Source organism: Drosophila mauritiana, chromosome 2L (assembly GCF_004382145.1).
Source record: "Drosophila mauritiana strain mau12 chromosome 2L, ASM438214v1, whole genome shotgun sequence".
Classification (NCBI taxonomy): domain Eukaryota; kingdom Metazoa; phylum Arthropoda; class Insecta; order Diptera; family Drosophilidae; genus Drosophila; species Drosophila mauritiana.
Window position 1 is genome coordinate 16,610,852 of NC_046667.1, and position 121,896 is coordinate 16,732,747.

Here is a 121,896-nt window from a genome sequence, read left to right on the forward strand (position 1 = left end):
TGTATGTTGTAATATGGAAAGAAGCGGAGGAAAAATATCTGCCGGAAACGAGGACGCAAAAGTGTTAAGCGCAGCCCAGAAGCATGAGGAATTCCTTTTGTGCCCCGGCGTTGATATTCAATCAGCGGCACTCCTATATTCATCATCACCATCAGCTATCCCCACAGTCCCGTCCCCAAACATATATACATACATCTCTGCTGGGACGATCCACCTAGGCCGTCATAATTGACAAACCAGCTCACGTAGTGAATCAGTGATGAATGTTTTTATGCTTATTGTTGAGTTCACTGAGCGAAATGAGTTGTTTGTCTGTCCGTCTGTCCGTCAGTGTGCTCACGTATGTGTAAATGGGTGGGCATTAGCTCGCTTCAGCAGGTGGGCGGAGTGGGTGATGGGCGTGGCTGGGGGTGAACTAACAGCACGTGCTGCCCTTACACTGCGGAAAGGGGAGCATTCTCGCACACATGCGATGAGGAGAAGTCAATCTGGGCTGTACGCCGAACAGGCTTACAAATAACTTAGTTTCCGATATTTCTAAATATGGCGGAATGATAATTAGCGGAAAAATGCTTCAATCAATAAGAAAGCCTTAACAAGCTGGCAACTTATTTAAAAATGTAATTTACCTAATTTTTATAATTTTCTGAACACTTAATTAATTCTGAGTACAAATTTTAATGCGAACGTCCTTCACGATTTATAAGTTTCGAGCACAATCACCCACTTAATTTCGATTCGATCGATGGCATAAAATTACCCTTTCAAATTATGGAACCGCGACCGAAATAAAATATGGCTAATTTAAAATATATATATTTTTTTTTTTGACTGACTCAAGGGCTTCAAAGCAACCGAGGAAATAAAAACCGCACAGTGAATGCCAGGGCTGCAGCCACAAAAACTCACAGGCCAATGAAATGCAATGCAATGGTGTGGTTGTTGAATTTCGCATTTCGCCAAACGGCAATGGAAATTATTAACATTCATAGATGAATGACAGTCATTGGCTGCGGTTCGAGTTTCACTGGGTTCCGAGGAGTCGTAATAAATTAGGTTGATTGCTGTGGGGATTCGCAAATGTACGGGCAAAGTGCAGTGGTTAAGCCCTCTGGATTCCTGGCGGGTGATTTTCCTCCTCTTTTTTTTTTTTGCACCGCGAAATTGTTTGTTTTGCGGTCACTTGAATTTCTCAAAAAGCGAATCAACTCTTTGGGTGTTTGAGTTCCAGTGTGAGTCGCCAGCCCATCATCAATTATTCGGCGAGAACGTCATCAGCGGCGTCGGGCCTTGAGGATATATACAGGAGGAGCAGGAGCAGGACAACGGGCAGGACACCGAAGGCGAGCAACAATTGCAATAATTAGCGAATGATTTAAAACCGTCAGTAATCATCATTACCGTTGTCGTCGCGGTTGTCGTCTCCTTTTCCCACTTTTCACACTTGAAAATACAAAATTATAGTTTATTTATAAACTATTATTATTATATTTATTATATTATTATATTATATTATATTTATATATTATTATAAAAATTTTTGGATAACGAAAAACCAGATTTTTAACAAACTTTTTAAAATTTAATTGCGAACAGAGTGTAGTTAGAATAAGATGATAGCAAAAATATATCAATTAAAATATGGAACTTTAAAACAATACTCAAATATAAAGCGAAAGATATCTGTGCTATTAGAATGGTTTTATTTTTGTTATTCCGGACCTGATTTTTAACTGATTTTTATTCAGTGTATTTTGATTAACAAAGAACGAGGACAGGCCATTCCGAACTGAACCGAGTCGAACAAACCGCTGACGACCGCGGGCATTTCATTTTAGCTCGTGAAATTTTCAAGTGAAAATTTCGTTTGCGGCTCGCACTAATGACGATAAATTGCGTCGCCATCGCACAGGGCACTATAAATAAGTTTTGCTCGGCAAGGCCCGACTTTTGACCCCGATTTAGGCCAAAAACGGGAAAGGTGCACCCCATCAACAAACGGCTTAAAAATGCTGCGCAATGCGTTCCTGCTTTGCAACTGGATGTAATTTCAATTTATCACATTTCAGCAGGGAGGGGATTTAACCATTGGTCAAAGGAGTATATCGTAGTATATATGTAGTATATATTATCTTGTAGAATGCAGTTAGATTTGGATGAACCCTTTTTGATATATTGTCGAGAGATGTATGGTTGTGAGCTAAAGGCTTTTCCGGTTATAGATAATATTTGCTATTCCAAATTGCTGTTTGAAAAATAGCAGTTAAGCTTTCGTATGCGTCAACTTTTACAATATATTTTGGTCTGTCAACCTGTTGCCAAAATTCTGAAATGTCAGCTCGCCCACGATATAAAATATGTGCACATGTGTGTGCGAGGTGAAAAGTAGAAAACTGAGAACAGTTGAGTGGAAATTGCACAGTTGAGAAAAGTTGGGAACATCGATAATATATTTCATATTGGAAAACCAAGAGCAACGCACCCGATAGGAAAAACTTGGTAAATACTAAAACTCGCTGCCTGGAACCCTTTACGCACATCCACACCAACTAGACCACAAGCACAGATATACAGATGAGGTCAACCGATTAGCAATGTCGAAATTAATATAATTTATACAAATGTTTCTAAATATTTATAAAAATTTCGTTGCATTTTAAAGAAAGTTTCGAGTAAAGCAGCTGGAACAAAAGTGTTTCTTTTTTTGTAAGCATTTTAAATAAATGTGTGCTTTATCACACTTGAATTCCTTAGAATGTTAACCCTGCCTTCGAGTTCTATTCTTTCGACTTCAGCTGTCCCTACGTGTATCCATGAAATTCAAACAAATGGCAAAGTTAAATTTGAAAATAATAGAAAAACTTTCCGCAGTCACTCTGGCAAGCGGCAACAACAATAGCAATAACAGCAGTAAAAGCAACAACGAACAAACAATAACAATAATGCAACTAAAATGAAACTATTTCGAGTGAAATAAATCTGTTAGAATGTGCAAAACTCCACTGCCAGCGCATTGCGGCTTGCATTTTTCGAAACGGACTCCAAACCGGAGATGTTTGAAGGGGGTGGCGCTGGGTGGTGGGGTGGAAGTCCTCATGGGAGCCAAAGGGGGCGTGGCAGCAGCAACTGGAAGTGGAATCATTTTTATTGCCAAACGTGTTTGTTGCTCAATTTAACTAAAAGTGCTGCCAACTAAAAGAGAGAGGTGGATAAAGGAGTAGAGTGGCAAAAGTGAAAAAGGACCGAGAGAAAAGTCCCTTTGAAAACAGACAGGAAAGTATCCTAGAAATTCTGTTGGGCAAATAACCCTTGAAAAACCATCGATTATCTCCAAATATTATGTTGTATACAAATTTTGATTAACTTGGCAGTTACTTTATTAATATTATTAATGTAATTTAAACCAGTTCGATCGATTTATGTTGATAAATTATTTTTTAAGGTATATTTTTACCAGTAATTACGGAATATTTATAAAATTCAAATGGCCCAAGATACCTACGAACTAAAAATCACACAGGATACTTAGCCAATACTAAAAACTGCAAGACAAGACAAACTTTTGTTGGTCATTGAACTGATTGCCATTTTAGCCGTTGCCATATCGTGGCATAAATATCACAAAATGAATTTATTTATAGGTGCATAAAGACAACCCGACTGTGTGCACTGCACACATGTGTGGATATTTATTGCAGGCATTGTTTGCCCATATTCCTGTGTTGTCTATTTATTTGCCGCCTTCCGTTTTGCCATTGTGTTTATTTGGGACTTTCTTTTTCTGGCCCAATCCGTTCTGTTTTGTTTTTTGGTGATTTGAAATCGATGCATAAATAATGGTTTATGCCAGCGGCTTTGGTTTCCCCTGATTTTAACATTTTATTAGAGTCCCATACCGTGCGTTTCGCAATTGGAAGGTTATTATATATATATATTTATAATGTTTATAATATATAATGAAAAATAAATTAAATAAATTAGTTAAATGTGTACATTACTATTTCTCAAATCGTCATATTATTCTTGCAAGGTACTTACACTTTCGAAACGTACTGTCCTACTGACGTTAAGGGCGGAAAATCACAGAAATGTGACAAACTTTTTCAATTGCACAATATACAAGCATAAATTTTATGCAATAAATAGCAACCCAAAACAAGCCAACAAAAAGGCTCGGAAAAAAGGACAAAGTTGCAGTCGAAAACAGGCTAAAACAAAAGATTGCCAAATCAACAATCAGGCGAAAGGGCGCGAAAGATCGTGAAAAGTTTTAGCCGCTTTCGTGACGTTTGCCAATTGCTGAATTCTCGATTCCAATGACAATCGCCCCAGGGCGAAACAACAACAACGGGGAGAGTAATAGTGGCAAAAACAAGGTGATGGCACGCCCACTTAGCCAGCTGCCAGTTCAACGCCCCCAAAAAGGGCAAAAGGAGCGAACGGGTTTCGTCGCTTACGTGACTTGTTTCATAAACAAACAGAAGGCGCAGAAAATTGGCACAAAATTGCCAGGCGAATCCTTGCCAAAGGACCAAAATTGGGGGGCCCAGGTGTATGGCCCGGCACCTCCTTTCGACTCCTTTTGCTCACATGTCCCGCTGACATTGAGCGGCGTGAAAGTTTCGCCCATGGAGAAGCTCCATTGGCAATTTGGCACTTTTGCATACGAGTTGGTAATTGTTTCCGCCAAGCATTTGTGCAGCTGCAGATGGGACTGCACTGCGTGTCCCTTTCGCCGCGCTTATCATTCAAAAGTCGTGGGCAGCTGCCTTATCCTTGGCTCAGGACATCAGACATCGCGCTGCGGACAGCTCTAAATGAGACATCGCAAGGACACGAAAGTTTTCTCATTACTAGACACACACTCCAGCACCCAAACGCCTTATGAGTTTCCCTTCCTTATCCAAAAATTGAGTAAAACTAAAATAATCAAGAAGCGAAAAAATGAAAAGTTGTCGCCACTTTGCGAACAGACAATGCAAAAGTGTGCGTGCAGTCTAAGAAAATGTTTGAGCTTTAATTGGACAAGTAAAAAAAAATGTTAGTTTAAATGAAAATTTTATTTGCATAGCCACAAGTATTTGGAAGTGAACACAACAAGGTGTTTTCCAAATTCCACATGTTATTTTATAGAGTTTTGAAAAGAGTTATTTAAACAGGCACTACTTTCAGTGGTATTTAAATCTGAAGGCAGTCCTGCTGCCATGCTACCCATAGACAGGTGAATCAAGCTTTCAGCTGCCATCCTGCGAGGAAAATTCTGCGTGCGGCAAAAGTTTTCATGCATATTCAACATCATTAGAAAGTCAGGACAAAGTAGCTGAAGGCAGAAAGGCAAGAGCCTTCGTGGAAAGTAAAACAAACCCGTTTAGGGCGCTAAAATGTAGGCTATAAATTATGTCATAGGTATAGTCGACCTTTCTCCACGTAGCTTCCTTTCTTCCAGTCTGCCGTAAGTGGGCTTGAAAGGAGTGCATTTAGGAAGTTCTGAAAAGCGTCTTAATTGCAACGCCGTTGGAAAATACCTGTAGAATTTAATTCTTCGCGCTGGAAGCGTATTAAATGCAGCAAAAATGTAGTTACTTACTAAAAGAGAAATTCGTTATAAGCATCTTACCTATAAGGTATAGGTAAGAAATACATAAATTGAGAGAGTAAGGAAACATTTTACTGAGTCGCAGCGTGTAGGTGTGAAAACAAATGGAAAATAAATACAAATTAGCCATTCCTTGGGACCTACATGACCAGACAGCACTTTTTGGCCGGTCTGGCGGAGTGGCGATTCTGAAAGCCATTCCTCTTTTCCTCATCTAAAGGTTCCTCCACATCACCCACAGTTTCGCGAACTTCCATTGCCTGACTAGCTGATGTGCTTCCCAGCTTGGGATCATAGGCCTCGGCTCCGATATTCATGGCCTGGACCTCGTCAAACTCCAGTTCGACGACCTCATCCTCGCCAGGATCCAGGCTGTAAACGTAGCCCGGATGGGGCAGAACCTGCTGCCGCTGGATGCTGGACTCACGCCAGATGGACTCGTAACGAGGTGCGTAGCATATGTCCTCCGAGGATGCCGTACTCCACCGGGTGTACGTAGATACTGCATGAGTATTAAATTTATAAATCCATCAGAAAATTAAAAAGAATTAAATGAATGTACAATACCAACGGCAAAATAAAGCTCAATATATGTATATAAAGGGCTTCAAAATACAATACATTTAATAAAGTGTTTATGGAAATTTCAGTACTTACACTCATCAAATAGCTTTTTGGCCACCTGGCTGGCCTTGAAGTCGGGCACAAACACAGGTGCGTTGGGGTTTAGGCGTCGGTCCAGCGATCGGCTGGCGACGGGGGGCGTGTCTGCCGTGGCGGGCGGAGGGCAGCTGCCGGGAGTCGACTGGGCGTCACCCACTTCCCCTGCGAGTTCGCCGGTCGATGCGGTGGCGGTGTCCTTGAACATGGTCAGCAGAGCACTTAACGCTTGAATAGTTTTTCAAATCTACATTCGAGTTCCGGCCGGACGATTTCAAGTAGTTTTTCTATTCTGCTTAAATGCTCAGTTGACAATTATGGCAGCGCACTTCTAAAACTACCTGATTATTTAATTTTCTTACCGGTATTCAGTGCCAAATATTTATGGATGACCAAAGACAGTCGCTTTCAAAATATTTTTGCAAAATTTTAGTTATGGCCGATTTTGGCAATGGGTTTGCGTATATCTCAACGTTTGGCTTCATAAAGTTTTGTGTTCCTACTACTTTTAATGCTTGGGCCTTGAAATTTAATTGGATAAGTAACGAAAAGTCTACTATGAACAAGCACAATTTATGCTTTTAGACAGTAAAACGCAATTAAATTGGAAACTATTTCAAAATAAATAAGTTAACTAAGCTCCTTTGTCCCGATTCATTGCAGTTTTTTTGATATGACTAAGCTTATTTACCTCCATTCAATTTCCTTTGTGTTGCAGTTAGATTGTTATTTGGACGATTTATGGGTTCATCCTTCTTATTGGGGCTTAAACCGTAAACTTCTTAATTTCCATGCATGCCATAATTCGATTTCACAAATTTGATTCCACTTTCAACTGTCACGTTTGATCCGCTTTTCTCGTTGCAAATAAAGTTTGACTTTTAATTAAATGGCCGAACTTACAATTATTTTAATAAGCCGTATAAATAAATTAGAACAAATTTCACACAAAGTGAGGTAAAATTGCCTAAACTCATCCTGACATTCCATCTTGCCGGTGCGTGTGTGTCAAATTTAATTTTGTGAATACCGCAAATTGACAAATATTTTCGTTTGGCCAACAAGAAGAAGGCCAAAAGCACCCAGCACTCTAATTCAATCTGGCTGGTGTATTTTAATTGATTTGCGCTAAAATTTATTGATTTCATTTTGTCAACAGTTGTTGCCAGATGAACCGCAAAGAACGCCTGAAAACCTCAGACCCATTCAGCCATTCAGCCCCATTTGCCCAACTTGAGCTCATTATGGCTGCCTCAGCCCCCTTGGAACCCAATATTTGCATTCATTTTGTGCGTGTGCTAATTTGCATGTGCGAGTGTGTTAAAACATAAATTAGTTGACTCTGCCGACACACCCACACAATCGAATAAAATAAAGAGAAAGGGGTTAGAGAAAGTTTCAACCGAGAACAGAGAATTTATTGCCAATTTATTGCATTCGCGCTGCTGCATCGAGCGATTTCGCTAACCGAACAAATAGCGGTTTTAACTGTTTTTAGTTAATTGCTCAAATTACTTGCGCTAATTTATTGACCATTTTGTGGAATAGACAAGGTTTTTCGGCTTATAGGGTTAGGCTGACTAATTTGTTAGTTTCTGAAGGGATATTTTTTATTGATTTATTATTCCATAAATTTTGTGTAAAAATACTATGCAATTACACTCTTAAGCCATTTGACAATTATCTTCTACAGTCATAAATCCCTTAAATTAAATAAAAGGCAAAAGTTTATTTAGCTACTCAATCAGGGACACAAACAACACTCAAATTGTTGGCCAGTTTCAGATTCAAATGGCAAGCGGCGGTCGAAGGGCAAAGTAAATAGATGAAACGAAGTCTTCGCACTTTTGTAAGTTTGCTGCTCAGTGTTGGCGGATTTCCCGTAAAGGAGTAACAGATCATACCCTTTATTCAGCTTTGAATGGAGAAGTCATGCCTCAGATATTAACTGTTTATACTTAAAACGAATAATATTAAATTGTATTATAATACATTTTATTATATGTGAAGGGAAAGTAGCCAAGATGACAGCTCTGGTCGCCCAGCAGTCAGTCAGTCACCCACTTGGTCAGTCACTTGGGCTGCACATTCAAGTGTCACTGATTTGAGGATAAGCACTTCACAGGCAACTTGATAGCCCCCCAATCCGGACCCCTCCAGATATATATGTATGTATGTATGGAGGAGTGGTATTGGAGCGGTTGTGCCGTGTTCCGACGGGTTGCTTGGTTGCCTGGCCAGTCAGCCGTGGTCGGGAAATATCACAGCAGTACGCTCTCTCATTCGAGGGCCACTCGTGCAAAGCGAACTAATTTGAATGTATAAAATCAGCAGTACTGCCGGGAAGCCCCACAGGAACAGACATACATATTCGCAATAATATATATAAGGACAGCAGATAGACCAACCGAATGACTGACTGACTCACTGACTGGTCGAATGACTGGCCATGGAGAGCGATGAAAACAAAGGCCATCATTAAGCCTTCCATCTTTGAGCGGCTTTAATTGATGTGCGTTAAATCGTTGACAAACTTGATTAGGAAGGCCAAAAGGGGTTTTTTTTTCATTCGTTAAATTGCATAAATAAATTTCATTTGGCTGTAAGTGTCTTGAGCTTAATTATCAACTGAATCAGTTGATTTAGAAATTCGTTTTTATACCAATTGTACTACACATACTATATGGCAACAATTTATAGAGCATAGAACGAGCTTCTCTGCTGTGTGAACAATTTCTTAGAAACTAACTATTAGAAATTTAATATTGAATATTATTTAGGTTTTTTGTCATGCATCCAAATATAGTCTAGACTCCCATATTTGCTTTTACCCACGTTTTCCCTAGATGTTCATTTGGTCCGTTAGACCCGCTCTTCCCGACTTTTCCTATTTTTTATCGCCCGCCTAAGCAAACACACATAGACAAGGTGTCCAAATTACTGCCGGTTGTTGGTGTAGTCTTGCAACATGTTTTTGCTGTTGCAGCAGGGTTGCTGGTGTCGTTGCTTGGTGTCAGTGTTGCCACCTTGTTGGCGAAAGCAACTGCAAAAACAAGAAAAGCTAGAAAAGTCTCCATAACCGAAGCAAAAACTACTCTTACCAAAAAAAAACTATTATTAAAAACGGCACAAAGTGGATATTAGCAAACTTGGAATTATAAACTTTGGAATATACATATTATAAAATCACTTTAAAGCCTAAAATAATTTAGATGACTTTAAAAGATTAAAACACCTGCTGTTAGGGTATAGGAAGAGAAAACAGCGACTCAAACAGTTGCAAATGTTGCATTTGCATGCATGGCCAGTCGGCAGCAAATTTCACCTGTCCCCTTGCACATCCTCGTTCCACTCCAACCCATCCCCCATGGCCCCATCCATCGGCTGGCCAGTTCGGGTGAGCGTTGTCTCTGCCATTTAGACAAGTGACATATGCGCCAGGCACAGGTGAAAGGGGGAAAGGGGAGAAAGCGAACGAGAGAGAGACAGCTCATGCAACATGCAAAATAGTGTGTCAGAAAGGAAAGCCGACTCGGCTCTGTTTGCCCCCCAGCAGGCCACACGCCCCTTCTCACCTCGCCACCCACCCAGATCTCCTGCATCCTGCGGAGAGGGAAAGGATGTCGCCGTCTCCATATGAGGATAGTGCCTGCAGTCCCGTATCGGAAATAGCTTCCGAATAAGTTTGCACCCATATGAAGTTGGACTTAATGATCCGCTATTGATCAAATTACAAAACAACTTCTTAACTAGTTTCAATTTCAGTTCTATGTGCATATTTTTGATTATTAAATAAAGTTGTCCTTCTAAGGAGATGACATGGATCTCTGCGCTACTTCGGTTCTCAGGTACAAGGATTAATATACATATATATATAACTTTAGAGATGTGGGCTTAACAGTTTAGTATATATTTAATATATTTTTTTGCGACGCCACTGAGGAAAGTTGACGCTTTGGCAGTGTGCAAATTGCAGGAAGTAACGTACGCCAAACAAACAGGGCGACAAACAAACAAACGAGCAAAACTAAACAACAAACTCGTGTGCGAATCTTTAGTTTCGCCTCGTTTCTGTGTGGAGAGTGTGTGCTTTTTTCGCAGCTGTTGGTCCTTGTTTTTGACACAGTTCAGGGGAGCAGTCAGCGTTATATTCGTGTCTTTCTTTTTGCCATTTTGCACTCTGCTCTGTTGTTGGCTTCCGCTTTTAGTTGCAATTAAACAAGCCAGTGCACCGCACAGACAGAAAGGCAGAAATGCAGAAGGACATCGCTCATCAGTGCAATGTCCAATTTGCATGCATCGCTCCCTGGTTCCTTCACTTCGCCATAGCCATTCGGGTTGTATCCCTGTGAATCTCTTGTTGTAACTCACAATCAGTTGCACGAGTTGAACGGGAAACGGGAGCTGGAGTGGCTTAAATTGAATAAAAATGATGGTGGGACATAGTCATATCACTTTAACGTTTACTTTAATATTTTTGGAATCTAGCAAAGGCACTTGGCACAAAGGCACAAATATGCTCTATTTCAATTGAATAATTGTGTTTAAAATATTTTATTATTATATTTATTATATTTATTTTTATAATGAATATGTTTCACTTTACAACCTAATTTTACAATCACCTGTATAGTTAAAATTATACTCATCATTCTATTTAATAGTATCGCTTTTACGTTTAGGGTTTCACATTCTTTCAGATACTTAACTTTCGAAATATTTTAAGCCAAGTTATTTTTTTTGACAAATTTTAACTGAACCAATGAATGGTACTTGCACTGCAGTGCTCTGATCATTGAATGATTATCAATTACGCCGTTCAGCCACCGATATTTAAACTCAATCAAAATTTGACATACGTCGATTAGCGCCCGGCTCAGCAGTTATAGCTTTTGTCGACGCTCCCCGAACTTTTTCGCAAAGAAAAAACCGTGAACAGTAAATATTTACCTATAAACATTTTTTAAGCGTTTTATGTTTGAACAGCAGTTGCCATGACAAAATGTATGCAAGCCTTTATGCATATATGATACATGTGGGTAAAAAGTCAAGGCGTAGCCTGGATACGTTTCTTCTTTTTCTCCCCGGTGCGACAAAAATTAAATTTAACATTTTTTATGCTTTCGATCCGCTGGGGTATCCTGCGGCGTTTCGGGGCAAATAAATTTCTGTATCGCATGACATATGCATCAAGGTGGAGGTTTGGGGCCGCTCCAATCACAAACCAATCTATCAGTTAATAAAAATGACAGCAGTGAGGTAAGGGATAGTGTGGAAAGGTTGATCCCTAGGAGCAGATTGAAAAATAATAAATCATAAGAAACGAATTCAGGACACCGGTGGCAAACCGAAACTTAAAGCCAGGACATAAAGAGCACCTGTGTGGGTGTCTGTGTCTTCTGTGAACAGCAGCTGGCAACAATTCGCTACGTGCCTCTCTTGCTCGTCCTGTAAACTATTATCCTCGCCCAAAAAATTTATAACAAAAGTGAAGCCAAGGGGAAAACGATGGGAAGAGTCAGTGGAGGACTTTGTTCTGTTCATGTGTGTGCCAAATGAGTTTAATCACCTTGCTGAAAGTTGAAGAAGCTACGAGAAAAAGGGAGTTACAGGGAAACACGGCTAAAGAAATTATAATTTGTTAGTCGAACGATATCGCTAGTTCCATATATTAAACACGTTTAGTTAGTACTTATTACTCAGTAAATAAAACTGTTCGACGTTTTTTCTAACAAATAAACATTTGTGAGTTTTCACTGTACTTGCATCTTCTTACGTGCATTTCAAAAGATAGTTGACATACTTTCTGAAGGCGTTGTAATTGAAGTGTTGCTTAAACAAAAGCTAAAACTTAAATTGCTGCGAAATTGTCTGTGCCAAGATGCTCCACCGCCCTCCCCCGTGGAAAAGGGCAAACGTTAGCCTTTTTTAGAAGTTTCTTTTTCGTTACTTGTTGGTTGCCACTCGAGTTGGTGGCCCAGCTCCAAAGGAGCAGCAGGATATGGAGCCGGAGTTGGAGGAGCAACATTTATGGCGTCGGATCGCTGCTTAACTGTTCCGAGTGCCACTTGACTGACGCAATGCTTTGACCAAGTAGCGGGTGACAAGCCAAGCGCCTTTGTGGCTGTCACCCCGTCCACCGTGCACCACCCCCTTTTTTTGGCGGAGCTGCCTTCAACTCCACACATAAGTGCACTTCCATGGGGCCACAGAGACTGCAACAAAGTTGCTTTTGCCACGAATGCGACAGTGGTTGCAAATTCGAGCTCAGTTGCTCGCTAGAGAACTTCAGCCGGTGACCTTGAGTGGCTGCTTAAGGTGCCAGCTGAAGAGCTTATTTCATAAGGAGGTTTTTTTTTCTCGAGTGCCCTATGTATAATATATAAATAGTTAAAAAGACTATGTGACTTAAGCCACACCATCTCTAATGGAAACTTTGTTTGTATAATGTTTAAGCTACAGACCCATTTTCTTAAGAAGTTTTACATAGTGACTTCTGAAGTCTCAGCATTCTAAGAAGTTCGTTAAGGCACAGGTACACTACTGAATCTTCAATTAAATATAAACATTTACCAAAGTCGATAAAATAAATAACTAATAGTTTGCAACCACTATGCAGCGGCTGAGTCTTCTCCCACGACATCGACGATGGGCACTTTGTCAAAATGTTTCCCCCTCCCTTTTGCTGTTTGCCAAATTAAATCTAAACCATCGGCCACAAAAGCGCAACATCTCAGCCAACTTGGACGATTGGAGCAGTGGGTTCGTGCTATTTGGACGGCTGGAACGACCCATTCGCACAAGTGTGTACAGTTGTGCTCGCAGACAACTATCGATTGGCCTGGCTTAAAGGCGCAGATGTAGCCAAGTCAAAGATGCCGGGGGTGGCAAAATAAGAAAAAATAAACTTTTGCTAATACAATAATAAAAAGTTACTACGTGCAGTGTTGCAGGAAGCTGGAAAGACAGAAAGGGAGTGAGTTGGGAAAACCAAGCGAAAATAATATAAAAAATTTAAGTAAAAACTTTTCTCCTCTTTCACACTCGCTGAGAAGTTGGCAGAAACTTTTACTTAACGTTAACCTTAAAGGTGGGCACAGCGGGTGACAGTGGGCGTGGCGGATTAGTGTTGCCACGACACTGATTAGATTTATCAGCCAGTCGAGTTGCACATAATAAACGGCAGTGGAAAAGGGGGTTGGCATCTGCAGCAACTTATGCAAAAATTCCGGGGCAACAATCAAAATTCAATCAGACAGCGACACCGCAACAGTTGCCACCACTTGCGGCAGCAACAGTTGTCAATTGCCAGTGGCACTTGGCGGCACCCGAGGCGTATGCGTAATGTGCGCACGGAGAAAATATATCACCAATTTACTTTAACTCAAATTATAAAAAACGAACATTTTTTTCATCGAAAATAATTTTCATTAAAAATAATTAAATATTAAAAGCCTAAAAAATAAAAGAATATTAGCTCTTATATATAAAGAAGTTAAACTTCTTTGAGCTTAATAAAAATATTGATTAAATTGAACATTCTTTTGAGCTTATTAATATGTACCTACGTAAATATTTTGTATTCAAAAATATTACAATTTGTTTAAGTGTTTATATGGTGGAGTTCTATGCAGTAGTTACATGACAGCGAAACATGGACAGTAATGAGTGGAAAACAGCAGTGAGTGGCAGCGGCTGATGTTTGTAATTGGATTAAGGCAGAAAACTGTCAAAAGAATTGCGTTTCTCTATCGAAATCGAAGGGGAATCCATAAATGGGGGTCCGAAAGTCATATGTATGGCCTTACTTTAACCGACATTCCATTACACACATCTGCAATCAAAATGCAAAGGCCTTACTGCCTTCCTTTTTACAATATCTTACAAATATCACGCGTCCAAATCATAAATGAGCCATAAATAACACATTGCCATCTAAAGTCGTAAACACATACAGAACAAACAGAGGAAGTGTTGGCAGAAAAGTCAGTCTGTGATGTTAAGAAACATTGCCTTTCAAATACCCTGCGATGTTTGAAGGATATATTTAACTAACAAAACATTTTTTCATCAATTTTGTTTCGAACATTTATTTTGATTAATAAATTTAATGATGATAAATTAAATCTATTAAAATTGCTTTTTTTTCTTTTAAGAAGATTTAAAACAGGTTTTTTTTCAGAATTGTTGATGGTGTTTTGTGCAGATGTACCCCAGAATTTTTCAAAAGAATGGATATGCATACAGCGTTACTTATGACCGGGACCAATACGTTTATAGATGACAAAGCTGGCTGAAACGTGCTTGAAACATCGTTGTATCTTTGGTTTCTGCATATGTTTTGCGATGATTTTCCTCTTCAGGCGATTTTTAAACTCCACACCCTTCAGACTTTCCCCGAGCATCCCCTTGAAAGCTTTGCTTTTGTTGTTTTCTGGCACAGGCAGTTGCTTGTTGATAAAATTTAATCATATTACACATATTTCGCTCTTTACGGTCTGTTACCCCAATATGGCCCCTGGTTTTTTTGGGGGCCAGTTGGCCCATGCATGCTGGAAGTATTTACTCTTGTTTACAGTTGTGCACGCCGACGAGAATGGCCAAAAATATCAAATTTTAAATTAATGCCTTAAGGATATTATTCATAAAATTCGTGTGAGTGATGCGAAACACGCAGAGTAAGAGGTACGTACGCTAAAAATAGCAAAACTGCAGCATGGCTTAACGAATAGTAACGAATCTTTTTCGCTTTCTCCACTAACAATTTCCCTTCATATTTGTATATGTATATTTTGCCCAAGCCCGCCTTTTCGCCACCACTGTTGTAATTGCCCTGCGGCATTTGGCGGTTGAAGTCTTGCCAGCAACCGCAAGAGTTTATTGTGTGCTATAAATTTAATGCAACAAACCATTTGACCGAGGCAAACCCAAGCTGACAATGAGAGAAAGGAAAAGGAAGGCGTCGGAGGTTGGCGTAATAAAATAAAATCAACAAAATTAGCTACAACGCTAATATAATTTTTTGTTTAGACAAATATTTGATATAAGTTACTAAAATATAGCTGTCAAAATTAAAATAGTAAATGTTTTGTTAAATAAATAGCATTTCTAAATCATCGAATATTGTTCTGTCCTATGTTACTCTTATTTTGTGTCCACAGGTAATAATTTATAGCGTCGACTATTACATACCTCTTCCTATGTTAATGTTGAGCATGATGCACATATCGCAAATGAAGAATAATGTAGAAATTAAATAAAATGAAATATTTCAACACAATAACAATACTAATATAATATGTTTAGATAAATATTTGACTTAGGTATTCAGTTTACAAGCTAGGCCTCGACTTTCATATACCCCGCAACCTTAGTTATGTACATGTTTCACATAAGGCATACCTATGTCCAAATTGTATCCTAACCCAAACCTATTTAAAAACTGCTCGCACACACACACATATTTTGCCCACCTGCACAAAATTTCTTTGGGGACCTGCGTTTGTGCCAGGCGATCGGTTTAATACCTTCACCTTCTTTTGTGTTAAGGTGCTAATTTATTTTGGTCGCGTGTGCGTCTCAAAACTCTTGGGAGGAAAGAACCAGGTAAATGGAAAAGGACCAAAGCACAGAAGGACTTAGAAGCTTTACTGCTAATTATGAAAATGGATGGGTCGGAACTTCTACTCCAGCTCGAAGAATATGTACAGTTTTCACAATGTAGAACACAAAGAAAATGAGTTGAATGATTGCATTGCAATCAGAGAATCGCAAAGGTCAGAGGACATCATCTGCTAACAACACAAATTTCAAATTAATTAAATTCTTTGCCCTCATTTTCCTCTATCATGGCGATTTATAATTTCATCGAATGTTTTGCGTACAGATTTTTAATTGCTAAATATTTGCAGCTTACGTACATAATTTGTTATATATTAACTGCGAACAAAGAAAAGTGGGGTATGTGTAAGGGTCGAGGAAATAATGAGCGAAATATTTGGAAAATGCAAATTAATTATGCTAGACATGTATTTGTTTAAGTTATCTAATTAGACTCGAACGCAATTCATTTTCAATTGTTTGTCGACATTTGCATTCGAATATTTATGGTAAAACTCATTTAATTTAATATACTACAAATTGCCAGCTTTTTCGGTCATTTTGTTGTGTACTCTCCTGTGTGATTAAGAGGATTATAACTTTTTTTGTTTGACAATTAAATACATTAAAAACGATTTTACAAAATTTCTATTGAAAAGTAGGCTTGTTGCTTGATCTAATAGTATTGCAAATCCTACTTTAATAACGAATTGGTTAAGCAAAACATTTTTGATATAAATTTTTCAATTATAAAAATATAAAAATTTCAATTTTAATATCCACCGAAAATATCATAAGCTTAAATTTTTTTGTGACATCTTGAGGATTTTATTTAATTGATGACCCTCTCTCAAGTGTAAGGATACACTTTTCATTGCCATACCCGATTTTCCCATCTAATTAGCATTTGTTTAAGTTTAAATTCAAATTTAGACTTTGCCGCTGCATAAAAATTGGCCAGACCATAAATTTAATTAGTTTGAGCCACGCTCACTGCGGTCTGGAGGTCAGAGGCAGCAGGCTTTTGGCCAAGCAGATGGCAGAGTCACGGCCACGGAGGAGGAGCCACATGCATACACGGTCGCTGTGCCGAAACTTTGCCAAATTAGTTCAAAGTTCAAACATTTTCCAGGACAAGGAGAAAGAGGGTGCCAGCAGAAAGCTGGCCAAACAAAAAAAATAAATAAAAAAAAAAGCAAACACCAAGTCAATTATTAAAAATAATTACTTTAGCCCAAGTTCCTATAGCGAAATTTTCATATTTGTAAACTTCATTATTATATTTTGTTACTTCCTTCACTGAAAATCTGGAGAGCGTTAAAGTTGTCTTAAACAGGAAGCGCCCTAATTCTACCCGGAATGTCATTATTTAATGAATTAATCTACACTGTAAAAACATAATTTTTACCGGTTACACCCCTAACATATCTATATTTCATAGTTCATTTTCTAAATTCTAGGGTAAATTCTAGTTGGTACTTTTTAAGGAGTATCGCTGCTCTGTTGTCTTCAGAAGTTTTTGTAATTTTTTCCGAAACTAAGCTTTTGCGGCTTGGGTTCATTTTAGCTAAAAAAGTGGCCAAAAAGAGTGGCATTCAAAATACGAAATACCTAAAAACACGGTCAGCCCGTCGGCCACACCCACTCCATCCCCTTTCCACCCACTTGCGCCACGCCCACTCCGGCAAAAAGGCAGACAACTTACGCCATTTGTTATTTATAAAAGATTAAACCGCAAAAAAGCCAAAGGGGAAGCCATGGAGGGGAGATGGAAGTGGTAGCAAAAATATAGAGACCCTGTTGGATGGCGATTACTCTGAAGAAAAACTAAGAAAAAGCGGGAACTAAATTCAGCTGTAGACTGTAAATCATCTGCTGAAAAGTATCTTTGTCTTATTTAAATATAATTTAAATTTCGGATTTTTTTATAAACTGATTTTTAATTTTTTACCTGCATTTTTTCCAGCAGTGTGTAGAATCGTTTTATCTGTTTCATGTGCTTGCCAACCGCAAAAGGCGATGACCAAAAGGAAAAAGAAAGCGAAATTATAATAATATTTAACTAAATATGCCTACTGTTGGTGGGATGGTCGGGTGGGCCACTTGATTGTGCTCTTCTGTGTGTGTGTGTGTGTTTGGCTTTATTTATGGCCGCGTCCCTAATTGAATTGCAGTTTATTTGAGCCCCAGAGCAGCGAGCTACTTGAACAAAAGCGCTGGCCCGCCGCCCTGGCCACAATTTTTTAATTAACTTTCTGCGCGACCGAAAGGTAATTTCTGCTCCTGTTTGAATGTATATGTAGTGTACCAAAATGATTTATACGAAACAATTATCAGTTTAAATGGCGTATTGAAATTTCTGCACAAAAGTTCCACCACCTGAAAAGTGCCCAGGCATCGGGCTTTAATTTTATTATGCCGTCCAAGCTAACGAGATTAAAAAGTTTTGCCAACGCCTGTCACAGCTGCTGGGGAAATGGGCCTGGCTGGGGAAAATCAGTTGGAAAAGTGTGTGTGCGAAAGCGGGAAAATTCAGAGGGCTAACTCAAAGTGTTTGCGATAGTTGCAGCTGAGAGCTGAGAGCTAAGAGCTGCAAGCTGCGTTGCATTAGCCGTGAAACTGCGAGAGGGGTGGTTAAAAACTTGTTGCTGAAATGAAATGGCAACGGCCATTAGCAGAAGTTGCCAAAGGAGGAGGGCACTTTCCGCGCCTGCAGCCACAATAAATCAAAGTTGAAATATGCAAACATCCCATGCAAATCAAATGAAAGCCAAAGCCACGCAAATAAAAGACAAGCGCCAGCCGAACTAATAGAAAACCCAGGACACAATTCGATTGCAGCTGCCAACCAAAAAAAAACCCAAGTGGATTTAGTGTGGCACAAAAACCGAAGGAAAACGTATGTATATATCCATGTATATATCGGGAAAGTAAAAACAAGAAGCGGTCCATAAAAACGCCCACGCTGCGGCGGTGGGCGTGGTCGGCAGCAATCGGCGTAAAAGGCGGGAATGCGCGGCATGAAGAAATCAATTTGGTTTGATATCATACTCAAATTAAAGCAAATTGCGATTGGGACTTTGATTTGGATCTGTGCTCTCTGAATGTTGTAGTTCATGTTTTAATATCCCAATGTGCCGAACGAAAGAAGTATATGTTTATGCTTTTGTTGGAATGCTCACAGTGGAAAGTAAATGTAAATACATTTAAAGTGTTTATACATTTGGGAAACCGAAAACAAATCGCTTCCTCTGACTCCCCTTCTCATTTTTCAATTATGATCATCATTTATTGATAGTTTTTCCCATCAATTGCAACTAATAGTTATCCTCAAAGCAACATCAATTTCAATCCGAATTGAATGGCGGAAAACTGCTGCCAAAATTTGTGAAAAAATGTAGGACAAATAAATGCTCACTGCGGTCAACTAAAACATGCAAATGGAATGGGAATATGTAAGGGGAAAACTAAAGCTGCATCCCATATCCGAGTCGTGTTTATTTTATGATACAATATTAAAGCAAAGTTTGTGAACATTATGTGTGTATGTGCATTCGCAAAATTAAATGCCATAAAATGCACCAGACGAGAGAAGCTGCAGCGGCACAGACATTTGCAGATTGGGGGGCCACCAACATATTTTAGCGACAAAACAATTAAAACTGCATGCTGAGCGAACTGCGAGAGGCATCTGCCTTTGGCCCCCCACCCCGCATCCGGGGGCGAAATGAGCAGTTTCCGCTTGGCAGGGGGCGTGGCCGAAGAGGAAGCGGAGCTGACACAAAAAAAGTAATCGAAAGCTTAGAATTTAATATAAATATTTCAAAGGAGCTGAAACAAATATTTAAGTTATTATTAAATAATAATAAATAATTTTATAAAGTTTAAGCATAAATTTTTGAAAATAACTAACTTGTAATGAAATTCAAATATTTATATGATATATCTTATAAATTCAAGTTTCCACTGTACGGTTACTTCTGCTCAGACTAAAGTGACTCGTAAAATATGCAATTTACAGAGTCTCTCCACTTTTTCTCTCAGTGCAGGACAGCGGGTAGGGCAGATGCAGCTTTGGCACGGAGTGTCACGTTTGCGAGCCATAAATTTCGCATTATTGCGCGCGTATCCGTGCATAGATTTTCATGCACATTTGCTTAATAAAACCCAGACTCCCGCCATTTCCAACCACCCCCAAATCCGCACGAAAGCTAAACAAAAAACACCAAAATCCAACTGAAAAAAGTGTAAATCAAACGACTGCCAGCGCGCCAGCGAGCGAGGCCAGCGACGACAAAAACAAAATTTTGATGGCCCACATGGCGTATGCTTAACCACATCCGACTACACACTTCCGCGCATTTGGCGCTGGCCCTGAAAACCGCCACCGCTCTGGATTGTTAACAAATGACTCAACGGGGCTGCGCCCTGGGATGAAAGGGGTGTCTTTTTTGGGTCTGCGGGGGCGGATGCCGTCCTGATTGCATATACATACGTACATACCATATTTGTAATGACTCATTTCGCATGCCCATTTATATTCCCTCCGAGAGGTTGTTCCAATTTCGAGTTGTGGCAAGTGCGGGTTAAAGAAAAGCGATCAAAAAGGCACTCAAGTTTCATTTAATTTCTTTAGTGTTTTTTTATTACTTCATATTGAATTTTCAAACAAAAAGATAATAATAAAGTGCCATAACAAGCATTTAACTATTAATATTCAAGCTATGAAAACCAGAGCTCATATAGGTTTAGTGTAAAAAAGATTTGTTTTAAATACGTATATTTTTAAAATTTGTTTAAAAATTGTTTTGTTGTTTAAAGGGCCTCTAGGTGTTCGGCTTTAGATTCTCAACTTTTTGTTTGCATGATGAGAAGTGGTTGCTTTTGTGCAGCGCATGACGCCGCCACATTAAATCACCACATCAGCACTTGGATTTCCCGAGTGCAGCTGGTCAACATTTTCAAGTTGAAAACAAATTAAGTGGGCTTAGAGCAGGAAGCTGCCGGCGGAGTGAGCAATGGGCCATGTTCTGTGTCAGCTGCGGTCAAAGAGCGCCCATTAGTAGACCGCCAAAAATGAAATCTATACGTGCGACGCCTTTGATTAGACGCGACTCAAACGCAGAACGCAGGACGGCAGAGGACACGGAGTTTTATGCCTCTCCATTTAAACCCTACACTCAGAACAGAGTCCTGGCTCCCGCTGCCTTGGCTCAAACACATGAGAGCTCAGCACTTCAAAGGGTTGGTAATCACATGACCCTCGGGCATCGGCTTTTGTCTCCACAACCGTCCGCGAGATACACTCAAAAACAAAGTTGAGTTAATTATTTATCTAAATATAAAACATTTATAATTGTCAACATACTTTAAATAACAATCTTCAAATTTTAACTATTTTATTTATCTTTTTACCAGAATTTGTGTGAACTTGCTTCATGAAAGCCCTATTTGCTAACAAGTTTTTTAACAGTGCATCCCGTTGAACGTGTAATTGGTGCAAGTAGGCTGCCATCGGGCATTCGGGGCATGCACCTAAGGGCGACGTAAGCTCTGCAACACAGATACTCACGCACGAGGTCGCATCCAGCCGGTGGCCATTGTGAGCTTCGTTGTCGGCGACATGTTTTCTTTATGCATCGGAGTTCCTATCCACGGGAATGGAGCTGGGATGCCGTCCATCCATTAAGCCAAATGCTCACTTCATTGGCACGCAGACGAGGCGAATGGGAAACAATCAATGCTGCGATTGAACTAGAAGTGCATTGGAAGTTGGGCAATTGCTCACTGTTTGCCCCATTTTTGGCAGTCTGAAACCAGTGAAGTTATCTAAGAAAATAATATTATTCAAATTAATTCTTACTAAAATAATTTCTTTGGACAAGAAACCCATTCTTACGCATGTGAAAATGTTAATATATTTGGGAAATGGCTAAGTAATTGCGGATCATATAAGGTAAATCAAGACTCTTGTTCTGAAACAATTTATTGTGAAAACAATTTAGATATGTACGCCTTTTTTTTTTGATTCAAACTGTCTGCCAACTTTTGGCAATCATGACAAAAGTTAAAAATTCTCAAAGTAAACCAAACATTTTCTCAATTGTTGATAAAGTTCCGAAAAATAGTTTGGAAAGCCGGCCGTAAAAATGGCCAATGGAAATTTGTCCAGCAGCGAGAAAGATGGAAATATGGGCGAACAATTTTTAATATTGGCGAGGCCCGCAGCTAATAGTTCCCTAATGGCGGCAACTTTGTGCCACCCCCAAGGTCAACTACATGCGCCAGATAACCCTCGAAAAATCTGAGCAAAAAGCGCAGCATTTTTTTTCTATTAGTTTTTGGCCGGAATATGCTGACACTTGCAGTCGCGTCCAGCGATGGCTGCCAGCAACAATTTTTAGTTTATCACACGTGCCAAATTGTGTGGCCACCTCCTGCGGCGACAGGAGCGGCAGAAGGATAAGCAGAGGAAGAGCGGCCCCAGGACGACAAACGTGCAGCGGTATACGTGAGCAAGAGCTACGAAGGGGGTCGACCCCAAAAACTGTTGGCCAGCTCTCAGCGGTACTGAGAAAAAACCTGTTTAAAATAAGAAGCTCTCGATTGAGTTATTAACAAGATATAGTAGAATACTTATTGAAATGCATGTGTACTTCTATTCGATATATAAATAATAATTTTTTTTTTTAATTTATTTCATTTAATATGTTATTTTTCTCGAAAAGGGGCTCAATTTTTCCAGGTGCACCACCCGATCAGAACGCATTTCCACTTTTGATTTATGCAGCGGAGTTCAATGCAAAAAGTCAACTTTTGCTTGGCCTGGTGTGGCCATAAAGAACATAATTTATGTCGCTCACTGATGGCTTTCCATGCGCTTAGGAGTTGAGTGCTTCTATGGGGTGTTGGCTCTCACACTCGACACTCCCCCCTGCCATAACCATCCCCATACCAAACCCCATCCCCATCCCCATCCATATCCCATCCCCTAGTGCCACCATCCTTGTCTTCCATTCTGGCAATTGAATCGCTGGACCCCAAAGCAGGCACAAAGCGAATTGACCGGAAACGCGCCTAATTGACTCGACTTTTTCTGTTCTTTTCAACTGTTCTTTTATTTGGGAAATTGAAGTGCATTAGCCTATGTCCTTAGAGTTATTATTACAATGGACGATGACTTCACTTTGATTTGACCCATATTTTAGTCATACTCTAAACGTATCAGAGTTGTTGAACCTTAAAAGGAGACTGAAAGTCAAAAAGCTATGTTTTACGAACTAAATAAATAAAATAAATCGTCAGGTATTAAAGCAGTTAAAACACAAAACATTCAGGTCTTAAATTTTATTTTTTTTATTTTTTTCTTTTAGGTGATTTTATTAGCCAATACTCGACAGAGCAGGTAATTTTATGAGCCAATAGTCGACAGAGCATTGCCGATTTCACTGTTGAAATTCGTTTCACATTTTGCGCTATTCTTGTGGTGGGTAAGTTATTCTTTGAGACGAGCTTCTGTTTTTGTTGTTGCCTTTTTATTTAGCCATTTTCATTGTTATGCGATTTTGTGGGCCATATTATTGTTAAGGTTGCAGCTTGACGGGTTGCCCTAGCATCCTGCCATCGTCGTCGCCCATCTTCGTTTATGTAATTTAATTCAATGTACCGTTTCAAATTGAATCTGTGAAAAGCTGCGCAAAGAAAAATAAGCTTCACAACGGACTAACGGAAATTTCCATTAGCCGAGGAAAAGCAAAGTATCACAAAAGCCAAAAGCCCGAGATGGAAGTCAGGTGCAGGTCGTGTCTCCCCCTTGTGGCATCCGATTTAATTGAGCAGCCGACGGGAAATATATTTCATTTTTTCCGATTCCAGGTAATGGGAATGTGGAGATGGATCCTTTAAGGATGTTTAAATCTTTTATTTGTCTTCAATATCCATCGATGTTTTGTGCCAGTCTTTGAGTGCATATAGACGTTAATGTAACATAATATATATAAATTCTAATAGTCTAAGCCTCAGAAACGATACAAAATATGGATTATAAAAATGTAAATGACTCCTTAAATAAAAATACCATTAGAACCACACACAATTTTCTCACCAATTGAGAGGAACCAGGCACACACATGCTCAGGAAGCACTTAAAACTAAAACTGAACTGAGGGAAATTAATTGCAATAAACGTGGCGAAGAAGTTTTCGGCGAACGAGGAGGAGTAGATGAGGATGCCGGAGCATGAGAAGCCGTTTTGCCGGCAGGACGACTTGGTCGAAACTAATGAAGTGTCGCAATGGGATAATTAAGCTTTTAATCGCCGTGTCTGCAGCGGTGTTAGTGGGTGGCTAATTCCATCTGAGCCACCAGCCAAGAGCCATGAGCCATAAGCTTTGAGCCATGAAATCCGGGAGAGCGTGCTAACGCTCTTAGTTCGGGCAGTGTAATTAGTGTTTTATGATCGATTTGTGTTCACACATGAAACCATAATTCAATTTGGCCCCACTTTAAAATGCTTAATGGCTGTGCGTCAAGTGGGCTTAGAGGTGGTAATTCTTGTTCTTTTTTGTGAGCGAAACTTGTGTGCTAGCGATTGTAAGTTTTTGCGGCCCAGGCGCCTGAGAGCCAAGTTAAACAGTTGGCCAAACAAACAGGCGGCCAAAATACACAAACACTGACACAGCCCAACACACTGGAAGATTTTCAGAACAGGAAAAACAACTTCTTTTACAAGTTCAAGACTCCAGGAGCCAGGAACCATGTACCAGGAACCAACGCCATCGCCCTCAATTCGTGTACATTGCCAAGATAAACAGCAGAGGGGAAGACTGGATTGCATCGGGGATTTGGAATTGGGGATCGAGAAAGTGGCAGAAGCTTCCTCCACAGGAAGCTGCCGACTAGTGGTAATAGTAAAAACCGCAGCTATGAACTGTCAATCCTTTGATCACAAAGGAAATAAATCAAAAAGTGCAATAAATAACAAAACGCCAGAAGAGTTTTTTACTCTGAAATTAAGAGTGCCAGGGAGAAAATTTCCAATTCTTTTGGCAAATCATTTGAAATTTCCACCACAAAAAAAAGCTCACTGTCCCTAATTTTAAAGAATCTGCATTCTTAACCTTAACCTATATTCTATGTAGTTCCCGGTATCTTCATGTTTGTATGAACGGTAAGTCGAACGTGTACAGATCGCCTGAGATAGTGATCCTAAATAAGGATAAATAAGGATAACTCTCTGTTAAATACTCTTAAAGGAATTACTTTAGCTCCGTATGGGACACAGGACTCCCCATCCGCATGTTAAGAAACGGTTCAATGAATTCCCTGACAAATCTAACCCATAATAAATCTTTTAATAAATCTGTTACCTTCTTGGGCATCACAAAAGCAGTTCTCTGCAAGAGTTCGCACACTACAATAAATAGAGAAGCATACCAAGCCACAGAAATAAACATGGGTTCAGGCTTGAACGACATAAAGCTGATTGTTTTGCTTGGCTTAAAACTGAAATGTTGATATAAATTAATTAATCTCAAAAAGGGCAGACAACACATGGTCACAGCACACAGAGAATTTAGTGTCTTGGACCAAATGTGCTGGATATCGAAATGAAAATTAATAGAGCAAAAGTTTTTAACAATTTGTACGAATTTGCAACTGAATTTTTGGCATGCTCTTCAGAGACATTAAAATGGCACTAAATATTTCAATTCCTTATTAAACGATATCAATTAATTTCTTAAGCAAAAAATGGATTTTTATCAGCTTTGCTTAAATTGTTGGCATTTAATTTATCACACATTTTTAAAAATTTTCTGGAATAAAAATAGGAAAATTATCACAAACGGTCGGTTAGGACAAATTGCCGTGATTGATATGCTACTAATTTAGAGTAACTTAAGCAATATCTTGTTTTTTGGAGAAGAACATTGTAACAGCAAGTCAAGTTTAAAACTCAATTTATCTATTATACTTTATTGGATTAATTGTATTTCTATACTTCGCCTTATATAGTTTACTAAGAACCTATCACGAACCTGATATCCCGTCAACTAATTGGTGAAATTGCCTTTAAAACTTGTGAATAATTTAATTGTTGGTGAAACGCGACGTAGATGCGACAATGGGTTATCGAGGAACAATAGCAGCACACGATGTCATCGCTATCTCTTTCACTCCCATCAGTCGTCTCTTTCTAAGCGACTGTGTACTCAATAAACAAAATACACCATGGCAAATGGACCCTAATATATGCAATTAAAACAGAACATTTTGGGCTTATTATGCGCACAGCACTCCCTCGTGTCTATATTACTCACCTCATCTCAATATTCATTGGCCAGCCACCAACAATGGGTATTATTTAACGTGACCCATGTTGTTACTGCTGCCTGTTTGCCAACTGTGGCCAAATCAATTAAAAATTACGTATACGCACTGCAAATATTTGAAAGGGTCTGCCGCTTATTTGCACAGGCACACACAATTTCCAGATTTGCACAGAATTTGGCGACGAATAAATCCAACCGTAGGGCGGCATTTAAATAATCAGGAGAGGGACTAGGTGAAATATTTTTATTTATTGTTAAAACGGAATAGGGCACCATGGAATTTGATTAAATCCCTTTTAATCAACATTAAAATATCTGTAAAATGAATTGCCAAGTTCTGGCAAGACTACTCTGCGACGGCAATATATTTTATGTTAATTAAAAAGCAGCATGTTTGGCAGATTTCGGTTGCTTTCCCATGATTTTTTATATGGTGCATTAAATACTTGTAAATATTTTCACTAGCCATCAACTGAAATAAACTCTTCTTAGCTAGAAGCAAGTGCATAAATGTCAGAAAAAACTGCTGAAAAAATTCAGAACTTTGCCAACGGCAACAATCGCGTAAGGTGTGTGGGAGTTTGTTTGTTTCCGTGAATGTCACAACTTTCTGATGTCTGAGTATAACTGCGATTGCAACTGTGACTGTGTGTGTCTATCTCACAAGGTTTTTCCTACTCATCTGCATCTCCTGCGACTTTCCCGCCCGTCTCACTTTCCTTGCTGACACAAAAGTTTAAAGCAAATATGCAATGCGCTTGCCAAGCCAAGCCGTGCTTCGTGGTATGCAGCAAACATCAACAACATTTTCCCGCTTTCCATGCGAAGCGGGAACAGAGCAAAAATACCGCCCCCTGCTGAAAAAACAAGCAAATGAAAATGGAAATTAGGGAGCAGAGAATGCAGATGCACTACGCAGCAGTTTAACTTAATTTGTTGACGCTGTTCATTCTTTTGTTCGCGAAATCGGTAAAGAATTAATCAAGTCAAGTTTCGCACACTCAAGTAAGGTATTAAGTTGTATATTCTTTGGGAAACACCTAGAAAATACAAGAAGCAGACATTTGGGTAGTAATCAAATAAATAAGGTTATAGAATTTTTTAGTTGCCTATCTTTATCTTTATATAATGTTATGATAGGCTAATTAAAAAATGGTATTCTTATGACATTATTTGTATGAGTCAAAATATACGATTTTCCAAAAGTTTGATTTTTTCAACAGGCATAAATTAGTCATTATAATTTTCTTCCCGAATGGACACAATTTTGTAAGCCCCTCTTAAAAATAAACTACTACATTTGCAGGGTATTTGACTAAAACTGAGAATGAACTTGTGCATTTATCTTGACGCCAGACGCCAGAGCAGCCAAGTTTGGCTGGCTGATTGCAGCCACAGAGCAGCGCGCAGTGGGAAAATGCCGGATACGGGGAGTGTGGGCGCTAAGATATATGTGCGTGCGTATGTGTGTGGGATGGAAAGCGTGGGAAATGGCAGCGAACGAATGGCAAAGTCTTGCAATATTTTCTGTGACATTTATATCTCACCCGCCAGGACTCGCTGGCATTTAAAAATTTATGCAATAAAGTTTGTCCGGCATGTGTGTGTGGATGTGAATACTTTTTAGACTTTGGGCTAAGAGATTTTCCACACTTTGCCATGGTCAACTTTGCTGAAGGTCAAGTTAAGCGAGAGAGGAGCCAAGGAAAAGTCTTCAAATTCCTTAATTATTTCGAACGAAAAGATGGTGGGCGGGGCGCGGTGGGCAGGTACTGGCCATTTGGCTGGCCTGCCAAATAAATCAGCCAAGCACTTGACAGACGCACTGAAGTTACTAATTTAATTTACATTTTTAATTTATTTTTGCGCTGAGCTTTTCTTTTGCCTCGCTGGCTCTCTGGCTCTAGCTGTTCCCCTGATTCTTTTCCCGTCAAGTGAATAAGTAATGAATTTACAACTTCTTGAGAATTCTCAAATTAAAAACAATAACACAAATGGGAGTACACCGATTGCGTATACAAATGGCACCGACTGTGGAAGCGAGGGGAAAGTAGGAACAGGTGCTGGTTTTGCATATAGATTTCGGGCGAATGACTAATTAAAAACGGTTGGGGGCGTGGCACAGTTAGTCAGCACAAACACAAAACAGGCTGGATTGGAATTAAGAAGGATGCACTTGCGGAAAAATTTCCCAGAATATAAGTATGTTTTACGAATTGGTGAATAAACTACTAATAGACTACAAAGCAAAAAATATTTTTGTAATATATTACAAAATATAATAATATATATAAAGTATAATATATATAAAGTAATTTAAGCTTAAAACATCTTTCTAGATCTTAAGCTTACATAGTCAAGGACATTGCCACTTGTTCTTATTCTTCGGCCTGCGCTTCTCCTCTTGTTGTTTTTGGACAATCATTGCGGATGTCCTTCCCCCTCCCACTAACCTTTCCGCCCTCGGTCACTGTCATTTGCACCTCTTACACTTTACACTTGCAAAAATGTCGGCCACAGAGCTTCATGCATATGCAAATTGCATTTGCTCGGCACACGGTCGCTGACTCTTTCACACACACACACTAGTCGTCCTTCTCTGTCTCTCCCCACATCTCAGCGCAGTTTGCTCCTGTCCAAAGTGCAGCTGAGATTGAGGCAAGGTCCACCTGACTTGATCAGTGCAAGAGCAAGGCTCGTGTTTTCCACACCCCATCTTTTCTGCTTTTTCTTCTATCTTCCTGCGACCCAGAAATTCGCACTAAAATGGTCCAGCTCCCTTCAATCGGAAGTCAATTTTAGTTAGTCGCAAACATTGGCGGTGAGACTTGCCAAGGATTTCAAATGAAGAAATAAACAGTAAAATAATCACCTCAATTATTGGAGTAATATCAGCAAGTGCTCTTCCAGATGTCCTGCATAATTAACAAATTAATATCACGCATACGTCATGTTGTACAGATTGCAATCAATTAGAACAACATAACTCCCTTGACCCACACGTTTTAATTCTCTTTCCGCCTCGTTAATCAAATGGGTCACTTGACCTTGCTTTTGACATTTCGAATTCCTGGAAAAAAACAACAGAATTTTCCTAAAAAAACAAAACCCCTGATCCTTGTTAAACAGTTTTTGCTGTTTGATTGCAGCCAACTCCATGAAAGTAAAGAATCCAAAGTTAGAAGAAGGCAAAACACTGCGTAAAATCAGAGAGCATAAAAATTAACTTTGTTAAGAAAGTGCGGGAATTTTTTGCTCAAATATCCATTGGGCAGCGTCGTCCAGCGAAAAGGTTTATGAAAAACACTTCAGTTAAGGGTATGGGATAACAAAAAGGTGGGCCACAAGGAAAAAATACACAAAATGAAAATTAAACGATCTTTAAAATTACTTTCTCGTCAAACTCTTTACGCACCCGTGGGTTCGGAGTGGAAAGTAGGTGGTCTGGCCATGATTCTGTTTTACCTTCATTATGCACCTCAGACACATTTTTTCCACCTTCTATAGGTCGGCATAAGTAAACATTTTTTAACTTTTTCGAACAGTTTAAAGTGGGATAAAAATGATACAATGGGTATGAATATTGACGATGAGATTATCGCTCAAGTATAGTTTGGGAAATCTGGTATTATTACAGATTAGTTTGAGTTCGTTTTTTATAGGTATCTGTATCACTTCCATTTACATATCATAGGTAGCCGCCGATCCCGCGTTTAAATCAAATTATGTTACTTGACTGTTTGTCTTTCTCTCCATTTCCTTTGTGGGTCTTTATTTGCTTTTGTTAAATTAAATTTTTTAATTAAGCTGCGTTTCTGGGGTTGCGCTGGGCTTCTGTGCTTTCTTTTTTTTTTTGTGTCTTTCGGTGTTATTTTATTGGGACCGTCGACATTAAAATGTTAATGAAGCCGCATTAACATACGACGGTCATAAAAAGGTATTAGCTTGGACAAACACACGGTGACGCACACACACACACACAGCCATATGAGCTCATGCAGCTAGTGCAGAAATGCGAGGGGAGGGGAGGAACACACCTGAATTTAACAGCAACTACCCGCTGACCGCTTGATCCTGCCCCAGTCCTTTCCCGCTGACTTTCCCAGTCCTGTCATTCTCTGTCCCTTCGCCTGCTGCTTTCGTCCTTCGCTCCGCCTTATGCTGCATAATCCCCTTAAATGGACACGACAAAAAATCAGCTGCAACGTTTTAAGCGAAATACATCATTCATAAAGATAAAGGTAAAGAAAATCGTAAATATATTTAAAGCCCGCCTAAATGTACATAACCTTTCTGCGAAACCACAAAACAATGTGAATCAATATTGGATGTGTGGAAATTTTCTTCCAGTGCACAAGCACACAGGGTGCTGGATAAGAGGGGGTGGAGCCCAGGGTGCCATTGAGTTTAGGACCCGCACACATGCTGACAGACCCCACTTACAGTCCGATGGTGGCCAAATGGCATAAAGTTGAAATAAAAGTTGACTGGCTGCGGCTGCTCCAGCATTTGAACCTGGTCCTGAAGCTGGAGCCTGGCGGTGTTCCTGCTGGATATCCCACCTTGGCATTAGCATAACCATTGCCGTTTCGGGTGATGGGAAATCGCAGTGTTTTTGGGCTCTGGCAAATGTCACCGCAATAGTTGCCGGTCTCGCTTTGCTGTTGGGTCCTTTTCGGGGATCAGCGTTGTCAGGACAACGATCAGGGTCGAGATGCTCTTAAGTGACCGAGACCCAGCCGTGAACATGAAAGCGGTCTCAGCTTGAGGAATTACAAAGGATTAAAGGGGGACGATAAAAAGTTATGGTTTTAGAAGTTGTCAAATAAAATTCAATTCCAGTTCCATCGAAATATAATCCTGAGATTGCTATTCTTAGCTTTCAAATTCCAAATAAGATAATTAACTCTGATTTATGTGATGATGATCTTTTTATATTTTATTCATTTCTTTTGCAAACTTCCTCTGAAATATAAGGTATTTTTTAAGTGCCTAAGATATTGTTAAAATCCCACATGCTCTATTATTCTCTGTTGTAGTTTGGCAAGTTAATTTGAGGTTTTTTGCTAAGCCCGAAAATTCTTCGCATATTTGTGGAAGAAGTTGCACCAAAAGAAAAGCGGCAGTAAAAATTTCGTTTATTTTTCCCTCACTCGCATTTATATTTATACGCACATAAATTTCACTCCTCCTGGCAGAGCTTACATTTTTATGCATGGTAAATGCCGGGCCAAAACGTCGCTAATAAGTTGGCCCAGATCGGGACAAAGCCGCCGTATATATTCCATCCAAAACTATTCCGCCCATATACCAACTCGGCGAAATACCCATCGCACACATTTCACGCATTTTGATATGCAAACAAAATGCACTGAATAAAGCAGCCGCACATGGCACAAAAGGTTGGCCAACAAAAACTCCACTGGTGAAATGCAAAAAACAGGTGGGGTAGGTAACAAAATAAAAAACGTATAGAACGAATGGTAAAAACCGTCGAAATTTGCACGTGAACACAAAGAAGCAATTTAACAAAAAGCAAATGGCAAATAGTACAGCAGCAACTGCAAAAATGCACTCAGAGAAAAATGTGAATGAAACATTACAAGATTTCTAATTAGCAATACAAAATAAAAATGCATACATTATTTATCTTCTTTCATAATTTTTGATTAAGGTAAAGATATACAATTTACCTATTAAATTTATTTAATTAAGTAAGTATTTTTCATAAATTTTTCCGACTGTCAGCAGGTGCAACAGGATGGCTTCCATAATGCATAAAGTGCACATGAGTTGGGGAGTCTACGCCCCTCACTTCTGTCTCTGAGTTGTTTATTAAAAGTATAAACAAAAGGCTCTCGCAGGGAGCAACAAAAGGCTGAGCTTGGCTTGTGTTGTTACTTTTTAGTGAAAACTGCATAATTTATAAATGTGTTCCACGGCTGATGGATGGATAAAAGTAAGGCGTCGCATCAGTATGTTGTGATATTTGCACGAAGGCATTGCACAGGAATATGCAAATATTGGGAAACTTGTTAGCAGACTGTTTCAAAGAACATGACCACCGAAGCGTATATCGTGTAGTCTTTTATGTAGAGTATTTTCGAAGACCCTCTTATTATTTTATTTTAAAATAATTCTGCTTTGCTTTTAATTTATTTTAGGGCGCTTTAATGTACACTGTAAAGCACACTGCACCGATCAACACCCACAAAAGCAATTAATTTCCTCCTTTTCTCGTATACCGCAAAGTGAAACTTGTTCAGTTTGTCAACAGAAAGCAGAACGCAATCCCAGTAACTGGGGAAGATGACGTCGCAGGGAAAGGAATAACAAACAATATTTTGCAATAAACAAGTAAAATCAATTTTCCTTACTAGAGCAGGCAATCAAGCTACGAGATCACGCGACACGAACACGCCCATTAACCCACAGTGCCCTTTATTTTTCATTTACCACCAATTTCGAAACGTTGGTGAATGTGATATTATATGCACGCTTTATAGGTGGAAAAAAGTGAAAAATCATTTTCACCTGATAACGCAGCTCTGAGAAAATGCCAATTCGATCGGTAAAGGAACTTGTTGCCAGTTCTCTATCTGTACACAGCTATTCAGTGACTTTTCCGCTTTTCCTTACACTCATTAGCCAAAAGAATTCATTAAATGAAAAAACACTGACAACTGCCAGATTCAAATAATCATATAAAAGAGGGAAGATAAAAAGGCAAAAGCCAAGTGACACAGAAGCGACGGCAACAAATTAAAAGCCATAAAAGGCATCAAATTATGTGACGCACTTCTGGGTGTTGCCACAAGCGGAAAAGCTGGTAGTGGGCAGAATGGGTGGTGGAGTGCTGGTCGTGAGGAGGGGCAGGGGAAGGCCAAGCCAAGGCAGCCTATTTGTTAACCCCAGCGTGCCGGCAAACAAAGTTTTTCAATTTCAGACGCATAATAAGGCGACACAAAGAGGCACAACGGAGGATGGGATCAAAAAAAAGTAGAGGAAGCGCTTACAAAGAATGAGTAACATATCTTAGTAGAAGTATAACTACCCTTCCCTTAATCATTTGTTCAAACACATATAGAAAACTTAACTGTAAGACTAAACTCTATAAATTTATAATTTATAATTATATAAACTATATTATTTTGCTACACAGGTAAGGAAAAACTAATTTTCGATTAACTTTTTATATGAAAATCTTTCTGAAGCCCAGGGACCTTCTCTAAGGGTAGAACGACCAAAAGGACAAGGTAGACTGGTACAAGGGCATAGCGAGTGCCGTCGTCGTCTCAGAGGAAAATGAAATTATGAATGTGCGTTTGGCAACAACCGCACCCCAGACACCCACGCAGACCGACCTCACCTGGCGACCCGCCACCCACTTCCACCCATTTCCACCCACCTGGTACCTGGCGTCCTACGCCCATCCAACCTTCCCAGCCCCACCGGTGTGGGGTGTGCTCATTTTTCTGTCAAGGTGTCATAAATGACGCGACGTTGGCGGTACCGCCATTGCCATCGCATGCGTGTAAGTAAAATAAATGAGGCTCGGCACAATGGCAACGGCAGCGGGGGAAGACTGAGGAGGGGAGATGGCAACAGCCGAGTGGAACAAAAGCTAAATGAATGACACAAACCACAGAGCAACAGTGCCAAAAAAGAACGGCTAACGTGGTAATTAAATAGGCACAGAAATACCCTCTAAAATCAAGTCCAAATTATACAAAAAATTATAAAAAGACTACGTTTTCAAATAACATTTTAAATCAATGATAAATATTTTATAATTCCCTAATTTATAAATCATTATTGGTAAACTATTTATGAACGGTAAAAAAATATTTTTAATTGGTTGTATTTAGTAGTCTTATTAATTGGCTAATTAAACGCTTGTTCAAAAATAAATCTTTCCTATTCCCATAGCACAGTTCATTGCACTAATTTCACTGGGTACGAATATCAGGTATAATGCCAGAAAGGTCATGGCGTACAGCCATTTTATTTATGACATTATTTGCATACGCTCAAATGTACGCCAAACATTTTTCAAGTCCAAAATAAAAGAAGTAAATTTAATTAAAAAGATTTTGTGTTCGTTTTGCGCTGTTGCAATTTAAACATGACATGGATTTGGCAGGCCAAAAATAACAAAAAGTCAAGGATGATCCTGATTTGGGTGTATATTTTTGGCATGCGATGATTGACTCTGCAGATTTTATGAATGAAATTAAGCCCCATTACGCACATTGAGAGTATATAAAACTTTTATGAATTAAGCTACAAAATGACCCACCTACCAAGCAAGCACAGTAAACAAGTCTGAAGAATCTTAACTGAGTATTTGTTATTCAAAATTATCGTCCATATGCCCCGCACTCATCTTCTTCGGAAAACCCTTCAAAAAGCAGACAGCGAACGATGCTCGAAAAGAAATCCAATTTAATGACTGTGAAGCAGCCCCTGCGGAATCTTCAGGAACCCCACTCAATCGATGGACACCCGTTGCACGATGACTTGTGCTGGTAGGAGATGCACTGAAAAAAATCATCACTTACAAGTATTTGCGCGCTTACTTACGCAGTACAGTGGACATGGATCAATTAAACTTTCCAAAATCCTACTATAAAATTATAGAAAATTAGTAAGTTTCCTTTTTTTTTGAGTGGAAAACATTTTTTCAGTTCACCCCGCCCTTTCCATTTGGAATTCAAAGTCCGCGTCTTTGTTTTCATTGTGGCTGTCACTTTGGACGCGGAGCCACGTTAATGGCAAGTGTAAAATGCTTTAAGCCAAGACCAAGACCTCCATCAGCAAAGGAAAACGGAAGGACACAGTGGAAAGTGGCAAAGCAGACCGACGTGAAGCGTCGTTGGTAGCAAAAAAGAGTTTAATTAACACGAAAATGGTTTCAATTACATAAAATTACGTTTCCTTGCAGTGATGTTGCCATTGTAGTGGTCCCTTTTCATGCCTTTCTCCTCCTTTCTCCACCCGGCGTAAATGAGCTAAGGGCAATGCAGTGGGTGTGGATCTTTGTGGCGGGGGCGAAGTGGGGGGCGTGGCCGAGTTGATTTGGGCACGGAGATTTATTGGGCGTCAGTTGAGCAAATTAGTTGAAATTGTCAGTTAAGGCAGTTGAAAAAGTTGCGACTGGTGTTTCAGCGGAGTTTTACGATGGTGGACGTGAAGTTCTTATCGAAGGGGAATATCTTGGACAGGGAAGGACTCGGACTCGGATTCTTCAGGCAAATACAAGTCTTGGTAATCCCAATTAACATTTTCAATTCAATATAATATTTTTAAATATTTTTCTTTCAATATACGTCCGCATTCAAATCTCTAAAAAGTTTACTTTTTCTAACCAACTTTAATGTTTGCACGCTTTAATCTGGCAAAGCACTTCGTCCGACTTTCAATTCGACTGGAATTTTTTCCTGCTCGTTATCTGAAAAATTCCGGGTCGCGGTCTGTTTGCCATTATTGACACATTAATCAAACAATGGACAAGTACTTTCAATTTATTTTCCGCCATCATTTTAAAGCGCTTCCACTTGCCGGAGGGGCAAACAAAGCACAGACATTCCCGGCGAGAGTTCAGAGCTCTTCGGTGACCTCGGCCTATGACAGGATGGAGGGCAGGATCCGAGGGGCTGGAGCCGGGGCTGGGGCTGGGTCTAGAGCTGCCCTTTCTGCAGATTAGCTATCATTATAAATATTGACCGACTGACTGGAGGGACACGACGAACTGCAGACACGACACTGGGATCGACGCATTGCATACGACAAATTAGGTTGATTGCCTGGAGTCCAAGTACCTGCCCCTGTCAGCATTTCAATTAAGCCGAGCTCTCTGCACTCTACTTTTTTCTTTACTTAATTTGATTCATCTATTTTGATAGCCGGCCTGAAGTGGGTGGAATGAAGGTATCGCGAGTGCGGAGCCCGGCATTTGTGTGCGATTTGGGTTTGCATATTTTAGCGCTATTTCTGTCGCATAACTTTACCGAGGCGGTGTGTGCAAAAATAGCAACAAATGCCACATACTTTTGGCTTAATAGTCATAAATTTCCTCTGTGCCATTTCTTGTGCCTAGGAGCCGTAAACTCCGGATCTCCTTTGCCTTGCCCTGACCCCAAAAAAACAGAAGCGGGAATATTTCCACAGCTGATTTTATACAGCAAGTAAATGGGGTAGTGTAATTCTAATAGGAAATTTTAAAGGTATTCCTTGATATTTTTATACGTCCGCTATAAGCTAGGTAATTGGCAGCTTTATAGTTTGGTTTGTTATATAATTATATGTATTATACATTATTTATATAAATACAATTTGACTAATCCCTTAATTTATAGAAACGATTTCTAAGCATATAGTAAAGTGCCTTTTTAAGTGTATTTTTCCTTACTCCCCTGGTCATTTACATTTAGTTGACTTTTGTTTGCGCTCGACAAAAATTTAACGCCACATATTTTATATGTGAACATTCATCACATTGCATTGCAATTGAATTTGCATTTTTCCAGGACCAAAACACGCCATTCCATTTCCACCCCCAATAAAACACACTCATGAACACATTTATTAGAGGGCAGTGCAGAAATGTAGGCAATGCTTTTTGCATTTACATTCTAATCAGCTATTAAACTACAATTATTTAGTAAAACAAAAAGAAAAGCATAGAAAAGCACACACATAGCTTCCCGTGCAAGCCATAAATTAAATCACTGCGTTCTGACCTCGGGGGCGTGTGTAATTGATTTTGAATGGACACGCCCCCTGGTCGAAGTTACGGTTCCCGCCCACTCCGGTTCACAGCTAGTTCAACAAGTTTTCAATTGAAATTGCTGTTAAATATTGATCTCTATTTACTTGTTTTGAGTACTGCAACCGTTTGTTTAGCTAATGGATCGTTTACCTCTTAAAGGTCGACGGAAATCATCATTTAATTGAAATAACTTTACTGGTAAATAAATGTAAGCTCAAAAAGTTATTCCCTCTCATTTAGTTTCAATTAAGTATAGAGTTTTATATAAACAAAATTGAAGTGTGATAGGCCTTTCAGATAACATACCTTTTAGTTGCTTTTACACAAATGATTTATGCCTTCCATCAAAGCAAAAATAATTAATATAATTTCATTCAGGAACTGCAGTACTTAAACTAGTTTATATAAAATAGGATGTTCAAATGGCCCCTGGCTTTATGTAATATATGTTTTATGTTTTGTTATAATATTTTAATTGGGTCACTGCACATTTTTTTCTTCATAATTTTTGTCAAGTATCTGAGCTAAAAAACTCACTTAATTATGAAAATTAACAATTAATTGTGTGCATATTAAATTGTTTTTGCTCTAAGCTCCCAGAAATAATTGGCCTAGCTTCAATGCGTGCCATGGAGATCAAGTGACCCGGACAAACACACGCCGGAGGATTTTCACGGAGCCGGGGAAAAATTCCTTAGCGCTTTGTCTCCCATCGGACATTCTCGTGGGCATTTAAATTTTGTGAAGCAGCCATAAATTATGCGCTTTATCAGCGATAAAAGTAAATACAGTTGTTGCTACAAACACGCCTATTGGGAGGCGGCGGGCTTACCTGACTTGCCTGGCCCTCCCCCCTACAAATCCCCACCCGGGAGCACCCCACCTGCCCTTAGCTTTCCCTATTGGGTCAACTGTCCCCTATATTGCGTATATAAAGCAGGGGGAAACGATATTCTTCGGGCTTCCACTCTGAAATACCCAGCATTTAAGTATACGAACTTTTGATGTTAATGAAATCGGAATGGTTTATTTCTAAAACATGTTCAACACAGTTGTTAATTTTTCCTAAAAGAATGCCTTACTAAAAAGGCAATGAAAATGTAGTTCTTTTTTATAAACACAACTTCCTAAAATCTTTTGAATATGTAGGTTATGTTAGTTTGTCGCTCTTTAGAAATTTCCAGGGTATGAAAAGCGAGAGTGCCAGTTAAACCGTCGACATATAAATGAATAATTCAAAGTGTCCTGCAACGGTGTCCTGTGTCGAGCGTAATGCGTAAAGCACGCAAAAGATTACACATACCAGGGCGCCGCATAGTGTGCGTGCGTATCGGTGTGAGTGCGTATGCGAGCGTGTGAGTGTGTGAGTGTGTGAGTGTAGTTAAGGCTTTATCTGAGGGGTGCCAAACCAGAGACACCCTACAAAAGCAACAACAGCATGCGACAAATATTTAACATTGGCATATTTTTCACACACACACAAACGCACAAGGAGCGGTATCCGAACAAAAGGCCTTCAGCCCACCCCACGCCCACCGTCGCTCGCCTCCTCCCCGCCCCACCTGGCTTATGCATGTTTTATCTTACCCACGTGGAATTTGCGTGCGTTTAAACGTTTTCGATAAGGTTTCGCTTTTAACCCGCAGACGTTGCCCCAGCCTCGAATTCACCCCCCGAACACACACACACACACATCGAAAGCTTGACTTGTTTATGTCCTTCTGGTTGTGTGTGTGTGTGACTGCAGCCCGTAGGTGTGAGTGTGTGTCTGGCATATTTGTATATGCGTGTTAAGACCTCGGCTGATAAAAATGCCTTTGGTTAAGCATTTTCACCCTTTGACCCCTTGGGGTAGGCATGCATAACATACGATCCCGAGCCCAATAGCAAAATATTTTCCTCGGTGGGGCATTGGAGCGTTAAAGATTTTCAAAAGATTTCCCGCATTTTATGGGGTTAAGCGGTGGCAATCGACATGGAACGTTCAACTTAAAGCATTTGTAAACATTTCATTAATCTACTATTACTACTAAGCAAGTAGTGAAACAAATGAACTGTTTAATAAACATTACAGATTATTCAGACTATTCTGCTATAAAAAATGTTAACTATTACCATCTTAATTTAGTACTTGCCTTTTTCCTGCAGTGTGAAACTATTTTTCTTGACTTGACTTACCCAGAGGCTTTTAACATTTATCAATGCCGCTTTAACAATACTTTTAAAATACCATAAAACAAAGCCCGTGTACACCCAATTTTATTTTAAACTTTAAATAAATCCCCACGAAAATATGGCCCCCAAAATGTACACAGCCTGGAGGAGCACCATAAAGCGGGTTAAGCAATTGCTATCGACATGGAGCGTCTGCAGTGGAGTTTCCGCGATTGCACCCCCTTTTTCGGAAAGTCGTATCGCACATCGGGATCAGGGGCTGGGCAGCGCTGGCTTCGTGTTATTAAACGCGGATTAAGTGGCGGACCCGGGACCCGGGACCTGAACCGCACCGAAACCACAACCAGAAAACCGACCAGACGACCCCGGCCAGACTCCGTGGCTTGCATGTGCATAAATTATAATGCGACGCTTCCTGCCAAATACGCCCCTCTTTTCTGAATGGGACTGCGCACTCCATCTCCATCGCCATCGCCATTGGAATCGCCAACGCCATCGCCATCGCCATCGCGTCCTCCGTCTCCAACTCCATCCGCAGGCTCTGCTTACTTTTACATAGTCCAATTTATCGTTACTTTGTTTGGCACACAATTTTATGCTTAATATGTGATGGCGGCACTCGCATATGGGGTTCTGCACTGAAAATAATGGCTAAACTTACATATATAATGATGCAAATTTTCATAATATGCTTCATTAGCAACTACTGCTTAAATTTGAAGATATATTGGAAGATACAAACAGAAGAGACATTATAAATGCATTTCTATCCTAATTTTTTTCCAGTGCATTGCAGTCTACATCAAAGCTGCTGCCATGGCTCATTCCTGCTCCTCGCTCTGGTCACGGCTTCTCCTATCGAAGCACATGCAATATTTAAATTGCAGTCATGGCCGTAGCTACTCCATATCCATAACCGTATCTGGAGCTGGGTATCTGGTATCTGGTGTGTGCCACCCATCCGAACCAAGCTCGTATCGCTCCCCGTCCGTTGACATGGCCAACGGCCCTGGCATTGATCGGAACCCAGAAAAGGGCCCCGAACCATGCAGAGTCACAACTGCATAAATTTACCACCGACTTTGCATTTATCATAAGGAAAATGTGCAGGAAAACGTCATCTGCATGCCATTCTCCCAAATAAGTAGCTGACTATACATACAGAAACTGTTTCTAAAAAATGTCTAAGCTTATGGACATCAGATGGAGAAAATAAAATATATATATATATATTATTTATAAGAAATTGGCCTAAACAATTGAAAAGATTTTACCAAGGCTTAAGTCTGGACATTTTTCTTTTCAATTTTTCCACTTTAAGCAATAGATTGTCTTCACATTTAATATAAACATTGGTTCAATGAGAATCGGCAATTGCCAAAAACACTTTGCTGCAACTTCTGCCGCCTGCATTTGAAAACTAATTTAACGTAATGAAAAGCCAATCGGATGATCAACAAGCAAATATAAATACGTTGTAGACTGGATGGTTTTTCACTTTGCCGACTCAGTTTGCACTGAGTTTGCACGAAAATGGCACTTCAGCCGAAGGACGAAGGATGACCAAGCTCTTCAGTGGTCAAACAATGGATTCATGCTATTGAAGTTGCATAAATTTGGGACTGAAGCTTCGCTTCGCATCCATTCGGTTCGATTCAATTTCCCCCTGGCAGTTGCATGTCACAAACGCTAAAACAACATGCACTTAAAAAAGCCAGGATATCTTCCTCAGTCCCCTGACAACCCCTTCTAATGGACGTCGGTCTGTGTGTGTGTTTGTTTTGTTGAGAAAATAAACAAAATGCTTGTTGATATTTTGTGGCAGCCAATGAAGCAAACAACTTTCTGTCCATCCGTTTGTCTTGTGTGTGTCCATAGCATCCGTTGGCCTGCAGCGGAATCGGTAAAATCAACAAGACCCCGGATCCACAGCAAAATGGGATGGAGCATGGATAGGTTGGTTGCTCCATTCTAAAAGCTGCTTCCATTTGCCGCATAATTGCAAACAAAAGCGGAAAATATGTGTGCCAATCGGTCGAGATCGGGCTCGAGTTCACAGCTCAATCTCAACTAGAATTCGAGCTGAGTAGGGATACCTTATTTCACTCGCCACCTTTAAAAACCTCATGCCGCAATCACTCCGCTTTGAAGTAACCGATGAAGTACTCAAAAATTACAATGTCTCAGGTGGCAATTCACTAGACGAACAGTGGGATCGAGGCACAGAATAAGCAAATAATATTTAATAAACATTTAATTACCTTCGCATTCTTTAAAAGTATATAAGAAGATAGTTCTAATGATACAGCAACCAAATTACTGATAGGACTTCTCTCAACCCTTGGAGATTTTGGATATCCCAGGAAACCCAGATACATTGAACCCACATCAAAGATGTTGAGTCCCCGCCAGATTGAAACCCTTACCAAGTATTCCACATCCAATTGCCACCATTGTTGGCGACAGATTTTAGCCGCTTGTTAGTGGCTAACAGTGCCGTACACAAATACACACACCGAGAGCTGGGTTAGCATCGAATCCTTGTCACATGCTGGGCTACACCTTGAACCCGGAGACCCGCGTGCGATGTATATTTTTCTGCGGCATTTTTCGATTTTCCCGCTTTTCCAACAAAGCATCGTTTACGGGAGCAACCGCAGCGCCGGCACAAGGTAGCCTGCACACACATCCCGACCGTATAAACCATATAAATAAACAAAGCTCTGGCCGTCGTTCATCGTCCGGCGTCCCTACGCACTTTGTCGTGGAGCGAGAAACGAGAGGCAACTGTCGAAACTCTCAGGATGTCAAATAAGCGACAGTGGGTGGCAGACAGCAGGAAGTGCGGTGGCTCCGAGTCCAAACCAAACGCAGAGCAGAGGAGAGCAGTACAGGACCAGAACCAGAACCAGAGGCGGTATCAGGATCAGCAGAAGGACCACGACCACCCTAGGCATATTTATTGGAAATCTGAAACAGCTCGGGTGTCGACACTGCGAGAAATAAGTTACTCTTTTTTGCTATAAAACAGATTTTGTGTGCTTTGCTTATGTGGGATTGATTTTTCCCACAGCCTTTACTGATTGACTTAAACTATATAAAGACAGGAATAATTAGTAACTTATACTTGTACACATTTGCTAAATGTTATTCTCATTAATAATGTCGTAAATTAAGTTTCTTCATTAAATGGTTAGTAAAATATCCTTAAAATACTTCTCCAAGTGCTCCTCTTACACCCACTCCAGTGGCGAACACTCCTGACCATGTATCCATGTCCGGCATCGAGCACGAAGAATTTGTTACATGAAATTGTTAACGGGCTGAAGCCGATGCCTCGACTGCGTTTGATGCCTTTTGCTGATATATGGCCAACCTTTGACATCCTTTAAACGAGCAACATGATGCTCTAGATTATGGCCAGGAGATTGGCTCGACTTTTCCCCGTTGGCTCCTCGGTTTGCCCGGATTGTCTCACTTGGGCGATACGTCAATGTGACAGTTTGATAATTTATTTTGTTCAAATTTTGTTTTTCCTTCGCTGGGGAAAAGAGCGCTTAAATAAGTTATCAACGTGGACCAACGGCCATGTAAATGGCAGCACGTAAATGAATGAAATTATTTTGCAACAAATTAAGGCAAATTTATGCGTCAAGGCGACAGGACAGGGGATTCGAGATGGGTTCGGGAGATGGGATCCTGGAAGCCTTGTAACAGGAAACACAATCCACTGGCGAACAAACAAAAGCGAAAACGGAACAGCACGAAGCGAAACGAAACGAAACCATCAAACAAACAAACAATGAAACGAAAAACGACAGCCTCGAAGAGTGAAAAGCGACGAGTTTTCCTTCACCGAAATCTGAGCAAGGCTTTGTGCAACAAAGTGAAGAACCCGACTGCCCCTTTTCCGCATTTACCCCCCAAAACGGGGCTAACTGCGTCCGCTCTGCACTTGTACCCATCCTGACATACACATATATATATTTTTTATTTCCCAGCCAAGTAAGGCTGGAATCAAATGTCAATAGAGAGTACATTTCATTCGGTCGGGTGATGCTTTTCTGCCCAGCGCCACCCACTTTTCAGTTCCCGCATTGTAGCTGTCACAGTGTTTGTTTGCGGATTTGAAGCTTTTCCTCTTTGCAACGCGCTTTTTTGCCACGCCTGCCGTTGTCCTTTATCGAAGGAGCTGCTTAAGTATTACGAGCTGAATGAAACACCTCGATATCCTCACCTTATACCTTCTCATCGGCATTACCAAAATGAATCCACTTATCTGCTTTCATAATTTTTTAAATATTAATACAGTTTGTTGTAGTTAAGAAATCGATTTTTAAAAATGTGTCAGTCCAAGTATTGTTTTTCTTAAAGCAATTTTTCCAATTTAATTTATATTTTTTTTGGAAATCGTCACCTAGAGCATTTCGAGTTCGTGCAGCCTTCCTCAAGGATCTCTAATCTGCTTTCTGGTTCGGATTCTGGTTTTATTTCCGGGCATCCTCCGATGCTGTCCGCCCCTTTGCCCGCCCACCGACTAGATGCTTTGGACTTGCTTTTTATTTGCACGGAAATGTATAATTTTTCCGAGTCAAATGTAAATACTTTTAGCGTATTTTTGTGGGCTTCATCGCCTTGAATTTTTCGTGACTGTGGGTCTGGGGCGTGGCACATGCAAATGACACGCCTGATGCTGCGTAAATAATTTTAGCGCTCTCTCTTTTGGCATAAAATGCTAAATAAACATTTTATTCTTGGCAGAATTCCTTCTTCGAATGTGGGTCAAATGGAGTGTCCATAAAAGGCGCTTTTATCCCAAAACCAGATGCCGAAAATACAGTTTAATTGTATGCATATTGGCTGCGGTTCCGTTTGAGTTGGTGGAAACGTCACGTTTCAACAGCTCAATTTTCGGTTTTGCGATACGCGAAGAAACTTTTGCAATCCAATTAAATTCATCGCAAGTCGAAATCTCGTTTTGACAATTTATGCATCCTTGTGAGACGCCACTGGCATATTTATTCCCATCGATGGCTAGACAATGACGCCTGCGGTCCAATAAATAACCTTCCTTTTGACACAATCGAAATTGGCTCGCAAACAAATTTCTTTTGTCGAGATATCGCCCTTTTTTGTGCCCACTCGCACCAGAGGTTAAACACTTAACCCGCGTTGTGGAAAAAATGTGACATCAAATTATGGAACGTAGGCGAATCTCGGCCGTTATCAAAAAATTTAGTAGCCATGGACCCAGACTGACGTTCAAGATATGGTTTGATTCGGCGAACTCGGGTAAATTTACAAGATGAAAACGAAAAGAAAATGAGAACATTGGAAGTATAATATTATTTTTCTAATAATCATTATAAAAATGGAGGTCTGAAATTTTTCCGATATAACGCTAATCTAGTTAACATAGATTAAAACATCAATGCTAACGCATCCAGTTCAGTCTGGGCAGAAATATTACTTAAACGTATAAACATTTTATATATCCCAAAAATAAGAAGTAGAAGCTAAAAAAAAAAAAAACAAACACACTAACCATGGCGACTAAAAGAACAAGGTTCGATAAAATGAACCTGGGAATGCCCGTTCACTCGGACCCCTATGAATTGGAAAATGAATCGACCACGTCGTTGGAAAGAGAAACCAGCGAGAAGGTCATGTCTCACAAGGATCTGGTGGAAAAACTGCATAAGGAGGCAAAGCTCACGACGCCGGACTTCTTCGCATATGATCCATCCTGCAGCTCGGACGACTCTGAAGATTTCGAATTCCTGGAGACTATCAAAGAGCGAGCCAGACGCATATCCTTTGTACGACGCCGAAAGCTGCACTACACTGAGTTCTCAACGGTCGAGTTGGCCAGGCGTCTGATCCGCGAGGAGTTCACAGAGTCCTCGGAGAGTCTACTAAGCGTGGATGATGAACATATCTCCGAGATCGGCGAAGAGGAGTGTCCTCCATGCGACTCCGACACCGACGACTTACTTCCGTATTTCCAATACGATCGGCCTACAGACCAATCGATGATTTCCGACGATAGTCTGCCAAAGGAGGATCCCGAGCCCGGATTCCATCCCGCCCATCATTGCTTTAATAAGCTAATGAGCCAGACTCCTGATCCGCCGATGGTGTACGTTTCCGCGGAACCAGAACCGCAACCGGAACCGCCAATGGAACCGCGACAGGAACCGGAACCAGAACCAGAACCGGAAACAGTACCACCACCACCGGCTCCGGAAGTCATTGAAAAAACATCTGCAGAAGAAGAAAAACACACTCGGGTCCTTGACCATGGTGAAAATATTGACCTAAAGAATTTGAACGCCATACAGAAAAACATAAGTTCGAATGTGAAAAAACATTCTGGTCAAAAAACGCGTAATTTATAAGCTAAAATTGATTGATACAACAGGATATGGGATCCCGTTTCGATAGATTTCTATTTGACTGCAAACACCAACCTCCTTGTGCATTCGATTAGTGTTGCCTAAATTAAGAAAATGTCTTCATATGTTTCGTCGGCTCGAAATCAAAATCCAATCCGTGTAGCCCAAATGCTGCAAATGTTTTTACTTCATATTCCTGAAGTTATAGAAGGCTTTATTTTAATCGTACTGTCAAATAAACCCATATTCGCAAATGCATCCAAGCTAATTTAGACACCAAATAACCGTAATCGCCTCTGATCTCAAATGACTCCATCAACGCCCTCTTTGCCCAGCTCGGCTTTAAAAATATAGTTTTCTCGACCCAAAGACCGCACAATTATTTGGGCCATAAAGGACAAAACCCGCACTAACGCACACATGAAAGGACGGAGGACATTCAAAGGGATAACTAAGTGTGCACGATAATGACGCCTAACGGGTTCCACTATTTTCCTTGCTTTTCTTTGCGTGGGTGGATACTAGGAAGATGAGACAAAAAGGAGCTATAAGGACAATGTGCTGAAATTATTTCAAAAGTCTTTGTGTGCAATGAAATTCCGTAAAATGCGGCAATTTTGTATTGGACTTTTCAATTAATAAAGTTATTACCTCTAGGGAAAATATGGATTGGTCTTGAGTTTACTTTCTGTAATATTTAGTTAGTTCACTTCGTAAACAAGAATCATGTTATTTTCATTCATCACAATAATTGTTGAGCAAGTACCGATTTCAATTCTTTTGTTTGTTTTCAGATCTGTATAAGCTCAACTTACATTACAATATTTCATTTATTATCCATCCCCATTTTTTCAGTTATGCAAGCCAACATGGTTTGCGGTCTGTGCGTGTAAATATTTTTGGTTCTTTTAAAATATTTTAATTACAAAAGTCTACACATACTATCGTACTTTCGTTTTCCTTTTTATGTCGGCCATATTTTCCCTTTCGATACCGTTCATTGTTTCGTTTAATTTTTGTATACACGTTAAATATAGTCGGAAGAATTGTGCAAGTTTTGTTTGAAAATTATAGGCAAAAGAAATGTATACATTTTTGAGTCGATATGGCCGTCGAGACCTTTCTTACCCCCACGAGCTAAAAAACAATTTACAGCCCACACTTTTGAAAACCGATTCAGTTATTCTCTAATTATATTCGATAACTGATAGGCGAAGAGCCACAGTATAGTGTTCTCACTTGTTTTATAGTTGGAAAGTAGATATTCCATTTTTACATGTTAGATTTAACTTAAACTTGATTGCAAGAGATGCAATATGAATATAAGTTTAACATGAAATTTAAGGCCGATATAGAACTTCAAATCTAGTATCTTGTGTGGCAAACCACATTGGTGGTTGGCAATTAAATTCGTTGGACTTAATAGCGTATTCATTTAAGTAATCTTCAACAACTTCAACCCAGACGTTCTCGATTTTTGGCCAATTTGGCGTTCCTTTCGGCCATGAAATGGAAATAAATATCACGTCATACGATCTGCACCAAAATCGTCGTTCGCCTAATGAAGACTTTGTTGTCCATGAAGGCTAAAGCTGGAAATGTCTAGACATTCTCGGTTGCTTGAACCCCACGGCTGTGGATGCAGTCCCAGCTGCTGCCCGTCTCGAGTTAAAAAACAAGTCGAAGAGATTGTAATCCCTACTTTAGTATACTACGGCACTTTTATGATATTTAATTGCCGTTTGCTTTTAGTCCACACACACGCTTCTCGTCTCCAAAGTTTGTTCTTAAAAGGGATACAAGAATAAATTGGTATTAAGAAGCGAGTGCTGCTGACCTTCCTGACTTACTTGTTTCAGTGAATCCGATGTTTATCCAATTTTTACAACTTTATCTTGTTTATCTCTATCATTTTCATTCATTTATCATTTTTTAGTTTATATTTAAATTTTTGAATTGAAGCAAGCAATTCTCTCTTAAGTGAAGTAAAAAGAATCGTCACTTGCCAACCCTTAAACAAACCTAATTAAAATGAAATGTATTTTAGGGCATCGCAAAGTGCTGAAATTAATCTTTAGCATGGCAATTTGGTTAATTTTTTATGGGGGCCCACAAAGTGACACGTCATGCCGGCAAATCAAGCGAAGTGGTCTGCAAGTGCCTGGTCCTAATCATCATCCAAACATTGTGGCCAGTCATCGTGACTTATGTCAACCCGATCAAGTGTGTCCTTGCTCGAGTCCTTGTATGTACATGCCTCGTGTAGCAAGGATACAAAGCAATTGTTCACCGCAATCGGCGGCATTTGGAGAGCATTAGACTTAATGTCCGTCTAGGGGAGCAAACTGCAATCGGCATTCGGCGATGGCAATCGAAGTTTCCAGCGATAGGTGAGCGGTAATCAAGCGTGGAATGAGTTGCCATGACTGTTTTGCATTTGAAGTGGCTTAACTTTGCTTTGTTGCTCTGGATAAAACTGCTTAGTAATTCTATTAAATGCCTAAACAATAATAATTATTTCTGCGGCTTTAGAACACATTTATTTGAATTCATGACTTCCATTCTTTTTAGTTATAAATTAAATTTGTAAGTAATGATATCGTAAGCGGTAGACCGAATCCCCCAGTGCCACCTTGATTGATAGAGTGATTGATTGACCTTATTTGTAAGCACTTATGGGACAGTTTACCCTTTTGACCAACTGCCATCGAGCGTGAAGCTGTCAAAACGCGGCTATCGGCTGGGATCGGGGGAGAAACGGAGCGGACGGTATCCATAAAATATGGCTTAAAGCCGGGCATCACGTGCCATGAGTGTTGACCCCAAAAGAAAACCGAAAATCATAACTCAATGTCGGGCTAACCAAGTGCAAAGCGCGAAATTAGTTTACACTTGAACTCGTACAGTCCGCCCACCTGGTTTTCCTTTTGCACTTTTCCGACTCCACACCCACGGCCTTCCACCCGCTCTGGTCGGCCTTCTTTTTGCTGCAGTGGCAGTTGCAGTGGCAGTGGCAGTCGCAGTCGCATTCGTGTTCATGCATAAACAAAATGGCTGCTGCAACAACCGGAAACTGACAGCAAACGACATTTGCGATATGCATCATATGTCTCCCAGCTTTTCCGCCCGACCCACCCCCTGTTTTTCCGCTGTCATTTTCGTTGATGCGGGGGCTGGGGGGTCGGCTACTTGGCATATTTCTGTCGTGTCATTGTTCCTTGTGCGTCTTTTTGTGCAGCTGCTCCGGCTCATGCCCCTTGTTTTTCCCAATGAACACCCCCCTTTACCCAGCCCAACTCCTCACTGTCTGCGACTGTTAGCCTTGCAGGTGCAATTATGACGGCGGGCATCGCATCGGTGTCTCTGTCTTTCGTGGAAAACAGCCAACAGTGGGCGATGGGGCGGAAAAACAGTGGGCTGTATGTTGTTGGCGAGGGGGGGTGTGTGGCAGTGTCAGCGACACATAAACATTATATCATCAGGCAACTTTTTGTAACTGTCATAAAATGCCAGCAACAGCAAACAGGGATGGCCTCTCATGGTTCATCAGTCAACTGCCTGAATACCCTTACAGCTTTAGTAAAATTCGGCTGAATATAGAATCTTTGATGCGATAATAGCAAGTTGCGTTCAAAGTGTGACTCAATTCATATGGAAAAAGGATTCATTGAAATGTAAACGGAATGCATTCCTTAGATTTCCATGAATTTTGTAAGGTAATAAGTTATTTATAATCATTTTTATTTTAAGCTTGGGTTTAAAGGTTTCGTTGGTGTTATTAGTAAAGGGCTTGAAATTTTCAAAACCATTCACATGGTCAGTATATCCAAATGGGAAGAGAAATTTTGAACAAGTTTGAAACAAATGAATGTTGAGTGAAACAGAAACAACGGCAAGAAAAGCAGAGCAGATATCCTGATTCAGCTAAGAATACAGGGATTACTTGACACAGAAGCTAAAACAATTTGTATTTTAAAAGTGGTTACTCATTTGAAAATTAAATTAACATAACGCAAGACTTGTATTTGAACTAACAGCTTATACTTATATATAAAAATTGAAAAATTTAAAAACCTTTAAGAGAGTGGCTACTGTACGTTGGAAACTTGTGCCCCTGTTGTTCCAATTTCTGTAGCTTCTTTTGACGTTCCACTGCTTCTGTTTCTGCATTTCCGGCTGCTGTTGCTGCTGCTCCTGCTAAGCCGGCGTAGTAAATCCTTAAACACCCTACCGCCCAACACGCCCTCCGCCCCCCTACATGTCATGGCTCTAATGAGCTGTATGTGTGTGCGAGAATGTTGCATTGTTGTTGACGTTTCAGCTGGCATATGATGCTTGTTAGTGAGTTTTTCTCATTGCTGTTGTGCTTCTTGCGCTGGATGCCCCTTTCCGTGGGCCAGTGTGTGATGCTCCGGTCTGGGTTGAAATATTTTCATGAGTTTTGACAGTAATGTGTCGCAATGGCTGTCGCACTGTCTTTTTGCAGCGCCATCTACCGACGGAATGTCCTGAAAGAGTACGTAACAAAAAAGTCACATGGAGGATGTTTCCATTTGCAATTTGTTTACTCAGTTACAAATAAATTATTGAAGCATATTAACAAACACAAATGATGTAGTGTGTTAGAAATTTTGAAAAATTTCGCAGTTTGAAAACCCGTTCCAACTCATTATGCTTCAACTATTTCGTTAACGGCGAATGCTGGAACACCATTAAGGGGGCTAGCAAAGGCAGAGCAAAATGGAGGTGATTGTGACATTAGAGGGGGCAAAAAGACTGGGCCATGTTGGAATACCGCTGCCGTCGCGAGTGTTTAAGCGTTGATTACACTTTCGTGTTTGGGCGTTGCTTGTCACTTGTCTCTTGCTCCTGTACAAGTTACTCAGCTCCATTGTTTTTCCGGCTGTTGTTGCTCTAGTTGGTAGTTGTTCATTTGCCACATCTGTCTGCATTTGCATGTTGGTTGTGCTCAACGAGATTGTTGACTCCTTCGTCCTCCAGCTGCGTTTTTCATCCATATGCAGACGGAAGTGTTTACATGTGTACGCCTGCATGTTTTATGACTTTTATGTTAAATAAAGTATAAGTGCACGTATTGATCTTTTATGAATATATTCGTTAGGATTGTTCACGATTGTAGAGAACTTATAGGAAGTAGACATCTAAATTTAATCAGCCTTTAATTAATTCAAAGATTTTTTATGTTCAGCTATGCACAAATGTTGTATATTTGATATGTAAATAATAATTACAAACTAAACTGGCTTCCGATTCAATAGTTGAAGCAAATTAACTAGTTTTAGTTTTTTGCTTTGTGGTGTTATTTAATTATACGAATTACGTCACTAGCAAAAGCACAAAAACCAATCCAAGCTTAAGAGAATAAAATGTTTAAAGTTTAATTAAAAGTCTGAAACCAACATAGATCAAATTGAAATTTAGTTTTATTATTAAGAATGCTTATAAAATGATTAAAAAAAATTTAATTGTCTATAATCACTCGACTTTGTAAAATATATATATTAGTGTTTTTTTTAATTCCCAGAAGGCAGGATAAAATAATTAAATCATGTATGCTTAAAAGGATGCAATAAATACATCAACGATTCATGAATATTTGATATAAATAATTGCATTTTTTTTTGTGCCAAATTAAAATGAAATGCCATCATCATTTCTGATGGCATGTCAAATGTTGGGCATTAAGTTTTCAACCGAACCAAACCGAACTCCCTCGACGAGGACGACTGGCTGACTGACTGGTGGGCCACAAATCTTGCGTCAGCGTCTGGTGTTGATTGCCACAATGGGTATTCTGCAGCCTAGGACTCGGACTCGGATTCGCATTCGGATCCACACCCACCACATGCCCACTGTGCAGGAGAGAGAAACAGTCGGAACAGGCGATATTTCATGTACATGCCATATATCAATGTCACTTTACTTTGGCAAACAGTTTCAGTTAATACACAATCAATGTACCAATGTGTTATCAATAATAAATTGCTGGCGATTTATCAGTCAATGCAGCAACGAAAACAACAACATCAGGCAGGAGTTACTCTACCAAAAGCGAATAGTTCAATTCTAGCCAAAGTCTTAACTTAACAGGGAAAATAAGGGCCAACGTCACACGGAGATTCCATTTAATGTCATCGAACGGGCGATACCCATGTATTTGGACCCGAAGGGTAAGTAAAATAATAAATACTACAAATAATTTATAGTACTCCATCCAAAATCCTGCATAATTTGCTAACATACTATTTCGCTAATAATCCTTTAGGTTGTATCAATATACAGATGGTTGGATTAATATATTCATGTATTTATTTCCTAAGAATTTTTCTGTTATTGGGTGAATCAAGCGATTCAGCCGAGATATACGATATTCCTCTGAGAATGTGGGGAAAAATATGTTGAGTCCAAGGGGAACTTTGCCATCCCATCCTCGTCTCTCAACCGCTGGCCACACACGAAAGTCAAACATAAATCGCTCTACCATTCCCATTCCTTCGCTTACTCCATCTCAACTCCGCCTGCTCTTCTTTACTCCTTGTAAAAATTATGGCCTTGCGTGTGTGTGCAGAGAACAACATAAAGGTTTAAAAACATATGGTTTTTTATAGTGCTTTATTACTATAATTCATAATTGAATATTTCAATTTAATTGCGTTTTTATTGTAAAAATTTGTTTTATTTTTCAAACAATAAATGTGAGGAAATTAAACGTATTTATTCATTGTTAAAAGTACCTTTAAAAGTTCACCTGCTCATACCATTTATGCCCACCCGATTTCAAGACGTTCTGTGCATATCTTCAGTTCTCATTTTTTTTGCCAGTGTTTTTGTGTGTGCAAGTTATGCGCAGCATGCAAAACTGTGCACGTGCTCGGATGAAGTGTATAAATGTGCTGGTGGCGAATGGTCCCTTGCCAGTCGGTGGAAAATGCTCCCAGCCACGCCCCTCTTTTCCACACCGCCATCGCCATCGCCCTTTTCCGCCTCCGTTGGCTGACTGCTTCACCGTTCCTTCGACAATGCGAGTCATGCGGTGGACTCATATCGGATGACAATTAGGCCCTGGTCATCAATTCCAAGTGCACAAGCGATAAATCTTTGGTAATTTGTATCTGTGTGTGCGGCTCTCCATCTCCCTGTCTCCCTCTAAAGGGAAAGCGACGTATGTCTGTGTGTGTGAGTGTGGGCTATGGCAGGTTAAGTGCCGGCAACTCTGACTAAATGTGGTTTACCAAAAATGGAAATATTCGTTCTTGTTGGCGGTCTAATTGAAATTTTTTCCCATTTATGGTTTTTATAAATTTTGTGCTGGGAACAAATTGGCGGTCGACTCGAATAATGAAAGTTGACTTTATCATAGCTATTTGGTAACATTTTAGGAAGCCACAGATTCGCCATAAAAATCACCGTAAATTTGTGCCACTATTTCAAATGAAAATGTTTGTATTCCACAAAAATGTCTTTTAAATCACTGAAGGGTGTAACTAGTGTTGAAAGTTGTTGAAACACATAGAGTGCACCTAAGAATGACAGCCAAGAGAGTTAAGAAATAAAGAATCAAGATTATGTTGCTATCATTGTCAACTGAGAATGCCACTCGAGAATTGATGACAATCTAATTTGGTGCCATTGCAACATTTGGCACTGTGTGAATATTTTATCTGTCTCTTTACAGACGGCCAGCCACAAGGCTTTAATTTAAATAATTAATAAATTATAATGCTGGTCCGGCTGAGTGACTGCTCCCTGTTGGGAGCGGAAGCCGGCTAAAAGTTTCTCATTAAACAAATATTTTCACAGCAGTTAAAATTTATGTTGCCAGCTAGACGCAAACACTGGGTAAATATATGTGGAAAATTTATGCGACGTTGGCCTGGCCAAACTGCAGCGGGTGCAGTGCAGTGTAAACAGGGGCGCTGTGGAGGCGGGAAGGGGCTTAGGACAAGGACATGGCAAAGGACACACACACACATAATGCAAACATGTGACTTCCGCATGCGGTGCAAACACTTACGCACACTCCACCCCCGGTGCATTCATAAAGTTGCTCCCATAGTTGTTAACAACTCGAGCCAGTCTGTGGATGTCCTTGTGTCCTTTCCAACCGCTTGTAGCTGGGCTTGTATGGCCAGGACCCCCTGGAAGCCCCTGGAAACCCTTTCAGCCCACACCCTTTTGCCAGCGGATGAGTTTGGGGTTAAAGCAGCATAATGTGAAATAACTTATTGCCCTTAAAATGTCATTTATGTCAACGGTAAGATAAGTTACCCATACGCACTGTAGGCCCGCACACCCCAGACACACACACACACTTCCGTTTTGTCCGTTTTGTGTTATTCTCTCCGCCTGGCGGGCTTCTGACAACAATTAAAGTCAACAGGAAATGTGACACATTTACTTTTGGTAATATAATATTTTCAATTATTTAACATAAGTGCATTGCACATCATACACCCTTTACACAATGTCTACGCTTTTGCTACCCTTTAAGTAAGTTTATTAGGCTGTATGAGAAGATGGTAGCACATAATCGAAAAAAATACATTTTTATCTTACATTATAATAGTTATAATATGATATATTATTTAGTAATCCAATTTATTTTAGTCATTATACAACATATAGTTATTTGCCTTTCCAATATATTATTATATTAGCCGTAAAATAATGTATTTTGATTTATTATATATAAACAAACTTAGCTAAAATGTTATTTATTTTTATATTATTTATACTTTAGAGAGCATTTTAATGTGTGGCATTTGCTGAACAAATTTTCCTCTTGTTGCTTGAAATTTAACACATGTTTTGTGTTTTACCATTCGAAATATCCTGCGGCATTTTCCAAAAACTAATTAGCTGCCTTGTTACAGCTCCACTCACAAACACATTCGAACAATAACAAGATTTTCCGTTCTCCTCAACGTTGACATACTGCATTCTGTGCTGAGTGCGGTTTCCATTTTCATTGCATTACACAATTTGCTGTTCGTGTCTGTGTATGTGTAAAGGCCGGTTACGCTTTCATGAGCACAATGAACCATTTTATTCAAGTGTAAAGTTTCGACTGTTATTAAATAATTTCACTTCAATTTACTCATTTATTTATTCATTAGCTGACCTTATGATTTTTCTAGTTCAATCGAAATTCTTGTCTATATTTATGAAGGTTGTTAGGTTCGTATGGAGAAATGTTGTTTGCTTGTTCCCATTGCCATGGCTCTATGATTCACAGCAGTCTGATAATCAATTTATATGAACACACTAAACTACCAATATATGTAGATGCTTATCAGCCATTTAGCCCAATAGAATTCTAAGCACGCAAATACCACTCACACTCATTTAAATATCCAAAAAGTATAACAAATACAGCGAAAAGCAACAAAACCATTCACCCACTATTTGCCACGCATTTTGCCAAACCAGAAAATCATTCAAAAAAAGAAAAAATTAAACCCAAACACATTACCCACAATTAGGTGGGATAGAAAACGAGGCGTTTGGTGTATAGGTATACGGTGTCTAAACACATGTAAAATGCGCTCAGGAAGCGACATTGATAGAGGCAATTAACAGCTCGACACGCCATATTTCCTATATGAATACGAATATTTATTCCAGCCACGGAAGAGGAGGGGTACTGTAAAAAATTAGCTTATTATTTCATAATACAAATTACTGTGATTTTAATTAGCAATAATTGAGCAAAAACATATGAGTTTGCTTGTCTTATACGCTCAATATGCATACTTCTTTGATGCAAATAATTTTTTTAATTGCATATCTGTCAATATGTTACAGCAAATGTTTTCAGTGCAGTGAAGCGAACGTCGACAGAACAAATACCACAAATTTGGACACATAATTAAAAATACAAAAGCATAAAGAGAGGCCAGGAAGCGGCCTGCTAATGGCTGTCGATGGCGATTAATTTATTGTTATTGCTTAGGTAAACAAAAGGCGGCGCCAAAATCGAAATTGCAGAGCATCCTTGGCCATATTATTAGTAAACCAAATGCGTAGCCATAAATTACCGCTCAGCAAGATGGCCGGATGAATCTTGAGAGCAAAAACTTGGACCACAAAGGCAGATATGTAATGAAAATGGCTCGAACCTCCATGTAGCTGCGGAATGTAGATGGGACAGGACGAGGTCCTTGTGGTTCAGCCAAGGATTGGCCAGACGTGCGTGGCCGCGCCCAAGAAATTAGCGCTTTGAATTGCTCGTGCGTTCGCATATTTTATTTGGTCAGTTCTCCCGGACTCCATTTCAATCAGCTTCTGAAGAGGGTTTGCTCAATATTTTATTTATTTTTTCATATCCGTCTGGGCTGCGGGCTTCTTATGTATGAAATAAGTTTAAGCCTAAGGTGAAACATTTAAATTGGTATTAATGAAAACGATTTAGTGCATTTCAAATCCTTCCACTTAACGCAGATTTTGAGTAATCTGTGATTTATTTAATCGTGTATTGTCTGAAGCTCTGACCAATGCTTTCGCTTACTTATAGCATTAAGCTATTGTCCAACTCCTTTCCTTCCCAGAACAACCAACAATCGCCCTAAAGCGTGCCCCTTTCGGAAAAGCCATCTATTTTCTTAGCTTACTTCGATTACTATGGAGTGGAGTTCCAGGGAAAATGTGGGTGTGTGTGTGTGTGCGTTTGTGTGTTTTAAGGTGTTTTAATTAATTAGCTTTTTGTTTTTATGCCGGCGCTCACTTGCTGTGTTGCTTCACCTCCTCGATAGCGTTTTTACGACAATGCGCGACTAATTTGTGTAAATTAAATTTATCGACCAGAAAATGCCACAGCAGCCGGATTCCCCTCAGCTATTTTCCTACCCCTTTTCCAACGAACCACTCTCACTTAAATTAATCATACGCAGTGGGGTCCGGAACGCAATGCAGCTGAAATTTGGGTCAGCTTGCTTCTTCCCCTGGCTTCGAATTCGTTTTTGGCTTTTCCGACCCGATTTTCGTTTGTTTTGTTCTCTGATGTTTTCGATTTCCATCCGGGGTGCGTTAAGCATACGCAATGTGGTGCGGCTGCAATTGAAGCTGACCTGCTCATCATGCGCCCCCCCTCCGCCCCTCTGCCCGGTGTTGGCCATTTAATGGCCGAAACCGTAAACAGGCAGACTTACGAAATAGCCTGGCAAGTGCCCACTAAAGCCGAACTTCTTTTTATTCTCACCTTTTACTGGGCCTGGCCCCATGCCAGAATGGCCCCCCACTTTATTGCCCCTTCCCCGGACACTCATGCACTTTCATTAAGTTTAATTAAATTCTCACTTTGTAAATGTCAATGCACAAAAACACATAGAACTACGAGCGAAGGACTTTCCACAGGCCGCTGGAAGGTGTGCTGGCGAAAAGAAAACGAATAACTGATTCTGTGGAATGAATGTTAAATATATTCCAAGATTTTTTAATATAGAGCTAAAAAAGTTTACACGGTAGCTATTTACTAGACTAGTTACTAAGACTAGTTAGCAAATTAACTAGGAAGAATAGATTCACGTGCAACATAATAACAAACTTATAGGTTTGGGGTATCGTTCAAGGTTGATAATATTTTAAGTTTTCAATATGATAAATATGTAATAGCCCATACACCTCTATTACCCTGCATTTACTTTGCGACAAGCTGAGAAAATTTATAGCCCTCGAGCATGGCGACAAAAATCTTTCGCCAAGCGGGCACAAATAACAACACGTTGTGGATTTTTATTCAGTTTTCGTACTGACGCTCTGTGCTTTTTTGCGTTATTTTTGGTTCATTTTGCAGACATTGTTGGCTTTTAATTTGGCCAGCACGCAAAGGCAACAAAAGATAACGGCTAACGGCTTATTATGCAACAAAAGTTTTCTATTTCGGTTGGTACTTCTAGCCGGTTCTCTCGTCATTCGCTTTGCTTTATTAATTTTTGCGTATTTTTCATGGGAATTTTCACAGGCAGCCAAAGGCCAAATAAATTCAAGTCAAAAATTCTGCCATAAACTTAATCATAAATAATTCAAAATAAACTTGGGCAGCGCTTTCAGTGTGTGTGTGTGAGTATTTTCGTGCTAGGATATTAACCCCAATTGCGCTTGGCACTTGCCGGGTTGCCCCGAGCTGTTTTCCCGTTTCACTGCCCTCCTGGTTTTCCTCCACTTATTTTTTTAAGTGTTTTCTTTAACCGCCATAATCAGGCGCAGCGTGCAAAAGGAGAGCAGTGTGGAGAAAGCGCGGTACAGAGAACACGCAAATATGCAAATATATGTGCCACATACATGTGTGTGCGAGTCCTGGAGTTTTCGTTGTGTGTGCGGGGTATAAATTTAGCGGAATGTTTGAGCTTCTTCTCTGTTTTTGGTTCCGCTTCTTCTGCTCCTTAAGCTGCTTAGAAGGCCGCCAAGGGGCTAAGCAAACAACAAGCTTCGACTACTCGCACGATACCCTGTGATGCGGCAGGGATAAGAGGGCTTGCTAAGCGGAATGGTGAACAAAGTAAGGTTAGGCTCATTCAATTTCAGATTTCTTTAAATATTTTGTTGTTAAGTTACACTTCGAATGCTAATGTTTAGTTTATAGGAACTACTGGCCTTTTAAGGCATTGATTTTTATGACTTATATTTTGTAATGTGTATATTTATATTTTAGCTCTTCAACTAACAGGAAAACATTTCCGTCCGCTGTATGGGGTATTCTCTCTTCTAGAAACCTTAAATTAGCAGGCATTTTCGTGTACTTCTTGCTTAGCATGCCCGCCTGCACGTTGTATTTTTTCTTGACTGGTTGGTGTATTGTATTCTGAGTTGTATTTTCGGCCTATGCATGTTTAAAATTTTATGTTTGCCAATGTGTTTGGCATAAAAGCGCGCCCTCCTTGAGCCGTGAAGTCTGTGTGTCTTGTTGTCTGTGCCAATGTTTGGCACCATGTGGCATGCGGCAACATGCGCCGTGCATATAAATTCCCGATCAGCTGGCTTGCGCTTTTTGGGGAATTCTTTAAGTTCATGAGCTTCTCTCTTTGATTTGATTTTGTTAAAATTTTATCGCTGCAATTAATACCTGACTAATTTCTTTCGGTCATATTCTTTGATCTCGCTGTGACCTCTGCCCAGTACAATGTCTGAAAACTGTCAACGCATTCTGACCAGCAAATGCCCGAATTATGATGTCAACTTGGGAGTCAACACACACAGCAAACAGCGACACATGTGAAACATTCAGACCTTTGACAACCCCTAACCACCCACGCAAACACCCGCCCACACGTTCATTAATCATTACCAAAAGCTGAGCAATGTTGTCGTCGTTGGCCTCAAATTTAGCTTGGTATAATTGTCATGCATGCCGCATAAGGACTCAAGAAAGGAGACAAGGACTCCGGCAGGACGAAAAAATGTATTTTATTTCGTGTTAAATTGCGCATAAATACTTTTATGATATGTGTGGGAGAGTGCGTGGGCTTAAATGTTAGTTCTGATGAGGCCAGTGACCCATTTTTTGTTCGTTTGCGATTTCGCAGAACAGCAAATACCTTCATGATTTAACTTAAATATTTATTTGGCTCGCTCCCAATCATGGGAATGTGAAATACACGTTGTGAATGTTGTTAAAGCTATTTTGGATCCATAATTTTAATAAACTCAACGTGAAGTTTTTTTTTTTTTAATTTTATTATTCCTATACATAAATTGTTTTGAGCTTACAACTAGGAATTTTAGATGATAAATAAGGAAATTAATAATTTTTAATAGAGATAAACTAATTAAAGACCTATTTTATAAAATTTCGAATGGAGTTGGATCATTTTCGCTGTCATTGCTCTTGCCTGTTCAAGTAATTTACAAATACTAATCAGAAAAGGATATATCAATTTGCTTAATACTAAAAGGCAATTTAGTTGACCCCTCAAAAAAATCCACAATTGGCCTGGTTTATTCACATTGTTCTCCACCCAAAAGGCCGCTTAAGTCAGCCTCGAATTAGCCCAATCGACACTACAATCGAGACTGAATGCAAGTCGAAGTTCAAAAGCCGAAATGTGCTCCCAAAGCCAGAGAAACGAGGTAAAACGAGAGCAAACCCGAGGCTGAGAGAGACCCAATTCGGGACATGTTCTCTCTCCAAGCCGCTCTCCTTTTTCTCTAAAGAAGCTTTTGGTATCGGAACACGCTTAGTTGAGACAAACGGCAATGAAACGCGACTCTGCTCCGATTATCGCGACTCTTCCTTAATCATCGCTTTGCCAAAAACAAAACATCCTGCGGTTTTTACATTTCAGAAGCTGCACTTAAAAACACATATATCATATTAATAGATTATGGATTTATGAAACACCTACAGAAATGTAGAATGCGCTTTATTTCATATGTGAGCTTAGGGTAGAATTTAAATTATGTAAAGCCACAAATGGAGCTCAACAAATTTACATCCTTTCATTATTTGAAGCTTTAGTATACTCACAAGTTTTTTATTGTTTCAAAGATAGTGTTTTTTTTTTTTTTTAATTAAAAATTTATTCAAACGTTTAACATTTTTTTACAACATCGTAATTCTATTAAAATGTTTAATTACTATTAATTTTAATTTATTTTTAAAAATGTAACTGGTTGCCAAAAAAATTACCTTTAGTTGAACTTAACTTGTCATTTCATAGTTTAGTTTGAAATCGCGATTTGGTGGTTTCGAACTTGGGATTATGATTTTCTTAAGGAAATATGAATTATTTTCAGTGTTCTGCAGCACGGCAGGTAACCAGGCTAAGTCTTCGTTTTTTTGGCCCAGAAATATATTCACTTAATGCACGCCCGTGTCCGTTTTGCTTGATGCGCCACGTTCTCAGTTGGCTGCCCCAAAAAACCTCTTCCCCTCGACAAACATTTTTTGGGATTGTGCAGTGTATTTGTGTTTGTTTGTGTGTGTGTGTGTGTGTTCTGACGGTACCGTTAACGCGTGACTTCGAGTGCCCTTAATGCTGTAAATGAATATTTAATGTTAAAAGCACTTGTCGAAAATGCAGCAGTAACGATGCCAGCAGTAGTAGCCTCAGCAGTAGGACCAACAACTGCAGCCAGGCTCGGTTAACAGGAAAAGGGGAGGAAAAATGGGAGGAAAACGGTGGGAAAATAGGGGAAAATGGGTGGGGAGCGGTCGGAAGAGGGGTGTGGGAACTGGGGTCCTTGTGTGCCGCTTCACTTAACGAGCAAGTTGATTTTAAATTGTTTTTGCAATTGGAGCATGCGATTAAATATAAATAGTGGCAGTCAAGTCCGGACCAACTTTAAAGGCCCCTTTTGCAAATTACCCTTAACTTTGACTGGCCCTCTATTCCGCTGTCTTTTCCCCGCTTTTCCAAGGCCCTTGGCCGGCTGACATAAATAATGTTGGGTAGGCGCAGAATGGGCTCTGTTTCTTGATAGCGCTTAGCAAAATAGTCTCAAGAATTTTATAGAAAAACAAAAAAATATTTCCCATTTCGTTATAAAGCACTTGATTATTCGTTTTAAATTGGTCAATGTATTCATTTTAAAATGCCTGCTTTAATACTCCATTTCGTTTATGTTCTAGTAAATTCCATAGCAGTCACTAAAGATTTGAAACGAATTTTTATTTTATTTTCTTTAAATGCAATCGAGAGTTTGTTTTTGTCATTAGTTTATTGCATTGCCTATTGTATTTCTGACCCTAGTCCAATCGAATTTCTGAGTGTAGCTCTGCCACTTAACGTTGTCTGAGACTAATGTTTATAAACCGCTTAATTATTCACTTGGCCTTTTCAACCCGCCGTCGTTTTTCACCCCGCATTTTCATACTTTTCCCTTGTTTGGCCGGTGCGTGAGTCAGTCTCTGTCTTGGGTTGCCTCGTGGCACGCAAAACAAATTGACACAAAGGCTCAGATTTTGCGGTGTTAAGTCGAGGCCGCATAAATCACGGTACTCTGGTAGTCTCAGCCCTCGAATTTTTCCTTAAGCAGTTCTGCTCTATATTTCATAATTTTCCCCAGCCCATGGCTCATGTCTTTTTTGGGCTAATGAAAAATTCGCAGCTGAAAGGGCACTCATTTAGGCCGATATAAATAAAGCTAAGGGAAATAAGAGGGTGAAAGAGGGGAAAAGGGGTGCGGGCTAAGTGTCTGTCATTAAAGTTATCAGTTCACCCTCGTTTTGCTCCTCGCAAAGATAACCATCGCTGCTTAGTTGCAAAGCAGGCTATGAAAATTTTAGAGAAATATAAATGGCGTCCTGGGAAGGATATCCGGTAATGTTCTCTGCTTTGCTCCTTGTTCAAATGCATTTCGGTGGCTCCCTGAGTATATTGTCCATTTCATATACACTGTGTTGTTAGTAAATGTTTATATTTAAAATTCATATTCTATTCATTACAAGTTTAAAGTGTGACGGAAGTTAAATGTCGTTTAAGGACGCTTAGTAATTTCCATTTCATTTTCCTACACCGCTTACCCATCTATTAGTACTACTGAGAACTATCCCATTTCAAACACAAACGTGAGACTCGTTGCCTCTCCCCATATACTCCTTTCCACTGTCCTGCGAACAATCTCAGCACTTTCGAAGAGCTCTCCTCCTGCCGGAGGTCCTTCACATCATAACGGGTCTCATGCTCGGCTGCAAATTGACCCGATTCGCAATTGTAAATGCAACACGCACGCGGCCAATTGGCAGCATGTCAACTCAACTCAGCTCAGCTCGAGTTAAAATTTATTTGTTACAACAGAAGCAGGGTTGATATAATGGCCATGGGGATGCACTCTGAAAATTCTATCGAAGCTTGGAATCTAAATATAAATGCATATATGCATATCCAGCATGACAATAAAAGCCTTCGAGCATCCTTACAGTATTTTGTTTTAAATTACTATCAATGTTAAATTGCGCAACAGCTACAGGCGATGCAAGCACTGGTATCTAGAAAATTTAATTATAAAATGTTTGGGTTTCTAAAACACGGTTTATAATTTTATTCCAAATTGGTGATTGTGGTTTCCGAAGCAAGCTTCAACTTGGAGTGTGGCGCCATCCCGTCAGTCATTGTGTGGTAGACTAAATATAAACTGCACTCCAAATGACGGGGCAACTTCTGTCTCCGCTCGCATATGTGTGTGTGCGTTCCATTTTGCCTCGCTGTCAGCGCAATTGCTGTCATTGCACTTAACGCACTTGCGCCCATTCAGGAGCGGTAGCCAGGGGGGTCGTCAGAATGCTGGGTGCCAGACGGGGGAGGCAGCATCCTCATCCAGCGGCAACTGGCTGCAATTATGGCGTCTCAATGCGTTTTGTGCGTGGCTTCGGCAGTTAGACTGGAAGCCTGCCGCTGCATATTTGCAGCACCAGACGAACTAAGAGCAGAGTAGAAAAATACACTGAACAATATGCAGTACTGCAAACCAAGTACATGAATTTTGTTAAGTCGAATAAATGCGAATTCTTCAGACTTACATAGTTCACTCGTAGAATTCCTTTTTTGTATTATTAAGTATTATTATAAATATACTTATTATGTTTACCTACAATTGTAAAAACATAGATCGCCTCATAACACTGGCTTTCGGTGTAAAAGGAGAGTGAGAATGAGAGGTTAAAGCGGAATGCGAGAGAGGATAGCACTTTGTGGAAGGGAGATCGGCGCAGGGACAATGGCGGACAAAAGCGTTTTGCCCAGACACAAAAGCTTTGAATGCCCACGGGGCAGCCATTAGCCTAATAATGCCATGCACCAACACACATGCAGAAGGACTGGCACTCGCATGCACACGACACCCACACAAAGGTACAGTGGTAAAAAATAGAAAAATGATGGTTTCTAAAATATTCTCTAACTAAAAACAAATTTAATCTTCTTTCTCATAATAGTATAGTTATAAAACTATAATTTTAATTTTTATAACATTTATATATTTAAACTAAATATGCTTAAATGACTGACCATGTTATTGCTTTTATCAAAAATGTACTTTTATACTTTATTTACGCACTATTCAATTTGTTACAATTCTTATGTTGCACTGTGTGGTGTGTGTGGCAAGTTGACACTGCGTGCATACCATAGACGAGTTGCCAGGGCTGTCACGTGTGCAGCATGGCCACAATAACAACACCGGCAATGCCACAATGGTTGCAACAAACAGTCGGCTGTGTGGCAGCGAGAGGGCATGAGAGCAGGGAGGGAGATAGACGCATGGACAGACAGACAGCGTGATGAACGTCGCCTCAGCTTCGTTACAATTAACATAAATAATAGCAAAGTGGTCGCTTGCTGTCGCTGTTCTCGTTATTCCCTTTGTTGCTGCTGAAAAGTGGAAATATATTTTTCACTTTTCATTTCTAATTATGACGCCGGGGACATGCCCCAAATGCCACAAACAAAATGTTTTGTATTCCGCATTTTGTTGTGCGGCCACAGAGTGAAAGGTGCGTTAAATTTGTAAAATGGATATTCATGGTAATTACTTTCGATAAACTCCTTGTTTTGTGGCTCTGCAAAGCGCTGATAAAATTGTTAACATTTTAATGTATGAACTTTCATGTATCCTATTACAAAAAGGACGAAAAGCATTTTCAATGCTGCTATATATCTGCTCAAGTTATATAAAAACTATTACAGCTTTAGATACCTTGAAAATTATTTTTGAAACTATAAATGCAATAAAACATTGAATGCAATAAAGTAATTGTGTTCCCCTAGATCAATTCTTACGCTTTTTACAGTGTGACATCAATTTCTTTACTCTTTTCGATTTCGATTTAGGGGGTACCTAAGCTTAAAGCCAAGTTGGGTTGCCCCCGTCGAGGAATTTTCGTCGAAAGCCGCCCCAAAAACATTTTCGTCGTCAAACTGCCAAACTCCCTTTGAAGCCCCGCAGCAGTCAAAAGCTTTACTGCTTTTCCTCCCGAAGAGCCCACGCGAACCATCCATTCCACACCCATTCCTCAAAATGTGTGTGGCAACGTATGGTGGAAGCATTTTGTGGCATTCCGTTGCTGATGCAGTAACAGCAGCTTACGTTACGTATACGCAACGTCTGAGGTTTGGCAATAAAATTGCACATTGTTGTGCTTAACTTGTTGTTGCTGCTGTGGAAATTCCAACCATTGCACGATTTATACGTTCCAGTCCGCTTAAGTGGTAGTCAGACATTGGTTTTAGGGTCCAGCTCGCTCCCTTTTCGTTATTTTGTCCCCTGAATAAGACGGCTTTATAAGTCTAGACGGGATGGAGTTGGGTGAGCTCGGTGACATTCAAATGCCGAGTTAAATTTGCAGCCAGCTGCCCAGATTTATGCGGACTGGCAGCTTCTACCGAATTCCCAAAGTACCCACACCAACCAGGGTCAAGCATAGTTTTTGGGGCAGAGAGAAAAACGCAAACTTTCTGCCAACATTTCCTGCACACAAAATTCAGCTGTCTTGTGCTATATATTTATATATATATAAATTTTTCTTTCGGCTAGATTATTGAGCAAGTTTTCTGGTATTTTGAGCACAACTTATGGTGCAAAAATTGAATTGAATTGGGTACTCGGGCACAGGCTCAAGAGCAGAAACAGGACCCGACCGGAGTTCCTCGTGCCAACTTCCTACTACCAGCAAAATTGGGGAAAAGGAAGTCGCAGACCGTGCAAACCAAAACTTTTCTGCTTTTACACTCAACTTCCTTTCCACACACAAAATTTGTTTAATTAAAATTTTTGTGCAAAATCTGTAAATTGTTTTTGGCTCGTTTCGTTTGCTCATCGCTTTCACCCGCCACCCTCTGCCTTTTCCTTTCCATAAAAAAATAGTTTTTACATTACATAAAATTATTGCCGCCAACCATGAAAATTGCTTAATTGCATAAGACTGGGGAGGGGAAAGATGGGCGGAAATGGAGCTAAGGATTGTTTTGCAACTATTTACTTACTGACACTGCAAGTGTTTCAGTTATAATTAGTATCAAACCAAAGGAGATAGCCTAACAACTCGACTTAAACGTTCCCCTTGATTATACAAGTTCATCACGCGTATTATATTTAGTGCATATTTTAATTTTAATGTTGTACTTTTATAGGTTATTTTAAATTTTAAACCTTTATTGGCATATACTGTATATGTTTTTAGATATATATCTCTTCCTTAAAAGCGCCATTTATAGTAAAATTAAACTTTCCAGTTTTCCACACCTTTGCCGTTTGTTTATAAATTCGACAAACCCTTATCATCAATTATTCACTAATCCGCACATAATATACCCGTAGTTGTATAATTGTGACACGAACTGTCAACAGTTTTTGTTATTTCCCCCGGACAGTTCACCGAATACCACAGAAAATCCATCAATTTATTATGCGAAACGTGGGAGAATTGCTAGATGTAGATGTGAAAACTATCCGCAAAATTCCCCCGAAAATCGACAACGCACAAAATTATTCAAGTCAATGAACAATTTAATTTATCATTAATATAAAATCCGACAAAAGCGTGGATCCAACGAGAGGGGAAGTGTCGCCCTGGCGTGCTGCCATCGCATGGCACTTGAGCCAAACTCATATATCATCTTCTCTGGGATCTGCTAACGAATGACAGGAAACCGAACCGCTCCGAAGGAAGCTGAATTGAACTGGAGCCGACCTGACCCCGACTCGCATTTCGCTCTGGCTCGTCGAACAATTTTTCTAATATGTTTGATTTTACTTTCAAATGGGTAAGCTCCCCTGCTAACCGCCCATCGCTTCGTACCCCCCATCAGCCATAATTCTGACCGCAAAACTTGCTAGCATCAGCAGCATACACTTAGAGAAATATGTTAATAACTCAATTTGCTTCATTACATTTGTTACAAAGTTATGACTTTTGTTGTTCAATTAAATGTTGTTGAATTTATTAGATTGTAGAATATATGTTATTATAGCAATAGGTTTCTATTATAGATTTATGGCTATGGCTAACTGCTGTATTTCTACCTTTAAAATAATTTTTATTTATATTAATAAATAATGGCAGTTTGTTTGTACGAAAATATTCCCTGTGCAAGAGATGCCGAGCAGCCAGGAGAAGTCCGACCATTAATACTCAATTGGCTGTGCTTCCCGTGTGGATTGTGGTCGTGGTTGTAACCCCACATCCGCTGGTCTGGCTCCGCACAATCCCCGATGGCCAGGAAGGTCCTCCTATCTATTCTGTGGTATACTCTGCTGCATTGGCTGCCGTCGTCATCTTTGTCGTCTTGTGCTGACACTTGAATTGAATCGAAATTGGTTATTAGCAATTCTTACAAGAATCCCAACGAGCAACGGGAGAAATGCAGAGAAATCATGAGGTAGTGGGCGAATCAGATGAGGAACGATGTTGGCCGGCTTGCTTTACTACTTTTCTGCCTTCCTGCTTGGCCGAATCACTTGAAAAGCGAATATGTTGACAAAAATGAAATTGGACAAGTTCGTAGGAAGGTGTGCGCTTACGGCCAGGTGAGATGTGCCCTATTTAAAGAGACTTTAAAGATGATAGATAAACTAATTTATTTTTCAACAAATAGAGGATATTTTTAGATATTGGTACAGGTAAAAAAAATAATATTTTCGATTGAGTTTGTCTAAGCAAACCCAGTCATATCGTCATAACTAATCTGGATCACAAGTCTGCGATTCAGGACAACACTTACTAAGATGCCATTAATGTATATATAAAGAAGGACATGTGCGGACGGATGTGGACGTGTGTGTTTTTCTGCTACGCAATATTTATTTGCCACCTCATTTTTTATGGCCGCAAGCTCAGTGCGAGATGGCGAACAAAGCCTGCCAGTGGCAAGTCAACTTCTGCCAGTTTGATAGCCGCTCCGTGTCAATGCAAACAATGCAGTGGATAACACCGCGCAGGAGCAGGGGCGTGGCCGGAAAGCCGGAAAGGGGGCGGTGACAGGATAACAGGAAGCATCGAACGGAGAGCGGACATATCAATGGTTATTGGGGGGCAAAATGAAATCGTTTCTGCAAAAATGTACATTGGCATATCGATGATCACAGATTTAATAAAAGCCTAAAAGAAATGAATATGTTTGAGTAAAATAGTTTTTGTTTTACATCAATATTAAAAACGTATTGCTAAAAAAAATTAAAAGAAATAATATTTATACACAAAATAAAAAATTAATGTATATTTAAAGTTTGGTGGATCACATAAACTCAAGTTTAAAATTTTTTGTGTGCCTTAGGTAACTTGTTGCTATTTTTTTTACCACTGGTGTTGGTGTTCCACGTTTCCGTGGAATGGCAGCCATGTTTACGATTCGATCGCATTCACACACGATTTTGATTTTGATTTGTTTGCAGAAAACTGGAGAGAGTGCATTCGCTCGGAATATCTAAGTTTTGTCGGCTTCGAGTTCCACAGACGAGGCTCCTGCTTCTGGCTCAGTGGGTTCCTGCTGATGCTCGCACAAAAGCCAGCTACGAATCGCATGCTTTATGCATAAATAAACAAATCACTGAAATCAAAAACATTGGAAATGACTTCAAAACTCAGCTCAATGTGCATCCAAGGACGAGTATGCGTTCGCATTCGCATCGAAATGCAGTCGTTAGCCATGTTTGCTCAACGTTTTTCTCGCTTTCTTATACTACTTTTGATATGTTACCACTTCCTGCTATTTATTTTGCTTCCTTTTAAGCGATTTAATTTTGCTAACTGGTTTCCAGGTAAATTGTGTTAAAAAAATTAAAGTACGATTCAGAAAGCAGTCCAAATATTTATGAATTAATTTAAGCCCAAATGTAAACCTCATGCATAGATACTTGCCTATTTAGCTCATTATTATTTTCGGTCTTGCATAATTATATGCATTCGAGAACGCAGACGTCATAAAGTTATTAGCACTTTCAAAGGGTGCAGTCTGTAATTGGAAACTCATGTTAATGACTTTCACTCTCTCGCCAAAGCCAAATGAAGGTTATGCTTTGGCCTTCCGCCCATTACTTCCATTTACCCCCTTTCCTTAGCCTTACCACTTACATATATCCATGCATATTCATGGGGCCGACTCACATACGGCCCAAACGAAGTTGGCCCAATCATCATCCAATTAGAACTGTAAAATTATACTAATTACAACTTTGAAATTGGAAATATGCAAATCACAGGGGCGCTCTCTTCGTCTCTGTTATGTCTAGAGCTGAGCTTGGCATGATTAAAAATTTCATCAAAAGCGTATAATTCTTGGTGTATGACCGAGCGAATGTCCGTGAGCGCTGCATATATTTGCTTAAATTATATTGACATCCGACGGTCGCCGTGCAAGGATACGGATACGTCTGCAAGACTCCTGATAAGTGAGCAAACCCAAAGCGAAGGCCATCAAAAAGTATGCGCTTGGAGAATCAGCCAAGCGAACTCACATACGGCCACTGAGGGAGGGTCATACTCGTGAAAGCCAAGCCAAGACCGTAATGCATAAATTATGACCGAGAAATGGCGCACAAGTTGCAAACTATACTATATCATTAAAAAAGCCAAATGAGATCCAATTTTTGAAGGCTACCAACATTTGTATTAAGCAAGAACTGTCCTCAAATTCGAATAGTCAATTTATGTACTATATAAGCATTAAAACAAAATACTGATACTTGGTGCTCTATACTAGATTTAGTGCTAGTGATATTTATCCTTTTTCATATATTATTATCAATATTCAAAGGCAATCACATGCTGCATACACTGAAGTTACAAATGCAAAAAACTATTTCAAAAACTAGCGTTAAGTAGTCAAACTTAAAAATATGTAGTTGACTTAAAAATATTTATGTTTTATGTAGTTGACGAATCAGAGAACTGCAGCCCGCCACTCGCACTCTACGTCCACCCGATAAACACTCGGTACTCTAGGCACCCCGTGTTTTTTGACACCCTACTTGCGGCAACACAAAATACTCGAGTGTTTTACCAACGTGGTGTTATTGTTACGAGTAAAAAAACCACCCGAGGCCTGCTGCGCAATCACCGTTTGGGTGAGTGGACGCACAGTCAACGATCGGCCGCACGTCATTTTTTGTATACGGGCTGCAGTTCTCTGGTCATTTTTTGTACGCCTAAAATTTGTATGGGTGGAAGCGTGACGGGTATAAGAAATGAAGGGTAAAAGGGAATACCCAAGAAAAATTTCGTGCTCATGTCTTTGCTCTTCAATGGGTGCCACCCGTTTCGAATCATTGCCTTATTAATTTTTCACACGTCGCTAGCTGAATACTCTACTGACAAATAATCTTACATAAAGTCATTTTTGAAATTAATTTTGTGACATTATGTACATAGATTCGGCTATTTGCATTATTACTATTACTATTATTTTTACTAGAATCTATATTTAAATAATAATAACGTTAATAATATATAATAAAATATATATAATATATAATAATATATATATATATATAATAATTAAATTACATATATATATATATATTAATAATATATAATATAATAAAATATAATATAATATATATAATTATAATAATATATAATAATAAGATGAAGGGCATATTTTACAAAGTATTCGACAAAGTCTAGAGCCACGCCGAAAGAATAGTGTGTAAACGTATGGAGTGTAAAACGTATGGAGTTACGCATCTTGTCTGTGACTCGCCTAACTACGAGACACACAAGTATTTTTGGAAACACCCGAGTATTTTTGGAAACACCCATGTGTTTAACAGTAAACCCATAAGTGTTTTTCTCACTCATCCCTTTTTAGGCAGTGTGTGATCGGCACCCGCGACGCAGAGCACCGTATTGATTCGGGTGCGCGCACAACGGGGTGTCTTGTCTGCATGTTCAGATTTATACTGTGTGTTTGTAAGTACCCGCGATGTGCGTGGCGGGTAGCACCCGCACACAAAATTGTAGGGTGTGAGTCGAGTGGTAAAAAAGTGCCACCCTTGCAGTTCTCTGTGACGAATAATATTATTTGAAAAGGATCTGCGGTTGGCAGTTCCAGATAACATTTTTTTAAAAATATTTAGGGAAGCCATATAATGCGAAGCATAAGATATGATTTATGCGAAGCATAATTTGCTTTTAAACATTTACTACATGTACACTAAATAAGTCGATGCAATAAGGGGACTTTACAGAAAATTGTGTCCCGGTTAATATGGACACTTTAAAGGCCAATTAGTGCGCTCATTTGAAGAGAGAACTGGCAACCCTTGGTGCAGGTCCAATTGAAGCATCTAAGATATGCGAAACACGCGTTGAAAGGAGTGGCGAGCTTAGGTCACGTGCCTGCAGAGTAAATTCAATCAATTTACAAGGGTGCAAACTAGTGGCAATTGTTGCCGACTTCTGGACAGGACATTGCCTAATTGGTCACTAATTGTAATGCATTTTAGTCAACTGCACTCCAAGGGTCACCTTTGAATTGCTCCATAGACACTGTAGTATCTGAATAGTTCTGAAGATGTCAGCCTCAAAGACTTCCATTTTCCTTTTTGGCCTGACAATTCCCATCTACGCATTACTTGATCATTTTCCAATTGACAGCCTGCAGCTGTTGCTCCGTCGTTTCCTGGCTGCCTGTTTTCGAATTGTCAAATTAAAAAGGAAAAATGTTGAATTTGATTAGCGAAGCGTTAAAGAAAAAGACACACAGTTCCGAAAGGAAAAAAAGGAGGCAGCTAAGAAGGCCAAAGATAATGAGCCAGTGTTGAGGCGTCGTTTAACCGAAACTTTTCGCCCTCCGTTTTTCCTCTGTACTCAAGCCGAACTAACAGCAGTTGTCAGGACTCCAGGGACTCGCAATTCGCAAATGGTCAGGGATTCTGTAAATGTGTTTTAAATCATATCTAGTCAATTAAATACATTTATATTTATTTAAGTATTTCCTATTCGTAATCCTTTTCTAATAATCCCTTGAGTTCATAGTACATTCTTGTACACTTTTAAGGATAACCAAACATTTTTTTTTTAAACGATGAAAAAAGGTAAATAAGTTTTGAACCATCCCTGGTCAAATAGTTAGTCAGCCGAGCAAGAGGCATCTCCCATTGGCAGTTACACACTGAGTACAAGGGCAACTGCAGCTGCTATTCCGGCCACGCCCCAAAGGGCTTCGAAAAAAGGGGGAATATGGAATAAGTAGTTCGCTTCTGTGGTGGATAATTTTGTAATTATTTAACTTAATGGAAAACAAACTTAATTTTCAGCGGCGGCGAAGAAATAAGAGCTTATAGAAAAAGTTAGCCATATATAAAACACCAGTTCTATCCTGCGCGTGATACAACCCTGTGCGGGATGAGACGACCTGCCAACTTGTTGTAAATGAAAACTGTACTTTATTCGATTAGTTGGCTTGAGTACTAGGAGTTTATTCAGCCGAAAGACAGCAGAAGACTGGCATGTTTTGTGCTTATCCCGAATGAACGAATTAAGCTGTAATTCTGTTTCACTATTTGTCTGCTGGTCAGTCGGAGGCTTTGGCTAATTGACGGGCCCAAAAAGAATCGGTTAAGGAGCGGCCGGCGGAGCCATCGAAAAGTGCAACTCTTGCCAGCCAACTTATTGTGCAAAGTTCAAAGGTTGCCATAATGAAAAGCGAACGGAAAATTGATAATCCCCTTGCCCTTTCATAACCCCCAGGACGTTCTAGAGCGGATAAAGTTTTGCGTGCTGTCTGGGATCTTTGGTTACTAAGTGCTGCAAAAGTTCCCAGCCCCGAAAATGATAATTGGGCATTGAGAAGAAAACCCCCCAAGATCCCCCACCTCCACTGTCGAAAGCTGCATAATTAACACAAAATAATGATAAAGTTCATGGCGAGCCGCGCTTTTCCCAATCGCAACCCATTCAATTAAGTAAGTGTTCCCTCCTCAAGTTTCTGCGCGGCGAGAGACTTACAGCAAAACTTGGTGGGAGTTGCATTTTCTGTGGCTAACTGAAGTCGCGATTGGATTGCAGGCAGTTTGGACGGTATCCGCATTCTCGATAGCTCTTTTGGCAGTTTTCATCCTGATAGGTTTTCGGTTTATTGTGCCAGGGGGGGCAGTGCTGGCGGTACAATGGACCACTGAACGGAAATTGTTCGATAATCAGCTTTGGCCAGCTTAAGCTATTTGAAAATGTGCCTGTGGGGGGAAATATCCCAGGATGCCATCACGCAGTGATGAATGTTTGGATGTGAGGTCGATAACATTTTTTATCATCGTACAGACTACAAAAATGCTCCTTACAGACTATATATTTATTTGAATTTGTTCTATAAGAAAGCTATATTTTGCCAAGACTTCTTTTTAATTCTTGCCTACTGAGTAAATTACAAACTTATAATTTAATCCCAGAATTAAATCTTAAAATAATACAATGCCGAAACCGCAATAGGCGAAAATGCAATTAAGACCTGGGTAAATAGAAATGCAAATACGAGGAAAGAATAGATCCAGCAAAAAGAGGTAAGAAAAAGAGCAGAAGACAAAAGTATGTTTACAAGAAAATGGGCAAAATAAGTTTCCGCTTTTCCATATTTGCACTCATTTGTTCTTGCATATATTTATTTAGTCGATGGCAATTAAAGTCGCGCTTTGCAAATTAAATGAAACCATTTGCGCTCATTTCAAGCAGAATAAAATAATGCAAACTCTAATTTATACGAAACTGCGCGTATGCCAAACTGCGACCTCCTTTCAGCACTTGTTTTTCTTATTTTTCGTTAATTTAGCTCGCCTTTTTTTGTGTAGCCATTTTTTATTTTAGTTGACTTCTACTTTTTTAAATCAAAGCGAGCAAGCGCGCGGATGTCCCACCAGCAAACGAGGGGGATGCGGGCTAGGGTCGGGGCCAGTCCATTCCATTTTCAACTAAATAAATAAAAAGTGAATTTTTAATTAAAAGTTAAGTGGCAACTCATTTAAATTAATGTTGACTCAAGCGTCATAGCAAAACAGTTGGAGAGTCAAGCGTTGAAAATGGGGAAAGTGCGGGAATTCCAGGCGTTGGGTGGATGGTTAAAAAAAAAAAAACAAAAAGAAGAAAAATGCAAGGGGTTGAGGACGTTGGTCCTGCTCCTTAATAAGCATTATGCACCACAGGACCTTGACTGGAAAAACGCAAAGGAAGCTACAGAAGAAGGCAATATGCAATGAAGCAGTTAATGTAACAATACGTTTAAGTTTATATATGTTAAATAACTAGAGTATTTAATGCGCAATCGATTTAAGTAATTCACTGGCCCCTTTGAATCGAAATATTTAAGCGACGGAACGATGTTCACCCATCATTAGGAGCCAGAGATTAAAGAGACTCTAATGCCGACTGAAAATTGCTGCAAATTTGTTTGATGATCATGTGTTAATTTTGACTACCAGACATGGCCAATTAATTACAATTGATGCCTCGAACGCACACAGGTGCAGCTGGGAACGCTGGCCGGGTTGTCAGAAGTTGTCAACTCACTGTCCACGCATATTAAATTTGTTTGCCGAGGTTTATTGAACTGTTTGTCACCCGGGTACGGGTCCACTTGGACCACCGACTGCTCCCCAATTGCAATTGATGTATTTACGTCCGTTTGCAATTTGCTACGTGTGCATGGAATATAGATTTTGCACCCAAATTGTTCCAACGATGGATGCAGTCAACCGATTTCGGTTGCGAGCCGAATCCCAGACTCAGCCGTTCACTCATTCTGGAAGTAAAGTCCTACTGCGTGCACTGAGATCCATTTTTGATTGTACATTTTCATAACTTATATATTTAAATTGTTTTTATATGTCATAATTCTAATGCTGTTTTTAAGTTTAAAAAAAAGATCGATACATTAAAGATTCGTAATTGAAAAATCAGATTACAAAATTTATTTAAATACAAATATACAAAAAAAAAAAAATATACAAAAATTATTTAAATTAAGTATTAAAAATGCTGTTGAGCAACGATTAGTACCATAACAACTAGTGGTTTCCTAAAGCATAACTTTTAATATTTATTTTTAAAACATTTTTGAAAACAGTTTTAAGGTTTGTTCAGTGTTCAAGCGAAGCAACAACATTACGTGTACGTATAAGTTCGGTTGTTTGGTAGTTCGATGGCCCCTTCTATACATTTCTCCCACCAGCTTGTTGTATTGGTTTAATTTCGTCATCAAACCATCTGGTGCATTTAAATTTTCCCACCTTCCCAGCAGTTTTCCCTCCGGCTGCCTGTGGGCTTTAGAGAGAGTTTCCCCAGCTCAGTCAATATTATTGATCAGGCGTCAAATTTTGGGAGGTTGAGTCAGAGTCGGTTGCACACACAAATTGTGGCAAATTTTCATAGTTCGGTCTATCCGCACAATACACTCCCCGTGGGTGCTGCAAGTATAGGAAAATGAGGAGCAGCTCTGGCAGCCATTAGCAGGAATAGCTATCCTCCTCGATGAGAGACGTACGAGCAATTAGCATTGGCCGGGAGTCGAAGAAATCAATGGCAAGCGCTATTGATAGGGTTTCCAGTGGGGCTTTGCTGCAGATGATGATGAATTTAAAGCTCTTATTTGCTTTGGCAAGGGACATTGTACAGATATTTTACACATTACAACTGAACGTTTTTTCAGTAATTCATAAAAAACAATTTTTTGGAAACGGCAGGGCCCTAAAAACTTACAAGTATCTACAAAATTTGTATGTGGGAAAAGCTCTGTTAGGCCAACTTCAATTACTCATTTATCATCGTGCTAACGAACTACATATTTAGAAAAACTAAAGCCCGCCCAGTCGATACCAGAATACTTCAGAGCCGACGATTTTGTTGGACTTTCTATTGCGTAGTGGTAGTAAAAATGAGTTGCCATTTTTTGCTCTATTAATTTTTGTTGCCTATAACTAGTCGAGGCCGGAGGCCTGAGCCCAAAGCCTTAAAGCCTGTAAAATTTAATTGGAGGAAAGTGAAACGGGGCAGAGGAAAACGGCGGAAGTAGGGAGTGGGGAATAGAAATAAAGTGAGGCATGCTAGACCACTTCCGCACGCACACACAGACGCTAGGGGAATTCGCCATGGCGCTTATTAATAAAACAGCAAATAGCAGAAAGAAACAGAATATAGTTTCATTATAGTGCGGAATAGACGCCTTAAGTACTCTTTCAATATTTTCTCAGATGAACAGAGATTATTATATTATATAAAAACAATCATACCACTTAGGTTGATTAAGTTGTATTTTATTCATTATTTTAAACGAATTTTAAAGTATAGATTACAGTAAGTTAATTAATAAGTTAAGTAATTAATTAATTAATAAGTTAAGTAATTAAGTTATGAGAAGGAAAAGAAACCTTTTAATTGATCTTGTATTGTTTATAAGAATATTAAAAATGTATGACACTTTCAGGAATGAATTCTTTCATTCTTTTGTTCTATTTATTATTCATTAATTAAAATGTGCTCTTAGGGACTTAAAAAATTTGAAAAAATTAAAGCAATATGAAAATAAAAAGAAACCGTAGAAAGCAGAGCGAAAGAAGAATAAGCGTAATGTTCCGCGGCATTTCCATATAAGCCATATTTTCAATAACCGAGAAGAGAAAGCAACGCAAACTGACAAAGTTTCTTGTGCTTTTCGCAACTTTCTTCTGCTCATCCCGCCCACTTTTCCGCCTCCCTTCCCTTTTCCCTTTTGCGAATGCCTTTTACTGTTCGCCTTGGTTTTCCTATTATTTGCGCATTTTATTTCCATTGAACATTTCATTGACACTTTGACAGCAGCATTGACATTTGCGTGACTCGGGTGATTAGAATATGCGCCTCCCAACTGGCTTTCTCCTCCAATTTCACTCCCCTTGGGTGTCTATTTTGGCCTTCGTTCTTATTATGCTCGACTTAGTTTTCATTGCTGCGCCATAAAATTGCCAGCAAAATTAGAGTGTGCAATTAATTTTATTTCTTCCACAATGAAAGTAATTCAGTTGAGGAGAATCGCTAAAATTGCTTAAAAAATGTTGGGCACGAATTTTAAAGAGTTGTGCAATTTTAAAAATATAGTTTTCGCCTCCCATTTAAATAAAGAAAAATATACATAAAGAAAGGGTTATCAATTATAAAAATTATACTCCCGAGAGAACCCATAGATCTTTTACGTAAAAGGTAAGAGATAAAACGGAAATTAACCCACTTTGTCATGCGGATCCAAAAACTCGTTTGCAGGATATATTTCAAAAATGTTTTTATTCCGAGCGGAAATCTTTTGGTTGGCTGTTGCGAGGAAATACTCCAATTATGCTTTTGCAGAATCAAATTTATGCAACCACTGATCCTTAATAAAGTATGCATTCATAAGTTAACATATGGCTCGTTCCACACTTTTTTTTAGAGGTGCAATTTTAAGCGATAATTTGTTTTGTTTTTAAAATAAATAAAATACATATTCCTAAGGTAATTCTTACCTGATTGATTTGTCCTCGAATGCCTGCACCTCTTTGGCACATGTGCACTTCTTGCATTGTGGCAAAGAATTTATTTGGCTTGCAATGCGAATCGCTTTTCTTGTCGCATCGTGTCTGCTGGCTAATGCATGCACATCTATATATCCGTGTATATCCGGAAAGCGATCCAACCTGTGCCCGAGATAAACGACTGTCGCTTAAAGCCCTTGATGTGCCAATTTTCATACTTGATAGCCCGTTCGGTTTCTCTTTTCCCCAAATTCTGCAGAATATTTGCTGTTGTCGAAGGGGCGAATGTAAAAGTTTTTGCATTTCACTTGCAGTTTTAACTTTAGAGTTGACTCTCGGTTATGGCAGCAACTTTGGCACTTAGAGCAGCGTTCCAATATCCGTGTTCTTGCCAGCCTTTTTAATTTTTTTCCACAGAAAAATGTGCTTCCAGAATATCTGTTGCTTTTAAATTATTTTCCAGATCTAAATATTAACCAATAGAGGCTACAACGTTTAGAAATGCATTTGTACTAAACTTTTCCAATGTTAAAGCTAAGAAAGAGTTATATAGCCTAATTATGTAATAGCCTAGTAATTCAAAAATGAAAATGTAGTTGCACCTTAATAAGTGTAATTTACATTGGCTTGCCCAGTAGTGTCAACTGATAAGCTGCCTATTTGAATTCCCATCAAGTAATTGCTGAGCACCCTACAAAGTTGAATGCATCCCGATGTGTCATGACCCCAAGAACTGTCATTACTCCGCCACCCCAGAGCTAATGCACTGACATAACCCACCATCTACCATCCATCTATCCATCGACCCGTCATTCGAGACATTCATCCGAACACCCATCCATGAGATCCATCTCTTGTTAGCTCTAAACACAATTGAATGACAGACAAAAGACATTGGTAGAATGCAGTTTGAATATTACGTATACGCCACGTGGCCCCCTGACATACTGACTGACTGTTTGTCTGCTTTTGCACTTCAGTTTTTTGCGATTCCGCCATTATTTTCTTTATCGTACAAAGCCTCAGGCATTTAATTGAACAAGTGAGCACTTTATTAAAATGTCACTCAACTGAGTTTAGTGCGATATATGTAAAAACTAAAGTGGGATGAGGTGAGCATAGGTTGGCGATGGTGCCAAAGGACGAATGCGGCAATGGCCGTCGACGTGGTCTGTGCAAATTTCATTACAGCGGTGTCAGGCCTTTTGACAGCCTGTTTCAGCTACATTTAGCGCGGTCCTAGCAACAGCAAATTATGATGGATATTTCGAATTTCGGCTACTCTCAATAATACCTTTTCAATAAGTAGTAAATTAATAAACTGAGTAATTTGTTGTTAAAAAATATTTATGACTTACAAGTAAAGTCAATCAATAGTATTATATAAATTTTGACGAACATTTGTACATATATATAGTATGGTATATAATATATAAACATAATCTTTATATTAATTTTAACCATGAAACTATAAATACAATTTTATAAACTACAGAAAAGAAATGCCGCCGTTGCCAAGATAAAGAAGAAAAAGGTGTTGTTTTTTTTTTATATGCGCCTCGTTAGAAATAATATACCCTCTAAGCTCACCTATTACCACGTATAAAAAACTACATAAACAGCAACAATAACAGGAACGGGAGCAGTTGCAGTCACGGATGCCGCAGTCGACTGCATTTAGCGTATGCATATTTAATATTTCCCATGCAAGTTGCAAGTTTCAAGCGAAACGAAACGAAACAACAACCGAAACTCCAGAAACTCTCCAGCCAAAGCCAAGGAAAAAAAAGGATGAAAAAAGGGTTGCGAACTGGAGTTGGAAAAAAAGGAACACAGCTCATACTCGTATATCATTTGACCCTGCTGTAGAAGTTGCCCCCATATCCTTTTACCCCGTTTCCCGCTAACAAGAGGCAAACAACAGGAAAACCAAAAGAGTGAAAGAGCGAAAAAAAAGTTTTGAAATGAAAAAGCAGTCAGCATATGAAATGAGTTTATTACTCAAAATGCTCCGCTCCGTGTTTATATGTGTGTGCTAGAAGGTTTGTGCGGCACGCTTTAAGTGGCATGCACCACGAGGTGGCCGGAGGGGGCGTGGCAGCCGAAAGAAAGGGCTGACGTTCTTCTTCGTCCTGCTGACGAAGCCACCGCGAGCTGCAGGCAATAGTTAGCTAGATTTATTTATAAATAATTTCTAAGCATAAATCGCTGCGCAGCTTAATCAAATTTGCGGCTGACAGTGAGTGGCAAAGGATTATGACTACGTCACCAAATCCTTGTGAAATACGGTTGGTATAAGGAACAACTTAATGTTTTGTTCTTTAGTTTTAGTTTTCAGTAGTACAGAGAAACAATTATAATTATAACTTTATTTTATTAATATTTGTTTATAAGTTAACTCTAATAAGTACGTATAATTTTTAATGTTATTGAAGAGAGGTGTCCATTTGCTTTCTATTTGCTTTAATATTACCATTCCTTCTTTTTAGAGTTTCAATTTCTCACGCATCTTAACCATTCTACCCCGTTTCCCCCACTCCTGTAACTCTCACTATAGCGAGAACACTTACAGCAGCAGGATAATCATCTGCATTTCGCTGTCAGGAAGGGATATGCAGCGCAAGGGAAATGCTCCAAAAATACCTAACTGCGTTAATTGAGCGCGACATTTGCTGAAACTACAGCATTATATAATGCAAAGCAGGAACGCCAGTGGCGGATGCGTTGGCAGCGGATGTAGAGCAGCGGAAATTGGCTTATAGATGCCGGGCCATAGATATGTAGCTATTTAGCCCCGCCTTCCGTTCCACCAAATTGCGGATTGAAGAGGCACATTCCGACTTGCACCGCATATGTCCAACATAAATGCATTTGTGTGTCTTCCTGTCAGTGTGTGAGTGTGTCGCTGAGTACCTCAAATTGCTTTCAGTGGGCAAAAGTATGCCGCCGTCAAGATTATGTTACACCTGGCAGAGGGTCAATCGTAAAGTTGTGAAGTCAAAATTGAAAACTAATGTAAAAACGGAAAAATCATTTAGGAGAATTTAACAGAATATATTACATCAATTTTTGAAATAACTTCTAATTTATGTGATATACATTATTAATGTATTGAATTTTAAATAAGCATTTGCTTATGCTTTGAAAATTTAGGTTGTGTTAATTATTCATCGAATTGACGGGCAAACAAAAGTCTTAGTCTCCCGTCTTGTTTTTCAACGATTTCCCTAAGCGCATTGGCTTTAGTTTCTAGAATTTTTTCTTAGCTTCCACTTGGCCAGCGAGGCCAAAGTTGGTTTTACCAGAAGAGCAAAGTGGTAAAAAAAATGAAAAAAAAAATTGGCAGAAGGTCGCTTCTCTGCATTAGCTGGTCTGCAAGCGGCTCAAGTGCAAAATCGAATTTAGCTAACGAAATTTCATCTTGCTTGCCAAGAATGCCGCTCCATCCTTCTTGAACTATTCCACCTTACCTGTGCAAGTCCCTTTAACTCTTTAGCCCGCACGAGTCCGTCTAAAAAAATCCAACTTTTCTAACCCCTCTTAACAGCAGCCGACGATGGCGATAAGCGCTTGGAACATGCGTGCTAAAAACACACATAAGGACACCCTTACCAAAATCCATGCACTGAAAAATATTTAAGCAATATAAAAGCTTTGTGAATTTCAAATTCTACAGCTCTGCTAAAAATACCTTCTTATACTTCTTAGTTTTATGAAGACTCTTTACGTCATCATTATAAAATTATAATACAAATGGGAACTATATAAATATAAATATAAATACTATATAAAAGCTTACTGTAAAGAAGACATATAAACTTACATGTTTTATATATCTATTAAAATCTATTAGTCAATATTTCTCCCAGTGTAAGCATGCACCTGTGTTCCCCCTAATGTTGGTTACAAAATCAAAAAAATAAAAAAAAATCCAGTGAAGGAAGGTTTTGGGTGGGAGATGGGGAGCCATGGGCCAGGGCTGCTTAGTTCGGGGTCAAAGGGTGCTGCAAATTCAGCTGGAGCAGCAGCATCAGCACCTTTGCCATTAACCCGACTAGGTTGGTTTTGGTTCGGTTTTTGCCGGGTGCTGATGCTACTGGTGCTTCCTCTTTTTTGCTATTAGTTTTCGCCACATGTTTGTGTGTGCCAGCAGCACCACCCCACCGAACGACCCCCACTCGACAACCTTGCCTCGAACATACCTGTTCGTTTTTTGTTTTTAAGTGCAACATGAAATGTGCATACCAAGGAGCAGGCCAAACCAGACACGGACTTCAACCTGGACAGACTCCGAGAATCCCCTTTTCCCAACCTAATCCCTTATACCTCCACGCACCACCACGCCCCACCAGACGCCTCCTGCCCCATCCACCGGCTCATCTGCGTTTTGCTTGGCTCATCCTTAGATGCTACTTCCAATTCACCACTGACTAATACACTCCCAGTGGTTGCACCTATAGATATACGGCTGTGTGGCGACTATGTATCCAATGTTTTCGTAGTTTGGTTGTAGGGCCCAGAAACTAAGATATATGGCAGCTGCCAAAAGATGCAAAACATGGCTTTGCCTTACATATGTTTTATACAGTGCTTCACAAAACTTTCTGAGCCCCAAGCTTGGTACTCTAAACACCCAACATAAATTTATACATATGGTTTCCATCTTATAAGTTTGCCTAATAGTCATGTACGAATTTGACTGCAGAGTATTGTATTTAACTAGATAAAAATTAAGTAAAGTGCTTGAATACTTTTTAGCACTACTTTTTCTGACAGCAGCCAGGACATGTCCTGCTGCGTGGCTTCGGATGCACCATTCAGTGAAAAAGTGAATTGAGGTCCTGCGCATGTGTTAAATTTGGCGATATCAGAATAGTTGTGAACTATGCAAGTCCAAACTTGACTTTCAAGAACTATACATCGAACTATGAGTCGTTATTGTGCATCTATCTTATGTATTATAAATGAACCTAAAGAAATACAGAAATTGACCCCTAGAAAATGCTACCTTCTTATTACACTGAGGCTCTTGTTACTTAGCCGACTTAAGGACACGGAGGCAAAACTAAGTTTGGTTCTGAGGGACGTGTTTATCGTCTTGATATGGGTGTCCACCTCTGATATCCTTTCCTCGAGGCGAAGGTGTTCTTGGCGGAGTTTCCTGACCATTAATCGCTTTCTCCGCACATGATTGACGGTTGCATCGTAGTCCAGCAACAAATCCGGATAATGCATCAAACAGCCGGCTCTTTTGAGTTTGAGTATCCTTTTCTTCACCCAGTCGTGCTTTACCATTTCCCTGTAATGACGAGCTCTGAGGTCCTTTTCAAGCTTCTGCTGCGTTTTTAGCTTTGACTTCATATTATTCAGCAGCTCCTCGTTTATTTTCAGCTTGTTCTTCAAGTGGGCCATCGCATGGACATCATAGGTTTTGCGGTCGCGAAACCGCTTAAGTTCTAATTCCTTTTCTGTAATTAAAAACACAAATTACGGAGTATTTTATAACATAAGATATATATACAGATAATTTCTTTATTTAAGGATAAAATAATTTGTAAAAGCAAGCAATTAAATGTGTTAAATTAAATTCTAAATTATTTATAAAGACTTACCTTTAATTTTAAGCCTCAGAGCGTTGTTCCGGGCCTGATTAGAAATATATTCAAGGACGCGGAGGCCACCTCCAAGATTTTCCAATTTTTCGGATTTCTAAAAAAAAAGAAAATAAATAAATAATTTTAAATCCGAAAACACCATTAGCTCTCACGTTCTTTAGGGCCTGCAAACGATGCTGAACCAAAAGCAATTCCTCCCGTACTTCGGATGTTTCATCGCGAGCTTTGTTCATTTTTTTGAGGAGGTCATTCACGACAATTGTTATACGATCAAGTTCGTCCTTGCAAAGGGTTTCCCTGACCTTCGCTTCAAATTTGGCTAATATCTGGGCATCCAAAGCTCGGGCTTCTGCCTCCTTTTCGATCAAAGCTTTGACTTGTTTAGCACTTAACTCCTCAGTCAGCTTAACTTGCTCCAAACGATTATCAAGCTCTATCAGAGCAGACATCAGCCTTTCGCGGTTAAGCGTGTCGATTTGCTTGTCATCGCTGACCAAGGAAAACTCCTTACGCCTTACATAGTAATCTGAGACGCTCCTCTCGAGAACCTGATTGCGATGCATTTCACATTGATAGTCGATAACCAGTAGGTACAGCTCCTCCAGCATTTTTTCTTTGTCTAGCAGTCGTCTCAATCGGACGGAAGTACTTTCATCATACTTGACCACTTCATTTATTAGCCCGCTGAGGAACTGCTCAACCATCGCTACATTAGTCATATGAATCTCATTAAACAAATCCGATGAGGAAGCGTCGAAGATTGTCGACCTGATCTGGATACTAAGCAAATGGTCACTTATATCTTTATCATGGCTTTCTTCTGGCATTGTGCCATCATTATAGATTTCCTCGCCCGTTTCGCTTACAGATTCGCTACTGATCTCTAGACTGTGGGTTTTTTGGTCTAGAAATTCGGTATACTCATCTTCCACTTGGAGATCTGCAAATGAGTCCGATTCTTTCTGATCTCTGTCACTCTTGACCGCTGGTAATACTCTTTCCTTCTCTTTGGTAAACTGTATACTTTCAACACTGTCACTAGCAGAAAGGTTGTTTATATCAGGTAGACTACCAAATATTTCCAAAAACCTTAATCTTTCGGATTGTTTCGTATCCTCCGGCTCTTCGACATCACTTTCTTGGTCCGATACAGTAAGCTCCATTTCAGGATCGGATTCCGATAAAATACTAGTTACCGCTTTTTTTGAATCGGAATTCGAAGGGGTATTAAAACGTATTGAATTTAAGGACTCTGATGATTCGACTATCTGTTCTGTCAGGTAATTCTGTACTATTTCAGCAGTTTGAGGCTTCTTAGGTTTTAAAACAAATATTCTATAAGGACCCCAGAATCCACTTTTGTTTGTAAATAGTTTATTACTGCTGGTCCTGGTTCTAGATCTTCGCGAACTTGTGGAAGCTCTGGATAAAACGGAGGTGTTTGATCCCACAGACATTACACTAGACCGAATTCCAGGAGAGTCCAAAAGGTAATTTCTAGAGAAACGATCACGGAGAGTGAATTTCCGTGACGTTTCTTTAGAGCTTACCAAAGATTTCTGGCTCTTTACGATCGTTGGTAAAATGGCTTGGGATGGAACCGCCTTTTGAGGGTTTTTAACCACTTTACGTGGTTTATTTTCAACAGGTGTCTTTGTAATCTTTTGAGGTTTTGATCTTTTTTGGCGTCTTACTAGTTCTTTTTTTGCGACTAAGGTCTCCTCGGTTTTTTCTTCTATAGCGAAATCATTACCAATCAAGACTGTTGATCCTAATCTCGATGTTGGTTCGTTGTCTGTGGAGTATACCGATGCCCGTGAAAATGAGGTTCTTTGAATTATACTCATGGTGGGGTTAATAACAAAGCTCAAAATAAAACAAGGAAACGAGAAAGAACTAAAAAATAAATATTTGAAAAAAAAACGACAGCTTCGACGCAAAGAAAACGAAAGGGTTTGATATTTAGATAAAAGGCATCTTAAAAAATTAAAACTATAACTGCTTTGTTTGCAAAATCGTTTCATAACTTAGCGTTTTAATCCATGACATCATATATGTTTCCAATAGATGGGCGGAAAACGAAAGGCAGATTCAAGCGATTCCTTTTTTGGCTTACTATCGTGTTATCCACTTTTACCCCCGAGGAAGCTGCATGTTGTTGGTTAATATCATCACTCATGTATGCCGCATACTAAAGAGAATTTATCATGTCTGCTGCTGCCCCTGCTGCTGCTGTTGATGCAGCCATGAAAAATAGAAGAAACTAGTGAGAAGGACTCGGAAGTACAGGCCGGCCTCGATAAGGGACCCGCGGGGATCAAGGTTCCAGGCTTTTGGGCTTTCGTCTGCATTGCTTAGCTACGAGCTGTGGCGCCTGGCATTGTCGCTCAAGTGTTTTGGCAAACTGACTTGCCTTCTGTAAGGCAAGCTGTGCTGAAAGTAAGGTGGCAAGCAGTTGCAGGACTGAAGGGTGCGGTCTGAAGGATATCTGTCTCTATAGGGGATGGGGTAGCAAGTTGTCGTTGGGTACTGACAGACTAGCCTAATTGAGCAGGGGAGTAAAGTGGAAAGATTGCCCAAGTATAAAATGGACAAATATTTTAAACCATTAATATCCTGATCGCCATTTTTAGCTAATCTAATTATTGACATGTACGCAAAGTACCCTTTAAATATAATATTCTTACTTGCCAACGGATACAATTAGGTGTTTAATTAAAATTAGTTTTCATTTTGTTTTGCACCTCTTACAAAAAATATATTCATACTATATATATACAAATAGTACAGTTCTTTTAGAATGTGAAGTGGAAAAATAGTTATTAGTTGATTAAGTTGTATTGCTTTGTAGAGTACTTTCAATTCGACGCCTTTTTTCATGCCTTAGCTTAGTTTGATGTTGCTGCCACGGCTGCTGAATATTCGCAAATTCGTTTACGTTTACCTAGTCACCTCCCCTTTTTACCTTTTCCCTCCGGGCGACCACCATCAGCTAAGTAGATTTGGGCTACCTGCATGCAGCTATGCTGCAGCGTTTAAGTGGGTATATAGTATATTCCTTTTTTTCCCTGGTGGTGCGGGAGGGAAATGGATTTTAGCTGCTCTTCTCTTTTCCCAGGACTTCTGGCAAATTGCCTAAAACTTTCTTTATATTTGATGTAATGAATTCCAGCGAAAAAGAGAGGCAACTAGATTTGCGATTGCCAGAAAGAGTGGGCCAGAAAAAGTCCCAAGGACGGAAATGTGATGGAAAGCAGAAAAAAAAACACAACGGCGGCCAAAACAGAGTGAAACATACATTTCGTATGCGTAATGTGTTACAGATACTCCACATACGCCACGTTGGCTGGGCGTGCGTGTGAGTTCCGTTTCCGCAATTAAAATGTTGATTACATGAAGTACGACTGCCGCTTGTTTGTTTCCCTTGTGCCACGCCCCCATTTTGCCCATCCGATGCTGTGGGCGCCACAAAGGAAAACGGAAATTATGTGTAGATGCGGGCTTAGCTGAGCTTTTCATTCGGCATTAACAACGGAGTGGTAAAATGGCAGCGGTGAAGGCAGCAACAATGAGCAGCGACCATAAATTGCAAACATTTGGCTGTTTCGCGATAAGCAATCCGTTGGCAAAAGGAAGGGGGAGCAGCGAGTTTAATGACCTACCTAGATTACTAAAGTACAGATAAGCGATAAGTGGGGCATGTCTCAAAATACCAAAAAATTCCCTTCTTCAATTAGGAAGTTTAAATATTAGATTTAATGCATAATTTTTGCACATAATTCAATAATTTGGTTTTTTTTATTATTAGCTTGATTGCTCTTGATTAAAAATTACTGAATAACTAACGAATTTTATTTCAAGTATATAATGTAGCTAAGAACAAAAGTCTATATGTGGCATATTTCCTCTTCCCAACATAAAAATAAGAAGACGGCTGCTATGGCTGAAAATAGCACGCTTTACACCATAATTAAATCAATCATACGACCTGTTGGTAAAGAGGCCAAGACAGAAACAGAAGTGAAAGGAGCAGCCAAAAAAAACGAAGCGGGGAGGCAACTGGCGTGACGAAGGTAACGCCCCCGAGTACACCTGGAGAAATTCCCGCCCAGAGCCCCCTGCTCCCGCCCACGAACACCTTGCTTAGCATAAATGAATATTTATAATTCAAACGCCTTTTCCCATACTTTTTCCTTCTGTATGCAAAACAGCGGCGGCGACTGAAGATCCGCAAAGTGCTTTTTTCGAAGACTGGAATACGAAAGAGGGAGACAGCAGCGTGTAAGGGGGAGAGAAGAGAATAATTTTTTATGAATATTTATTTGTTTTTACAAAATCGAAGTTATGCATTTGCTGCTCGCTCTTTTCTTTTGCTGGAAATAATGCCCTGTTAGACACGTACCCTGCCCCGAAGTGGCATCAAAGTTTTCCCAGCTTCGACTGTTGAAAGGTGCGTAAGACAATTTAATTTATTTGATGCATTAAAGCAGAAATATTAACGCTATAAATCAATGAGTACAAAAGTTTTTCCCCTCCTTATTTTTCTCGTTCTCTCGCTGTTCTTGTTTAAGTGTATTTCGTATTAATTTATGAGTGTGCCCTTAACCCTACCCCCACCACCATATCCACTCCCTTTGGGCCAGGCCGAAAATATTTCTTTTGCGCGAATTTTTTATGACAGCTGCGCGTGAAGTTATCACACGTAAATTCAGCTTGGTGGAGAGAGCCTACTTTGAAGGACATCGATGGCTAACAATGCTTCGTATTGATAAATGCTTTTAAGGTAAGATATACAGTTCAGCTGATAAGAAAAACTGAATTTTAATTGGCTCTCTTTGGCTTTACTTCAAGTCAAGAATCTCCTCTTGGCTCATTTCATTTACAATTTCACTCGAAATCCAATCTACACGCTCTTGTTAAGAAAAGATGGTAACACAAAATCTAGCATTATGAAATATTAGCAAATATGAGTTCAGCTATTACTTAAAGGGCATTTTGAGATTTCTATATTTCTCTTAGTGCTTTTATTGGTTGGGGGATTTGCTATGCAGGCCACAAATGTTTCTGACTAGGAATGGAATCTCCTTTAGGGCTACCTAAGCTAGACTGAACCATTAGCTAAGCACACAGAGAGGAGAGCTGAATACTCCTTCTAGCCCCTTAACCCTCTCGTAGCCTTGCCCCATTTGAAAGCCACATAAGCTTAAAAATTTCAAGTGCTGCACCGATTTCAACCAGGCACAGAAATGAAGTGAAATGCCACTGTCCCGAAGAGGGCTTCCAGTTGGGATAGAAGCTGTGAGTACCAGGCAAATGCACACAAAAAAAAATTTAATTACTTAAAGTGTTAAACTTAAATTTGTTTATATGTTATTACGTGTAGCTTTCATGGTATTCATACATTAAATTGAAGTAGTGTAGCGTTTTGTAGACAAAATCCATGACTATCAGATACACGTTACTCAATGAGGGGAAGGCTAGGCAGAAGGAAAAACTTATTAAACATTTTAGTAACTCTAGTGGTTTGCTGAAAATGTCCTTTTGTCATATTGATAATACCGCACCAGAATCGCTACTTCGAACTCCATACTATAATTGTGTTCAAAAACTCTGTACCGTAAACCAGTTCCGGTTGTATTCGCTCTAATGAACTTATAATAACCTTTTACTACACGACAAACGCTTAAAATAGTACTTTAAATATATAAAAACATAGATTTAAACTTGTTTCTTGTATGCAACTTTTCTTAATGTTTTAAGGAACAGCAGTGGTCAACATTTGCATGTTGCAGGGCGGAAAGGCAGGAAATTAAAGGGAAGGAAGTAAGTTGGCCGAAAAACCAGCGTTGAACCTTTAAAAGGTCTGCAGTTTGTAATGTTCTTAACGCACTTTTAAATTCCTCATGCAAAACGAAACTTTAACTCGATTAATGCGCAAAAAGTTCAATTATTTGCATTATTTTTCATTTTCAATTTGAATTCCATTTTTGCTCATTGTCATTGCTGGTGGGCAAACAAAAGTCGCTCATTTAACCCGATTCCCCCGTTCAGTTGTGTGCATCGCATAGATAAAGTCATATATCAGGGATAATTTTAAAAAACCCTTCCGCCACAGCCCCTCTGCTCTGACGTCATCAGTTGGAGTTTGGCTTTCTGGTCTGTTGGTTCATTAAATATTGTGATAATTTTTCATATTTATTTTTAAGTGGTTTACAGTGACAGTGAAATTTACATTTTATTTCATTAAGCAAAGCGCCATTTATATTTGATTCTCGGGCCCACACTCATTTGAGCTTATACATTCGCATTTATTTATTTGCATATACAATTTTATTTGTCCTTCGTTTAATGGCGTTTAATTGAGCACCAGAAAACAATGTGCAAATTAATTGCATTGCCTCGCTAGCCTTGAAATTTGGTTAAGTCAATAGTGCGTAGGAACAACGACACGAGGTTACGAGCTTGAATGACATTTTTAATCAGTAATTCTCAGTAATATTCTCAGCATTTCCATAGCTTTTCAATTAATTATAAACTGAAGTATTATTAGTAATTATTAGAAAAAAAAACATGATATGAAATGAAACTAAAATAGCTAACAGAATTTCTTAAACCAGGAAAATCCCATTATGGTTCGCAAAAGTTATGGCAGACTGTATGTGGTGTTGGCAAAATGTTATGCTATAGTAAGCCATACATTTTTGTCAATTCGCCTCAGCACATTTCCCTATGTGAGCTACCACAAATCCTAACAATTTATAGGAAAGTTTCGATGTTAAAATCACGCCGCTGTTAACTGAACCAATTGGAAATGGTACAAACAAGGGGAAGGAGAGAGCAGGAGCGCTAAGCGAGCTTTTCCTCTCGCGCTTTGCCTTGTCGAATGACATTCCCCCAAGAAGCTTCCAGTGCTGGCCAAGTGAGGGCGCCACTCGCGTGCTAGGCACTGTGAGCATGAGTTTTTTTTAGTCGCTATTTCAACTTTGAAGTGAACGCACGTCATTTTTGTCGCGCGCGTTGTTACAATCCCCTCTTTGTGAAGGAGCCAAACAAAACCCGAAACTGAAAACTGAGCCAATCGAATAGCACGCACACTTTCAAATTTTGTGCATGTGTGTGTGTGCGTGAGCGAGCGGTCACTAAAAGTAATATCGTGTTTACAAAAAAGTAGGAAATGCCCCGTAATACTCTCAAATAAAAACGAACGAGTGCAAGTGTGGCAGCAATAATAACAGAAACGTATTCAATGAAAATGTGAGCAAGTGCAGGTCGTGGAAATGAAAAATCTTTGAGCCCCCGCTCGAAATGCCGCATTTGTTGCGTGCCGAAAACATTTGTCAGGCATTTGTTGTTATTGCTGGGAAAACTGAGAAAACTGTTGCGGTTGCGGTTAATTAAAGCGCGAAAAGTGGAACAGAAGGGGTAATCATCTGGCGACCCCAAAACTAACAAAAATTAAAAATAGTCGAGCCAACCGGAAAAGTGGAGAAACCAAAAACTGAACCTTGTAAAAGCGAGGGCTTAACATTTTCATAGTCAGTTTTTGTAGTTGTTATCCCATTCCTTTATATAAAAAAGTAAACAGTTTGGTTTTACGGTATCAAGTGAGCTTTTTTTATAAATATTATGATAAATGTATGCAAGAAGGTTACATTCCCAAACAACTTTTTTATATAAAAAAACGTTCAAGCAAAACATGATTTTTGTAACAACAGCTAAAAACTTAAAAATGTAGGATACAAAGTAATTTAGTAAGCAGTCTATGTATTTGTTAAATGATTAAAGCTGACTTTCCTGATTCGCACCAGGAGCTGCAACTTGAAAACTTGCCACCATAAATTCCACATTCAGCCGGAGAGCATTTTAATCTTTAATTATATTTTGTGATTTTTTCTCTTTTTGCCGCTATTGCCGTCTCCCTTTTTTAGCTCCTGCTTCAATTTAGGCTAATTATGTTGCTTGGGCGTGTTGGAATAGATATAGTGTCCTGTATATAAGGCGGGGTCCTGACCATTTACTCCGTACTGCCTGCTTTCGGGCGCCCCACTTTCCAGAGTTGTTGTTTCTGCGGGTGTACGCGATTTTATTGTTGCTGTAATTTAAACAACAGCTGCTGCTGTTGTTGCTTTATTATCTGCACCTGACTTGTTGGCTATTTATATGTGTTTATCCAGCCATTGTTGGCTTTAAACAAAGTGAAATGCCAAAAAAAGGGAATTAATCGGAAAAAATTAAATATTATTGCTATCTGTCGGGCAATGACAGTATATTTATAAATATTTATAAATATTTGTTAATTGTTCGTGCTGTCACTGGATTTGTAAATGCCCATAAATCATTTCCAGCATTGGTGTAATGCGAGTGTGTGTAATTTCTAAAAGTACGTTTTTTATTGACTTTTAATGAGAAATACAAAATGACAAAAATCGAGAGGTTAAGAAGATATATTTTCATAGTTTATTTTATTGTAAGAAAACGGTACAAAGACTTCAAACATCATTTAATATGTTTCTAACCTCATGTTTTTCATTCTTTTCATAGATGCATGTTTAAATGTTTTTCATTATTGCACTGATCACAATTCAAATTCGGTTGTCCGCATATTATTGAACCGTAATTGCAGTCATAAATAAAATAATAATTTGGAAACAAACAACCCTATTACCAATAAATTTCGATTTAACGTATGTCTGAGATGAGGCCATAATTTTGCCAATCTTGACATATGAGCTGTTCCCAGTGGCTCGACCCCAATCCGCAACCAAATTCCTGGTATTTCATTTAATAAACAGCGCCTAACCAGCTTATGATAATTGCACAGCTAGCTGCGCGTGCTTAGCTTGGATTATAAATCGGTATTGTGGTCAGGCACTTGAAGGATTGTGGCTTATTAAAATTAAAGCAATTGGCACATGCTATGTCACCGTTGAAAATAAAAAGCCGACCCTTTAGTGAATTTCCAACTCAACCCGCCGCTTTTGATGTTAGTCACCATCTCAATTGCCTGGCAAGCGTTTTCCTGACGCTCTAAATCAACCAAAGGGTTAAGGAGCGAGCGGCAACTGGATTTTGAATTTATGTGGCAAGGTCTTTCCTTCGTTTTCCGCTTTTCCACGCTTTTTCCGCCGCAGAACCGAGAAAAGGCTGCTGTGTAATTAATCTTTTCCCAAAATGCTTGAAAATTTATGTCTTTAACTTGACTGCAGTGCCGCTCCATATGATGGAAGCAGCAAAATGGGGCGGGGAGCCTCAGGTCCTTTAATAGTTTTTGCCTTTAACTTTCCCGTTGTTTTTGTTCGCGTCGCGATTAAAAGTGATTAATAGCCAACATTTTATTACCGCACAGAGGCAGCAGTATAGGGGGAGCCCCAAAACAACAACTTAATGTCCAAATGAAATAAGTGAAAATTTCACACCGAAATTAATAAAGACATTAGTGCGTGTGGGCGTGGCTCATTTGGGGCATTTAACGGAGGCCAAGATGTGTGCGGAGGATCCCTTCACCCAGCACCAGCTGCCGCACCACCATAAAACCGAGCACCACCAATGCCACCAACAGCTGCGAATGAATATGGAGCAACAGGACGGAACTCCAGGAGCGAGAAAATCGGCCACAGGAAGGACGGCGGCCACGAGTTTGCAGATCTGGTATATCCTACATGTGATACTAGTCCTAATCGGTGAGTTATAAATCTCCCTCCTAATACGTATGCATATACAAAAGGTTCTTTTGGGCACCATTTAGAATGGGTCATAATTAATGCCAGGCCGGGGCAGTGGCCATCTTTTTTCCATTTATCTAAAAATTGTTAGGGGGGATAATTCTAAGCACAAATGGCAAAAGTGTGCCTTAGTTGGTATTAATTTAAATATGGGATCTAACAAACAAATGTACCCCTGAGTTCCAGTAAAAGGATTTCTTATTCTTGCAAGCAGGGGAAATATTTAATATTGGGATTTTACGGGTATGCTTTGGTCATATATTTCTGTTAAATCTGATTAAAAGCTAAATTAAGATTAGCTTTTATTATTGCGTTTTAATTTGTTATCTTAAAATTACTGTAATCGAACAAACTCTTTTGCCAAACAAAGAAATTAAGATAACACGTTGTCTTTTTCTCCTTATTTCATTTACTTCTTAAGAACTTTCAAGTGAAGTACCAAATATCTTAAATGTTTCTCCAGCATTTCTCAGAAAATGTAACGCCAAACAAAAAGTTTACGAATTTCATACTCAAACATTTTTACAGAATTGTTTCTGTGGACGGAAATCCAGCTCCCTCAAAACAAAATCCTGGGAAAATCCCAAGAAAAACAATCAACAAATTGAAAGCCAAAGACCAAAACAATCGAACAAGTCCATTGGCAAAAGACAAAAGCGTCGACAAGGACAAATTGGGGCACGCACACGGAATAGAAATTAATAAATTTGGCAAGAAGTCCCCACTCAGGATTACTTGTTTGTTATTAGAGGGGACCTCGCAATTCAATTTTTTTTTTGCAGCAGGAACATAATATTTACAAACCAGAGCTAGGTATTTGTAATTTGTAAAAATATTTGCCTCAAAAATATTTGTTTTATAAAATACATCATATTTTTCAGTACTATTCCTAGGATGATACACGTATTATGAAATATATACAGCCCTACACATGTTTCGAAGAGTAATATATCTTGTATATATTTTTTATCTTTATTACTTTCAATAATCTGTGGCGCTGCCTTTTGTCGCATTTTTCGAGTTCAAGCCAGTTGAGTTGACATTTCCGGCAGGGCAGGAACGTGAGGGGGTTTCTAATAGGGGTGGCGAAAAAGTGAGTGGGAGGACTGTAACTGTCTTTTCATTATTTTCAAATCATATCACAAAGGGCAGAGCACAGAGATGGGAATGCTGAGCAGCGGAAACGGATATGGAGCCAAGTGAATGTTTGCACACCAGCGGGGATCCTTGCAGGTCCTGCGGCTCTCCCTATATCCGCCGCTTTCCCTATCCTGTCTCTCTGGCTTTCCCAGTGTGGGTGCGTTGGCTTAATTCAACGTCTCATTTGCATACATTAAAATGTCACATTTTACATGTCGTTTGAGCGTCTCGCCTTAAGCCTAACAGCAGTAACAGCATCCGCAGCAGAAGCCAACGTCAGTTAGCGTTAAGGATACTCCCTGGGAGCCGAAGAGCCATCCTGGCATCGGGAAATCCAAAGGCGCCACCCACCACCCACTCTTACACATAAACTACATTAGCAATCGGAGCAGCCGAAGGCAGCCATGTAAAAATGGCTTAACGCGCAAATCTTTCAACTAAACATTAATCCTAATGGTTTTCAATTTTGTTGCGCCTTCTGTGGCAAGTCATGTTCGCGTCTCCTTATTTGCCAGTCTGTTTTTTCTTTTAATTTTTTTTTTTTTTGTTTTGTATTTTACTCAACCCATACCTACTACTTTTCATTTTTGGCGCTCTGACTTCGACTCTGGTTGTGGGTCCTGCTTTGCATGTTAATACGCTCTTTGATATTGCCGAGCAGCGCCTGCAGCCTGATTGCTTCTGACAGCGTCCCCCGAAAACGCCCACCACCCCCAGGCAAACTGTAAATATGAAATTCGTTTAAATTTCATTGGAAACTCAGCTCGTTCCCATTGAATTTTGCGAAAATAATGACCGAACTCAAATGAAATAGCACCACCTGCTTGGGCACTCCCACTTATTATATTGAAATACGCGCATATACCCATAGATATCCCTATGCCGGCCACCCCCTCATTAGATGGTAACACAATTTCGCATTAATCAAGTCGAGCCCACGTAGAAATCGCCCTTGACTCAGTACACACAGAAAAGAGAAAAATCAACAGGGGTCTAAATAATCATATGAAAAGCGGGGGTCACTCCCTCTCTTTTATATGTATATTTCCTGGCAATCGATGTCGATTTAATTTTCGTAAGGAGAAATTTTTAAATATCATATCATTCATTCCCACCCTTTGGACCTCTCTGGGATTAGACACGCACATTAAAATTAAATTATATACATACATGATTATATACATCATACATACAATATCGACAGTTATTGTAAAGTTTTCCCGACAAATTATGTAATCCATTAATTCTCTACCGTTAAGTTTAGTCCTCAAATTTAATGATTGTCCGCGAAGGACAGTTTTAAATAAATACACGCAAAAAAAAAAAAAAAAAAAAATATCATTCGTCAAAAGCTTCAAAAGTTTGATTAACAAACTCTGATTAGTTCTGGGAAAATATATCAAAGTAAAATGCCGGCATAGATTTTGCATGACTATATAAGTATGCTATATATTTTTCTCTCTTTAACTTAGTGTCAATTTGGCACTGCCAAACACTATGCTATGCTGATACTAATTTTTTAAGAGATATTAAAGATTTAATAAGTATTTCAAGGACCAATATTTATATATGCGAAAAATATACCACGCGGATGATGCATATGTGGGCATTACGTCCTACGTAAGGACACACTTATATCCTGTGGTGTACAGAGCCCCTCATCCATACACTGCCATTAAATTGTTGCCGGCAAACTGAGCATAAGCTCAAGTATGCTTTTGTTTAAATGAAACTGTGTCGCCGCAATGGCCAAAGCAACTGAGTCTCTGTGTGGCTAAGTGTTTTTTCCCCCACTTTGTGTTTGCTTTGATTATTCACACACGCACACTCCGAATGTTGCAATAGATGGGAAACACATACAGTCACATTCGTATCAATGTCCTGTGTTTGCGAGACAAAAACATTTTGAGCCACTAAGCTTTTGTTGAAGTTTATCTCTGCATTTGGGCAATTGATGAAAGCTCCTCGATTGTTTCTATTTTCTTTCCTCATTGTTGTTTTTCCACTTTCGTTTATTGTCGTTGACATAAGCAGCAGGTGCCCAGCATTCAAATAAATCAGAGGGGTAGTGCAAACTGTAATCCAAAAACATCCATACATATTTCATGGCACTTTTCGTTGACATGACAGCATTTTTTCGGGACAAATTGCATGTGTTTGGTGTCTAATTTAAAAGCACTAAACGTAAATATTAAATTCGTCATGCATCCAATTGCCGTATTTTCCAGAGTTCGTTCCCAGCTGATCAGTTTCACAATAAGAAAAACTTCACTGAAATCCAATAGGTACTATTGATATTGACATTGAGTGGATAATTAGTTGTTGGATAACTAAATATGCTTTATCCTTTTATTATTCTAGATTTTTTGAAATTCGATACTTAATATGGACAACATTTTGTGATTTCAATAGAATAAAATCTCTAAAAGGCAAAAAACACAGGACAAAGCAAACAGTTTGGGACCCAGTTTTTCGGTTCAGTTCGGTTCAATTTGGTCCGATCCGGTCAGAAAACGCCCCTAACCAAATTGAAACAAAATAAAAGTGCCCTGAGTTGACTTTTTTGGGCATTTTTTGTGTGTCTTTATTGAAATCATTAGAGCGCGGAGAGAGAACAAAAAGTGTATATTTTCGGGATACGGTAGGACTTGGCATTAATGTCTGACGAGGCTCAGACGAACGACCGACAGATGCCTATTAATCATGCAGACTTTACGTTCCATTAAGCAGTCAAGGACTAGAAGTTAGCGGGGTATGAAGAAATAAGACAGAAGAAGATGGAAATGTGTGAGGGATTTCCCCAAAAATGTTGGAAGCATTATTTCTTAACTTGGTCGGATTACGTTTGGGTCAAACCAGAAACATGCCTAAATAAACTGTGTAAATTACCAGGGTCAAAGCCACCATGATACCCTCTAATCCGTGAAGTACTGAAACGTTCGCCATAAAGTTATGTTTAAATTTTTGATAGAAATAAATATATTTCTTATTTATTTAATTTTATTAATGTATAATAGTGTGCATTTATGCGTCGTTTAAGCAAAATACATGATTATATCAATTCTACTTAGTTGCAACATTTCATAGTATTTAATATGAATAAGTGTATTCTTTAAAATACTCTCACGGAAAGAGACTTACCCCTTCATCGACTGAACTCAATATCCTGCACCTCTGCTCAATTTTCCACCCATCTTATGGGGCACGTGCAAAGGTTCAAAGTGTAGGCAACTGGAGGAAAAAAAAGTAGACGGAAAAACAGAAAAGCGCAAACATTGCGCAGCAAACAAAGTCAGTGGCCATTTGCTTGTTCTGCTCCCAACTCCTGGCTCCTAATGGCCAAAATATTGTATTACAACAAATTGTGCATCTGGCCCGTAAATAAAAAGAGCAAGCCAAAACGGGCCGAGAACACCCTTTAAAACGGACCTCGAAACGGTCCTTGTGGTCCTCCCCTCTGGGCCCTCATCATCATCTGCCGCTGCTGCTAACGATATGGAAAATTTATCAAAAAATCTAAGGGGCCGGCAACAACATGACACCGTCTGACCGTTCGTCCAGGCATAAAATAATCAGCACAGTCAAGGATCCGCAGGATGGGTGCGGGAAATTGGGAGGAAATTGTGCGGAGGGCGTAGCAAAAGGCAAATGTTGGGCTAAAAGGCTTTCCAGGTCAGACCTCGTGGCAACAACCTCAACCTCATGGGCGTTGATGGCCAGCAAATTGATTTTGATTCGCAGTCAGAAATTATCAAATGTGCAAATCGAGTGGAGAAATCTGTGTGAGGCATTGGGATCAGGAATGGAAGATTAATAAGGATACAATGTCTGATAAGGGTCCGAAATCAAGAGCATAAAGTGTTGTGTGGCAGATACAATTTCTCCCACTTCTTTTTTATTAATTTTTACATTTAATTTATGGCACGGGTAACAATATGTTTCCTGAACGTCTTTAAATTCATATTGTCTAGAATTTAATTCAAACGCTTGCGCAGAATAATAATTAAGTTTAGTTAGCCTTATTTTTAACATACCAGTAGCGTAAGTCAATAATAAAATTAAAAAAAAGGATAAAATATTTTCGTGGTGAGTTTAAGCCTTTAAGCCTTGACCTTCTGACTATTTTTAAATGTTATTTGCACTCTGCGGAAAAAAGCACTTGATTAGGAGAAAGAGCAGGCAAGCGAAAGTAAAGGCTTGGGACTTCCGGGCGGAGAGAGTGTGGGTGTGTGAGTAAATAAGACGCTCACACCCACAATCAAAGCTTCGGCTGAGTCGTGTAAGCCGCTCACCAAAGCGTAAAGACAATTCAATCGATGACAAATACCCATACAATCACACTCTGGGTAAGTTCCTTGCTCACATTGGACCAAAGTGTTTGAAATATTTTCACTTGTGTCATTTCCTCGAACACATTCCCACAGAAGTTTAGGGATGGGCTCGTGTCTGGCCAAGGAAACATTACTTACATGTGCCTGCAACTCGAGCTGATTTATTCACGCATCGCTAGCCACGCCCCCCGCCTGTCACGCGCCCATCGCTGCCAAGACGCTCTCGAGAATGGCCCTGGAAAATGGCAAATGGCAAATGGCAGCTCAAAGTTGGTTTTTCGCTCTACTTTGTGGCGGCGGCTCAAGGATGTGTGGTGAAAGTGGTCATTATATTTATTTCATTAAATTTTATAAATTCATATAATGAATATAGTGTAGTGAGCAACAACATAAAATATAAAGCGCATGCTAAATGCTGGGATATAAATTTATGTCAGGGTATTTGTTTGTCTATGTCCTGGCACATCTATCCTCGGATATTTTCTTGTGTTAGGTGCCTGCAGTGGATTTTTGGCAGTCACTGTGCAGCGCAAATAGAGCGGAAAAATTCCGCCTCCGGTGGCTGCTTTGCTTTCGCCATTGCCCGTCTCGCTGTTTCCAAAGTGAAAGTTGCAGGGGAAAGTTTCCCATTTGAGTGGACCAGAGAGTACTGAGCCCTCGTAATTTATTTGGGCCGCTGGTAATCAATGCCTCCACTGAGTGTGCGGATGGGTTAAGCTTATCGCATCCGCTTTTGGGTCTGCTCCGTGGTCTTCAAGTTGTAAAGTGGCCAAAAAAGGCTGAATTGGGGAAGTGGGGCGGTTGAGAGACAGCTTTATGGGCGCCAGTTGAAAGGTCACTGCAAATGGTCGATTTGTGGCCCTCACTACCACGGCTTTCCAACAGATTTTATGACGAACATGCTGCAACATCCTGTTAACATACCCATTTGCATATCCACATGCACATGATCACATTCGCTGGTCCTGCAAAAGAAAAAGCGAGAGAGTAGCGTCACATCCATAACAATAAAGTCGCATTAGCAGCTGGGCCAGCTACAAAACAATGCTAGCCGAAATGGTTAGCTAAATTATAACCATCATTTTAATGGTTATTTTCGTTTTATTTTTCTCTGCCGCAAAAACCGAGAGCTCAGCACAAAAATCGCCGCACAAATGATGCTCAAGATGGCCAACAGCAATAACAGCATCACAAAAAATGCTTGGATTGTCAAGACAAGTACTTTCAGCATCGGCCAGAGTGGCCTTTGGATGTGCTTTCTGTCAGCTTTTAACTTGGAAATTAGTGTTCTATTTTCCAATTTTAATTTTGTTAATATTTAATAATACCAAATAATGTACATTTAATATTATGTTGAGACAAGTAAATATAATTCATTATTTTTTGTACGGTCGCAGCTTGTTTCTTTTTTGATATTAACAGCACATAATGGAAAGTGATACTTTTCTTATCAATAAAATTTAACTGCTATGCAGCCATATGTGCCCTCTGGCCTGTGGGTAGGGTATTCATAAATTTATATCAAAATGCGCAGCACTTGTGTGCAGTTGTCGCCGCCACAAAGTAAAGAGAAAAGCTGGGAAAAGCGCATAATGGTGGGGAAAAGCGGGGAAACTGCCAATGGCCTCAATGAGCGTTTGAGTGTGTGTATGTGTGCTAAAGTGCAGGCGAGTGAGTGGGCATGCAGCTGCTTTCATTATGACAGGAAAATTTCGCATCCACTTTCCCTGCTCCTGCTTAACTTTCCTTTTCTACTTTTTGCGCGACTCCCAGAGTCGGCGCTTTTTCTGCTTTTGCTGCTTTGTGCATATCATAAAATTTTAATTGAATTCTGACATTTTACCATGCGGGAATGGGAGTAGAGATTACACCGAACTTTACAGCTGTCAATAACTTTGATGTCGCCGAAAGTCTCTTTGCTCTCTTTTATTTATTACACGCCCGCAGATGCCCCGTTTCGTTATATTCGGTGGAAAATGGGCGAACTACTTTTCGGCTTTTGGCGTTGTTAACATTTCATTTCTGCCGCATATCATTTCGCCTGCGATGCGTTTTATGAATTCAGTTATTCCGTTGGCTGCATATTCAATTTTTTATTCGCTTTCCCACCGCAGCTTGGCATCTCCTTTATCCGCTCAAACCGCCCCCTTGGCTTTTCCTGGATTAATTTGGCTCTGTTGGAGAAAAAAGAAAGCAGCATTTCCCTGACACTTTTAATGCAATTTTAATATGCGCGCGCAGCTTTATAAAATATTCAATTTTCCCAGTCTTTTCAGAGTCTGCTCTCTTTGCTGGTTAAAAGTTAATTACCATTCATATTTATTTGTTCTGAACTTAATAAATTCAATGAATGACAAAAAGCGCGAATTTCCATTTAGTTGAAAAGTCTCAAAGAGATCGAATATTTCAATTAAATTCAATCTTCGAATGCAAAATGAAAATCAGTGAAATTCACGCTCATTACGCGGATAATTATACCAAATTAATAAAAAAAGAAGCTTACAACATATATATTGTGGTTGCTGATATTATTGTTCCTTTTTTTTTAACAGGTCTACAAAATATCTTTTACAATCCATTCAATCTTCAAATCCATTTTCAATACCTATACACACATGCCATCCATTAAAATAAATATATACTTTAGTATGCATTTGGCGCCTAATTAAAATTACGCAATGAAAGAAAGGACACTCGAACTCCGGAAGAAGTGATATCAAAATGTAAAATAAAAGCAAAGTAAAGGAAACAAAAATCATAAAAACAATAACCAAAAGTAATCAAAAAGTGGAGCACTTTACTTTTGTTTGTCCTTACCACACAGGGAAAATAAAGTGGGGTAACAAAAAGGGGGGCGTCCGTCCTGGCAGATGTTTTTATAGCTCATAAATTCGTAAGATGCTGTGCGGAATTGCCAAGGAGCGGAGAAAGCGACTAAAACCCTGGCGAAAAGGACGAAACGGGCCACAAAACATCAGAATTCATTGGCCTCTGCCAAGTTTTGTTTATCCTTTCGCTGCCTTGGCATATAAACGCTTCCTCTGCCTTGGCTTTCCCCAGCCAAATCAATACAAAATTGATGAATACAAATGATCATAAAAAACAATAAAAGGCAATGCCAAAAAGCAGCTGTATCTCACTGGGTGGCTGGTCCTGTCCTGATTTGGTTATAAAAATCCCAGCCACGTATTTGCTCTGTTTTGTTTTCGTTTCCAACAATGTGGGCGGAAATTGGGACTGGAGCGAATCGAAAGTTTCCAGATAGATGCACTTTCGATTATTCATATATGACTCCATATAATGACAATCAGCCACTCATTTGAAATTAATTTCGCGGAATAAATCAGCATATCAAAGATGAGTGCGAGAAAAGCACGCTGAAAATTTTGGTGGATAACGACCTCAACTTCAGCTTCTCGCTTGTCTGCAATTGGCATCTATGGCAACTCTCTTAGAGAATCCGAGAAATGGAAAAATCTCGGAAAAGGGACCCTCATTCAACCTGCTTGATTTCAAACGTATCGTTATCTAAAAGAATAAAAAAGTATAGTATATAAGGACACACCTCTCATACACAAAAAAAAAAAATAGAATTGTCTGCCTAATGATTTCGACATTAATTACAATAATTAATATAAACATAAATATATTGACTTCTTTTGATTCTTTAGGCATGCAAACAAATCTTTCAAATACGTAACATTCGTTAATACAACTTACATCTTATATTAAACATAAAATCAAACTTTCTTATTTGCAATGTTCCTGGTAAGGAATCCTTTCTTCAAGTGTTGCCACAAGAGAAAGTAACCGAATGATAGCAAATATATGCATAAACACAAACACCACCCCGAAAATCAAACACACACAACTCACAGATGTCTATGGCGGGAAATTGATTTCAATCAATCACGTGTTGTGATTACTTTGCTAGCAAGCGATTCCCATCTGTAAAGGCCATTAGCAATAATTTACTTAAGGGCTTCAAGGCAGTCGAAGGCACAAGTGTCAACTGGTTAATAGAAGGCATTTGTGGTCGGAATCTTTGCGGTTCTTTGGTTAAAAGTGGAAACCCTAATAATAAAGAACTTCCATATAACACTAGAAGTATTTTATGCTTTTAAAATTATTTTAATATTTGGTTCTTATTAAACCAATTTGTATGTATATTGAAATTCCAAGAGCTAATGACCTGACCCTTTTCTCTATTGATTCCCTATTCCTTTTCCAGATGCAGATGCAGTTCCATAATTCCCCTGTTCCTCTTTTCAACTGGCTTCTTTGTTGGCGCTTCCATTCCTTTTTATGATAAATTGATTGATATTTGAATTTAATGATAAGCTTTCTGCGAGACGATGAGAAATCAAAAAGGGGAAAGGAACCCAGACGACCAGTTGGCAATTCAATTTTCCTGGCCTTCATTTTTCAACTTCAACGACAGTGGCAGCCGCGTGTCTGTGGCTCCTGCCGCATGGCTTGTGGAATATGCAAATTCTTTGCCACAATTTTCCCCAGCACTTTTTGTTTTTATCCTGTTGCTGTTGTCGAAGTCGTCTTTGATAAGCAAACTTTTGCACTGATAATGATATTTTTATAGTGCGTTGACGAGCTCGCAAAGCATTAGGAGAAAAGGCCTGAGTTATTTGATGTTAGGGCTAAAAATCGATGCCTGTGAGATGTATTATAAGTAACGGTGAATAATTTTGTTGCTTTGCATTTAACTTTATGTAATTTCTAAACCAGGGCGAATACATAGGCAAAGTACCTTTTTTGTCGCCGTATCAGGACGCTGAAAAAACTATCGACCATTTGCAGCCATACCGACGATTTGGAATCGATTTATAGGCCAATTTGCATAATCATTAACTTCACATGCCGCCACACAAACACACATGCAACATCCGCACACTCTCTGCCAATAACTTTTACTAAAGCTATGGCACAAACAGCGACGTCGAAAAAAAAAGGTTGGCATAAAATTTTGCTTGAATTTTTTATGCGAAATTGATTTTCCCTAACGCATTGCGGCTGCTTACCCCCATTTTTCCCCTCTGCCACGCCCCTTCAACTTGCGCCCCGGACGAACTCCGCCCATATTTGGATATGTCATGTATACTTACCTTTATCGGTTGATTTTTCTTGACGTGCGAGAAATCTGAGTCTACTTAGAAATTTTGTGTAGCAAGAAAAGTTGCGTGGAACTACACATATGAAAATTAATTTCAAATTGATTTAATCTTAAAGGTTAAATATAAGTACATTTATACATATACATGTATATAATACATATATGCAAATAAATTGAAGTATTTATTGTAAATCGATTTTTTCAAGTGGTATCCCAAGAAAACAAGGCACAACAGTTTGAAAAGAGAAAGTTTGTCATAAATTCCTATACCTTCACCTGACTACGAAAATTGCTTAAACTCGTGATGGTCAAAGTCCGTTTTGGCCTCATTAAAGCGCCTCCGGTCAGAGCCGGGCCACTGAATTATTTATAATACTCTCGACCGGTCCAAGACGTCGTATATCCCTTGGCATGGTAATATGCCACGGCCAAATTGTCTTTATAAATATATATACACCTCGCTCTGAGGTGAGTGTCCGTCCCCTGGGGCTGGTCGGCGAAAGTTGAATAGGAAGTTCCTCAAATTATGCCAGAAGCAGTCAGAAATACAAAAAAAAGGGAAGGAAAGTAAAGAAAATTGGTTGGTAGGAAGCGTGCTTATGGCCTTTTATTTTAAATTCTCTGCTATATGTTCGGGCACATATTCTATGGCCGTCTGGAAGCCAATATTTTAGCTCAACTTTCGGTCGCGGCCTCAAGGCATAGAACATTTTTTCGCTGCTATTCGAAAGAAGCTTGAATTGGGAGCAGTAATCAAATATTAATGTGGCTAGGAAGGAAGTCCAAGAAGGGGATGCAATAAGTGGGCCGTATGTTAATGGAGGCTCAGTGTTGAAATTTGCAAGAGTGTGATGGTCCAACTTTTTGAATAAATAATGCCAAGTTGCATACACGATGATCAATTAGGAGGAAAATTCTGAAATCATTTAAGCAAACTGTAAAACATCTAGCTTAAAAAAGCAGCGTATAATTGTGTTATAACATTTATATCTTTAATGTAATTAATATATGCGTAAGCTGTTTAGTATTCACCCCTTAAAGAACTTAAACCGATTTTCATCTTATGTTACTCGCGAGCCCTGTCTTGTTCTCCTTGACTGCATAATTCATATGGCAAAGGGACGGGGCCAAAGGAAAAGTTGCCTTGGCTGTTAGTTGGCTCAAAGAACCAGGCACTTGGCATCGCCTTAAGCCGTCTTTTCAGCGCCGCAAATTGCATTTAGCGCATTAATTTGACGCCTTCACTGCGCCGCAGGACTACAGGATATAAAGGAGCAGTTAACCCCGCCACCCATTTAATTACAACCCCAGATGATCTAGGTCCTGCTTCTCTGAGCATTGTTTCCTTTTCATTTGGGCCAGAGGCTAGGCCACCGCCCAATTGAAATATTACCATTTGATAAGTAATTGAGCTCCGGGGATATGTCAGGGTTGCCAATGCTTCTTTTTTTCCCGTAATTTAAAAAAAAATTGATCGGAAATTGAACTGTAAAAAATGTGTTTTAATTAATTGGTTTAATTATTTCATTATTATTATAATGCAAACATTTCATATATATGTTTTCTAACAAAATAAGAAATGTTTTATGAATATACCCATATTGCAATACTTTGAGCCTTTTATGGATGACAAATTGTGCAAAATTGTTTATAAACTTTAAAGTATTCCGTTAATATCTTTGAATATTGTTAATAATTTTGGCATTTTATTGCCTTCGCATACTTCTCATACCCAACGCGGCTTCCGTCGGTTGGCTTTTGGTCCTCGCTGCGCGCGCTTTGATGTCTTGCGGTTGCTTTTCCGCCCCGGAAAACCTCCCGGGAAAGGGGGCAGGGGCCACCTGACCCCAAGCCAAGCGCGGAAATTGTGCGCCGCAATCTCTTAAGACCGGCGACAAATATACCTGGCCTGGCATTGGAGGAGGTCTGGGATTTTGGGGCGGGGAGCCGGAGCTTTAGGCATTACCATGATTTAACATCAACTTCTGGGCTTTTGTCGTCTACTCTCGGATGTCTTCCGTCTGTCTGCGGGTTAAACGATGCGAGTGAACTCAGGTAGAAGAGGACACGCCGCTCGTAAATAATTAATCTGCCCGCAAAGTGCGATTATCAAAGTGTTGGAAAAATGTTAAATAGCTCCCCAGGGCAGCGATGCGGCCAACAACATTAAAATGTGGCGAAAGTTCGGCCCGAAGCACTCGAAAAATATTTTGGAACCGTGAAAAAGATTTGCAGAAAATCCATGACAATCGTGAAAACTTCTTAATGAAATTAAATGTTATTTCAAAATATATGCATAATTGCATGCTATATGTATCCACTACTAAGCTATATCTGATTCAAAGAACCCACATTTATTTTCCTAACTTTCTAAATCGGAGTGTGTCCTTGTCAGTCGCGTCTTTCAGGAGATTTGCCCGCTGGCCACTAAACTTGGAGTTCTGGATATTTTTTGACTGCTTCAGTTGATGTTTTTCAATTATGCAAATAAAGGGATTAATTTGTTGCGCAAAAGGGACGTTGTGTGGGTGGGAATGGCAGACAGTGGAAATTGTTTTAAAGAATGCGCCAGGCGCTGATAAAAGTTTGTTTCAACCCGCCTCCTTCCATTTTCTTTCGCCCGAGATACCAAACTGTGCGACAACTATAAAAATTTCAATTACGAAAAAGGGGTACAGACTTTTCTCAAGGATGAACACCAAAAGTAAGGTGGAGGTGGAAGTATGGGGTTGTCAGGAACAACTTCCAAAATTGACTTCATTAAAGTCGAAACAATTTTTGGATGCGGACAAGTCGGCTATTTGGGACTTGTGTAATGGGGAAGTGTTAAAAAAAAGGGTATTATCTTCTGGAACAAGTATGATATGTATATTAAACCTAACTGATATGGTGTTTTATCAAACTACGCCTTTATGAATATACTTCGATTTCAATGATTTGAAAACTTTTTCTTGGCGAAAAGGCTTATTCAGTGAAACATGAATGCAATGCTGCGCTTCATTTAATTTTATTTGCCTTCAAACTTGGTTGGTGTCAATTTCAGCTTCGTGATATTGTATTTTTTGAGGGCTCTTGTGTTTCTGGCTGCCTAACATTTGTTTTACCCCTTTTAGCCCCCACTTTATTTGCTGTTTCAATTGTCAGTTGAGCTGGAAGTGGCTGTTGAGTATTAGGTCTAAATGGGGAATTGCAAACATTCCGGCGAAAAGGGGACGAAACGCCATCAAGGAACTCTTTATGGTGATATGGTGAGAATGGCGGAGCTGGAACCCTGAAAAAAGAGGGGTTATGTTGTGGGGGCGTTGCACAAATTAAACCCGAATGAAAATTAAACGATGCATGAAATTACTTTCCTTCTTTTTTAACTTTTCTTCCTGCTGTGTTCGTTGTCGTAGGCAAATTTTCTTTACCAGCTACTCCCCTTAATTTTCCCTCCCGCTCGTTTGCCTTTCTTCGACTTTAGCTTTAGCTTTTGGCTTTTGACTTTGAGTGGATCGGGTTCTTTCTTCTATTTTGCACACACAGTGGCGTAGTCACGGGGCTTTACCATGTGGCATCCTTGAAGAATCAAAATACCTTTGTATAAATGCAGCATAATTTTGGATGTCCAGGTATTATGATTTTCAGTATACAACTTGCCTACAATTTTATTTTAATTAGTATAAGTTTTTGAACCCTTTTCTTAACTAAATCCCCAGTCCGACACTGAGCTGCACTTCGTTTCGAGTTTCCTTGTCGTTCTGTTGGCTTTTTTAATTTTTAATGTGCAGTCAGTTGTTGTTGCGTAGTCTGCGGTAGAAAAAAGAACACACTCCATTTACGCAGTGGGTCCTGCACCGCCAGTGCCAAAAAGAGAGGGTTGGATGGCAGAGAGAGTGACAGAGAGGGTGGAGTGTCCCAGGCCAATTTGCAAAGTCAAATGCCAGTCAACTGCAATTAAGGCGCTAAAACCGCAAGGCGTATCCCAACAGGACATGGGTGAGCCGGTCTTAAATTACCAGGATCATGCATTGTACTTCGTACTAAAAGAAATTTTACATTTAAATTATACTTGTTAAAATAATGGCAATTGGTCGTCAAGATTTTTATGCAGTAAGATTGGAACATCTTATATATAATTATCAAATAATATGGTATAAGATATCCATTAATGATATACAAAATTGTATAACTTCCTTAACATTCAACTCCATTCGTTGGCATACTTCAATCGTAAATTTACTTTGTAAAATATTCTGAATCCTTAAAATGCATACGACCATGTTTTCCTTCTTCTTGTACACTGACACAAATCCTTAGCTTATTAGCACATTTTATGGCACCATATACTCCATTTATTTGCCTTTTTCTGCTGTTGGGTTAACAAAAATATGCCGACACGGAAATGAATTTATAATGCATGATGTTTGTTGTTGCTGCCGATTTGTATTTGAGGCTATAAAATATTCGAGCCCAAAAAAGTGCGCCTGTGTGTGTCTGTGTGCCTGTGGAACAGCAAAAAGGCAAACAACTAACTCATTTTGTGGCTGCCATCGCCGCCTCTTCTTCCTTTTATGCCAATTGTCTGCCACCGGCACACGGACACCCATACATACGCACACACTAAAAGGGCAACACACACGTGCAAGCAAACAAGCTGAAAGCATTCAACGTATTTTTTATTGAAGGCGCAGCTGCGATTTTGATTCCGATTGCAAATCCGCTGCTCTTTCTTTTTGCGTTCCCTTACTTTGTCTCTTTCTGTGCACTGGGAGAAATTCGTTTCTTGTCTCCTGATTTTGAAGCAGCATATATCCTCTGAATAGTAAATCAAAAGCTCTATAAAGAACGGCAACAAACTGGTGACTATACCTTTCTTTAGATCAGATTAGAAAATTGTTATCAAGCATGCATTACATAATGGCCTGGTAAGATTACTCATACGCCGTGGTGTCAGATTTAACATGAAGAATTTATTCAGATATTGCCACCTATTTTTTGTCCACATTGTTCAATACAGATGCCACTGTGCCAAAGTCTCTGTGTGCATGACCTCCGGCTCGGGTTTTTGCGTTGGGCGTCTGACAGCTCAATATATTCGCCATTTGTCGCTGTGAAAACCACACACTCTGTCTCCCCTTTTCGCCACTAAGGTGATATTTCCCGCCCCTCCTCACAAGTTGTCATATAAAGGTGGCACGCTGAGTCCCGCAAAACTGTTGAACGATGCCATAGACAACAGGAGAACCGGAACTTGCAACCGCAGATCGTATCCCTTAGTTGCTAACAATATATGCAGAAATAAACAAATATGACAATGAAAAATATTATTAATAAATATTCATATTGAATAATAGAATTTCAAACAATATTTCTATGCATTTGCTTGAGTAAAATAATAATTATATGTAAATCCGTCATATTTATCCCAAGAGTCCGCCGTTTTCGTCCTTAAATTCGCATTTACTGCTTCGCCAATTTAACTGATCGTGCAAGCTACACATTTCCGTGTAGTAATTCATTGGGCTTATCAGGTAACCACTGTACCTCTAGTTCCTTGCGCATGAGTCCCTTTCCGTTGCTTTCCTATCCGTAACTTTCCCTTCGCTTATTCGTGATGTTGTTGTTGGAGCGGCGAATGCAGGAAAATCAATTTCGTTCTCCATTTGCAGTTGGCAATTTGCATAATAAGGTCGTTTGGCGCAATTTGCATGTGAATGTGATAAATTCAATGGCGGCGCTGCACGTTACACCGCACACACCCACACACATGCATATACATATGCGTCTGAGGAGTAGTGTCTGTGCTAGTGTGCGTGAGTATTTGTTTTTCCCGCTTTCCCACAGAAAGAACTCACTTTTTCACGTTTGACGTTTGGAAAAATGAAAAGTGTAGCGGTATATTAAATAAGTGGGCGTGACCCCACCCACACAGCTGCAAACATAACGGTTAGCGTTACAGGTACCGCTAGTCCTTCGGGGACTCACCGAAAAGCCGCCAAAATGTCGCCAAAGGCAAATATGGGGATATGTGCCAGGTTCTGCTGTTTGTGATTTAAAAGCTTTTGGCTCTGTTTGGGTTTGATTACCCTTCTTCGGGGTATACTTCTTTTTTTATAATAATAAAAAATAATGAAATTTATATATTGCCAAAGCTATGCTTTAAAAAACGATGTTACTTTCTTTTAACATTACAAATTAAAATTATATAATAATTTAAAGATAAAAATTAAAAAACAAAAGATCATAGGATCTCTAGACCTAGAACAAAATTTGATACAAAAATATTTAAAAAATGGCAAATTATGCATATAGGGTATGGAACTTCCACTTCCAAGTGCCTTTTTTCCTGGGACTTTTGAGTTTTTGGCGCATGTATTTTTGTTTCGCCTTACACGTGAGTTGTGGACTGCAGTGACGTGCACTGGATTTCCCCGGGATCTAGTAGCCAGAGTCCAGCAGGACAAGTACAAATTCATATGACAGGGCTGCAAAAGGTTTTTTGTGTTTGCCTTCTGGCCATTTTGGTGGAAAAATATGGCCAGCTGGATTCATAACAGTTGAAATATGAAAGTGGGTTAGGGCATACGAATTAAGGGGATAACTTTGGTGCACTTGCAGTTGAGAATGGGAATGGAAATGGAAATGGCATCATCTCGGGGGAATCCATTAAAAATAATTTCACCACACTAACATCCGTTTCTATTTCTTTTAAACGCTAATTGCAGACATTAGCAGCTCGCTGACAATGACCGAGGTGAAGATACCCAATCACATAATGCGCCTGAAGAGCGCCACTCTGGGCTGCCGTTACGCCCTCGACGGGGAGTCCTTGTACTCGGTGAAGTGGTATAAGGACGGGCACGAGATCTACCGCTATGTGCCACGCGATAAGCCCCCCGGACAGTCCTTCCCCCTGCCCGGAGTCAACATCGATGTAAGTGCACCGCAACAGGATATAGAAAATAAATTTCTTATTTGCTGATACAAAAAAACCAAAATTAAATACACAAAAATTTTAATTTTATTAATTTTGTATATTATTATTAGCTTTTAAGCTCTTGAACTTGACTAATATTTAAGCAGGATTATCTTTTTATTGTAATAGAATATTTTGCCATTTTTATAAATTAAAGAGCAATATAAAGACGCTTTTATCAATCATGTCAAGCAAGTTAAAATATTTAATATTTAAGATGTGTACAAATTAGAAGTTTTTCTCCCGGTGCTTATAGAAAACAGCAACAGGTGTTGCTTATCTAAAAAAAGGAAGCGGAAAAATTTAATTTAAAATTTTATTACACTTTATGGCGCTGATTTTGAGAAGGGAGGGGCTGTTGCTTTGAATTTAGTGTTACGACCCGATCATAATGATTATTTTAAAACATATAATTGCCACAATGGCAAGGGAAGCTCTTTCTGCGCTTTTCGCAAGTTTTCCGCCCGCTTTGGCTCCCCTGTTTTCACTCTGCTTGTTGCTGATTACGTCTTCGCTGGAATGAAAATTGCTGCCACGTAGTTTTGCCATTTAACTTTAATTTAATGTGGATGTAACCTTCCTTAGTTGTCCATAAAAATGTGTGTCTGGTAGGGTTGTTTTCCGCCCCGCCAACCATCCATTTTCAGTTCCCCTTCCTGGCCAGGCTAAGGTCACGTGTTGGTCTGCTTGCCTTGCGATCGAAAAGGTTAACGGAAATCACTTAAAGCTGTCAATATAGCAGACAAAGTTGATATCCCTTTGCTGGCCCTCTTAACTTCGTGCGGCTCTAATAATAATAATTTGCCAAAAGCACTTAAGTGCGTCTACTCTGTAAGACGAGCAGTCAAAGCAAAATGAGGCTAAGAAAGTGCGAGAGCACTGTGGAAAAAGTGGTATTGTAATCGTAAAATCTTACCTAATTGATTAATGGTATGTAGATAATACGAATTTGGCATACTATATGCATCTGCTCTTAGTATAAATTCTTTTTACAGTCAGAATTTTTGCTTTTTATTTTAAGAAAGCTATTATTCTCTCAGTGCGCAGAGAAGTAAATCCCGTCAATTGTCGAGGCTAACGTGGCGTATGAGCAATGTGCCAGCGTGTTTTATGGCCTGTGTGCGTGTGGCCAAGCGTCTGGAAAGGGAAAATCGGAAAATACAAGTAAATGTGGCAGGGAGAGGGAAAGGAAGCTAAAGAAAAACGCTAGCTAAGGGAGACTCCTTAGTGGAAGCATAATGCGTAATGCGGCATAATTTTCTTTTGGTTTCAATGTCTGCATTTCGTCGCCGCCCTCTCAGAAAGGGTTGAAGGTCGAGTTGAGTGGAGGGAAATGATTAGAACAGAAGACGGGCTCTCCGGGCTACAATAATGCTTGTTATGGTATGGCTGGGAAAAGCATGATAAGCACTTTCATATGAGCTTTCGTTGCACCGAATAAAGTAATTACTTTATTTTATGAAGGATCTCGGTTGGAAATGTAACCATAGACTTGCAAACTTTTATAACTATAAGACCATTTGTTTCAAGTACTAGTGCTTTATATTACGGATAGCTCATTTATCATTTTCCTGTCAGAAATTGCTAAGTATTTTTAATTTAATTTTTTAATATTATTTTGTATATACACGTTATGCTAACGACTTTTAACGTTACAAAAAGACTTGGTCTAATGTAAATATGTGTTTTTTCTATGGTAGCTTCTTATTTCTCTGTTATTCAAACTCGGTCCCTTATTTATTTGTTGGCCACTTCAATCAGGGCACATAAACAAGGTTAGGGCCCTGATTCTTTTTAGCCAAACCAAATTTGGAATTACAAATAACAACTTCAATCTGCAGTCATGAGCGAAACGGCGTCGACGAGAAAGCAATAAAGGGAGACTGCAATTTGAATTGCGGTAAGATTTGGTTTTTTGGCTAGCACTGCCATTGCCCCCACCACAACTTTTCCCAACCCCCTTTACGGTCCTGCGGAAAACGACCCCCTGAGCTAAATTTTTCTAGGGGGTGCTGACAACTTGAGCGTGGCGAAAGAATTGGCAAAAAGACGAAGACGCAGCTGAAGAATGGGTAGAAGAATCGGCTTAAGTACTGCCAAGAAGGCAACAAACAAAAGCCAGTCCATAGTCATTGTAGAGGACCAAAGGGCCAGCCATGGGTTGAGGGAGGTGGGGTGGTGCTGGGACAGCTGAAAACAAGCAACAAACCAAAAATAATGTTGAACGTGACTTTTGTGATTGTTTACGCCGGCGAAGAGGAGTGGAGTGGGTGGAGGGAATTGTGACCGGGGAAAGCACAAAGCGAGAGCAAGGAATTTTCATAAAAATTTGCTCGAATCAAATGAAACTTTCTTCCCGCATGTGTGTGCGATAATAAAAGTGCAACTTAAAGAACTTGACTTGACTGCAATTGTTGCCCAGGGAAAATGAAAAAGCCAGTACAGGAAAAACTGTGCGAGTGACTTTTACAACATACCGCCCTCGCATGCGTATCTTCTATCTTTTATTCAGGCCCTTGTGCGATTGTGTCTAGATATTTCATTTTCATTTGCTTGTTTGGTTTTTCGGTCTTGGCTCTTCCGACTTTTTGGTTTATGACTTTTGCTTTCCTTCTGCTTGGCGTTTTCTTGCGTTGCGGCCCTTGAGAAAATTACATTTTTCGCCCAAAGAGTGGCTAAACTAATAATAAACTACCTTTCCCATCATCAATCTTCATTTTGCCTAGAATTTGTGAATGTTAAAAATCATCCATAGAAAAATCTTCAACTCTAATTGAGTTTGATTTTATGTCGATTCATTGCCATGTAATTTATCTCGTTTGGGTGTCTAACTGAAAAACAAACTGAATTTAATTCCGTTTGCATTAAAGTTCTTGCTTTATTTGAGAGATACTTAAAAATATAGCGCACGAATTGATGATGTCTTCTGCAGGGTTATAAAATATATTTCTTAAATGCAGATTTCGTTTTATTTAATTTAAGTACTCATATTTTTTCAACGTACGAATACTTACGGAAATCCATATTCTCTTCTTTATTATAGCTGCGTAACTCCTCGGACACCCAGATTCTCCTGCGCCGCGTTACCCTGCAGAGTTCCGGACTTTATCGGTGCGAGGTGTCCGGCGAGGCGCCCGCATTCAACACCGTATCCGAGTCGGAGACCATGACCGTTGTGGGTGAGTTTAACATAAGGGCGGTGCATAAATGCTGGTGGAATGTGAATGCAAATGACCGGGGTGGGGGTATTCAAAAGGCGAGGCACTTGGACATCGGGCGACAGCAGAAAATTTAATTAAAATGCTAATAGTGCCGGGCAGCAAACAATGTTGTGAATGACAGTGGCAAGTGATGCGGCATCAGAAGTTGCAGGGAGCAGAATGCTGGATGCTGAGTTATCCCGAAAGTGCAACATAATTGCTGGGAGTGGATAAAGAGCGGAGAAGCCCGAAACCAACCGACAAGGATTGACAGCGGCAAGTTAAAGGATAATGGCCAAGGACTCCTGCTACTCTGTCACCGGGCAGAAAAACTCGAAGCGAGGCAAAACCATTTAAGAGCGCACGCAAGGCAGCCGAAATCTGAGGCTGCTGAATGTAAATTGCATGCAGGTTGTCAGCTTCCTGTCAAGCAGTCTTTGATGGCCTTCCCCCTTTTATAAAAAAAAGTGCCACACAATAATACCCAGTTTCATATGGGGAGTGTTATATTCAGGTGAAAGGCAAAGTGGCAAGGCAGACCCGTCTCAAATTGGATACTTAAGCGGATGCCTTTTAAAGATGGAGAAAAACACTTCACAACGATTTCAGCTTTATGAAATCTAGCAAATTTAAAAATAATTTTCTTTTTATTGGTTTTTAGACTGTTAAAATTCTTGTGTTTAAGCAATTTAAAACCAATTTAAAGAAAAAATAGTAATAATAAAAAAAAACGCCGCTATACTCCAAAGCTTTATAGAATTCATATTTTTATACTAAAATTAAATATCTTTAGGGAAATCTTAATTTAAACTAAAATAAACATTCTCAAATATTGCATCGAAATAAATCTATTGTAAATCTAATAAAAGCAAATACCACACTGGCTGAAATAACTTGTTCTTGAGGCTGCATTAATCATCTTAATGAAATTAAATTCCTTGCGCTTCCCCACGACATCTTAAAGCGACTGCCTCCCGCAGGTGGTGCAGATCCTGATGGTGTTTCACCTGGTCGAGGTTGCAGCACGCCGGTCTCCGGTCGCCAGTCTCCACTCTCCAGTTTCAGTCGCAGTCCGTAAATGGAATTCATGCAACATGGCAATGCGTTGCAAATGGCATTGTCGAGTCGTCTCAACTCCCAGGCTCCTTGTAAACTCACTCACTTTTCTCTTGTTCGCTGCTTTTTAAAGGATTTCATCCTGCACTTGTTTCTTTTCGCCTTTCTTCTCATTTCGCCTTGGCAACCCTAGACTCTTCGTAGTCCTGCTCCTGTCCCCATTTCCACACTCGGTTTTTTTGTGCCTCACCACTCTTAATACAACTGCATAATCTAAGCAAACAATTGAAATAGAATTTTTGCAGTCGCAGTCGACGTCGACGCAGTGCCAACAAAAGGCGCACATGTGTGTACAGTGAAGGGGCGTGGTCATGGGCTGAAGTGGGCGGAGCCGGGTGCCACTGTCATCGCATTTTTGAAGTAAAATTATGTTTTCATGTCCGACTTCCAAGTGGGTAAAAACGGGGCTAAGACAAAGGCGCCATCTGGCGGAGGCTGGCTTGCAGAAAAAGATCGTTTATCCTATCACCATTTACATATGTGAAGGATAACGAGTACACTTGGGAAAACAGTATAAAGCAGTACTTTTTTCATGTGCACCTTTTTTGATATCATGAAAACACTGTATTATATTTTTCCGAGAATGTCTTTTTGTATGTTAAAAGTTGTATAGTCCTTTAAATATTTAGTTGAATGGAAAGATTTCTTTTCTCCGCACAGTCTTGCCTCCTTAAGCTCATACTTTCACTCACTCCACATCCAATTCATGGAAGTTTTCACACAACCCAATCAAGTTTGCCGAATGCGCCTGAAGTTAATCACAAATTTATAAACTCATAAAAGAATCAAACGGTTATCAGTATGGGCAGCACCAGAAGCAGTGACTAAGCATGGGAATCCCCTTGGGGACACCGAAGCACAACCACCGAAATCATCAATGGAAGCCGCCATCCTCGGGGCAGGAACCTGCATTAACTTATGGCAGCAAGAAGCAGGACATCGCCAAGAAAGGCGACCACGCCCTCGCCCACTCTAAGCACATTTCATGCTGATTTTCCTTTGGGCTATTCCCTTAGCTCACTCTCGAAATCCCCTCACATCTGCCCTTTTCCTCCTTCATTCAGAAGACGCATTGGAATGCCGGGGAAATGGGAAATGGTTTTGCATATTAAACAATGTGTCTGGGCAGCCAAATTGAACGATATTCGAACCGAAGTTATAGAAGGAAAGCACAAAAAATATAGGGCACAAAGAATGTGGGATGCACAAATCTAGAAGGGTACAGTGGTCATAGGATACTTGAAAATTTGGAATACGTAGAATGAAATAATTTAGTAATGTTAACCTATTAAGTATATTAAAATAAAAATTTGTTTTTTTTTATGAATTTCATTCAAACCTTCGATTTTTTTTATAAAAGCCAACAGTGGAGGTGCAAATCCAAGCAAAATAAGGAAGAACGCAGTTTTAGGTGGCAGTATGGATGAATGAGTCTGGTTGAGTGGGATGTAGCCTCATCATCGAGAACTGTGTCAGTAGCATCTTAGAAAAAGAGTTCAGGGAAATATGAGTAAGAGGTTGCGAAGAGGGATTTTCGTCCTGCTAATGCAAGTGAGCCATGAAATATGCTCTAGTGAAAGTCGATTTTTCCCGAAGGGAGTTGACAATGTTAATTTGGCGATCGTAAAGTGTCAGCGAAAGCATTTCAGTTCAAGTATAAGTTCAAGCTTGCTCGGTTTCGAAGTTTGGCTTTGTTTAATTTTTAACATTTAAACTTGTGTGGCTAAAGCACCAAACATAAAAGATTTAACTAAAATAAAATTAAGATATTTAGAAATTAGGCCGTAACTTTAAGAAACTGTAATGAGCTCCTTGCCTTTGGCCTCCTTTAGATAATTTACAGCTATTAGGGTGACCAGGCCAAGGAGCAACAATAAATATTATGGCAGAGTGCCGCCCCCAGCTTCCTGCGCCCCAATGTTCGCTCATAGCTCATAAAAATCACATTTAACTTTGCTTGCCAGTGGGAGGTTGCCTGTAAGTTGTAAGTAAGGGGTCTTGTTCCAGAACCTTTATGCAGGCAATTGCTTTTTTATATTGTAAAATCGATAAGCGATCACATTATGTGTATGTCCGTGCATGAAAGTGTCCGAGAAGAAGGGGTCTCCGAAAAAAAGGGAAAAGGACGAGGAGCGAAGGAACTCAGCGGGAAAAGTGAGTTATATGTGTGTTTGTCCTTTAAAGTGCACTTAACCATAAATTCAGAAACAGGATGAGGGCCCAGAGAGACACCCAGGACATCGTGCGGAGAGAGCAGGACATCTGCCAAGCGTTGAGAGCCTTGTGTGCTCATTAATTATAAAACAACGCGAGATACGCAACAAATGCACTCGACCAAGAAACTCGTTTATGAAAACTTGTAAAAAAAAATATGTTAACATTTGGTTGTCGGAATAAGTCATTAAAATATTGTAGTTGAACATTGAATTAGAGTATTCGTACATAATAATATATCAAAAACAAGATAAAAACGTTTTGATCACGTAGGTCGAAATATTTTTCCAGTGTATTAACACACATACCGAGGAATCGGAGAGTCCGATGCAGATGAGTATACGGAAGAGCCGCGGAAGTAACGGTAACTGTAATGTTGTCTTAACTCAAACATGCCGCAACTGAACCGAAGGATCCAGCTGAAAGGGGAAAGGACTCGTATCGTGCATTAAAAATCGTTGCCATATGCAAAATTAAAAATAACAAACGAGAAATGTCACGGGTGTAACTGGACTCGGAGGGATTGGGAACGGGCGGAATGAAACGGAGCATGAAGTGCTTGGGACAAGGGAAATGAAACGGATGTGCAGTGGGAAGTGGCACGAAGAACTCGAGTTCCGAATGGAGTTCAGTCGGGTTATCCTTTAAGTTCAGAGACTCTATTATATTTTTTCTTTTTTTAAGAACAAAAACACGTCTTCTGACTTCTAAAATTTAAACATCAAATTTACACATTTAAGGGTCCTCAGCAATCCTCATCAATTTATTAAATGCTAAAGAAAGTATTAATATACTGGCATCTATGAACATGTGAAAAAAAGAAATTCCATTTATATTTTTACCGAGACGTCGGGAATACCTCTGTACCTTGAAATGGCTATTTCGCATAATTTTATTGCACATATATTTACATATATTTTTATACAGGACCACTGTCACCTGCATTTCCATTGAATTCATTTAATATAATGGAGTGTAAATCATTTCGGAAAATGTTTATTAAAATTTTCAAGATAGAGATAAGCCCAAAAAAATGCCAAAAAATTGAGATTTTAGAACAAGCCCTAAAGAAGAGAGAAAAAAACACTTAAGAGAAATGCTCAACATGTGCATAATCCACACTAACACACACCCCACAGCAATGGGTCCTTTGCAAATGGAGCAGGTGAATGCCTAGAGGGGTGCCACTGCATGCCACCCCCTCGTCCTCACAACCCTCATTGCCAAAATCCCAACCACCTGACCTGGCTTATCACCTGCTAAGAAGGAGCTGCCAAGTGCGCTTCGAGCGAAAAGGGGAGGTGGTTTCAGGTGGTCGGCTGGCTGCTAACAAAAAATGTACCGCAGCGTATTAAAAGAAGACCCCCAACTGAGCAGGAAAGTCATGCAAAAAAACCTAGATAGGCGCCCACTTACAGTGCCCACTGTAGTTGCTCTTAGTACTCTGAATATGCATACTCTTCCCTGACATGGGAAACATTATTTAAGGAGAATTTAAAACACACAATGGAACTATTTGTACATTTTCACTATTTATATATTTGCATTATTCGCTTGCCTTTTTTTAATAATTCTGTTTAATTCACTTTTTATGCTAAGCACAGGCCTATATTTTTAAAAAAATATTGAAGGGTATTTTACAATATACTTCCCAAATCTAGTAAATAGCTATTTTTGCTGTGACTATGCTAGGTATTTGTTGTTGCTGTTGGGGAAGTGCTTCAGACACTTATTTTCTTGTTTTTTTTTACCAACCACTGCACAAAAGGTGTCCTCCGCACTATTTTTTCCCCTCACTCTCCTTTTGCGGCAACAGAAACTGCTTAGTCATAGGAAAATACCGAAAATATACTTGAAGCATGTGGCTATTCGACATTCGGTCATTTCCCTTTTAGCTTTTAGTTTTCGGCTTATTGCAGGTCCTGTGACCTGAGGGTTCTCCTCCCCATCTGCACACATTTCTCCTCATCTGGCTCGATTGCCCCCAGTTTGCCCTCCTCCTTTTGTGCGTCCTTTATCGTTGCGTGCTAAGTCTGGCCAAAATAAATTGCCAACTCATACAGACATACGTGTCCTTTTTTCCACGAACCTCTCTCTTTCTACGGTTTTGTCTCCATAGATTTATGCCGCAATATAAAATTTAAGTGCGACAATATGGCGTTGACTTAAAAAATGCTCACATAATATATATAAACAATTATCTCAACATAACCCCAAATACAAGCAGGTGAGCTGAGGTTTAAAGCAAAGCAAAGCAACGACATTCGGTAGCAAATATATTTGGGAGGTAATAAATATCTGGCTAAGATAAAGTTGAATTTATTCAGTCATCCATTAATTTAGGTTCGGATTTTCTTTTTTGGCAGGGCAAAATAAATTAAAGAATTTAGGACAGTTTTCTGTTGGCAGGCGAATTCTTGTGTTCAAATACAAATTATTACATTGTTTACAAACTATACAAAAGTAATTCTTTATTTTAAATGCATAGAAAATCTAAAATCAAAACCGGGAGTAAGCTAGTTTTATGTCATTGCATTTGTTGACTGTAGCTGCTCTCTACGAAAGAATGAAATTTAGAATGAAAACAAAGTGGAACCATGAAATTATATTTTCAATCTGTCCAAATGCGTTTATCAAAAATGCATTTCTCCAAGCTGGATTTTCAGATTGCAGCAAAGCTGGCCGTTATAGGTCCTTTCTATCCTTCCCATACCAACTATTACCCCATTCTTCTCCAGAAAGTCAGTTGCTTGGAGAAAATTAAGTTTACATGGGAGAGAGCAGAGCCAAAGCAAAGTAAACTTAACTTTATAAATTACAAATAAGCAAACGGGAGAGGGAAATGCAATCCCGAAAAAAGGCAACCTGACCAGGATGCATACACTGAGAAGAATAATATAATCTCATTGAATGCAATATGTACTCCGAGTACTCAATTGATTTTTACCTAAGACTGGTTAATATAGCTTATTAGATTTACAATTTATTATATATATCTCAAGCCTTCTTAGGTAGCTAAAACATATATATTCAATTGAACTGTACTATTCCAAGAGCAAGAGATGATTCAAACTGGCCATAAAAAAAAAACACAACCGACAAATTTCAGGGAAAATTAATTTTTTGGAAACCATTAAAAATTAATTCTATTTCATGACTTACATACTCACTTACTGAAGCCGCAATGTTATGCAGAAGAAAATACCCCTTCTCAATTTTTCTGGGTTTTGGCATGAACGAATATTTTTAATGCATACAGAAAACACTCGAGTTAGAAGAGGAGGAGCATTGCAGATATAGGGGACATGGGCAGCGCCTAAGGAGGAGCCCTTATTCTAGTCCTGTTCCCACTTGACTTGGTTTTTATTTCTGTACACGTTATGTGGAGAAGGATAAAACAGACGGAGTGAGTTGTAAAAGACAATGGATATGGTTGATGTTATAGTTTCGTTTAAACCTGTAGGTATTCCGGCAGATTTAGATGTAATTTAACAAATTGCTTTTGACTTGTGACTTGATTTATATGAACATCTGAAATGATGAGCTTAAAATTTTGTTTCTAATCTTGAATTCTTGTGTCTTTATTTTTGGCAATGATTTCTTTTGTATCTTTGGTTTGTCTGGGAAGTAGGCCCAAAGACGATTTTAATAGGTGATGGACATAGGCCCTGCCCCAAAACCATCACCATTCAAAAAACACCCTCAAATACACTTACATGGTCAGGAACAGAATTACCCACACACATGAAAATTGCAGGACACTCTTGCACACACATTGCCAAATAAACTTTGAATAAGCATTTCGTATGCCCAAAACGAAAGTTCTTTCTCTTATTCAGCTGTGTTATGGGCACCATCTTCTCTCCCAATTTCACATCTACCCGCACTCGCCTGGCGAAAATCTGCACATAAATCTTGGAAATGCCTTGCCAGCCTCCATGAGGAAAGTAGCCTCGCCTCCATACTCCCTGATTTTACTTTTGGGGCAGTGGGGCAAATAAGCGATGCTGCATATAAAATAATAAAACAGCCGGAAGGGTGGGAGGAGGATGTGGATGGGAAGGTGGAAAACGTGGCCAGAAATAACCAGCTAGTTCTCGTCTAGGATATATTCAATTTCCCCAGCTCATTAAAATTGAATAACTGAGCTCAAGCGGGACTGAAAATGAGGGAATACCCAGAAGATCAAGGTAAAGCTATGTGAGTTTTCTGGGAAAGCAGAAATGGAGCGAATTCAAAGAACTTAATTGAAACACAACAACACTTAGCTAAGCCAAAACAGTCATAAATGTCGGCCAAGCTAAATTAAAAGCTTGATGTAGTGAATATAAAAACAACCACAGTTAACAATTCAATAACAATTTAAATGCTCTAAAGCCTAAACAGCTTAGATAAATATTATAAAAATCATACAGATAAACGTATTTTTATTAATAAATTAATGTTAAATAAACAGATATGTGTCTATCCCATGCATTTATTTCCGAATAATGTCATAATAGATTGTTTAAAAATATGTATACTGTGCCACAAATACTGAATATTCTTTTGCCATTTCAGTGACCCCCAACCACGGACCGAAAATAACAGGTGGCCAGCCGCGCTACCAAATTGGAGACATCGTCCGGGTTAACTGCACCTCGTCGCCGTCCAAGCCCGTCTGTCACCTTAGTTGGCTAATAAATGGGGAACCGGTGCAGAAGACGCACCTTCGGCAGTACGACAAGGTGGTGGTGAATCGAGATGGGTTGGAGATGGCTCGCTTGGGACTGGAGTTCCGGGTGCGGTCCTTCCACTTTAAGCACGGTGACATGAAGTTGAAGGTAAGTTGCAATACAATTCGGATGAGTATCGTGCACTAATCGTATTTCATTTTCCCCTAGTGCGTGGCCAAGATCAGCTCACTGTATCTGCAGAGCAACGAGGAGAGTGTGGAAAGCGATCGCCAGCATCGCGCCCCGGCATTGGAATCTCGGGAGACGGTAGCAGCCAAGTCCAGCACGATTGGTATATCCGCAAATATTAAATATACGTTTTATTTTAAGGAACGCCATACTAATATTTTGTATTTTCAGCTGCCGCCTGTTCAAAACTGCCATCAAGCCTGATTGTATCACTGCCTCCTGTCATCCTGCTGCTTCTGTTTCAAAATTGGAACTGGCCAAGAAATAGTTAACTCTTTTAAAATTATGATCGCAAAAACTGAAGCCCATTAACTAGCAGAGCCGTTCGTAAAAGCAGACATATCCTACGCCAAAAACTTTAAGACAGAAACCAAAGGATTTATTTATATCATAACCTTTGTTTTAATTCAAAATTCAATCGATGTATGTGTGCATGAAAAAGGGGATATATATGTATTACCTAATCAAGAGCCAGATATTTCACTTGAATATCGAAATGGTAACTACTTAACGCGAGCATTTAAGCAGAGGCTAAGAAATTGTAAATAATTATTCGTAGTATTAGGCAATTGTATGTAGTTTTAAGAAATTGTTGTTTAGGCAAATCATTCGTTGATC

General features: G+C 39.5%; 4 protein-coding genes across 10 annotated transcripts; 2 read left to right on the top strand and 2 right to left on the bottom strand.

The window, feature by feature from the left end:
* Window positions 1-5,652: 5,652 nt before the first annotated feature.
* On the bottom strand, window positions 5,653-6,800 carry LOC117145643. 3 transcript variants are annotated; one of them, XM_033311379.1, is made up of 3 exons: window positions 6,619-6,800; window positions 6,254-6,548; window positions 5,653-6,098 (listed from the first exon to the last, which is right to left on the bottom strand). In XM_033311379.1, exons 2-3 carry the CDS (start codon window positions 6,462-6,464, stop codon window positions 5,737-5,739), a joined length of 573 nt encoding a protein of 190 aa, XP_033167270.1. In that variant the 5' UTR covers window positions 6,465-6,548; window positions 6,619-6,800; the 3' UTR covers window positions 5,653-5,736. The 3 variants fall into 3 exon arrangements, with proteins under 3 accessions (XP_033167270.1, XP_033167278.1, XP_033167261.1); XM_033311387.1 differs by having other exon boundaries at window positions 6,254-6,551; XM_033311370.1 differs by having other exon boundaries at window positions 6,254-6,800.
* Window positions 6,801-44,571: 37,771 nt separating this feature from the next.
* Window positions 44,572-46,181, top strand: LOC117142326 (translation initiation factor IF-2). Its single transcript, XM_033306242.1, has one exon. The coding sequence runs from the start codon at window positions 44,680-44,682 to the stop codon at window positions 45,529-45,531; it is 852 nt and encodes a 283-aa protein (XP_033162133.1). The 5' UTR covers window positions 44,572-44,679; the 3' UTR covers window positions 45,532-46,181.
* A 35,683-nt stretch (window positions 46,182-81,864) lies between these two features.
* Window positions 81,865-84,506, bottom strand: LOC117150835 (polyamine-modulated factor 1-binding protein 1). Its single transcript, XM_033317902.1, has 3 exons — window positions 82,718-84,506; window positions 82,563-82,659; window positions 81,865-82,418 (listed from the first exon to the last, which is right to left on the bottom strand). Exons 1-3 carry the CDS (start codon window positions 84,410-84,412, stop codon window positions 81,955-81,957), a joined length of 2,256 nt encoding a protein of 751 aa, XP_033173793.1. The 5' UTR covers window positions 84,413-84,506; the 3' UTR covers window positions 81,865-81,954.
* Window positions 84,507-89,529: 5,023 nt separating this feature from the next.
* On the top strand, window positions 89,530-121,571 carry LOC117149121. Of its 5 annotated transcripts, none has more exons than XM_033316747.1 (7): window positions 89,530-89,987; window positions 91,912-92,245; window positions 109,594-109,802; window positions 112,888-113,023; window positions 120,935-121,197; window positions 121,258-121,381; window positions 121,450-121,571. In XM_033316747.1, exons 2-7 carry the CDS (start codon window positions 92,047-92,049, stop codon window positions 121,548-121,550), a joined length of 1,032 nt encoding a protein of 343 aa, XP_033172638.1. In that variant the 5' UTR covers window positions 89,530-89,987; window positions 91,912-92,046; the 3' UTR covers window positions 121,551-121,571. The 5 variants fall into 5 exon arrangements, with proteins under 5 accessions (XP_033172638.1, XP_033172639.1, XP_033172642.1 ...); XM_033316748.1 differs by having other exon boundaries at window positions 89,530-89,819; XM_033316751.1 differs by having other exon boundaries at window positions 89,530-89,732.
* Window positions 121,572-121,896: the final 325 nt, after the last annotated feature.

What these genes read in the sequence shown, in the direction of transcription:
- LOC117145643 (XM_033311379.1), bottom strand. Translation starts at nt 6,464, where the DNA reads ATGTTCAAGGACACCGCCACCGCATCGACCGGCGAACTCGCAGGGGAA. An exon ending in CAAAAAGCTATTTGATGAGT is followed by an intron (nt 6,099 to 6,253) that starts GTAAGTACTGAA and finishes ATACTCATGCAG; the next exon opens with TATCTACGTACACCCGGTGG.
- LOC117142326 (XM_033306242.1), top strand. Translation starts at nt 44,680, where the DNA reads ATGGCGACTAAAAGAACAAGGTTCGATAAAATGAACCTGGGAATGCCC.
- LOC117150835 (XM_033317902.1), bottom strand. Translation starts at nt 84,412, where the DNA reads ATGAGTATAATTCAAAGAACCTCATTTTCACGGGCATCGGTATACTCC. An exon ending in GTTTGCAGGCCCTAAAGAAC is followed by an intron (nt 82,660 to 82,717) that starts GTGAGAGCTAAT and finishes CTTTTTTTTTAG; the next exon opens with AAATCCGAAAAATTGGAAAA. An exon ending in TCTGAGGCTTAAAATTAAAG is followed by an intron (nt 82,419 to 82,562) that starts GTAAGTCTTTAT and finishes TTTTAATTACAG; the next exon opens with AAAAGGAATTAGAACTTAAG.
- LOC117149121 (XM_033316747.1), top strand. Translation starts at nt 92,047, where the DNA reads ATGTGTGCGGAGGATCCCTTCACCCAGCACCAGCTGCCGCACCACCAT. An exon ending in TGCCCGGAGTCAACATCGAT is followed by an intron (nt 109,803 to 112,887) that starts GTAAGTGCACCG and finishes TCTTTATTATAG; the next exon opens with CTGCGTAACTCCTCGGACAC. An exon ending in ACGGTGACATGAAGTTGAAG is followed by an intron (nt 121,198 to 121,257) that starts GTAAGTTGCAAT and finishes ATTTTCCCCTAG; the next exon opens with TGCGTGGCCAAGATCAGCTC.